The 144,179-nt window shown below is 39.2% G+C and overlaps 4 protein-coding genes and 1 pseudogene across 4 annotated transcripts; 1 reads left to right on the top strand and 4 right to left on the bottom strand.

The window, feature by feature from the left end:
* Positions 1–12,709: 12,709 nt before the first annotated feature.
* Positions 12,710–13,654, bottom strand: LOC122200293 (olfactory receptor 1002-like). Its single transcript, XM_042905826.1, has one exon. The coding sequence runs from the start codon at positions 13,652–13,654 to the stop codon at positions 12,710–12,712; it is 945 nt and encodes a 314-aa protein (XP_042761760.1).
* An 11,248-nt stretch (positions 13,655–24,902) lies between these two features.
* On the bottom strand, positions 24,903–30,243 carry LOC122201333 (annotated as a pseudogene).
* Positions 30,244–40,444: 10,201 nt separating this feature from the next.
* Positions 40,445–41,395, bottom strand: LOC122200508 (olfactory receptor 5G3-like). The gene has a single exon (XM_042906170.1). It carries the CDS (start codon positions 41,393–41,395, stop codon positions 40,445–40,447), a length of 951 nt encoding a protein of 316 aa, XP_042762104.1.
* A 15,121-nt stretch (positions 41,396–56,516) lies between these two features.
* LOC122200251 (olfactory receptor 5G3-like) lies at positions 56,517–90,070 on the bottom strand. Its single transcript, XM_042905727.1, has 4 exons — positions 89,388–90,070; positions 78,994–79,080; positions 59,307–59,460; positions 56,517–57,481 (listed from the first exon to the last, which is right to left on the bottom strand). Exon 4 carries the CDS (start codon positions 57,465–57,467, stop codon positions 56,517–56,519), a length of 951 nt encoding a protein of 316 aa, XP_042761661.1. The 5' UTR covers positions 57,468–57,481; positions 59,307–59,460; positions 78,994–79,080; positions 89,388–90,070.
* Positions 90,071–94,435: 4,365 nt separating this feature from the next.
* LOC122200739 (fatty acid desaturase 2-like protein FADS2B) lies at positions 94,436–123,742 on the top strand. Its single transcript, XM_042906462.1, has 12 exons — positions 94,436–94,762; positions 103,356–103,466; positions 105,096–105,293; positions 106,787–106,888; positions 111,299–111,424; positions 114,238–114,298; positions 116,991–117,067; positions 117,262–117,359; positions 118,339–118,435; positions 120,728–120,807; positions 122,135–122,260; positions 123,691–123,742. The coding sequence occupies exons 1-12, from the start codon at positions 94,436–94,438 to the stop codon at positions 123,740–123,742; spliced, it is 1,455 nt and encodes a 484-aa protein (XP_042762396.1).
* Positions 123,743–144,179: the final 20,437 nt, after the last annotated feature.

Below are 144,179 nucleotides of genomic sequence, written 5' to 3'. Positions count from 1 at the left end.
TTAGGTCCTCATTAGAGCTGGAGAAACTGGGGCGTCAGAAAGCTTTAGCACATGTTTTAGGTAAGAGATCTTCTGAATAGAACAGGTGGTTTTTAACTATACTTGTGTCCTCCAAAGTCTGAGTCGTTTCATGTAGACAGAGTAATGTCATTCAGTAGGATAGGAGTTTTGCATTTTTCCCTCAAAATTTTTCATACATTTATTGTTCCAGACAAAATGAAGACAAAATGATTTAGAAAGTATTCTTGAATAATATTCTGATAATATTTTGTAAAACTATGCAATAAAAGGAATAGAATCTTGCCAGTTGGAACAATATGGATGAAGTTACAGAGTATAATGTTAAATGAAGTCAGTCAGAGAAAGACAAATGTGGGGAATAAGCTTTGGAATTCCCTGAGCCTGCACTGATGGGTTAACAAGGCATAGAGAATTAGAAAGCCATAGGATGCTCACACCCAAGTTTGGGTAAACAAGAATAGGTGAATAGGTATAGAGAGGGCAGGGCAAAGGCCCCAGTGTAGAGACAGCAGGCAAGGCCCCAATATAGTACAAAGGTATATGAGGTAAACAAGATTAGGTATTCAAGGCAGATATCCCACCTCCCCCCCTCCCCACCCCCCAGCTTAGTACAATAACAGAAAGCTGCTTTCACAAGAAGGAAGGACCAATGTAGGTAAACAGGTAAATAGGCTATAGACCACTGATGGGGAAGGTGCCCAGAATGGAGCTAATTAACAACAGAAAGCTGCCTTGTTGACCCTGAGGTGGCAAGCTCTGTCTTTCTTGTCCCTTAGGCCAGTTTAGGTAAACAGAGGTAAACAACCTGCTATAAACAACCTTCTACCCAGTGCCAGGGTTTTGTTTTATATTAACCCAAACCCCTAGCGCTGCATATTTTCAAAACCTCCATTCCATCACCCCCCTGAGTTAATGTTCACAGTTTTATTGTCTCTTTGTGCACATCCATCACCTTGTTTGTAAGCCTTCTGATCCTAATAAAAATGGAGCAAGTACCTTTAATCAGGACTCTTGTCTTCTCCCAGACATTAGCTATCTCTCACATTTTAATCCTGTGTCCTGCTTTCTTGCTGGACAAGAAAGAACTCTAGACCCAGAGTCTACGACAGACAAATAGCATATGATTTCACTTATATGTGGAGTTTAAGAGACAGAAGAAAGGGGCACATGAAAAAAGAGAGAGAGAGAGAGACAAACCAAGAAACAGACTTTTAACTATAGAGAACACAGTGATGGTTATTGGAGGGTAAGTTGGTTGGGGGATGGGTGAAATAGGTGATGGAGATTAAGGAGTGCACTGTGATGAGCACCGGAAATTGTATGGAAGTGTAGAATCGCTATATTGCACATTTAAAACTAATATTACACTGCATGCTAACTGCAATTTATTTATTTATTTATTTATTTATTTATTTATTTATTTATATTTCTTTTTTTGTTGATTCTTTTTGTTTTTTTAATTTTATTTTCAATTTTATTTTTAATTTACATCCAAATTAGCATATAGTGCAACACTGATTTCAGGAGTAGATTCCTTAGTGCCTCTTACCCATTTAGCCATCCCCCCTCCCACAACCCCTCCAGTAACCCTCTGTTTGTTCTCCATATTTATGAGTCTCTCATGATTTGTCGCCCTCCCTGTTTTTATATTCTTTTGGCTTCCCTTCCCTTGTGTTCATCTGTTTTGTCTCTTAAAGTCCTCATATGAGTGAAGTCCTATGATTTTTGTCTTTCTCTGACTAACTAACTTCACTTAGCATAATACCCTCCAGTTCCATCCACGTAGTTGCAAATGGCAAGATTTCATTCTTTTTGATTGCTGAGTAATACTCCATTATAGATATATATACCACATCTTCTTTATCCACTCATTTATCGATGGACATTTGGGCTTTCCATACTTTGGCTATTGTTGACAGTGCTGCTATAAACATGGGGGTGCATGTGTCCCTTCAAAACAGCACACCTGTATCCTTTGGATAAATTCCTAGTAGTGCAATTGCTGGGTTGTAGGGTAGTTCTATTTTTAGTTTTTTGAGGAACCTCCATACTGTTTTCCAGAGTAGCTGCACCAGCTTGCATTCCCACCAACAATGAAAAAGAGATCCTCTTTCTCCGAATCCTCACCAACATCTGTTGTTGCCTGAGTTGTTAATGTTAGCCATTCTGACAGGTATAAGGTGGGATCTCATTGTGGTTTTGATTTGTATTTCCCTGATGAGGAGTGATGTGGATCATTTTTTCATGTGTCAGTTGGCCATCTGGATGTCTTCCTCGGAGAAGTGTCTATTCATGTTTTTTGCCCATTTCTTCACTATATTCTTTGTTTTTTGGGTGTTGAGTTTGATAAGTTCTTTATAGATTTTGGATACTAACCCTTTATCTAATATGTCGTTTGCAAATATCTTCTCCCATTCTGTCGGTTGCCCTTTAGTTTTGCTGATTGTTTCCTTCGCTGTGCAGAAGCTTTTTATTTTGATGGGGTCCCAATAGTTCATTTTTGCTTTGGTTCCCTTGCCTCCAGAGACGTGTTGAGTAAGAAGTTGCTGCGGGCAAGATCAAAGAGGTTTTTGCCTGCTTTCTCCTCGAGGATTTTAATGGCTTCCTGTCTTACATTGAGGTCTTTCATCCATTTTGAGTTTATTTTTGTGGATGGTGTAAGAAAGTGGTCCAGGTTCATTCTTCTGCATGTCGCTGTCCAGTATTCCCAGCACCACTTGCTGAAGAGACTGTCTTTATTCCATTGGATATTCTTTCCTGCTTTGTCAAAGATTAGTTGCCCATACATTTGTGGGTCCATTTCTGGGTTCTCTATTCTGTTCCATTGACATGAGTGTTCTTGTGCCAGTACCATACTGTCATGATGATTACAGCTTTGTAACATAGCTTGAAGTCTGGGATTGTGATCCCTCCTGCTTTGGTTTTCTTTTTCAAGATCGCTTGGCTATTCGGGGTCTTATCTGGTTCCTTACAAATTTCAGGATTATTTGTTCTAGCTCTGTGAAGAATGCTGGTGTTATTTTGATAGGGATTGCATTGACTATGAAGATTGCTTTGGGTAGTATCGACATTTTAACAATATTTATTCTTCCTATCCAGTAGCATGGAATCTTTTTCCATTTTTTTGTATCTTCTTCAACTTCTTTCCTAAGCTTTCTATAGTTTTCAGTGTATAGATTTGTCACCTCTTTGGTTAGATTTATTCCTAGGTATTTTATGGTTTTTGGTGCAATTGTAAATGGGATTGATTCCTTGATTTCTCTGTTTCTACATTGTTGGTGTATAGGAATGCAACCAATTTCTGTGCATTGATTTTATATCCTGAGACTCTGCTGAATTCATGAATCAGTTCTAGCAGTTTTTTGGTGGAATCTTTGGGGTTTTCCATATAGAATATCACGCCATCTGCAAAGAGTGAAAGTGTGACCTCCTCCTGGCTGATTTGGATGCCTTTTATTTCTTTGTGTTGTCTGACTGCAGAGGCTAAGACTTCAAATACAATGTTGAATGACAGTGATGAGAGTGGACATCCCTGTCTCATTCCTGACGTTAGGAAAAGCACTCAGTTTTTCCCCAGTGAGGATGATATTAGTGTTGGGTCGTTCATAGCTGGCTTTTATGATCTCGAGGTATGTTCCTTATATCCCTACTTTCTTGAGGGTTATTATCAAGAAAGGATGCTGTATTTTGTCAAATGCTTTCTCTGCATCTATTGAGAGGATCATATGATTCGTGTCCTTTCTTTTATTGATGTGATGAATCACGCTAATTGTTTTGCAGATATTGAACCAGCCCTGCATCACAGGTATAAATCCCACTTCGTCGTGGTGAATAATTTTTTTAATGTATTGTTGGAGCCGATTGGCTAATATCTTGTTGAGGATTTTTGCATCCATGTTCATCAGGGAAATTGGTCTATAGTTCTCTTTTTTCGTGGGGTCTCTGGTTTTGGAATCAAGGTAATGCTGGCTTCATAGAAAGAGTTTGGAAGTTTTCCTTCCATTTCTATTTTTTGGAACAGTTTCAAGAGAATAGGTGTTAACTCTTCCTTAAATGTTTGGTAGAATTCCCCTAGAAAGCCATCTGGCCCTGGACTCTTGTTTTTTGGCAGATTTTTGATTACTAATTCGATTTCCTTACTGGTTATGGGTCTGTTCAAATTTTCTATTTCTTCCTGTTTCAGTTTTGGTAATGTATATGTTTCTAGGAATTTGTCCACTTTTTCCAGATTGCCCATTTTATTGGCATATAATTTCTCATAATATTCTCTTATTGTTTTTATTTCTACTGTGCTGGTTGTGATCTCTCCTCTTTCATTCTTGGTTTTATTTATTTGAGTCCTTTCCTTTTTCTTTTTCATCAAACTGGCTAGTGGTTTATCAATTTTGTTAATTCTTTTGAAGAACCAGCTTCTGGTTTTATTGATCAGTTCTACTGCTTTTTTGGTTTTGATAGCATTAATTTTTGCTCTCATCTTTGTTATTTCCAGTCTTCTGCTGGTTTTGGGTTTTATTTGCTGTTCTTTTTCCCAGCTCCTTAAGGCGTAAGGTTAGGTTGTGTATCTGAGATCTTTCTTCCTGGATTGCTTTATATTTTCCTCTTATGACCACCTTTGCTGTGTCCCAGAGGTTTTGGGTTGTGGTGTTATCATTTTCATTGACCTCCATATACTTTTTAATTTCCTCTTTAATTTCTTGATTAGCCCATTCATTCTTTGGTATGACATTCTTCAGTCTCCAAGTATTTGTTACCTTTCCAATTTTTTTCTTGTGGTTGATTTGAGTTTTATAGCGTTGTGGTCTGAAAATATGCACGGTATGATCTTGATCTTTTTGTACTTACTTAGGGCTGGTTTGTGTCCCAGTATATGGTCTATTCTGGAGAACGTTCCATGTGCACTGGAGAAGAATGTATATTCTGCTGCTTTAGGATGAAATGTTCTGAATATATCTGTTAAGGTCATCAGGTCCAGTGTGTCATTCAAAGCCATTGTTTCCTTGTGGATTTTTTGATTAGATGATCTGTCCATTGCTGTGAGTGGGATGTTGAAGTCTCCTACTATTAAGGTATTACTATCGATGAGTTTCTTAATGTTTGTGATTAATTGATTTATATATTTGGGTGCTCTCACATTTGGCGCATAAATGTTTACAATTGTTAGGTCTTCTTGGTGGATAGACCCCTTGATTATGATATAATGCCCTTCTGCATCCCTTGATACAGTCCTTATTTTAAAGTCTAGATTGTCTGATATAAGTGTGGCTACTTTGGCTTTCTTTTGTTGACCATTAGCATGATAGATGGTTCTCCATCCCCTTATTTTCAATCTGAAGGTGTCTTTAGGTCTAAAGTGGTTCTCTTGTAAACAGCATATCGAAGGATATTGTTTTCTTATCCATTCTGTTACCCTATGTCTTTTGACTGGAGCATTGAGTCCATTGACATTTACAGTGAGTACTGAAACATATGAATTTATTGCCATTATGATACTTGTAGAGTTGGAGTTTCTGGTGGTGTTCTCTGGTCTTTTCTAATCTTTGTTACTTTATATATATATATATATATATATATATATATATATATATATATATATAAATTCATCTTTTCTCCCCTCAGAGAGTCCCCCTTGAAATTTCTTGCAGGGCTGGTTTAGTGGTTACAAACTCCTTTAATTTTCATTTGTCTGGGAAAATTTTGATCTCTCCTTCTATTTTGAATGACAGCCTTCTGGATAAAGAATTCTTCGCTGCATATTTTTCTGATTCAGCTCATTGAATATATCCTGCCACTGCTTTCTGGCCTGCCAAGTTTCTGTGGATAGGTCTGCTGCAAACCTGATCTGTCTTCCCTAGTAGGTTAAGGACTTTTTTCCCTTGCTGCTTTCATGATTCTCTCCTTGCCTGAGTATTTTGTGAATTTGACCATAATATGCCTTGTTTATGGCCGGTTTTTGTTGAATCTAATGGGGGACCTTTGTGCTTCCTGGGTTTTGATGTCTGTGTCTTTCCCCAGGTTAGGAAACTTTTCTGTTATGATTTGCTCACATAACCCTTCTACCCCTATTTCCTCTTTTCCTCTTCTGGGACTCTTATGATTCTGATGTTGTTCCTTTTTAATGAGTCACTGATTTCTCTAATTCTTAAATTGTGCTCTTTTGCCTTAATCTCTCTTTTTTTCTGCTTCATTATTCTCTATAAGTTTGTCCTCTATATCGCTGATTCTCTGTTCTGTCTCATCCATCCTTGCCACCACTGCATCCGTCCATGACTGCAGCTCAGTTATAGCATTTGAATTTCATTCTGGCTATTTTTTTACTTCTCTTATCTCTGCAGAAAGGGAGTCTAATCCAGTTTTGACTCCAGCTAGTATTCTTATTATCGTGATTCTAAATTTTGTTTCAGACATCTTGCTTGTATCTGTGTTGGTTAAATCCCTGGCTGTCATTTCTTCATGCTCTTTTTTGGGGAGTGAATGCCTTCGTTTTGTCATTTTGAAGGGAGAAAAGGAATTCATGAGGTAGAAAAATTAAAATGACAAAATATTAAAATTAAAGAAATATTAAAATTAAAAAATTAAAAACACACACATACACACAAAAATCAAATAAATGACGCTAAATTCTATGTGTGTTTTGTCTCAGTGTTGAAAGTGATTTGACAGATTAGAGAAAAAGAAAAAATAAAGAAAAAAAAGGGGGGGAAGAGAAAAATTAAAAAATTAAAAAAAGGAAATGGTTTGAGAATTTGAAGAACGAATACACTGAAGTAGATGAAAATGAGATGATGGGAGTAAAATAGAATTTGAAAAAATATATGAAAAAGTAAATAATAAGGTAGAAAAATTAAAGAAAATTAAAAAAATTAAAAATAAATATGAATATTTTCTTTTTCTATATTCAAGAAAAGAAACAAAAGAGAGAAAATAGATTTAAAAAAAGAAAAAAAAGGAAATCGTTTGAAAATTTGAAAAAGTGATTACACTGTAGTAGACTAAAATAAAGTGATGGAAGTAAATAGAATTTGAAAAAATTTACATAAAACAAAAAATATCAAAAAAATTAAAGAAAAATATTTTTAATAGAAATTGAAATTAAAAATGAAGTTTTTCTCTTTCTGCATTCAAGAAAAGGAAAAGAAACAAAAAAGAAAAAAGAAGAGAAAAAAAGAAAAAAAAAGGAAATTGTGTGAAAATTTGAAAAGGTGAATACACTGAAGTAGATTAAAATAAAATGATGGAAGTAAAGTAGAATTTGAAAAATTTACACAAAAGTAAAAATATGGTAATAAAAATTAAAGAAAAATATTTTTAATAAAAATTGAAAATAAAAATGAGGTTTTTCTCTTTCTGTATTCAAGAAAAAGAAAAGAAGTGTAAAAGAGAAAAAAAGAGAAGAAAGAAAATTGAATAGATGGACCTGCTAACAGATTGAAGTAGGACTGAAATTATTTCATTTTCCCCTAGAAGTCAGTCTATGTAGCACTTTATAGTCCACAAACTAAGCCGGCGGTGAGACTTGTGTTCTTGAAAGTGAAGTTGGCCCAGGTGGACGGAGCTCAGTGTAACGGCTCCGCTCTCCACTAGATGTCGCTGCTAGCCTACTGGGGCAGATTGTTGCCACGCTTGTAGATGCGTATGCACATGCGCAGGAGTGGTGAAAATGGCACCACCCAGCTACCCATTCTGTTTTCCCGGATCAGCAATCACGTACCCGTCCTCTGTCTTCAGCTTTCACCCACTCCCCGCTTTTTCACTCTCCATGACCAGGCCCCAGGCAGTACCTTCTCCCAAGTTTTGTCTCAGATGTGGCTGTTTTCTCTGGCCCCTTATTTCCGAAGGACTGCGGCTTTGACCCGTTCTGCCCCTGTGCTAGAGGGTCTCACCGAACAACGGCCAAATGAGCCATGGCCAAATTTTGGCTGCACCCAGGAACACTTGCTGGACCCTGCTGCTGCCGGTGCCCCAAAACTGCGGCCAGATGCCAGCCTGCCCCAGAAAAAGTTCATGAGATAATGTAGCAGCAGTGTTTGAGGGATTATGGAAAATCACAACACACATCTGGCACCAGGCTTCACCCTTAATGACCTTGTTCCAGCACTAGCGAATGTGGCCATTTTCTGGGGTCCGCTGGGGCCAGGTGGCTTCAACAGTCTCAACGGAATGTCCTTCCAGCAGTGGAACCGCTTTTCCCCCTGTGGCCTGAGAACCTCCCAGACCCTATTCTGCTCCTGGGGATTTGCCCTTCCTACCAGAGCACCGCCAGGTATTGAGCTGTGGAGTTGCAGACTGCTGTCCCCTTGTTTACAGTCTTAATGGAATTTAAACCCTCTCCTTTCTCCTTTCTCCCTTTTTATTTTAGTCACTGCAGCTGTTTCCAATTTTCCACTTTCTCTCCAGCTGCTTTTGGGGAGAGGTGATTTTTCTGTATTCTCTCCCCCCCCCCAACCCCGTCTCCGTCCTCTCTCCATTCACTAAAGCACCTCCCTTCCTGTACCTTCTCACTCCCCAAGTTCACTTCTTCGTGCTGCATACCTGCTGAATTCTGTAGTTCAGGCTGTGCAGATTGTTGTGTTAATCCTCCAGTCAGTTTTCTAGGTGTGTAGGATGACTTAGTTTTGGTCTGGCTATATTGCATGGATGTGAGGCACACAAAAAACTTCCATGCTATTCCGCCATCTTGGCTCTTCCCTCTATCATTTCTTGAAAGTGCACTCTAACTGAAATTTAAATAAAAACTTAAAGATAACACAAAATATGGGAGGAGATACAAAAAGAAAAAAGAAAAAAAAAGCCATAGTGAAATGTCATCTTGGGCTTGCTAGAAGGCTTGAAAAAGTCAATATTTAAGAAATATTTGTGAGGATGTAAAGCAAAGGAAACTCTTTTATATTATTGATGGGAATGTGCATTTGTGCAGTCATCTTGGGAAACAATATACAGGTTCCTCAAAAAATGACAAATAGAACTACCGTATATTCTGGCAATCCCACTTCTGAGTGTTTATTCAAAAGAATTGTAATAAGATTTCAAAACAATACCTATACTCTCGTGTTTATTGCAGTGTGATTCAAAATAACCAAGATAAGGGAACAAAATAAATGTCCATTGAAAGATAAAAATAAAAGAATTCTGTTTAAAGAACCAAAGGTTATCAGTTTTTCCAAGTTTTGCAGTACACTTTGGGAAGACAGTTTTTGCAGACTGGTTCTAATAAATATGTTTTGTGAATTTTAATGTATTTTTCTTTGGAAATGCAGGTACACTTTGAGTGGCTTGGTTGCCTGACAGCAGGTTTCTCCCTACATAAGTAGCATCCTCATATACATGATGACTCAGAACATACAAGTATACACCTATAACTGACTTTGATAATGCCTGTTAAATCCTAAAATATGATAGTTTCCCTACCAACGTGTGGTAAGCAAAGGAAATAATGGAAAAACAGAATGATATAGTATGGTGTCATTTCTAAGTACTACGTGGAAAACAAGTGGAATATTACCGCATTTCACAACACACACTAATGAACTCCTGCGGGCTGGAGATCAGATGTGAAAGGCAAGGAAGTAAAACAAACAGAAGATAATTACATGTATTTATGTGCATATGTATATTATTCAATTCAGATGCATTTTTAAATCTGCATATAAGCCATAAACTATGCAAAGAAACATGGCCAGAGTTGATAATTGAGCCTATGTCTGTCAAGCTATAGCATTCATGGAATAAAACAATATAGTTTTGACTATATATTTATTGTTCATTCAATCACCAAACATACATTGAACACCTATTACATGCCAGGCTGGGGCATCAAGCATTAAGTGATGACCATGAACATCCTTTTTCATTAATCTCATCTACAGGGAGAGCCTGACACAGAGCCTGAACTCGCAAACCACAAGATCATGACCTTGAGCCGAAGTCAGATGCTTAACCAGCTGAGCCACCCAGGCACCCCAGTAGGGTTTGTTACTATTTTGCTGGGCCCTTTCTTCATTTATGATCCAAATAGTGACCTCTGGACTCCTTGGAAAGCCGTACTGTAAAAATAATTTCTTTCATCTTTCTCAATCCCTACTTTCTTTAAAGAGGCTTTTATTTTTTTATTACCCTGGCTAAAATATTCTGTTACATTCTCTCTTGGTTCCTTGATTATCTTTATCACCGAAATAACCATGGGTATATAACCATTTTTAATCTCTTTGTTTGTCTTTCAACTGCACTAGCCTGACCTCCAGGAGGACTTTGCCTCTCAATGTGAACAGTACCCAGTAAAGTGTCAGGCACGTGAGAGGCATATGTAAAAATTTGTTGAATTAATTATTGATTGTAACATTCTTTGAGTCCCATTTCCTATTTATTAAATAGCATCTTGACCCATGTCATAACCCAACACAGGCACAAAAACTGGCAGAAATCGTGATGAAAACAATAAAGACAAGCCAAAATATTCTAAGGTCTTAGAGGCAATTGACCTCCTTCAAAGTCAGTGGACTAAAATTAAATGCTTTTTTAAAGGTTTTATTTATTTAAATTCAAGTTAGTTAACATACAGTGTAGTATTGGTTTTAGTAGTAGAACCCAGTGGGTTTCTATAAACCCAGTTTATAGAAAACACTCAGTGCTCATCCCAACAAATGCCCTCCTTAATGCCCATCATTAAGCTCATCCCTCTACCCACCTCATTTAGCTCATTTAGCTCATCCCTCATTTAGCTCATCCCTCTACCCACCTCTCCTCCAGAAACCATCAGTTTGTTCTTTGTATTTAAGAGTCTCTTATTGTTTGCCTCTGTCTCTCTTTTTATTTTTTCATCCCTTTCCCTTATGTTCATCTGTTTTGTTTCTTAAATTGCACATATGAGTAAAATCATATGATATTTGTCTTTCTCTGACTGACTTACTTTGCTTAGCATAATACACTCTAGTTCCATTCATGTTGTTGCAATATCTTCTTTACCACATCTTCTTTACACATTTATCAGTCGATGGATATTTGGGCTCCTTCCATACTTTGGCTATTGTCAATAATGCTGCTATAAACATTGGGGTACATGTGTCCCTTCAAAAGAGCACACCTGTACCCTTTGGATAAATACCTAGTAGTACAATTGCTGGGTCATATGGTAGTTCTACTCTTAATTTTTTGAGGAACCCCCATACTCTTTACCAGAGTGGCTGCACCCCTTTGCATTCCTACCAACAGTGCAGAAGTGTTCCCCTTTCTCTGCATCATTGCCAATATGTGTTGTTTTGAGTTGTTAATTTGAGCCATATTAAATGCTTTTTTTAAAAAGGCCTTCAAGAGAGGACAGAGTGTGGCTTTCAATGAGTCATAGGTTACACAAAACATGGTTTATCTGCTAATTTCTTGGATTTGTTGCTACATTCCAGAAAACAAAACACAGAAGTATGGTTGAAAGAGTATTGTACCTGGAAAAAATAAGAGTGTGACCCAAGTTATGAGGTCATGGGCATTGATTCTTCATGTGTGCCAGGCTGAACATCTGTAAAAATAGAATTCACCTCCTTCTTAGGACACAAAAATCAATAAATCACTAGAGCATAGACAACACTTTATTAAAGACTTGCAATGCATTCTGAATTTTACATGCATAAGTGTAAATACAGTGACAAAATCTCAGCAAGGTATTATATAAGTAGAGAGGATCAGGAATGTAAAAGGCCCTTTGCAAATTATCTACTCCAAACGGGAAGGTGCTATTAGAGAGTGCTATGGCTACATACTTCCTGAATAATTAACTTTTTCTCATTTTGTTGATACATAGTTGACATATCACATTGTATTAGTCCCAGGTGTACAACATAATTGTTTGATATACATATATTTCGCAAAATGATAACCACAATAAGTTTAGTTAACATAAATAACTTTATGTAGTTATTAATTTTTTTCTTGTGAAGAGAACTTTTAAGATCTGCTCTTTTAACAACAAACAAATGTACACTATTGTTAACTATAGTCACCATGTTTATATTACATTCCCAAGACATATTTACCTTGCAAGTAGAAGTTTCTATCTTTAACCATAATATACTTGTTATTGGCTTTTGTTTAAAGAGTCAAGGCTAAGCTTCCAGAAAATTGAGGGATCTCAGCACCTTGTGAGCTAAACAGAAGTAGCGTCAAGTCACTGATTATGATTCTAACATAATAATAATTTAACAGGACTTAGCAAAGAGCCTCTCATACCCTAGTCACAAACACTGAGAATATTTTTTATTTTATTTTATTTATTATGACAGAGGAAAGAGAAAGAAGGCATGGGAAGGACAGAAAGAGAGGGAGAGAGAAAGAATCCCAAACAGGCTCAGCACTACCAGTGCAGAGCCTGATGTAGGGCTTGAACACAAACCATGGGATCATGACCTGAGCCAAAACCAAGAGTTGGAGGCTGAACTGACCGAGCCACCCAGGCGCCCCAACACGGAACGTATTCTTAAAGCATTGGGGTTCAATAATCCATGTACTTCAGTTTAACATTTTAAAACTCATTTCTGTTCAATAACAAGTAAGAAAATTGTAATCTCAAGATATATCACTTCTCAATGACACACAGTAATAAAAATTGAATCTTAACACAAAAGTAGGACTCCCATCACCCAGCCCATGCCCTACATCTTGTGTCTATATCACCTCTCAATCTGTAGTACAAATGACATCTAGTTTACCTACTCAGAAGAAGATTCTTCTTCTCACACGTCCTCCTGAATGAATCTTTGACCTCTTTGTTTCTCAGGCTGTAGATAAGGGGGTTCAACATGGGGATCACGGCTGTGTAGAACACAGAAACCACTTTATTGATGTCCAGGGAGAAACTAGAACTGGGGCGTACGTAGATAAAGAAGAGTGTCCCATACAGGATGGAGACAGCAGTCAGGTGTGAAGAGCAGGTGGAGAAGGCTTTGCGCCTCCCCTCAGCAGAGCGGATCCTCAAGATAGTGACCACGATGTAAATGTAGGAAACCAGGATGATCACACCACTGAGCACTCCTAGAGCTCCAGCCAAGATGAAAAGTAAAACCTGATTGACCTGGGTGTCTGCACATGCCAGGGAGAGAACAGGAAGAAGGTCACAGAAGAAGTGATTGATGGTATTTGGACCACAGTAAGGCAGGCGAAAGGCAAACGTCGTATGCGTTATGGCGCTTATAAGACCCATGGTATAAGGCCCTACCACCAGCTGCACACAGATTCGCCGGGACATAATGAGTGTATACAATAAGGGCTTACAGATGGCCATATACCTGTCATAAGCCATGGAGGCCAACAGGAAACACTCTGTCACTACAAACTGACCAAAAAACCATAACTGGGCAGCACAACCCAAGAAAGAGATTACTTTTTTTTTCACAAAGATGTCTGTCAACATCCTGGGACCAATGATAGAAGAGGAGCAGACATCCACAAAGGACAAGTGGCTGAGAAAAAAGTACATGGGAGTGTGGAGCCGAGAATCCATCCAAATGAGGGTGATCATCCCCACATTTCCCAGAAGAGTGACCAGATAAACCAAGAGAAACACCACAAACAGAACAGCCTGGTGCTGGAAGCAATTTGTTAAGCCCACAAATAAAAACTCAGTCACCAAAGTTTGATTTCTAAATTCCATTTCTCTGATTTAATCTGTAATGAGAGAAAGATTTTTCATTACAATTAATTTATAATTAAATTGTTTTTAAAAATGAATTTAACTTCTTTGGGGCACCTGGGTAGTTGGGAGTTGGCTAAGTCGTTGGCTAAGCGTCTGACTCTTAATTTTGGCTCAGGTCATGATTTCATGGTGCTTGGATTTGAGCACCTAGTCAGGCTCCAAGCTGACAGCATGGACCCTCCTGGGACTCCCTCCCTCGCCTCTCTCTTGGCCCCTCCCTCACTCTCGGGCGTGCACCCTCTCTCTCAAAATAAACAAATCAATGTAAAAAACTGAATTTAACTTCCAACATTTTTCAAGTTCATAGGGTAGACTGAGAGATCACACTCTTGACTTCTACCTCCAAATGGCCATCCTCAGTATTTGCTATCTGTGTGATACTAAACACTGAACCTCTCTCAGCACTTGACTTTATTCCCGATCACAAGATTTTTGAAGAAAATCACAGAAGTTTAGACCGCGATGTGACCTTTGGTGACCTTCTAAAGCAAGTCCTCTAACTGTGCCAGATCCCATTTTTTAAAATTCCTACATTGCACACAGTATCCTTTAAGAAACATCTTCTAGACAAAAAGCATTATGTGAATTTTTATGAACTCAGGCAAATACCTTATCTACCCTAACTGTAGGTTCAGGGTATTAGAAATGTAACTTCTTTGCCGGTTCCTTTAGACTCTAGATAAACAGTCAGTTGTGGTGTGTAAAAGACAGACTTGTGATTCCAAAAAGGAGGGCAAGCTCATACCTGGGAGGATGGCTTCGACCAGGGATTAAAATCTTCCACAGGATCTCCTTGGTGACACCTTACAAACAGCTACATTCCTCCAGCCATTGGTGTATGTACCCATTAATCTCATCAAAGTCCATCAAATTTGTTAGTTCATCAAAGAATAAACTAGTTCTTAAATATTGAGTAAGTGTTGTAACCAATTAAGTAGTAATAGGAGCTGGGAAAGAAAATCAATAATTTAGGGATGAAAAGGACACACATGAGCATTTATCCCAAAGAAAAGAAAATTTATGCCCACACAAAAGCCTGTAAATTTTGTTGACACAAGCTCTATTCATAATGGCCAGAAATCTGGAACAACGCAAATTCCTACCACACATAAATGGTTACACAATCTGGAATGTCCATACCAGGGAATACTATTCCGTCAGAAAGAGGAAAAAATATGATACAGATACAAGCTTGAATGGGCCTCAAGGTCATTACACTGAGTTGAAAAAAGCCCATCTCAAAGTTCAGAACTCTATTTTTACATTATCTTCTCAAAATGGTAAAATTATAGAAAGTTAGAACAGGTTAGTAGTTGTCTGAGATTGGGAAAGGCAGGGAGGGTGAAGGTGCGACTGTAAAGGTGTAGCACAGGGACATCCATGTAGAGATGGAAGAATTCCGTACCTTGATGGTTGAGTTGGTTAAACAAATCTCTCTCCACATGAAGAAAAATGGTGTAGAGCAATCCACACATCACACCAATCTCCATTTCCTGTATTTGATGCTGCGCTGTAGTTGGTAAGATGTAGCCATTGGGGAAACCTGGGTGAAGGGGATGGGAGCCTCTCTGTACTACCTTTGAAGCTGCTTATGAAAATTTATCTCAGAATAACACTCTTTTATAAAAGAAAAGGGGGGTGAATGAACGGGAAGTGAGAGAAACATGAAGTAAGGGTAATACCCAAATAAAACGGGAAACTGAGGAAGACAAACGCACATTCTGGATGTTGAAATAATCATCATGATTACAACAGCACAATCACACAAAAATACCAATGGGCTGTGCGGCAGGAGAAGTATCGACAGAATTCTAACATTTTTCCCTGGTAAGAAAGCTTGAAAGGGGTTTTGCTTAACAGGAAGTTGAATAACAGGAAGTAATGAAATGAAAACCCACTCCTGTTGTCCCAGAAGCAATGGAGCTTGGAAAGGAAAGGTCTGGTGGGGCAGAATTTAAGAATAGTCAGAAAAGCTATACTGTAGTTAGTGACATGTTTCCAGAGTTTAGTATTTTCTAAACATGCAAAGCCATTGCAGGTCATTTATGTGTGTATTTGCTATTTACTCAAAGAAGATATAAACAAAGTGTTTTCAGTGCCACAGTAGATTTGGGTTATGAAAACATTTTATGAGGATGAAACTAGAATTTCCCCATCTATGATCTCAACCAACTCAAACTATCGTGTGAAAACCATAGTTTCTGACTGTCAAAATGCATATTGCTTTCTTTCTTCCAACCTTGCTTAACGCAAAAATTCTAGCTTAGAGCCATCGTGATCCTAGATATGCGTGTGACTTCGGGTAAGAGCAGCATGGAATTCAGGTCAGCAGATTCAGTGGTTTGTTTTCTACTTCTCAAACTCCATGTAGGGCAAGTGAAGAAATTAAAAGCCAAAGAGGCCAAGGCCTCTTCTTCGTTCCCGTGAGCGTCCCATTCGCCATAAATCTTGCAGCACATTTCACTACCTCTATGCCAAACACAAAATTCAACCGACATGTTCATTCAAGTTAGGTCATTTAAAGCAAGAGACACGGATGGAATGTTTCCCTTGCACCAAATTATTCTTCGTGGTAAGCTTAGAGACGATGCTTTTCCAGACATCTAAAATCATTTTTTGATACTTTTTGATACCTACGCTCCTGAAAGCCATTTAGGAATTCACTCAATGTACCCATCTGAAGAAACATCCCTACAGCCATTGCCTGCTTATGTCATAGTAAGTTATGAAAGTAGCATTCCCTGACATGAAAATGAATTACCCTACAAACGTAGTAGACTGGTCATTCTTCTCAGCTTCTTCAGGTGTCTAGGGAGATAAACAACACAATGATACCATCTTGAAGCCTGGGCATTCCAATAGCGCTTTAAAACGGGGTTCATTGACTCCATTCTGCACAACACATCAGAGAGATTTTTCTAAAGGGCTGTGTGTAAATTGGAGCCAAGTCCCTCAGGGCATCAAAAGCTCAGGAGATTGGGCCTATAGAGAAGATATTCAAGTTCTCTCAAGAGAACAGTACTGTGACTTGAATCCATTGTCATTGTACAAAATAAACCTACCTCTCCCTTTGAGACTACCCCCTCACACACTTCCAAATCCCGTTTTGAGCCTTCCCTGTTGCATAATGAGCACCGGCCCTTGGTGCTGTGCAGGTTGGAGAATCTAAAATTAAGCCTGGTCTCAGAAAGTTTGTAATCAGAAGGTGAGTCTGGGCACACAGCAGCACTAGGGACCCCGTGATCAGTCCATGACTTACGAGGATGGTAGGATCGTTGTGACCAGAGATGTTGAAAAGAGTCTCTTAGTTGTGACTAATCTCAAGGGAAGGAAGCTATAGGCACATAAAAATAAGGTGGATTGGGGTGTTATGCAGCAGAGGAGAGCTATCACTTTGGACAGAATTTTTGAGAGACAAAAGCAGTCGACATTGGAGGTACAAAAATTTCAAATACAAAGGTAGAAGACTGGGTTTGGGATCAAACTTCATAAACACTTCATGAAGCAAAGCAGTTTGAATTTATATCTGTAAGCAGTAAGGAATCCTTCAAGGAATTTCAGAAAACAGGTGACATCTATTTATTCACACACACACAAGAAAAGTTGCCACAGAACGTCAGTCTTGTCACAGGAGAAGTTTACTCTATGCAAGGCATTCTTCAAAGTGCTTTGAGAGTATTAACCCATTTAGTCCTCCTAAGAGCTCAATGGAGGGGATGAATAGAAAGATCTAGATTCTCTTACCTGCCATCACCTCATGCAGTCCACTTGCTATTTTTGGAACAGGCAGAACAGGATTCTACCTCAGAATCTTCCTCTCTTGTCCTTTGGCTCCTGTTGTATTTTCCTCCAGGTATCTGTGCAATTTTCTTCAGACTTCTGCTCATCGTGGAGGCCACCTTTAATCATCCTTTGTAAAAGAGTACAGTTCACCACACCCCAACCCTCCTACACTTCCCCTCTTTATCTAGTTTATTTTTCTTCAATCAATTACCGTTACATACCATTGAATTTGTATTGCATCATAACACTCTATCACAACAAGTATAAATTTTGTTTCATTTTTCCACAATACACCTCCAGCTTCTGGAATAGTGCTTTAAGGAGTAAGTGTTCAATTAATATTTTTACACCAATGAGGACATTAAAAAGTGGACACATAATTTTAAGAATGTGGCTGCAGGAACAGAAATCAGGAGATTAACTTCTTCTAGGTGTTGGGTAATGTGAACTTCCTGTGAGAATGGAAAGGAATTAAATTATGCTTTCAGAGACCATCCTAGGGAGATCAAACCTGAATGGATATGTTTGCAGCTGGATGAGAGAGAGATGAGCCAAGGTTCAATTCTAAGAGCCAGATTTGGGACAATGCTTATCTATCTTCCTTGGCCTCAACTGCCTAGCTGAACTTTGACTTCTTCCCTTATACACCTTCTGGAATTATTTTCCACCAAGATCACGACTGGCCCAAAAGACCAAAACTTGGTCTCACCGCACAGATCACTGGGCTTTAGAGATACAAGTCCATTTCTACTGTCTTTGGAAAAGACATGGGACACTAGTCTCACTGATATGATTAGTGGTATCTCTTCTCTCTATACCAGACCGGCAGTAGGAGACAATGTTACAGAAATACAGAGATAACTAATGTCCGTGGTGATAATAGGATCCCCAGACGGTAAAGACCAGTATGTAGCACTAAACTACCAGAAAGCAGGCAGAGACGATCTAACTAAAAGAACATAAATCTTTTATTCTCCCATCTTCTCTAGTATTTACTTGAATGCTTTACTATTTTCCTGCCATCCCAGTTATACTACAATAAGGAATTTACTGCCACATTTCTAATTGCTAATGTGTTATCTTATATTTTCTATCTAATAGGGTGATTCTCCATAGTTATCTTTCCGATTGTCACGCCTGGTGTGAATTTCCTACACAAGAAAACTGAAAAATGGAATGTGAAGTGCTAAACATATCATGCATAAATTCCCAAACTACTCATCTATCTGTTTTTAGATATCCTTTTCTATTATATTGGGGTTTTGTTTTTTTTTTTCAGTTCTACTATCATGACAGCTAGTGTCATGGTAAGGAATTCATTTTTATGGGAGAGACTATCTTCTCTCACTCTCTACACTTTGATATTTCTTGCTTCGGCTATGTAAAGTTAACAGAATTTAATATATCTGAATTATGAGGTGTAGAATTCATGAAGCCATAGACAGCACAGTATGACAGCTGAGAACTCTGAGAATACCAGAGATTTCTGAGGTTAAATGACCATTTAAATGTATACATCACAACATATTGATGATAGACCAGATAATCTTGGAGGTTGACCCAGAACTTCCCCTCTTATTTCCCCTGTTGTCACAGCAATGAAGGGGACAGAGGTGGAAGCAGATTGAATAAGGGGTTAAGAGGAAAATGCTGGATTATATTTTGGCTTCATAGGAAACCCTTGTATGTATTCATTCAATTCATCAACATTTACTGATTACCCATGATGTAGCAAGCATGTTCCAGGTGCTTTGGATACATCAGTGAGCAAATCAGTTAAAAGGAAAAAAAAAAAAACACAAAACCGTTGATGTGATTAAATCCTCAACATCACAGCCATGAAAATATTTGGGGCTCCATGTATGTTGAATGTGTCAGTCCTCGTGTCAGCATTCACAAAACCTCTTCTGAAAATATGATCAACCTCCTAAGAAACAGGACAACTAACTTCATCAACAATCACATGAGCTTGTTTGTGGCCTAGTCAAATTGCTGCATTAGATAAACATTGCATCACAGGTCCTCCTGTTACGACATCTAAAATAGGCCCACTCCTCTTCCCTGAAAACCCATTATTTTTCTTTACAGACTTAAGAGTCTATAAATAAATTTGACATTGTACATTTATTATCATTCCATGAACCATCAGAAGAAACAACCCATAAGTGTGACCCTGATGTGGAAGAAAGCAAGAGACTGAGCTTAAAACTTGATAAAAGTATTTTCCGGTCCTTCCTAGATTTAGCCAGCCTACAAATCCACAGGCACTAATGCAAATAGCCATAGTGTGCAAGTGATTTTTCTGAGAAGAGTGCCAGCCTCAAAGAAGAAGGGTCTCATGAAACACATGAGAGAGTTAAGTCTAATCATGGATCATTTAGTGAGAAAACTTGCTATTTTCAGGACATCAAAGGACAAAAAACAACAACAAAAAACGGGCGGGTGGGGGGGGAATAAGATGGCGGAGTACTAGCAGGACCCTAGGCTTGCCTTATCCTTCAAACACAGGGAGATAAATATCAAATCATTCCGAATACCCAAGAAATTGATCTGAGGTCTCAGAGAAAACTTCAAAAAAGCAAAAACAAAAGAGTTTCCTCATAGGAAGATGCAAGATGCTGTAACATTAAAAAGAAAAATAGAGCCAATGATTTGGGCTATTTGTGGAGGACTCAGTTTAGAAGTGAGATAGTTCCTCAAAAGTCAAGGGCAAAAAAAAAAAAAAAACAAAGAAAATCAAGGGCAATCTACATCATCTCTCATACACCAATCTCATGAGAAAGATCAGAAAGGGAAAGGATGGGAACAGAGGGAAAAGAGGCAGAGAAAAGGGAACAAAAGAAAGGAGAAAAGAACAAATGTTGCTTGAGGAGACGAATGGCCATGGCTGGCCTTTGAAGAGTGGAAGAAAGGACAGACAACTTTAGTTCCAAAATCCCATGTAAGAGCAGAGTAGGCTGCTAGTACCACAGCAGCTAGAGCAGTGGAAATAAAAGTCGTCAGGAATACACTCGACTGTAACCTAGAAGCACTTGCACGCAGAGTAATCCTGGCGGGTGATCCTTCCCAGAGGAGTGATGAGGGTCCTCCGACAGCTTGGGTGCAAAAGACTTCAAAGGCACACACTTTCCCTTGTAACATGAATAAGGCCTGAGGATCTAATGGAAAACATGGTGACTGTGGTTGACAACACTGTATTGTATGAAGTGAAATGTGCCAAGAGAGTAGAACTGAAAGGTTCTCGCCACCCCCGAAAGGCAACTATGTGAGGTGAGGGATGTGCGATTTAACTCGATGGGGAGAATCCCGTCACAGGGTACACGTATATCAAACCTTCCTTATTACATTATTTGCAATTTAAATATCTTACAATTATATTTGTCAATATGCTTCAATAAAGCTGGAAAAAATTTAAAAGAGGTAAGACATCAATGAGCAGAAAAAGAATGAGATGAAGTTGATGTGGAAAGACGTATGACCTTAAACCACACCTGGGTCCAGGTTGTTAAGAAAGATGACAATTAGGACTTAAAGTAACTATGTGCCTTATATGTGTTTTGTTCACTCGCTCACTTAACATGTATTCTTGAGAACTTCCTATGTGTTAGGTGCTCTTATATGTATCATCGATTAATCTGTGTACAAACCACACATGACATTGGCCTCCTTGCAATTTCCCACCTAAGGCCTCAATGTATTGTTGTTAAAGGGTTATAGTTTCATTACACTTTTTTGCGCTCAGTTATTTTTAACAAAGATGTGTGAGACTATAAGATACTGAGTTGTAAATTCTCGCATTTGATATATTGAATCAAGGAATGGAAATGGAGAACAAGTCCCTAGAAAGGAAAACTGGGAAAATGGGTGGTATCATTGCCAGGAAATTCTTTTTTTCTTTTCTTCCCAGTGTATAAAAAGATGGCATTCATAGGAGTTGGACATATTGTGTACAATCGCAGAACTTTAGATAAAAAAGTAATATAAATGACATTGAGTCTATTACCCTCAGTTTACAAAGTAAGACGTTGAGAACCAGAAATGGTATAGAATTTATCCTCTTTTAATCCTTTTTTCTTTTCGAAATGCCAGAGAAATTTATTTTAAATGGCACAGTTTTAGTCTAAAAATTATTTCGATCTGAAAGAGAACTCCAGCATGTCATGATTCTGTACACTCTGAAATAAGAATGATTAAAGTGTAACTACCAATTAATATCCAGGCACACGCAAATTGAAGACTGTCGCATTACTAGGTTGTACACGGGAAACGAACCCAACACTGCACGTTGACTTTTAATCCTCTTTCTAATGGGAAGAGTCAATGTTCAAACTGACAACTCCTTAAGTCTAGTCCACCTCTTTCTTAGTACACGTTTTGCAATTCCACCTGAACATTGGTAAAAGCACCGTCCGAATTCCCTCCCCAGAAGAAAATTCTTCCTAACAAATGTCCCTCTAAATGCCCCTTTTACTTCCGTCTTCCTCAGGCAGTAAAGGAGCAGACTCCACATGGGCATCCATGTGGAATAGAATGCAAAATCGAATTTATTAGCGTACAGAGATGAACTTGAACGAGGAAGTATGCAAAGGAAGAAAAGTGTCCCATGCGTGATGGCCAGAGCAGCCAAGCACGAGGAGCAGACAGGGAAAACTTGCTGCCTGCACTTAGCAGATTGGATATTCAGAAGGTTTGAAGAATAAAAATGCAGGAGGCCAGGATGTTGAGGGCACACAGGATTCCTATGAATCCAGCCATAATGGAAAGAACCAACTTACTCTTCTGGGTAGCAGCACATGCCAGGGAGGGAAAAGGGGGAATGTCACAGAAAAGGTGGTTGACCACATTTGGACCACAGAAGCCTAGGCAAAAGTGAAGGTCTCATGGACAATGGCACTTTGAGGACCCATGGCACAGGGCCCCGCCACCAGCTGCACACGGGCCCTTTGGCACATGATGACTGTACGCGGCAAGGGTTTGCAGATGGCTGTGTACCGGTCACATGCTTGGCGGCCATGAGGAAACAGGCTAGTCACTACAAGCTGACCAAAAACCACATCAGTACAGCACAGCTCACAAAGGAGATGACTTTTCTCTCCCGAAAGGGATCACACCACATCGACGGAGCAGCGGAAGAAGAGGAGCATACACCCACAAAGGACAACGTTTCAAGGAAAAACTACATGGGTTTCTGGAGTCAGGAATCCATCCACATCAGGGTGACCATCCCCGAGTTCCCACCCTGCATGACAACATAAAGAACACTAAGCAGAACAACTGCCAGCAAAGACCACCCCTAGGCATACAGTTTTTAAAGTACAGAAAATCAGAAATAAAGAAAACAGTCTTCAAAGAAGGCAGAATCAGAAAGACACATCACCTACAGAGGAACAAAGGATCACAGTTGATCTCTCAGAAACCGCACCTCCTAAAAGTCAGTGGCCTTCTACTCGACGCCAAATTTACAAATCGGGAGACTTCAGTGAGTGGAGGCCTTAACTGACAGGCAATTTCCCTCTGATACTGGGACTAACTGGCGCTTCTTTACAAAATAGGCAGAACCACTTAACGACTTCCGGGGTGAACAAACAAATGAACGGCAAAATGCACCTGCACTTGAATTTCTGTCCCTGCCCTCTAGGAAGAATCAGTCGGGAACATTTCCTACTAATAAAAACAAAACAAAAATCTATTTTAAGATGCACTGTGTTACAGCTATAAAGTCTAAGGGAAAAGAAGATGGTGCTGTAAGAGGACAATACACGGGCTCTAACTGACACTGTCTCTAATCATCCCTTAGGGTGAGTCCCCAGTGGAGGTAACACTGAAACAGTATATGAAAAGCAAGTAGTTAATCCATGTGAATATGGCAGGAAGAGAATTGTAGGCAGAATACATGAGCAGATCAGAACAGCAATAACCAGAGCTAGAGGAAGACAGTTGGTTTGAATATATTTGCATACACTTAGACAAGGACCTTACAGCAATTCAGGAAATTTATAATTATCACTTGCCTCCTGCTGTTCTCCTCCCAATCCCCGTTCAATAGCACCTGCATCACGAATGTTTACCAAGCAATTAGGACCAAAGAAAACACTTCAGCTCTCCTACTAGGCAATGCATATCTCAATAGGTGACAGATCTGACGCCTGTCATATAATGAAGACGCAGGACAGAGTCATTTTAAGGCAAAGTGTGACCGGGAAGAAAGTGTTGATCTTTCTAGATGAAAATACATTTCCCTTTGTCTCACCTAAGCCCAAGTTTTATCAAGTCTTAGTAAAATGGTGCTGGGAAATGTCACAAAACTGGCAACTAACAAATTATAATTTTTTTAATGATGTTTATTTATTTTTGAGAGGGACAGAGACAGAATGTGAGTGGGTTGGGGCAGAGAGAGGGAGGCACAGAATCTGAAGCAGGCTCCAGGCTCCGAGCTGTCAGCACAGAGCCTGACGCGGGGCTCCATCTCACGAGCTGTGAGATCATGACCTGAGCCGAAGTCGGACGCTCAACCGACCCAGCCACCCCGGCGCCCCCAACAACTGACAAAGTTACTCATTCATAATCTGGGACCTAGCTCTCTTACATTTGGAAATCTGTGCTACAGAAATATAAATCTCAGATACACATGTGGCAACATCGTTTGTAGGGAGAATAAAAGGAAACCAGCTGAAGGGGTATCACTAGCAGAAGCATACATTCTTTGTATGAAATGCTGTGCTACAAAAACTATAAAATTTACCTGAATATTAATAATTAATTCACTTAGTAGTTTACTTTTCAAATTGCATCATTTGCATTGTGTCATTTTGAATTCAGCATTTTTTTTATCATTTCAAAGTGTTTAATAAGGAGAAAACATACCACCTTGTATAAAAATGACAGGTTCTGGGGTGAAGGGGGAGGGATGAGGGGAGACACAGGTCCTCAGAGGGAAAAAGTGAGATGGGAGCAGAGAGTTGCTAAGAATCTCTCGCTTTTACTTAGTTTTTGACAAAGATTTCAGTCACCAGTAGGTAAAAGTGTTTGATTAAACCAGAGAGTGTTAGGATGGAGAAATAGCTTCACCAGAAGTCATTGAGTCCATCTGCCTAAATCTATTTACTTATGGCTATTTTCATTCATTCACTTATTCATTCATTCAGTTTTGACACAGATGGCAGCTTTTCAAGAGTAAATTTTAGTTATGAAATTAAGCATATTTGTTGCAAAACAAGTCCGACCACTCAGACAAGCATGAAGCACCCCCACTCTCTGTGGCTCCTTTCAATGTCATGTTACTAAAGTAACCAATGTTAACAGCGTGGCCAGTGACTTTGCACAATTCTATGATCATGTCCATAGGCACACACCAATGTCTTTTACACATGAGGTAGGTTTTACCCCCACCTTGTTCACCTTTGTTTACATGTTGGGGGGTTGGTCAACGAGAAGATCTGACCTCTGGTTGATCTGTGATCTGGACCCTGGCAACTGGAGGCTCCTCTCCCAGACCCTGTCCTTGGAACGTGCATTCTGCCTGCCTTCTCGGCTCCCAAAAGCTGCCCCAAGGACACAGCCTTGAGACAGTGATGTGTTCTTGGACACTCTGGACGGCATGTGTGACTGCCTCTATCTAATCTTTCAAGATTGGGCAGGAGGCAGAAGGGCTATGGTCTTACTGGTGCGCCCAGGACAACCTCGCAAGTAAGTTCTCTTGTCTGGTCAACCTGCTCCCTAGCATTCCGGAGTGGCCTGCTTCTCTCTCTGGTCTCTCCCTGCCTTTGGTGATGGGAGCCAGTTGCGGATTTCAGCGGAAGCTCCCCAGGAAGTTGCAAACCCACGCAAACTGTGATCGGTTCTACAGATTAAGGTTTGACTTGATTTTTTTTATCTATCAATGATTGTATCAGGACGTTTCCTCCGAACCAAAACATTAATATGTAATTTACTTTTTTTAATAATTAGCACCCAACACTTCAAGAAGAGAATGTATGTTTCTCCTGATGATACAAATTGAGGTTGTTTCCTTCCCCCCCCCCCCCCCCACAAATGATGTTGCAGCATTTATGTCTGGTGTTGATATTGCGACAGCACAGATTTCCAAATGTAAGAGAGCCAGGTCAACGAGTATGTGAATTTTAACAGAAATCATCAAATTACTTTCTGAAAATGTAGCTGTTCTATACTTAGCCAATGTCGCTAAGTGTAATGTCGTGGTCAACATTCGTGGGCAACCTTACCAGCATTGCACAAATCGTTGTGATGTCTGCTAACGTGACAAATGAAAAAGAAACACTGTCTTGTCATTGTGATTTCATTTTTCCCAGCCATTGTGAAGTTCAGCAATTTTTAGTATATTTATATTTTTGGCCATTCCCATTTCCTGCTGTACCCATTGCTCATCCAGCCATTTATTGGTCCATGTCTCTACTGTGTGTCATACACACGTACGTTTGGGTTCAGGACTTTCTCATCGGGACATTACCTTATTGTAAGTCACCTACTTTGCAAAAGCCCTCTCACTTTCCATTGTTCAACAGAACAAAGTGTATGAAACTTTATTAATGAACACTGTTGACCTTTCTCTTACAAAATTTGCTCTTCTAATCTGGAATAAATGTCCTCCCACATATGAGACTATATAAATGTTCCTCTGTACTTTCTGTTGGCATATAGTACATTTGTACCTTTACTATATCTGTAAATTATTTTGTATTCCCCTTCACTTTATGGAAGGGGAATGGAGAAGACTGATGAAAAAAATATAAGTAGTCTATAAGCAACCTGGTAAGTACTCAGGAATAAAGGGAACTTCTAGTTCTCAGCCCAGTGTTCTTTTACATGTTATAAACCAACGTCTAAGGTACAACACAACAGAGTTCTAATTACCAAAACTGCTGGAGAAGTTTTCCTTTCAAACTTCGTCCCAAATGTATATCTTACCTCCTTATTCCCCAAGCTGTAGACGAGGGGGTTCAACATGGGCATCACCACAGTATACAACAGAGAAATCACTTTATTGATATCCAGGGAGGGACTTGAGCCAGGTCGAACAGAGATAAAGAAAAGAGTCCCATACAGGATGGAGACAACTACCAGGTGAGAGGAGCAGGTGGAGAAAGCGTTCTGCCTCCCATGAGCAGTCTTCTTCCAGATGGCCACCAGGATGCAAACATGGGAAACCATCATGATCAGGGCACTGAGGATTCCTGTAGATCCAGCCAAAAAGAAAAATGTAAGTTGAGTCAAGGAAGTGTTTGCACATGTAAGAGAAAGCAGAAGGGAAATATCACAGAAAAAATGATTGATGATATTTGGACCACACAAGGGTAAGCAAAAAGTCAATGTCATATAGGTCATGCTGCTTAGAAGAGCCATGCCATAAGGCCCTACAACCAGCTGCACAGAGACCCTCTGGGACATAATGAGGGCATGCAACAAGGGCTTACCGATGGCCAAATACCAGTCATGTGCCATGGACGTCAGGAAGAAACATTCAGATACCACAAAGAAACCAGAGAACCACATCTGTGTGGTACAACCCTGAGAGAGCTGACTTTTTTCTATGCAAAGATATCACACAGCATCTTGGGGGCAATGGAAGAAGAGGAACAATACCTAAAAGGTCGAGGGGCTAAGAAAAATACATAGACTTTCACTGGTCAGTTGTAACCTGTGTAAGAAATTTAAAAGTACATTTTATTTTTGCAATGTTAATTAGCATACACAAAATTGCTTCTTTTAAAAAAATTTAATGTTTATTTATTTTGAGACAGAGAGACAGAACACAAAAAGGGGAGGAGCAGAAAGAGATGGGGAACAGAGAACCTGAAGCAGGCTCCTGCTTCCGCACAGAGCCTGACACGGGGCTTGAAACCACAAACCATAAGATCCTGACCTGAGCTGAAGTCAGTCGCTCAGCTGACTGAGCCGCCCAGGTGCCCCATATTCATCATAGCTTCTTCAATGTATTACAAGTGTTTTTTAATCTAAAGGAGGCAGTTAGGAAAACAGCACTGGACTGGCAACGGTATTCCTGAGGAATAGTTCCTGTCCCTTGGGACACCGTGCAAACTTGGGCGATTTATACTTGATCTTTTTGGATTCGGCACCCTCTGCCATCCAAAGAGCAGTCTAAGTATCAAATCTAAATTTCCCTTGGGTTCTAAAATTGTATTTGAAACGAGAATAAGTATCTGTATTTCATCTTTATCACATGATAGAATAACAATGCCTACCTAGGAATACCGTAACCAGTGAGATTGTAAGAAATGATGAAAAATTCAGACCCTGATAATAGACATTTGGGACCGGCTAAACAGAACAGAAATAAAGCCCTTTCCATTCCTGTTTTGATGGAGAGGATAGTGCCATTCAGATGAAATGAGGACAACATTCATATCTGTGTATATTAATCTCTTCCCCTTATAAAAGGCTTACAAAGAGAAATGTCAACAAATGTCGGTAGCATTCTTTACAAGGGGTAGTTCTATGGAAACTCATAATAGTCATTTTTATATTTATAAAGGACAGGCCTGCAAATGAGAGATTGGATACATTTACTCTTTAACCATCATGAATACAGAAATGGCAGAAAGAAATAGGAACAGAGGATTCATATTTGGGGTTAAATGAATCAAAGAAATTTCCAGATCGTGTAATTCATATAATCATATCATATAATTCAAAAAAGAAATATAATGGTTTGGGAGGCACTGAGATGCCCTTCCTTTGAGATTAATTAATCTATTAAATATTGTATAGGAACTTCCCATGGAAATCAAGAGAAAAATAAGTATCCACTCTAGTCTCAACTGACGTGATCATTAGCGGCAATGTTACCATACATTTCCATGAATATATGAATATATTTTGTTCATTGAAATAAAATTATTTCCCCTAATTCCCTGTAATGTTTATAAACCTATTTAAGGCATAAATTCTGACAGGTGATCTCTATGTTATTAACACAATGTGTGAAATGCTTACCATTTTTATTGTTACAAAATTTTTAAGTATTTTTCTGACTCATCAACTGAGTAAAAACACATCAAGCTGTTTAAAATGACAGTAAGAAACACAAGGTGTGGGATTATCCGTAAGAAAGAGTCCAGATTCATATGTTTGTTACCAGGTCAAACAATTTCCTATATTAAAAAAAGTATTCACACTTTGAAGATAGAGTGATTAAGATGTGAACCCTGAAATGCTACAGTGACAAAACAATAGTTAATATAATGTTTGTGCCCCCTGAGTTTATCATTACTTGAGAATTATCTGTGGAATGCATTTTCCACAGGGCAATTGCTTATTAATGGCAGCACTAAAATCAATCGCGGGAAATAGTGCCTGGGCATAAAAAGAAAGCCCACTTTTCAAAGCAGTGTTTGATAAATCCAAGACGACATATGCCGCAGCATTTCAGAGAAAGCTCCCTTCTTCACTGAGAGCTGAAGTGGTTGGAAAAACACTGCTTTCGTTTCATGCCTAACACAGTTCAAAATCTACGTGCAATGGCAGGCAGTGGTTGTGGACATTTGTGGACCCACCAGGGGAGGGCGTTTCGTGAAGGGAACGTGCTTCCATCCTTCCATTGCTCAGCACGCAAACAGGAATAAGACTCCGCCTCCCCTGTAAGGGGGACGATTTCTATGACCTTTGCATTTCTACATTCGGTGACCCGAGAATTTACCTGGACGTTGAAGTATCAGAAAGAGAGAAGAAGATCCGGCTTAAAATCGGGATCAAAACCTCAGTTATTTAGTGACCTGAAGAGCTGGACTAAACCAAAGACCACTCTCTCTGGGGTACTGGGACAATGAGTTTATGTTCCCACAGATCAGGTTCATTCTGAAGTCTTGCTAGTGTATTTCAAAACTTGCTGTTAATCAATATGCGGGATACTCATTTCTTTAAGTTCATAGTACCCCTGGCTGAGTTCAAGGTAAATCAAAGCACAGACTTTTCAAAGAAGGAGATGTCATTGTGCACGAAAATGGTTGGGAAATATTTCATGGGCAGATTGGTTTGGAAAGGTGGACAAGTTTGAGATGACCTGAAATTGAGAGGAAAGACATTTCAGGTAGAACTAAGGAGATGAACAGAGGCAGGGAGGCAGGAACATTCAACTTGATTGGAATAAAGCTTCATGAAGGAGAAGAGAAAATATCACATTGAGGGAATAGTGGCATAGGCAGAATAATGGTCTCCAGTGATGTCCACCTCTTAACCCCAGGGACCGGTGATCATGTCACCTTACATGGTAAAAAGTGACTTTACCCATGTTATTAACTTAAGGACCTTGGAATGAGATTATCTGTGAGCCCTTCTCAGGAGATGTAAGTAAGGAACATGGGCAGATATGCAACTCTGAGGGTTTTGAAGATGAAGGAAGGGGCCATCAGCTAAGAAATGTGGGCAGGGTTTAATAGCTGGAGAAAGCGGGAAACATTTTCCTCTAGAGATTCCAGGAAGCAATGCAATCCTGCCAACACCTGATTGTAGTCTGGTGAGACCCATGTAGGACTCCTTAGCCTGCAGAGCATTAAATCAATACATTGTGTATACAACATTATGTTGTTTTAGCCACTGAACTTGTGGTAATTTGTCAGGACAGCATTGAGAAACTAAAACACATAGGTTGGATGACCTCAGTCACCACTTTCTCTCAAAACCTTCTATGATCCCCTAAAAGGGTTATGATCTCCCACCTCTGAAACTGCCATAACATTTCCCCAGTAGCTCGTCTCCAGTGTCATCTGACTTTTAAGAGTCAAGGACATGGTCTTACAATGGTCTATATCCTATGAAGTCCTGATGTCAGAGAGTTGCTGAGAAGACATATTCTGTAAGCATTTTTGAGCGATGTGTAAATTAAAGCAAAAATATTTCACAATCCATAATAATTTGAATGTAGCATTTAAATTATATCATACACTTTGCTTAAAGGAGGTAGAATAGGGGCACGTGCGTGGTTCAGTCAGTTAAGCATCTGATTCTTGATTCCAGCTCAGGTCATGACCTCAGGGTTTGTGGGTTCACGCCCTGCATCAGGCTCCGTGCTAACTGTGGAGCCTGTTTGAGATTCTCCCTCTTTCGCTGCCCCTCCTCAGCTCTCTCTCTTTCCCTCTATCTCTCTCTCTCAAAATAAATAAATGAACTTAATTTTTTTAATCAAGTAGTATAAAGCCATTTTGCCCCATTCTTCTACTTGAAACCAACCAAAACTGGTAAGGAAACGGACAATAACAACAAGAAAAGATAAAGAAAATGACACTTTATGAAACTTCAAGAGAAGGAAATGATATGATATGAAAAAGATGATAAAGCAAATTCTATTATAGGAAAATGCTTCACTTTGACATTGAGAAAAATTTTCCCTCTGAAGAATGTAAACACTAAAAAAAAAGATATAATTGCTTAATATAATGGCTAGCTAACTGGCTGACTAGAGGTGGTCGTCAAGAGGATGTAGCTACCCATTGACTGTCTAGCTGGACCTGGGCAATCAGAGGCTCTGAGGCCCCCACCCAGGGTCCTTGGAATGTACACTCTGCCCACCTGTCCAGAGCGGGAGCTGTTTTCAAGGAGGCAGCCTCAAGGGAGTAATGTGTTGTTGAGACGATCTGGATGGCGTATGTGACTGAACACACTGAAGGCCCCTATATAAACGTTTAAGGGGGCGCCTGGGAGGCTCTGTCGGTTAAGTGTCCAACTCTTGATTTTAGCTCAGGTCATGATCTCATGGTTCCTGGGTTTGAGCCCCACATCCGGCCCTGCACTTACCGCACGGAGCCCACTTGAGATCTTCTGCCTTCCTCTCTCTTTCTCTAACCTTCCACTGCTCATGCTCTATCTTTATCTCTCTCAAAAAATTAATAAACTTTAAAAGATTCCAGCAGGCAGGTGTGGAGAGATGCTCATCATGCTGCTGTCCCAAAGAAGCATTATCTGGAAGTTTTCTTCTTTGTTAAACTTGCCACCTGCCATACGATGTGGGCTGCCTCTTTCCTCAGTCTCTCCTGCCCTCTGACTACAGTGGCCAGTTTTAGATGTTTCCTAGGTAATTCCCAAGTTTAGGAACCAACAATTGGTGAGCCAGCTAGGAGACCTAAGAATGGAGTCTCGGGAAAGAGGCATCGGGAGGGAAATCTCAAGTTGGCCCGTGACCTCTGTATGGGGAGGGGTGGCCTGTGTGTAGATGCTGGTGGACCGCCGCTTGAGTGCAGAGATGCCCCCAGATGCCAGCTGCTTCGATGCCCCTGTTTGTGGGACTGCTGCAAAGTACGAAAGAAGTGGCTGCATGGTGGGCTGGCCTCTGCTGTGGGAAGCCTGCCTAGTCACCTACACACAGCTAGAGACTGACGCTTGCGTTAGAAAGTTAGAAGAGCTGAGGTTTGAGAAGAAAGGGCAGGTGTCCACCCTCTGCTGTCTTCGGGGCTGGCAGACGAGGTGTGCTTACGTAGAACTAAAACTTAATTTTCCTTCATCTGCTAAGCCATGAAGGTTTCTTGGACTATTGCTCTATCTTGATAAGATTGTGAGAGTTTTTATTTCTCTTCTAAGTAATCTGTGCTTTATCAGAATTATTTCCTGTGCTTTCTGTTGTCTCTATCAAGTGTTTGATTACTTAAGAATCCATCTTTACTAGACTTACAGGAAAAAACTAAAAGACTATCAGAAAAATACTGTCCTCAATGTTTTATTAGTGAAAATAAGAGATATAAACATAAATATGTTTCAATGTTTGTATACATCTTAGGTGAAAAGAACGGTCCTCAGGTTCAAGTATACAAATTGGTACAAGAACTGTCTACTGGTTAATTTTGTTTCTTATCACATCTCAAAAGTAAGCAGTTAGTGGCAGTCGTGTGTGGATGTTTTATTAGTCCATCAAAGGCTTTGGAGAATGGTCAGTGTCCTCCATGTTTATTATATGTGGTTACTTCCAGGGTAATCACTGACTAACTCTTGGTTAATTATGTGTTATCCCTCATCAGAGGATTCTATACTGTCTTTGCTTTATTGCTGGTTCACAAAACAATAGAGGAAAATTGACTAAAATCTTAGATCAGCATTGATAGGGCAATTTCACTTAAAATTATTGAGAATATTACTATAACATGTTCCATTAGCCAAACCTATAGCCCTGATAAAAGTGTAAAGGTAGAGCACAGGCAAGACCCAATGCAGAAAGATCATGTGAACATCGCAAACGCATTTTGTTTTATTTTTATTTTTTAAAGTTTACTTATTTGAGAGAGAGAGAGAGCGAGCAGGGAAGGGACAGAGAGAGAGGGAGACACAGAATCTGAGGCAGGCTCCACGCTCCAAGCTGTCAGCACAGGGCCCGACTCGGGGCTTGAACTCACAGGCTGGGAGATCATGACCTGAGCCGAAGTCGGATGCTTAACTGATTGAGCCACCCGGGCACCCTGCAAATGCATTTTAAACAATTGCCTTCAATCCTTCGGATGTGCTTTCTTGGTTGAGACTAGGAATGATAAGTGGGGGGACTAAAGAGACGTGTCACAGTCTACCAATGATACTATTTCGTGGGTTCCTTACCACTGTAATCCCATATTTTATAGTGCCTAGAGTGTAAATGCCTCTGTGTATCTTCTAACTACTAACTCAAGAGATAAGTGCAATCATCCCAGACAATCACAATACTAAACCTTAGCTATCCTGCAAAATTCGTAGCTTCCAAATGTTCCCGCAACCTCTTATCCCTAAATGCACTTAAGCAGCCAATAACTGTTACCCTGAGATTCCATCTTCCTGTTCGTACCTTCTGTCCCATGACTAAGATGACTCATTTCCTCCTACTTTCCAAGAATTTGCGCAGGGAATAATTCTTAGAAGAAAATTAAGTTTCGAATGACCATCCCCAATCAGCCTTAAAATCGTTCAGCTACTTCCTCCCCGCAGAACACTCATGTTAAGCTACTCCCCACATTTTAGCACTCTTAATACATGCTTGATTAAAGACTTTGGGTTGATATTTTCTTTCTTTCAGTGTAGGATTTACCTTAAAGGGTTGTAAATATAAAATGTTAGCAAACATTTTAGCAGAGAACAGGCTTCATAGCAGTTCCTCCATAAACGGTAGTAATACTGATGCTTCCAATAATTAAAAACATTTGTAGCTGATTTCATCGGAGGATGACGATGACGATGATGACGATGACGATGATGACGATGACGATGATGATGAAGCCTAGGAAAGGAAACCGCCAATAATTGGGAGCGACTTGGAACAATCACAGTGGAACAGTAAACTTTTTGAGGCTAGAGCAAACCCAACAGTAGGGCACATTGCCAGCAGTAAACTGAAATGCAAACAGCAAATTACTCTGATGCTTAAATTATTGTTTTCCTTGGTGATACCACACAGTGTTGCAGATTTTTTTCAGGCCGTTGTTTCTTTACTGATACACATCTCCGTGTTGCTTGCCGGCATTTTCGAAAGGGAATTTTATAGACTTCTTGCTAGAGATTTCTGTCTCAAGCCTCTAGAAACAAGCCAGGTCCTTTCCTGCCACGTAAGCCTCTGCCATTAGGATACAAGTAATAACGGAGCATTTTTTACCGTCACAGTTAGAAGAAGGCCGAAAAATTTGTAGTCTTACCCTTTGACACTGAAATGGGAGATGAAATGAGGTCACATATGTCTAGGGGTTTTTAAATGGAGCCAGGAGGCCAGAAAGGAGATGGGCCTTTTGTGCGTCCTCATCAGTGAAACCATCAACTTTTGGACGGGGCTAAACCACAAATATTCCAAGGATTCAGCCCAAACACCTGCAACTTGCTACACTAGGAAACTTTGCTTAGTGATAGCCTTAGCAACAAATTATATTCAGTTTCGTTTTCTGCCTCCAACACCAATCAAAATTCTTTGTAAACAACAAATACAAGCCATCTCTTATGTCTTCATAACCTCTTGACTTTTGTTCTCTGAGAGGACACAGTTTGGGCTGCTACCCAAATCTGTGTCCCCCAAATTGCAGTTCTGAGACCCCCAAATATAATGCTTGGTTTTATTTTAGCTTTGCCTCTTTCCTTGGTCAACGCCAAGTTTTTAGAGTTAAATAAAAGACTTCTACATCTTTGAAAAATGCCTGTATTCAATGAGTGGATTTACTTTTTAAAGTGCCCAGGGAAACAGTGCGTGAAACTTCAAACCACGGAAAGGCCAACCTTGCTTTGACTTGGTCTGTGGGACTGCAGCAAAGTATTTGGGCAGAGTCCTCTTCTCTGCCCAGGGAAGCAGGCTTGGCAGAGAAGAGATCGGTGGCAATGAATTCCTTGCATTTGTAAAGGAAGTTGCTTGTGAAGTTTATTCTTAAGCTATGCCACTTGAGATCCAGATCTCTTTTTTGTTGTTTAATGTTTTTAATTTTTATATTTTATTATTTTCATTTTTCATTATTGAAGTATATTTGATATACAATGTTATATTAGTTTTGAGTGTACAATATATTATGTCAACAATATACATTACTCAGTGCCCACTATGATAAATGTAGTCACCATCTGTCACCATACACTATTTACTAAAATTTTTATGCTGCGCTTCCTTTTTTTTTTCAAATGAAAATACCTTTATCTTACGAATTTTAGAAAACAAAAAAGGAAGAGGAGAAAAATGTTACCCAGAATCTTACCATCCAAGGGCAAGCAATTATAACATTTGAGCCAATTTTCTTTCAGTTTTTTATTCTGCTTAGCTACTTTTTCATAATTATGACTTTTTAATCCACATTTAAAAAATTAATGTTTACTTATTTTTGAGAGAGGGAACCTGAAGCAGGCTCCAGGCTCTGAGCTGTCAGCACAGAGTCCGATGTGGGACTTGAACCCATGAATCATGAAACGTGAGCTGAAGTCCAGTGCTTAACCGACTGAGCCACCCAGACACCCCTTTAACCTACATTTTAATTCACATTATGTATTATTACTTTTTTTTATCAATTCAAGTATAATTAACATACAGTGCTTTCTTAGTGCCAGGTGGACATTATAATGATTCAACAATTTTATACATTACTCAGTTCTCATCATGATAAGTGTACTCTTAATTTCCTTCACCTATTTCATTCATCCCCCCACCCCCACCTCCACTCTAGAAACCACCAGTTTGTTGTCTATATATAAAACTCTGTTTTTTTTTTTGTTTGCCTATTTATTTATTTATTTATTTACTTACTTACTTATTTATGTTTCTTAAATTCTACATATGAGTGAAATCATATAATAGTTGTCATTCTCTGACTGACTTATTTCATTAGCATTAAACCCTCTAGACACATAAATTTGATTACTAATGGCAACATTTTATTTTGTGGCTCAGTTAATGGCCGAGAACTTCTATTGTGCATATAAACTACAAATGCTATAATTTATTTTATTTATTTTTTTAGCTTTAGCTTGAAGTACTTGTTATTTTTTTAAAATTTTTATTCATTTAGTTTACTTTTTATTTTATTTTATTTATTTATTTTTTTAAGTTTACATCCAAATTAGTTAGCATTTAGTGCAACAATGATTTCAGGAGTAGATTCCTTAATGCCTCTTACCCATTTAGCCCATCCCCCCCCACACCCCCTCCAGCAACCCTCTGTTTGTCTCCATATTTAATAGTCTCTTATGTTTTGTCCCCCTCCCTGTTTTACAATATTTTTGTTTCCTTTCCCTTGTGTTCATCTCTTCTGTGTCTTTAAGTCCTCATATGAGTGAAGTCATATATTTGTCTTTCTCTGACTGACTAGTTTCCAAATGCTGTAATTGATTAAGTGAATTGTCCTTTATTCTTGTAGCCAGACTCTTTAGAGAACTCTGTGCTAGGTTCAAGTTTTAGAGATGCTGAGTCTGTTCTTAATGGAGTCTCCTCTTGTCGTCCAAGAGGTAAATGAGAGTTAAAATGCCTAAGGGCAAGCAGTTTCTAAAGGATATTTTTTTTTGTAATATAGTTATCCAAAATTTTATTAGGAATTGTTTTCCATATCTCTTTGTATTATAAATTCATTGAACTATCCAGGTAAGTGGATTGAGTTATTTCAGATGCCTGTACCATGTTAAACTATGAGGGTTTTTTGTTTATTTATAATATGGGTGCTAAATTTTGTTCAGCTTTGTAATTCCAACAGCTTTTATTGGGTTACCTCATACATGACCATAGCTTATTACCTCCTTTCTTATAAATGTGTGCTATTCCTCCATTGAAAGACTGAGGTTTTTTCCCTTGCCTTTGAATGTAGGCTGCCCTTAGTAACTTGCTTGATCAATGAATTCAGCAGATTCTTGGGCGGAATTCTGGAATCAGATCACTCACTGGACACCTGGCAGCAAGAGTCCCTTAATGGTGGAATGGGGCAGTCATAACCACTAGCATGCCCAAGCATTGCAATCACTAAGACCAGTGGATTGGGTTGGGGTACAGGTGAAACCTACACATTGAATTATTTAATTATCTCTAGGCTGTGAAAGCGCAGAAGATATGGTAACTATTGGACTATGAAGTTTGTTGTTAAATGAATACCTCTCACATGCTAAAGGATGAAAATAACAGGCCAATTTCCAATGCATGATATGATGTCAAAATCAGATAGGCAACATTTAAAAAGGTCTTCATCTCCTACAGTTAGAGACCAGACTGCATAGAAGCTCAATCCAACAACCTGATACTGGAAAACAGAATAAGAAAGGAGCTGAATTCATACCTCTGCAAATTTCCAGTATAAAAGTCAGGATTCTGATAGGGAAGGAGTTGGACACTGAGAATAGGGAATAAGACATCTGATGTGTTTGAGATATTCCATTTTTCCCAAATCTTCTGACCCTGTAAAGTAGCCCTCTCCCCCTTGCTGGAAGAGACCAACCTTCCGCTGCCAGAGACAATAAAGAGCCCTCACCTGAGGGAGGTGTGACACAAGATAATAAATATTTTTCTCAATATCTTGTCCCACCTCCCCTTTTAGCTTTTCGACCTAAACCAAGAGCAAGGCTTAGAATGGTTTGGTCTGAAGACTAAAGAGAATTGGCCACAAAAAGAGTTACAGGGCTTGGCTAATAAGTACCAGCCAGAAATGGAAAACAGCTTGAAGGTAATGTGCTTAGGGAGGGAGGAATATAAAGCTGGATGAGGAAGAATTTACTGATGCAGAACTCCAGTGACTCAAAAGTTACCTTCTAAGCAAGACACCAGGAGTGTATTCTTATGTACTATCAGGGTATCTCCTTGAGCTTTGAAACGAATGACAGCCTACAGTAAGTGCAGTAGAAATAACATTATTACCGTGGGAGAGTATTGAAGAAGGGGCCCAAAGGCTCAGAGATGTTAGGACGTTTGAAAGGAATTATGATATAAGTAAATATATATGATGATGATGATGCTATCAGGAATCCATTAAAAATATCCCAAGGGACTATGTTCCCTGAGAGGACACTTCTTCCACTGAAACAATAAAGAAAGGCACTAATAAGAGGGGCTCCAGCTGGTGGGAAGCCAGTGGTATGAGATATTGTTATGCATCCAGGCTTCCTAGAGCCAGGGAGAATGATAGGATTCCAGAACACGTGAATAAAGAAATTAATGCCACCACCAAAGACATAGAGGATACAGCAGAAGTAATCATATTATCTCTCTATTTAAGTCAGCAGTCTGGCCATCCAGAAATCAGATGGCTCTTAGAGAATGGCTGTAGACTGCTTAAAGTTCAACCAAATAGTGGCCCAATAGCAGCTCCATACCTTACATGGGATCGTTTACAAGGTCTCCCATGCATGGTATGCAGTTAATGACTTGGGAAATGTATCCTTTTCTATTCTGCCTAGAATGGAGGATGAGAAACAATTTATATTCATATGAGATGAACAACAATATTGATTTACAATTTTTCCTCAAGGCTGTATTAACTCGCCTCCCCTCCTTAATATAGTCCCCAGGTATGTGGCCCCCTAAGGTATTTGGCCTCCTACCTACTACACTTAGTGGATACTAATTGTAATGTCTACTATATTGGTAATATCATGCTGATAGAGCAGGTTACACAAGCAGATGCTGGAACATTGGAGACCTTGATAAGACACCTGCGCTCCAGACGGTGGGAGACAGAACACAAACACACAAACACCTGTTAGGATTCAGGAACTTGAAATGTCGGGTGAGTTTTACAGGTCCAGTGGTTAGGGGTATGCTAGAATACTCCATTCAAAGTAAAATTTATGAAGAAAGAACCAGAGGGTCCCAGTAGGCCTCTTTGGGTCTTGGAGGCAGCCTATTCCACAGCTAGGAATGGATCTCCAACAAGGATACCAAATGGCACAGAAGGCTGTAGGCATTAAGTGGGATGCAGAACAGGGGAGGCTCTGCAGCAGGTCCAGGTATAGTGCAAGCAGCCCTGCCCCTTGGGCCACGTGATACAACAGGATCTATAAGGAAAGTGATGGTCATGGGAAAAAAGCAACATGGAGCTTATTACAAACCTCGGTGGGAATGCTGCTGGTCCTGAGCTTCAGGAGCCATTCTATACCATTGGCAAAAAGAATGCTATGGCTTTTGAGAAAGAGCTCCTGGTATGTTTGTGGGCCGTAATAAAGAGCGAAGTCTTGCCCAGAAGCCACCATGTGTGTATGTATCCAGGACTGCTCTAATGCCCTGGGTCCTGTCAGATCCTCCAATAAATAAAGTACAATTGGCAAAGCAGAAATCATAAGATGTAAATGGAACTCCATATAAATGGAGCCCAAGTAAAGGCAGAGGGCGTGATTAAGCAGCAATTCAAATGTACATGAATAAAACTTCTCCTTTCCCACCTCAAATGCAGCTCCCATTGAAGTGATCAATGTCAACAGCTTGCTGTGCATCCTTTATAGTTCTCCCTGTACTCATTTACACCTGCATGCACATGCACATTTTATTATACAGCTTTCGTCCTTGTTCTTAGTGATCGTAACTACACTTTGATCTTCAGCTTGAGTTTTTTTCCACCTGACAGTGACTGCATACAATTGTCCTCTCCAGGTCAGTCCATAATTACCTTATCTAATCTTTTCATTTGTTGTGCATTTTGCACACACACACACACACACACACACACACACACACAAACACAAGTTGACTTTTCTTATAATGATGTAAAACAGACTATTTTCTTTATTTTACTTTTCCATGCATAATAGTTATATATATGTAATCTTATTCATTGGCCTTTACATTTCTGTTGTTCAGATTTATAAAGGAGAAATTCTAGGTCAAATGCTGTGTAAATTGATCATTTTATATGGAAACTACCAGATTTTTTGGGTAATGGGGAATTCATACTATAAACAGAAAATACAGAATGTACATGGCCAAACAGGAACTTCATCGTCATTGAAAACTAATAATATTTCATCTCTATTAAAAGGCACTGCACTGACATTTTAACTTCATTTCACTTACTTGACCAATGATGATAGTGAACCTTTTTTCCATACATTTCTGTGTAGGGATCACCATTTCTGTGAATTGCTTGTTCATTTTTTCCCCATTTATCTAGTTTTGTTTCCATTGAATTTTAGACTGTTCTTTCATTATTAGGGATATTATCTCATTATTTGGCACATGTCACAAACATTTTCTCATTTTATTGTTTACTTTTTAATATTGTTTGTGGTACTCTGAACTTTTTATTATAACTTTTGGTTTTCTTGTCTGGATAAAATAGTATTCAAATATCCATGATAGTAAAATATTCATCTAAGTTTTCTTTCAGTATATTTTCACATTAATATTCTCAATATTTCACTATTTTGTTTTGAAACTCTTGTCATGTCACAGACAACAAGATGGGGCAGAAAAAATATTTAAGTACTAGTCCATTTTCCAAATCACTTATGACCTGGCAGTGGACAAATTCACATGCAGCTTCTGATTTCCACTTCAGTGATCTTTCTCCTACACAGCCTGCACCAACATCTATGGTACAACACGGCAGGGTTCTATTTTGCCAAAACCATTAGAGAATTTTTCCTTTCAAACTTCCTCCTGAGTGCATTTTTTACCTCCTTGTTCCTCAGGCTGTAGATGAGGGGGTTCAACATGGGGATCACCACGGTATAAAACAGAGAAATCACTTTATCGATATCCAGGGAGGGACTTGAGCCAGGCTGAACATAGATAAAGAAAAGAGTCCCATACAGGATGGAGACAACTGCCAGGTGAGAAGAGCAGGTGGAGAAAGCTTTCCTTCTCCCATCAGCAGTCTGCATCTTCAAGATGGCCGCCAGGATGCAAACATAGGAGACCATGATGATCAAGCCACTGAGCATTACTACAGTTCCAGCCAAGATGAACAGCACTAATTTATTGATCAAGGTGTCTGCACATGCTAAGGAAAGCAATGGTGAAATGTCACAGAAGAAGTGATTGATGATATTTGTACCACAGAAGGGTAAGCGAAAAGTGAGAATTGTATGGGTCATTGTGCTTAGAAGAGCCATGGCATAAGGCCCTACTACCAGCTGCACACAGACCCTCTGGGACATGATGAGTGTATACAACAAGGGCTTACAGATGGCCATGTACCGGTCATATGCCATGGAAGCCAGGAGGAAACATTCAGTTGCCACAAAGAAACCAGAGAACCACATCTGTGTAGCACAACCCATGAAAGAGATACCTTTTTTCTCTGCAAAGATATCACACAGCATCTTGGGGGCAATGGAAGAAGAGGAACAAATATCTACAAAGGACAAGTGGCTGAGAAAAAAGTACATAGGAGTGTGGAATCTGAGATCAGTCCATATGAGAATGATCATCCCTATGTTACCCCCCAGGGTGACAAGATAGACAATGAAGAGCATGACAAAGAGGCCAATCTGCTCTTGGAGAATGTCTGTGAGACCCAAGAAAAGAAATTCAGTCACTTCAGTCTGATTCTTATCTTCCATTGGTCAGTTTTAACCTGTTACAAGAAGCAAAAACATTTAAAAAATCAATCATCAATAGTTACAAATAATATTTTAACCTAATGACAGATTACCCTAAACAGGTCTCTAACAGGAAGTTATGGAAATATTATTGACCTGGAAGACAGTATTTCCATGTACTAGTTCTGGGAGTTGTGCAAAGATACTGTGTAAACTTGGACAATTCATCCCTGATCTCTTTGGATTTGGTACTCTCTCCCATAAAAAGAAGAGTTCAAGTGTATGGTTTAAATCTCCCTCAAGTCATAAAATCATATTTGAAATGGGAATTAGTCTCCATATTTCATTTTACTGGATTATGGGATAACAAAACTGTCTTAGAATATCTTTACTGGGAATGCTGCCAAATCTCACCAGTGTGATATTCAGATCCTGACATTAGACATCTGGGAAAGACTAAGCAGGAGAGTTCCTGTTCTTATTGAAAGATCAGTACCATTCTATTATTGTTAGGACATAGTTCATAGATGGGCTTATCAGTCTACTCTGTACTTTCACTGGTAATGGCAGGTGGAAAGGATAATACACAATTGACAAAGAGGTGATTCATATAAAGGCATATGGTGTCATGGAAGAAATAGAGAGGCCTTGCCTTTGAGATCAAGTGATCTGGCAAATGTGAGACGGCAACTTTTCATGGAAATTGTGTAGAAAATTAAGACTTTGGTGTATCTAAATAATGTAGAGTTGTTTTTTTGTGATTTCCCATATATTCCGTAAACTGATTTTGAGACATTTTTCTGGAAATTTGTCAGGCAATTACAATTTATTCATTATAACTATAACTGTAATTATGTATGTAAAATATCAAATGAGTAATACTTTATTCAGCAAATACCCTCAAAAAAATGTTAGGTTTTGACTCAATAGTAAAGGAAGAAAAAAATCAAGCTGTTCAAAATGCCTAGGAAAGATCACTATGTAGGATAATTTATATGAAAAACAATTGGTTCTAAGTAACATGTATTATCACTTCATTTAATGTCCTCTTAAAATAAAAGCAATATACTACAGTGGAATTATACTATAATTATATTTGGAGCTTCATACGTGATATAAGTAGTGACTGTATGTATTTAATTTATGATTGTTTTATCATTATCATGATTATTTGCTTCATGCCATATGGCATATATTTTCAGCAGTCAAAAAGGCAATTATAGGCTTTAGGAGCATTACACAGGGCATAAATGTTTTCGTTTGTGGCAATCCAAATGTGGATAATATAGGTGTGTGGTGTTTGGGATGGTATGATCACACTACTTCTTTTTTTTAAAATTTTTTAAAGGTTTATTTATTTTTGAGAGAGAGAAAGAGAGAGAGAGAGAGAGAGAGAGAGAGAGAGAGAGAGAGAGAGAGAGAATGAATGAGTAGGGGAGGAGCAGAGAGAGAGGGAGACACAGGACCTGAAGCAGGCTCCAGGCTCTGAGCTGTCAGCACAGAGGCTGACGTGGGGCTCAAACTCACAAACGGTGAGATTATGACCTGAGCTGAAGTTGGACACTTAATCAATTGAACCACTCAGGCATCGCACAATCACACTACTTTTAACTTTGATCCTTCCTTCCTTCCTTCCTTCCTTCCTTCCTTCCTTCCTTCCTCCCTCCCTCCCTCCCTCCCTTCCTAAGTTCTTTTCTTTCTTTCTTCTTTCTTTCTTTCTTTCTTTCTTTCTTTCTTTCTTTCTTTCTTCTTCCTCTTTATTTCTTTCTTTCTTTCTCTTTTTCTTTCTCTTTCTTTCTTTCTTTTTCTTTTCTTTTCTCTGTCTTTCCTTCTTTCTTACTTCTTTCTTTGAATAAGTTATTTTGAGTGTTTACAAAACAAGAATGATCTCTATGCCCCTTCAATAACTACATTCTGTGATCTTAGAAATCCTCATGAACATTGCCATGTCTTTATATTACAAAGAAATAAGCAGGAAATTGAGTTTAAAAAAAGTCACACAAAACAGTTGTTTAGTCTCAGGAGGATATGAACAAAATGCCAAAGTCTGCTCTCTTTAGAGAGCCTGTGCTAGGAAGGTTATTTTCCTGACATTCAAACTCATCCTGATGTTCCTCCACCAGATTTCAAAGCTTCACATTATCCAAAATGCAATGTACTCAGTTATTATTATTTTTGTTTTGAGAGGGAGAGAGAGAGAGAGAGAGAGAGCGTGCACTCACTAATGAGTAGGGGAGGGGCAGAGGGAGAGGGAGGGAGAGAATCTTAAGCAAGCCCCATGGTCAGCATGGAGCCCAACACTGGGCTCCATCTCACAATCCTGAGATCATGACCTGAGCCAAAACCAAGAGTCAGACACTTAACCAACTCTTAACCAACTGAGCCATCTAGGTGTCCCTGTACTCACTTCTTTAAGGATATCCTGCATGTAGCTCCTTTAACTGCTTCAAAGGAAGTGATCATTTTCTAGAAGAATGGAACACTAACTTCCTTTGTGGTGGTAACTTCTTCCAAGTAACATGACTTTCTAAATACTTGGTGAAGAAGACAAATATCCATCTTGAAGAGTCTGGGAGTAAAGAGATACTGTACCTGCACATTAATACACGTACTGTACAGAATAAGGGAAATTTTCTCAGGAGTTTACAATAGCTTGGGTCCCCAAAGAACTAAAACCTCAAGAGTTTACACCTAAAGGGACAAAATTAAGAAAAATATCAGTGGCGTATAGACCAAGTATTATTTCCTAACTACATCTTTTCTCAAAGAAGATTCCTAAGAAAACAGTGTGAATTTTTCTCCCACTTTGGGATCTTTCTTGACAAAAAGAGTCTCTTTTCTATCAGTGGGGAGTTATTCACTGAGCTTCCAGAACCAGCTTGGAGGAAGTAGTTTATTGCCTAGATTCTGGAGACACGTCACCTGGTGTTAATCTCAATTCCACGGCTCTACGGCTTATGTCACTTTGAGCAAGTTTTTAAGTCTCTCTGTGCCTCATTCTGTTAATCAATCTTTACAACAGTATCTAGTTTACAGATATCTTGGAAAGATCTAATGAAGTAATACTTTTAAAGTCTTTAAGGAGTATCCAGCACACCATCAGTGCTCATGAAAGTTATGTATCATTATTAGGGATTTATAGCATAGCTGGGACACAATATCTAGACATTAAAAAAAACCACAGCAGTACAAGGTAGATTTTTCTTCTTTCTAGGCAAAATAAAACACAGTCACTGGACTCCAAAGAAAGGATGGATCACTATAAAACTGGAATACAGGAGACTACTCAAGGAAGGAATTGCTCTGGAAAGATAAATAAAATTTAGATAAACCGAAGTTAAAAAAAAAAAAAGTATTCCAGGCAGTGCTAATGAAATCCACAGAAGCAGGAACAGAAGCAAGGAAGTTGTTTGGGATGAAAGGGTCATGCAAGAGAGAAGCAAGTGTAGAGTCTGATGATACAGATTAAACTATTCCAATCACCACCTTATCTGAGAGTTTATTGTTTATCCCATGGGAAAGAGTTGATATCTCTCTAACCCCTGTAACGTTTCATTGGAAGCTCATTTTTTAACCCCAGAAGGTTGTCAATAATTAGTTTGCACAAATATTTGTTCAATTAGTAGAAAATAAACCTCCAAAATCAATAATTCATAATGGTTTATGTTTAGCAATTAAAATTATGTTATATACTTTTGTTTTAAGAATGTAAGTAAAGGTATGTTTATCTGTTATTCTCAAAACAAATTAAAAGCAATAAAAACAACCAACAAAAACAGATTTTAAATAAAAAGAAAAGAACACTTCATCAGCCCTAAAAAGGAAAAAGTAATATGGAAAATAATAATAAAGAGCATTTTATTAACAGAGAAAATCATAACAAAACTCTTTTATTATGGTTTTTTAAAATAAAAACATCCACTGATGGAACAGCAAGGTTGAAAAAAGAAATAACAAACTTATATTAGATAATGGGAAGTAAACTGGCTGAGACCAGTAAACAAAATTATATGAGAACTATCAGTTGGGGTGCCTGGGTGGGTCAGTCAGTTGAGTGTCCAACTCTTGGTTGTGGCTCAGGTCATGATTTCACAGTTCTTTGGATTGAGCCCTGAATAGGATTCTGCTCTGACAACGTGGATCCTGCTTGGGATTCTCTCTCCTTCTTTTTATACCCCTCCTCTTGCTCACATGCTCTCTCTCTCTCTCTCTCAAAATAAATAAATAAACTAAAAAAAAAAAAAGAATTGTCAGCACATGAAACAAAACAAAAAGCAATAAAGACAGTACTAACATAATCCTGGGAGATGTTTGAGAAAATTTAAAAAGTAAAGTTTAAAAATAAGTTGCCACTTCAAAATGTTTAGGGAGAAAATACTAAGGCAGAAAGGAAGACCTAACATACAAACAATTGGTATCTATGAAGAAGATAGATGTCATATGTAAAAAACTTTTTAAAATGTAAGAAAATCTATATCTGTGGAATAAAAGCATACAATATGTCTTAATGAAAAGACAATAAAATTACCATAAAGTGACTGGACTTATTAATTATTTTATTAATTAAAGAGGAAATAATTCAAACTGTTCTCAAAATGCTCCACAATTTCATTCCACCCTACAGTCAGTACAGTGAATAGTATTAGAGAAGGAACCAAGATTGGGCAACAGTGAGGATTATAGGAAACGGTGATATGACAATTGTAATATAATCAACAATGATATCGATATGGCTAATACGATAGTAATATTATCAAAACACACTGGAAATGAAAGAAGATGGAGTTTTATGGGTTTTGTTGCCTGCAAATCTCCTACCCTCAGTGTAGAGAGTTATTAAATACAAATTAAATGTGATAAATACAGTATTTTAGATGTAGGAATATCCTAAGACATAGAAAATTTGCCACTGGGAGTGTTAAGAATAATAATATATCCAAATCAACCTATGGAAGGAAAATAAGAAATACAATGTAGGACAAATCTAATACTAACTAATATTAGCATCTTATATAATTCAAGACATAGAAGTTTAATATATATAATCTGAAGACTAACATCAGAAGTGATATAAATGAATTATATCATTTTCAAATTATTAGAAGAAATGCACATACTTTACATATGTCTCAAAACATGAAAAAAGTCATGCTATAAAAATATTTTTAAAATAATTATTCAAAACAGAAAGCTTTAAAAATAGGATGGCAAGGTTAAGAAAAAGCCTATTTATTGTTGCAGTATTAGTTAAAATAGCAAGAAATTGGAAATAATTTTTTACCAATAAGGGAGAGCTTAAATAGTTTTTAAATGAGTAAGAGCTATGTGTTTTGATATGACATAATATTCTAGAAAATATTTGACTTAAAGTAGCAAAGGATAAAATAACATGATCCTCTCAATAGACGCAGAAAAAGCATTTGACAACATCTTCTCATGATGAAAACTCTTAATAGATTGGGAGTACAAAGAACATATCTTAATGTAACAAAGGCCAAATGTGACAAACCCATAGGTAAAATTGCATTCAATGTAGAAATATGGAAAGGTTTTCCTCTGAGATCAGGAACAAGACAAGGATGCCCACTCTCACCATCCTTATTTAGTATTGCACTGGAAGTTTTAGCTAGAGCAATTAGACAAGACAGAGAAATAAAAGGCATCCAAAATGGAAAGGAAATACTAAAATTCTCACACTTTGTTGAATAAGTGACTTTATTTACAGAAAACCCCAAAGAGTCAATCAATAAACTGTTGGAACTAATTAACAATTTCAGTAATTGGCAGATTATAAAATCAACATATAGAAATAATTTGCCTTTCATCCTTATGAATAATGAAACATCTGAAAAATAAAGAAAACTTTCCTATTCACAGTAGCATCAAGAGCAATAAATACTTAGGAATAAATTAAACTGAGGAATTGAAAGATCTGTACAATGAAAAATAAAAAAAAAACTTTGCTGAAAGAAATTAAAGAAAACAAAAAGGGAAACACATTGCCTGTTCATGGATCAGAAGAATTAATAGTGTTAAAATTTCCATACTGTCCGAAACCCTCTATAGATTCAAAGTAATCCCCATCAAAATATAAAAGTCATTCTTCACAGAAATGGAAGACCCAAGCAAAAATGTGTGTGGATGCCAAAGTTATTATGTTTCCTGGTTAAAACTATACTTCAAAGATATAATAATAAAAATAATATGGTACTGACACAAAAATAGACACATAGACTGATGAAATAGAATAGAGGGGCCAGAGTTAAATCCCAGCATATACAGTCATCTAATATCCATCAAGGAGACAAAAATACTCAATTGGGGAAAGACATTCTCTTCAACAAATAGTGCTGGGAAAACTGGAGAAACCCATGCAAAATGATCTCATTAGACCCTTATCTCACATCAAAAACTCAAAAGAAATCAAAGACTTAAACATAAGTTATGATATCATAGAACTTCTAAAAGGAAACATAAGAAAGAAACTCCTTGATTTTGGTGTTGGTAATGATTTTTAGACATGATGCCAAAAACACAAACAACAAAATCAAAACTCAACAAACGAGACTACATCAAACTCGAAAGCTTCTGCACAGCAAATGAAACAGTTAATGAGGTGCCTGGGTGGCTCCGTTGGTTAAGCGTCCAACTTCAGCCCAGGTCATGATCTTGTGGTTCATGGGTTTGAGCCCCAGGTTGGGCTCTGTGCTGACAGCTCAAAGCCTTGAGCCTGCTTCGGTTTCTGTGTCTTTGTCTCTCTCTGCCCCTCCCCCCCTTTCTCTCTCTCTCTCTCTCTCTCTCTCTCTCTCTATCAAAAATAAGCATAAAAAAACAGTTAAAAAGGAAAAGACAATTGGAGTAAATTTTTGCAAACCATATATTGGAGAACAGGTTAATATCTAAAATATATAAGGACTCATACTACTAAACAAAAATCCAACAATCTGATAAAGAATGGACAAAACAACTGAATAGACATTTCTCCAATGTCCTGGCCAGCAGGCATATGGAAAGACATTCAACATCACTAACATCAGGAAAATAAACATTAAAGTCACAAGGAGAATCCACCTTATACCTGTTAGAATGGCTATCACCAAGAAGATAAGAGACCACAGGTGCTGGTGAGCATGTAGAGAACAACAAACAAACAAACAAACAAACAAACAAACAAACAAGCAAACGAACAAACAAACAGGAATCATACACTACTGGTGGGAATTCCAACTATTATGGAAAACAAAACTCCTCCCACCCAAATTAAAAATAAATCTACCATAACAATCCAGCAATTCCACTTCTCGGTATATAGCCAAAGAAAATTAAAACGTGTTTTTGAAGAGCTATCTTCACTTTCATGTTTATTGAAGCATTAATCACAATAGCCAAGATATATGTGGGGCATATATGCAATGGAATATTATTTAGCAACAAGAAAGGAGGATATCCTGGAATTCGAGACAACATGGATGTACCTTGAGAAATTATGCTGAGATTAGCCAGACAGAGAAAGGTAAGTACTGTATGATAGCACCAATATGTGAAATCCAAAAAAGTCAAACTGTGAAACACAGAGAGTAAAATGGTGGCCACCATGGGATGGGGGAGTGGAAGAATAAGACTGATGTTGTAAAGTACAAACTTGCAGCCAATAGTAATAAGCCATAGAGATCTAATGCAGAGTACAATAACTACAGACAAAATACTGTACTGTAATTCTGTAATGTGAAAAATATTGCTACAATGGCAGTAACATTATTACACATAAATATATAAAAGTAACACATTATATGCCTTAACCCTACACAATGCTATATATCAAATTTATTCAATAATAAATAAATCAACAAACAAGCAGGAAGTAGAGATGTGTAAAAGCTAAGCTTTCATTTATGTTATTTGTATAAGGACACACATGTACAAATATGCATGCTTTTATATGCGAAGAAAATTTCTTTTTTTTTAAATAATTTTTTTAAGTTTGTTTATTTTGAGAGAGAGAGCAGAGGAGGGGCAGAGGGAGAGGGAGAGAGAGAGAATCCCAAGCAGCCCCACACTGTCAGTATGGAGCCCGATGTAAGGCTCAAACTCACAAACTGAGATCATGACCTGAGCTGAAACCAAGAGTCAGACATTTAACTGACTATGCCACCCAGGTGCCCCTATGCAGAGAAAACTTCCTGATAAAGAAACTTCTTCATCAGGATCCATTTGAATCCTGTGGATGGGAAGCTTACATTTACTTCTATTTTCTGTTATGCAATTTAAATATTGTACTATGTATAGTCATACTTTGTAAGTGAAAGCATCAAACAGTGGAAATTACGTTGGGTAAAGAATTTAATCAGATGAAATGATACTCATATTTTTATTAATTGAAAATACAATATGAAATAGTTTGTACAGTATGCATGACCTCACAAATGAATTATAGTGGACCCTTGAGTGATGTGAGGGTTAGGGGTGCTGACTCTCTCACAATTAAAAATCTGCACGTAACTTTTCAATTTCCCAAAATTTAACTACTGATAACCTCCAGGTTGCCCAGAAGGCTTCCTGATTACATAAATAATCAATTAACCCATATTCTGTATGCTATATGTGTTATATCCTGTATTCTTACAATAAAGTAAGCTAGAGAAAAGAAAATGGTATTAAGAAAGTCATAAGGGGCACCTGGGTGGTTCAGTTGGTTGAGTGTCTGACTTTGGCTCAGGTCATGATCTTGCGGTTTAAGTTCAAGCTTCGCATTGGGCTTGCTGCTGTCAGCGTAGAGCCTGCTTCAGGCCCTGTGTCCCTCCCTCTCTCTGCTCTTCCCCCGCTCATTCTCTCTCTCTCAAAAATAAATAAACATTTAAAAAGAAAATCATAAGCAAGAAAAAATACAACTATAGTACTGTACTATTTTTATCCAAAAAATATGCATATAGGTGGGCCATGCAGTTCAAATCCATGTTATTCAAAGTTCAAATGTACATGCAAATCTACTATTTTAACCATGTCTTAACTTCTGTACCTTATAACTTCACTTCTCTAGAAAATGTACGTGTAGTTCAGCAGGAATAATACAGGTGTTGGTAGGGGTGGTCTAGCTTGAAGTGGCTTCTGATTGTTGACGTCCCATCTTATCCCACCAACTTCAATTCACTGCCGCTTAATCCTTTTTGCATCCACCATTTAATCCCTGAGATTCAGCCAAGAGGTAGAGTGATATAGCTGGTACTGCTACTTTGATAAATAAAAGATAATACCTTATCCTAATATTCCCAGCTATTTACTTTGAGTCATATTTGTAGTTCCAACTGATCCAGAAACAGCATTTTAAAATACTTAGCCACTTATTCACTGAGCACTCTTACTACATCAGGAGATGGCCTCTTCAATTCCTAGCTGGCAAGAAAGAGGTTTTAAAATCATATCTTTATGGATGAATGTCACTTAATGACATTTCTTACACAAATCTAAGCTTCCAAAGAAAGCATGATTCATTGCAAATAATATTTTTATTTGCTCATGAATGGATTCATGTAATTGCAGGAAAATAGTAAAGTGGAATTTAAAAATAATTTATTTTTTAAAAGTATATGTCAAAAAACCATTGGTAGTGGAATACCAGTCATGTCACATCAGTAGATTTTCATTAAAATGGGGGAAACGGAATGCACATTTTGGTAACTCAAAAAGACCTGCTATTCAGGTTTAAGAATCATGTAAATTTTATGTTTAGCAAGAAGCATGCACAAAAATATTTGAAAGAAGCTTCGTATTGGAGAATTTAAAAAAAACATTTTGGCCATAAAATCATAATTAATATCATTCCATGGATTTGGCCTATACAAATTCAGGAAACTTACCTCTTTGGTAACATCCTTTATTTGACCCTCATAACTGCTTCCAATTTCTACCAAAATGTTTAAACTTCTGACCTTAGGCAAGAAAAATCAAGTGTCTCCAATGTAGAATTAGCGAAGTATCATTGTTTATATTTGTCCTGATTAACCAGGGTCTTTTAACAGATAAAATAATTCCTTGTCATTTTCTGACTCTCATTTAGCACAATATGAAGTGCATATTTGAATACATTGACACCTGATCTATGAAGAACCCTTAACCTCATGACTCTACAACAATAGAGAAGAAATTACATGACATGGATGTTAGAGTTTGAGCCACTATCACCTCACAGTGGATTTTTCCCTCAAGGAAGGCTTCTGAAAACAAAAATATTCTGTCATCTTGGGATCATCTTTGAAAAGCAAAACAGAGTTCTACTGAGTAAGAAGCACCGGCTTCTAAGAGACAGAAGCTCACAATTCAGAAACTATCCCTGAAAGTTGGTATAGGTTGTTTTGGGTGACTGGAGCTAAATGTGAAAAAATCAAATATGTAACAAAAAACTAACTACACACAACTTGGAAATATCCTGTTTTAGGTTTATTCAGAATGACGGGGGAAGGTTCTCAGTTGTGGGTAGAGTCCCAGACACCACTTTCAGGTACACTTTTATACAAGCCACATACTTTCAGGGGTCAAAACCCCATTAAAACATTTCTGATCATTAATGAAATCTGCCATATTTTATTCGTTGAAAATATTGATGTTAGGTGATGTCCCAGAGCAGAGCTTTACAGACTAAATTTCATACAAGTTCTAATCCATATGTAGTTAGAAATCAGAGCACCTGGAAAATTCTTTAAAAAACCCACAATATTAAATTTCATATACCTATAAAGAAAAACACACTTCAGAACGTCATATTCAAAGTACAAAAACTAAAGAAAAAGAAAATCTGAAATTCACTCAGTACGAAAAAGGAAAAATTATTTTGAAGGAGCAATGAGACCGATATCTGAGTTATTAACACAAATAAAAAAAATGGAAGAAGATAGAATAACTTTAAAGTGCTGAAAAAAGTAGCACCTGAGAACTCTACAGTAGGTGAAACTATGGAGGTGAAATAAAGGTGTATTCAAACAAGGAAAATCTAAGAAAAGTTTTCACGTGTAGACTGAACTAGAGATAATACTAATCATTTCATTAGTCAGAAGGAATATTACATTACTTATGGAATCTCAGGGATGAAGAGAGGTATGTATTTCAATGGAAAAATTCAGATGTGAGTAACTATAGAGATATTAACTAATAGAAACTAAACATAATGTCCTTCATAGAAAACTGATTAAATGAAAACAATAAACATTCAAATCAACAGTGGGTTGAATGAAATTAAATTGTTCTAAGACTTTCCCATCATCTGAAGATAGGTACAAATACTCACCTGTATTAGACTCTGAAACATCTAGAGACTATTGGCACCTGATAGCCAACAAAAGAATAGCATAAGATTGTATAATGACTCTGGTACCTGGGTGGCTCAGTCCTTTAAGCGTCCAACTTCGGCTCAGGTCATGATCTCATACTTCGTGAGTCTGATCCTCTCATCCTTCCCTGACAGTGCAGAGCCTACTTCAGATCCTCTGTCTCCCTCTCTCTCTCTCCCCTTCCCATGCTCTCTCTCTGTCTCAAAATAAGTAAACATAAAAAAAAAAGAATGTGTAATGACCAAACAATGGTGAGATTACCCACCTATCACATGAGTCAGACTTTTTTCTCATAAAACCACACCATCTGACCATTGAATAAATATCAAACATACAATAGGTCCGAATAGTGGTTGAGATGTACCAGTTTAATAAATTAACAAGTGCACATGAAGCTTACATTTTAATGAGAGAAGATAATAAACAATAAATTAAAAAAATAAATTTACATGTGTTACAGGTTGGAAGGTGATAAATTTTATGGATAACAGAGAAGGTTAGACCGGAGTAAAGAGAATCTAAATTTCTTGGTCGGGTAGAGATGGTAACAAATTCAGTGTTAAATAAGTTAAACACCATTGAGAAAATGATCTTTGGTCAAGGCAGAAAGGTGTGGAGTGCTTCAGGCATATTTTGGAAGATGAGTATCTCAGGCAGAGAGAACATTATTGCAAAAACCATGAAGGGACTGTGGGTTTCTAGTTCTGCATGCAAGGATCTTAGAAGTCACCACTCTGTCCTAGTAAGTAAAAAGTTAAAAATACAGATGAATGAAGAACTCTTCTTGGGTCTGTAAGAGAGGGGAGGACACAGGGCAAGCCACTGTCCCAAGATTGGAGAGACACACAGGTGAAAGCAGACAGTCACAGTTTACCCACAAGAGGAAACTGCCATGAGAACCAGTTCCTTGAAAACCTGAACTGAGCAATGGAGTGAGATTTACCTTCAGAGTCTTGACCACATGCCCATAGTAAATGTAAGAGAAAAATCTCCTTTTGTTTCCATCAGGGGAGAGGAGGAACCATTCTCAAATCCATCAGAGAGCTCTGTACTTCTTAACAAAGGCTGCCCTCAGGAGAAACTAGTCAACCAGACAGTACCCTGCTGGGGTGCCATCAGATCCTGATCAGGGTGAAGAGAAATGGCCAACTTCAGTCTCCTGTAGCCTTCCACGTAGAGGAAGGAAATAACCCACTCTGGTCCACTCTAGTCATCCTGTCCCAATTTACGGGGGAGAAAAAAACACTGAGAAACACTGTTGAAGTTCACAGTCCAGAGGTACAACTACACCAAAAGCCTGACCTAATCGGATGACTACAGAATGCTCCCCTCCCTCCACACCTTACCACTACATTGCTAAAGGCTTATGTACACTAGCTGGCTAGCAAGAAAAAAATAACAAGAAAGATACAAAAAGGCAAAAACATGATATGAAGAGACAGAGCCAGATCCAGAATCAGACATGGTAGAGATGTAGGAATTATCAGACCAGGAATTTAAATCAGCTGTGATTAAATTGCTGGCGATTAAAAACACTGCAACCAAAATGAAGAATGCCTTTGTTGGGCTCATTGGACTGGATGCAGCTGAGAAAAGAATCAAAGAGTCTGAGGATATAGAAATGAAAACCTCAAAAACTAAAAAAGGAAAGAGAATAAAGACAAAAAAAAAAAGGAGAGAGAGAGAGAGGACAGAGTCAAATAGCTAAGTAAGGTCTAACATATATATCATGGGACTATCAGAAGAAGAAAGAGAGAAAGGAAGGGAAGAAATATTTGAAACAATGACTATTTTCCCCAAATTAAAGTTAGACACCAAACCACTGATCCAGGGAGTTCAGAGGACACCAACCAGAGTAAATACTAGCAAACACTATGTCTAGCATACAATTTTCAAGGTACAGAAAATCGAAAATAGAGAAAAAATCTTGAAAGCAGGCAGAGTCAAAAAGACACATCACCTACAGAGAAACAAAAACAAGAATTATATCTGACTTAGAAAAGTGGGATGCAGAGGCACCTGGATGGCTCAGTGGGTTAAGTATCCGACTTCTGCTCAGATCAGGATCTCGCAGCTCATAGTTCGAGCCCTGCTTTGAGCTCTGCGCTGCTAGCTCAGAGCCTGGAGCCTGATTTAGATTCTATGTCTCCCTCTTTCTCCGCCCCTCTCCAGCTCTCACTCTGTCTGTCTGTCTGTCTGTCTCTCAGAAAACAAATAAACACTTAACAGAAGAAACGTGGGATGCAGATCAGGAAAAGGCTTTGCAGCAGGTCCGGGTACAGTACAACAGACTTTATGATCAAAGTTAAATTCATGGGGTAAGAAGCAAGGTGGAGCTTATCACAAGCCTCAGTGGGAGAATCATGCAGTTCTTGAAGCCAGCCAATGTCATTGGCAACAAGAATGTTATGGCTTTTGAGAAAGAGCTCGTGGTCTGTTTGTGGGCCTTAATAAAAAAGAAATTTTAGCACAAGAGACACAAAATAATTATGTATCCAGGACTGCCCTGATGTCCTGGGTCCCATCAGATCACCCAATAAATAAAGTGAGATGGGCAAGACAGCAATATGTCAGAAGATGAAAATGGTCCATCCAAATGGATCCCAAGTAAGACTCAAGGGAGATTAGGCTGCAATTAAAATGTGTTTGAATAGAACCTCTCCTTTCCTATCTCCAGTGCAACTCTCGTCGAAGTAATCAATGTCAACAGCTTGCTGTGCATCCTTTAAATGTTCCATGCTTTTACAACTGCATGCACATGCACATTTTATTCATTACATACATTTTGCCTTTTTTCTTAATTTTCATAACTGCATGTTGATCTTCAACTTGTTGTTTTTTTTTTTCCCCACCTAATAATGACTGCATACAATAGTTCTCTCCAGGTCAGTCCATGATTATGGAATCCAGTCTATCAATTTCCTGTACATTTCACAGAAAAAAAGAAAAAGTGTGTTTCTTCTAGAGTTGGATATTCAAGTTATTTCTTTTATTCTTATTTTCCATATATAATGTGGAAATATATGTAATATTTACCTTGTTATTTATATTTGTCATCTACATTTCTAATGGAGGGATTTATGGTTCAAATACCAGATTATTATTTTATATGGATACTACCAGTTTCTTTGTGGAATTGTAGTATTCATACTATCAGCAGGAAATGAGAGTGTTACATGGCCAAATAGAAATTTCATCATCATTGAAAACTATCAATATTTCTCCTACATTGAAAGGCACTGCACTGTCATTTTAATTTCATTTCATTTACTTGACCAGTAATGATGTTCAGCATGTTTCCCATACCTTTTTGGCAATTTGCATTCACATTTTGTGAATTGCTTGTTCACTTGTTCACTCAATTAGCTATTGTATTTCTTTTTTATTGTGAATTATAGAATGCTCTTTGAATATTGGGGGTATTATCCCAATGTCTGGCACGTGTACACAAATATTTTCTCTTATTTTATTATTTCCCTTTTAATATTGTTTTTCATGCTCTGAAATTTCTATTATAACTTTGGTTTCCTTGCCTGTCTGGATTAACAGTATTTAAACATCCATGATCGTACAAATATTTACCTAAGTTTTCTACCAGTATATTTTCACATTAATGTTCTTGATCCATCTCTATATTTTTTGGAAAATCTCATCATGTTACAGAACAAGATGGGGCAGAAAAATATTTAAGTACTAGTCCATTTTTCAAATCATCTATGACCTGGTAGTGCATGAACTCACATGCAGCTTCTGATTTCCACTTCAGTGATCTTTCTCCTACACAGCCTGCACCAACATCTATGGTACAACACGGCAGGGTTCTATTTTGCCAAAACCATTAGAGAATTTTTCCTTTCAAACTTCCTCCTGAGTGCATTTTTTACCTCCTTGTTCCTCAGGCTGTAGATGAGGGGGTTCAACATGGGGATCACCACGGTATAAAACAGAGAAATCACTTTATCGATATCCAGGGAGGGACTTGAGCCAGGCTGAACATAGATAAAGAAAAGAGTCCCATACAGGATGGAGACAACTGCCAGGTGAGAAGAGCAGGTGGAGAAAGCTTTCCTTCTCCCATCAGCAGTCTGCATCTTCAAGATGGCCGCCAGGATGCAAACATAGGAGACCATGATGATCAGGCCACTGACCACACCAATTGCTCCAGCCAAGATGAACAGCACTAATTTATTGATCAAGGTGTCTGCACATGCTAAGGAAAGCAGTGGTGAAATGTCACAGAAGAAGTGATTGATGATATTTGTACCACAGAAGGGTAAGCGAAAAGTGAGAATTGTATGGGTCATTGTGCTTAGAAGAGCCATGGCATAAGGCCCTACTACCAGCTGCACACAGACCCTCTGGGACATAATGAATGTATACAACAAGGGCTTACAGATGGCCATATACCGGTCATATGCCATGGAAGCCAGGAGGAAACATTCAGTTGCCACAAAAAGACCAAAGAACCACATCTGTGTAGCACAACCCATGAAAGAGATACCTTTTTTCTCTGCAAAGATATCACACAGCATCTTGGGGGCAATGGAAGAAGAGGAACAAATATCTACAAAGGACAAGTGGCTGAGAAAAAAGTACATAGGAGTGTGGAATCTGAGATCAGTCCATATGAGAATGATCATCCCTATGTTACCCCCCAGGGTGACAAGATAGACAATGAAGAGCATGACAAAGAGGCCAATCTGCTCTTGGAGAATGTCTGTGAGACCCAAGAAAAGAAATTCAGTCATTTTTGTCTGATTCTTATCTTCCATTGGTCAGTTTTAACCTGTTATAAAGAAAGAAAAATAATTTTTATCAAAAAATAACCAACAGTTACAAATATATTTTAAGTCAATAACATTATGCTAAACAGATCTATATTAGACAATTACTGAAATATTGTTTATCTGAAAGACAATATTTTCATGTACTAGGTATGAGAGTTGTGCAAAGATTCTCTGTAAACTTGGACAATTCACCCTCAATCTCTTTGGATTCAGTACTCTCTCATAAAAAGAAGAGTCCAACTATATTGTCAAAACCTTCCTCAAGTTCTAAAATTGTGTTTGAAATGAGAATTACCCTCCACATTTCATCTTACTGTGTTATGGGATAATAAAACTTACTTAGGAATACCCTTACTGGGAGGACTATAAAATCTCACCAATGTGATATGCAGACATTAGACATCTGGGAAAGACTAAGCAAGGGAGTTCCTGTTCTCATTGAAGGATCAGTGTCATTCTAATATTGTTAAGACACAATTCATAGATGGGCTGATCAGTCTCTTCTCTACTTGCACTGATAATGGCCTATGGAAGGATAATGTACACAATTAGCAAAGCAGTTACTCATGTAAAGTAGTATGATGTCAGGGGAGAAATGGAGAGATCTTGCCTTTGAAAACAGATGACCTAGCAAATGTTGGACAGCAAAGTGGAAATGTCATCATTATAAGTGTATAGAAAATTAAGCGTGTGTTGCACCAAAGTAAGAAATTATTATTTTATGTGATTCCCTATACATTATGTAAACTACTTTTTAACGTACTTATTCTGAAATTTGTTAGGAAATATCAATTACAGTAATAAGATATGAAAATATCAAATGCAGAATAACTTATGCATGGAGCACAGTGAAGAAAACACGACTTTTTGTCTTATTAGTTCAGGAAGATAATATCAAATGGCTTCTGAGGAGACAATCACTACGTAGGATAATTTATATGAAAAAGATCTGACTTTAAGTAACATTTATTATTACTTATTCTTATTCTCACTTCAATTAATCTTTAAATAAATAAAAGCAATATGCTACTCATATTATACAATAATTATGTGTGAAGCCTGGTATACAATATAGTGACTGTATTAAATTTGCTTCTTTTATCATTATCATATTTCCTCAGTGTGATATAAAGTAAGCTTTCAGTAGTCACAAAGACAATTCTAGGCTTAACTTAGGAGCATCAGGTATGGCATAAACGTTTTCAGTTATGGTAGCCCAAATATACTAATATAGGTATGTGGATGTAGGGGTAGTTTAGAGAGGCTGTTTCTAGTTTTGGTCCAACCACCCTTTGCTTTTTTCTTTCTTCCCTTCTTCTCTCTTTCTCTTTTTTCTTTCTTTCTTTCTTTCTTTCTTTCTTTCTTTCTTTCTTTCTTTCTTTTTTCTTTCTCCTTCTTTCTTTCTTTCTTTCTTTCTTTCTTTCTTTCTTTCTTTCTTTCTTTCTTCTTCCTTTCCTTCATTCTTTATTCCTTTCTTTCTTTCCTTCCTTCTTTTCATTTATTTGAATATAAGTCATTTCGAGTCTTCTATAATACAAGGAGGATGATCTCTATGCCCTTTAATACCTACATTCTGTGATTTTGGAAATCCTTGTGGACATTTCAGAATCTCTGTATTATACAAAACTAAACAAGAAATTCAGTTTAAAACAAAAAAACACAAACCAGTTGTTTAGTTTCCTGAGAATGTGAATAAAATCTCAAAGTCTGCTCTCTTTAGAGAGTCTGTGCTGGGAAAGTTATTTTCCTGACATTCAAACTCAACCTGATGTTTCTCCACCAAAATTTGGAAATGTCACATTTTCCAAAACGCGGTGTACTCACTTCTTTAAGGATATCCCTCATGTCGTTCCTTTAATTGCTTCAATCATCATTTTCTAGAAGAATGGGACACTAATTCCCTTCAAGGCGGTAACTTATCCCAAAAGGTATGAGTTTCTAAATACTCGGTGAAGACAAATCTCCCATCTTGAAGAGCCTGGGAATAAAGAGATACTCTTTGACCTTCACATTAATACACATACTGCACAGAATAAAGGACATTTTCCTGGGAGTTTTCATTATCTTAGAGCCAGGTCCCCAAAGAACTAAAACCTCAAGAGTTTACACCTAAAGGGACAAAATTAAAAGAATCTCAGTGGCATTTAGACCAAATATTATTTCCTAACTATGTCTTTTCTTAAAAAGAGGGTTCCTAAGAATATATTGTGGTTTCCCCCAACCCCTTTGAGATCTTCCTCTGCCCAAAGAACTTTTTTTCTATCAGTGGAGAGTGATATGTTGAGCACCAGGACCAGTTTGGAGGAAATAGTTTGCACTTGGATTCTGGAAACACATCACCTGCTATTCATCTTAATTCCACAGTCTTTCTGCTTATGTCACTTTGAGCAAGTTTTTAAGTCTCTCTGTGCCTCATTCTCTTAATCTGTAAAATAAAGAAGCCACGAGTGTCTAGTTCACAGAGATGTTGCAAGGATTTCATGAAGTAATACATTTAAAGTCCTTAATGAGTGTCTGGCACAGAATCAGTACTCATTAACGTTATGTATCATTATTAGGGTTTTATAGCATAGTTGGGGACAGAAACCTAGACATTAAAAAAATACACAGCAGTTCAAGGAAGCTTTTGCTTCACTCTAGAAAAAATAAAACACAGTCACTGGACTCCAAAGTAATGAAAGTTCACTATAAAACTGGAATAGAGAAGAAAATAAGGAAGGAATTATGTTGGAATGATAAATAAAATTTAGATAAACTGAAGTTAGAAAGTAAAGGTATTCTAGAGAATGCTACAGAAGGAAGAGATCCACAGAGGCAGGAGCAGAAGCAAGGAAGTTGTTTGGGATAGAAGGGTCACACAAGAGAGAAGCAAGTAGAGTCTGATGACACATATTAAACCATCACCACCATCACCACTGTCACCACCTTCTCTGGGACCTTATTGTTGAAAGAAGAGTTGACATTTCCTTCTGTTCAATGCCTAAAACATTTTATCGGTAGTTCATTTTTAACTATCTATCTCAGAAGGCTGTCAATAATTGGTATTGTGTAAGTATTTGTTGAATGCTGGAAAATAAGTTCCTCTCTCCACAATTTATAACTTACCGTGGTGTACATTTAGCCTTTACAATTATGTTATATTTGTTTGATTAACAATGTCAGGGAACGTCTTCTTAGAACCAATTAAAAATAATAAGAAAAAAACAAAAACAGATTTTAATGACATTTGATTAATCTAAAATGGGAAAGGAAAATAAAAGGAAAAAATCATTTTATTAAAAGAAAAACATTATACAAAATCCTTCAATAGATTTTTAAGATTAAAAATACCAGTGTTGAAAAAGTAATAAAATTATATCAAGTAATGGAAATATGCTGGCTAAGCCCAGGAAAGAAATTACATGAAAACCATAAGCACATGAAACAAAACAAATAAGTAATCCAGATGTTCCATAAAACAATCATGGAAGATGTTTGAGAAGGTTAAAAAGATAACATTTTAAAATAAGCTACAACTTCGAAGTGGTTATAGAAAAGATGATTACCAAGGAATAAAAGAAGATCTAACATACAAATAATTGGTATCTTTGAAGAAAATAGGTGTCCTATTTCTTTTGGGTTTTCTACATAGTGTATCACGTCAACTGCAAACAGTGAAAGTTTGACTTCTTCCTTGTTGATTTGGAAGCCTTTTATTTCTTTGGATTGTCTGATTGCTGAGGCTAATATTTCCAGTATTATGTTAAATTGTAATGGTGAGAGTGGACATCCTTGCCTTGTTCCTGACTGTAGGGGAAGGGGTCTCAGTTTTTCCCCATTGAGGGTGATATTAGCAATGGGTTTTTGATATATGGCCTATATGATGTTGAGATAGGTTCCACTTTGTTGAGGGATTTTATCAAGAATGGATGCTGTGTTTTGTCTAATGCTTTTTCTGCATCTATTGACAGGATCATATGGTTCTTGTCTTTTCTTTTATTAGTGTGATGTATCACATTGATTGATTTGTAAATAATGAGCCAGCCCTGCAGCCCTGGAATAAATCCCAGTTGATCACGGTGAATAATTGCTTTAATTTACTCTTGAATTTGATCTGCTAGTTTCTTGTTGAGAATATTTACATTCAGTTTCACCAGGGATATTGGCCTGTGATTCTCCTTGTTAGTGGGGTGTTTGTCTGGCTTTGGAATCAAGGTAATGCTTGATGAGGCAGAATGAGTTTGGAAGCTTTCCTTCCATTTGTATTTTTTGAAAAAGTTTGAGAAGGATAAGTATTAACTCTTCGTTAAATGTCTGGTAGAATTCCCCTGGGAAGCCATGGACTTTTGTTTGTTGGGAGATTTTTGATTACTGATTCAATTTCTTCACTGGTTATGGGTCTGTTCAAATTTTCTATTTCTTCCTATTTCAGCTTTTGCAGTTTGTGGGTGTCTAGGGATTTGTCCCTTTCTTCCATATTTTCCAGTTTGTTAGCATATAATTTTTTATAGTATTGTCTTATAATTGTTTGTATTTTGTGGTATTGGCTGTGATCTCTCCTCTTTCATTTGTGATTTTATCTATTTGGGTCTTTTGATAAGTCTGGTTAAGGGTTTATCAATTTTGTTTATTCTTTCAAAGGACCAGCTCTTGGTTTCGTTGATATGTTCTACTGATTTTTTTTTTTGGTTTCTATATCATTTATTTCTGTTCTAATCTTTATTATTTCCTTTATTCTGCTTGATTAAGGCTTTATTTGCTGTTTCTTTTATAGTTCCTTTAAGTGTAAGTTTAGGTTGTGTATTTGGGACCTTTCTTGCCTCTTGAGATAGGCTGAATTGCAATATACTTTCCTCTTTGGACTGCCTTTACTACATCCCAAAGACTTTGGACCATTGTGTTTTCATTTTCACTTCCTCATATGTATTTTTTATTTCTTCTTTAATTTCGTGATTAACCCATTTACTCCTTAGTAAGATGTTCTATAACCTCCATGGATTTGAAGGATTTAGAATAAAGCTAACAAAAGGGGTAAAAGATGTATTCTTTGAAAACTATACAAGAGTTAAAAAACAAATTGAAGATGACACAAAGAAACGGAAAACCATTTCATGCTCATGGATTGGAAGAACAAACATTGTTAAAATGACACTACTACTCAGAGCAATCTACACATTTAATGCAATCACTATCAAAATACCACCAGTTTTTGCAAAGCTAGAACAAACAATCCTAAAATTTCTATGGAACCACAAAAGACCCCAAATAGCCAAAGAAATCCTATAGAAGAAAGAGAAACAAAACTGGAGGCATCACAGTTCTGGATTTAAAGCTATAGTCATCAAGACAGTATGGTACTGCTAGAAAAATAGACATATAGATCAATGGAACAAAATAGAAAACCCAGAAGTGGACTCATAAGTCAACTCATCTTAGACAAACAGGACAGAATATCCAATGGAAAAAAGACAATGCTCTCAGCAAATGATATTGGGAAAACTGGATGGCAACATGCAGAAGAGTCAAACTGGACCACTTTCTTACATCATACACAAAACTAAATTCAAAATGGGTGAAAGACCTAACTGTGAGACAGGAAACCATCAAAATCCTAGAGAAGAACACAGGCAGCAACCATTTTGGCCTTCCTTTGGAAAGGAAGAACTAAAATTGTCACTGCTGATAAAATGCTTTTATATATAGAAAATCCCAAAAAAATCCTCTGAAAAATTGTAATAACTAATCAACAATTCAGTAAAGTAAAGGTTACAAAAGTAACATACAGGATCAGTTGCATTCTTTTACACTAATGATGAAACATCTGAAAAAGAAATAAAATATCCTATCCACAATAGCATCAAAGACAATCAAATACTTAGGAATAAAATTAACTAAGGAAATCAAAGATCTGGCAATGAAAAATACAAGACTGCTGAAAGAAATCAAAGAAAACACAAATAGAAAGAATTTCATGTTCATGGATCAGAAGAATTAATATTGTTAATCAACCTATGGATGTAGCCCGAGTGTTCATTGATAGATGAATGGATAAAGATGTATTATATATATACAATGGAATATTATTTGGCAATTAAAAAAATGAAATCTTGCCATTTACAATAGTATGGATGCATCTTGAGAGTATAATACTAAGCAAAATAAGCCAGCCAAAGAAATGACAAATACCACATGATGTGTAATTTAGAAACAAAACAAATGAACACAGAAAAAGATAGAGAGACAAAACAAAACAAAACAAAAAAACAGACTCTTAATTATAGAGAACAAATGGATGATTACTGGCAGGGAGGTGGATGGGATAATGGTTGAAATAGGTCAAAGGAATTAGGAGTACACTTATCTTGATGAGCACTGAGGGATACAGGGAATTGAGTCGCTATATTGTTCGCCTAAAACTAATATAACACTGTATGTTAACTACACTAGAATTAAAATAAAAACTTAATATAAATAAATAAATAAATAGAAATTTAAATGGGCAGAACAACTAAAGAGACATTTTTTCAAGGAGTCAACAAAATGGCCAATAGGCAAATGGAAAGATGCTCAGCATCACTAATTGTCAGTAAAAAAGTTAAAACTACTTTTATCTATCTAAAAGTAGATACCACCTCACACCTGTTAGAATGTTATCATCAAGAAGACAAGAGGCAACAGGTACTGGTGAGGATGTGGAAAAAAGGGAACCCTTATACATTGTTGGTGGGAATGTGAATTGGTCCAACTGCTATGGAAAAAAGTATGGAGGCTCTCACCCAAATTAAAAATAGATCCACCCTACAATCTAGCAATTGCATTTCTGGGTATACACCTAAAGGAAATGAAAACAGGATTTTGAGGAGATATCTGTACTTCTATGTTTATTGCAGCATTATTTATAATAGTTAAGATATAAATGGAAACACCTAAATGTCTATCAATAGATAAATGGATAAAACAAGATGTAGTATGGAGAGGGAGCCAAGATGGCAGAACAGCATGGAAGTTTTTTGTACGTCTTGTGTCCATGAAATACAGCCAGACCAACACTAAACCATCCTGCACACCTAGAAAACTGATCTGAGGATTAACACAACAATCTGCCCAACCTGAAACACAGAATTCAGCAGGTACACCGCACAGAGAGGTGAACTTGGGGAGAGAGAAGCCTTGGAGGGAAGGGAGGTGCTTTTGCATGTGGAGAGAGGATGGAGATGGTGGGGAGAATATGGGAAAAGCACCCCTCCCCAAAAGCAGCTGGAGAGAAAATGGAAAATTGGAAACAGCCGCAGGGACTGAACTAAAAAGGGAGAAAGAAGAAAGGATAAAGGATAAAGGAGAGGGTTTAAATTCCATTGAGACTATAAACAGGGGGAGCGCAGAGTCTGCAACTCCACAGCTCTATACCTGGTGGTGCTCTGGTCGGAAGAATGAATCCCCAGGAGCAGAGTGGGGTCTGGGAGATTCTTGGGCCACATGGGGAGAAGCGGTTCCAATGCTGGAAGGACATTTGGTAGAGGCTGTGAGGCTACCTGGTCCCAGCAGACCCCAAAGAACAGTCACATTCGCTGGTGCTGGAACAAGGTCATTAAGGGTGAAGCCTGGTGCCAGATGCTTGTTGTGATTTTCCATAATCTCTGAGACGCTGCTGCTACACCATCTCATGAACATTTTCTGGGGCGGGCTGTCACCTGTCCGCAGTCTCCGGGCATCGGCAGTAGCATGGTCCTGTGAACTTTCCTGGGTGCGGCTGGTATTCAGCCATTGCTCCATGAGACACTCCTCAGAGGGGTGGAACAGGTCAAAGCCACAGTCCCTCAGAAGTAAGGGGCTAGTGAAAACAGCCCCATCTGAGACTAAACTCATGAGAGAGTTACTACCTGGGGCGTGGTCACGGATAGTGTAAAAGCGAGGAGTGGACAAAACCTGAAGACAAAGGATGGGTGTGCAATTGCTGATCAGGGAGAACACAGTTCGGATACTAGAGACTGAGTAGCTGGAGGTGCCATTTTCACCACTTCCAGGCATGCGCACATGCACCTACAAGCATCACAACAATCCACCCCAGTGAGCTAAGCAGCGCCATCTAGTGGAGAACGGGGCTGTTACACTAGGCCCCTCCCAACTGGGCCAACCTCACTCTTCAAGAACAGAAGTCTCACTGCCTGCTTAGTTTATGGACTATAAAGTCTGACTTCTAGGGGAGAATGAACTAATTTCAGTCATATTTCAGTCTGTTAACAGGTCCATCTATTCAATTTTCTTTCTTTCCTTTTTTTTTTCTTTTTTTCTCTTTTTCATTCTTTTCTTTTTCAATTGTTATTAAAAATATTTTTCTCTAATTGTTTTGCTATATTTTTTACTTTTGTGTAATTTTTTTCAAATTCTACTTTACTTCCATTATTTCAATTTAGTCTATTTCAATGTATTCATTTTTATAAATTTTCAAACAATTTCCTTTTTTTTCTTCTTTCCCCTTTTTTCTCTAATCTATTAAGCCACTTTCAACACCCAGACCAAAACACATCTAGGATCTAGCATCATCTATTCAACTTTTCGTGTGTATTTTTAATTTTCTAATTTTAATATTTTTTAATTTTAATTTTTCTACCTCATTAATTAATTTTCTCCCTTCAAAATGATGAAATAAAGGAATTCACCCCAAAAGAAAGAGTAGGAAGAAATGACATTCAGGGACTTAACCAACACAGATACAAGCAAGATGTCTGAACCAGAATTTAGAAGTAAAAACTAGTCAGGATGAAATAAAAAATGCTATAACTGAGCTGCAATCACGAATGGATGCCATAGCATCAAGGATGGGTGAGGCAGAACAGAGAATCAACGATATAGAGGACAAACTTATGGAGAATAATGAAGCAGAAAAAAAGAGGGAGATTAAGGCAAAAGAGTGTGATTTAAGAATTAGAGAAATCAGTGACTCATTAAAAAGGAACAACATCAGAATCATAGGGGTCCCAGAAGAGGAAAAAAGAGAGATAAGGATAGAAGGGTTATGTGAGCAAATCATAGTGGAAAACTTTACTAACCTGGGGAAAGACACAGACATCACAACCCAGGAAGCATGGAGGACTACCATAGATTCAGCAAAAACCTACCATCAACAAGGCATATCATAGTCAAATTCACAAAATACTCAGGCAAGGAGAGAATCATGAAAGCAGCAAGGGAAAAAAGTCCTTAACCTACTAGGGAAGACAGATCAGGTTTGCAGCAGACTATCCACAGAAACTTGGCAGGCCAGAAAGCAGTGGCAGGATATATTCAGTGTGCTTAATCAGAAAAATATGCAGCCAAGAATTCTTTATCCAGAAAGGCTGTAATTCAAAATAGAAGGAGAGATAAAAAGTTTCCCAGACAAACAAAAATTAAAGGAGTTTGTGACCACTAAACCAGCCCTGCAAGAAATTCTAAGGGGGACTCTCTGAGTGGAAAAAAGATGAATATATATATATATATATATCAAAAGTAACGAGATTAGAAAAGGCCAGAGAACACCACCAGAAACTCCAACCCTACAACTATCATAATGGCAATAAATTCATATGTTTCAGTACTCACTGTAAATGTCAATGGGCTCAGTGCTCCAGTCAAAAGACATAGGATAACAGAATGGATAAGAAAACAATATCCTTCGATATACTGTTTACAAGAGAACCACTTTAGACCTTAAGACACCTTCAGATTGAAAATAAGGGGATGGAGAACCATCTATCATGCTAATGGTCAACAAAAGAAAGCCAAAGTAGCCACACTTATATCAGACAATCTAGACTTTAAAATAAGGACTGTATCAAGGGATGCAGGAGGGCATTATATCATAATCAAGGGGTCTATCCACCAAGAAGACCTAACAATTGTAAACATTTTTGTGCCAAATGTGAGAGCACCCAAATATATAAATCAATTAATCACAAACATTAAGAAACTCATCGATAGTAATACCTTAATAGTAGGAGACTTCAACATCCCACTCACAGCAATGGACAGATCATCTAATCAAAAAATCCACAAGGAAACAATGGCTTTGAATGACACACTGGACCTGATGACCTTAACAGATATATTCAGAACATTTCATCCTAAAGCAGCAGAATATACATTCTTCTCCAGTGCACATGGAACGTTCTCCAGAATAGACCATATACTGGGACACAAACCAGCCCTAAGTAAGTACAAAAAGATCAAGATCATACTGTGCATATTTTCAGACCACAACGCTATAAAACTCGAATCAACCACAATAAAAAAATTGGAAAGGTAACAAATACTTGGAGACTGAAGAATATTGTACCAAAAATGAATGGGCTAACAAAGCAGTTAAAGAGGAAATTAAGAAGTATATGGAATTCAATGAAAATGATAAGACCACAACCCAAAACCTCTGGGACATAGCAAAGGTGGTCATAAGAGGAAAGTATATAGCAATCCAGGCCTTCCTAAAGAAGGAAGAAAGATCTCAGATACACAACCTAACCTCACACCTTAAGGAGTTGGGAAAAAGAACAGCAAATAAAGCCAGCAGAAGACAGGAAATAACAAAGATGAGAGCAAAAATTAATGCTATCAAAACCAAAAAAACAGTAGAACCGATCAGTGAAACCAGAAGCTTGTTCTTTGAAAGAATTAACAAAATTGATAAACCACTAGCCAGTTTGATAAAAAAGAAAAAGGAAAGGACTCAAATAAATAAAATCAAGAATGAAAGAGGAGAGATCACAACCAACACAACAGAAATAAAAACAATAATAAGAGAATATTATGAGAAATAATTAGCCAATAAAATGGGCAATCTGGAAGAAATGGACAAATTCCTAGAAACATATACACTACCAAAACTGAAACAGAAAGAAATAGAAAATTTGAACAGACACATAACCAGCAAGGAAATCGAATTAGTAATCAAAAATCTGCCAAAAAACAAGAGTCCAGGGCCAGATGGCTTTCTAGGGGAATTCTACCAAACATTTAAGGAAGAGTTAACACCTATTCTCTTGAAACTGTTCCAAAAAATAGAAATGGAAGGAAAACTTCCAAACTCTTTCTATGAAGCCAGCATTACCTTGATTCCAAAACCAGACAGAGACCCCACGATAAAAGAGAACTATAGACCAATTTCCCTGATGAACATGGATGCAAAAATCCTCAACAAGATATTAGCCAATCGGCTCCAACAATACATTAAAAAAATTATTCACCACGACCAAGTGGGGTTTATACCTGGGATGCAGGGCTGGTCCAATGTCCGCAAAACAATTAACGTGATTCATCACATCAATAAAAGAAAGGACACGAATCATGTGATCCTCTCAATAGATGCAGAGAAAGCATTTGACAAAATACAGCATCCTGTCTTGATAATAACACTCAAGAAAGTAGGGATATAAGGAACATACCTCGAGATCATAAAAGCCGTATGTGAACGACCCAATGCTAATATCATCCTCAATGGGGAAAAACTGAGAGCTTTTCCCCTGAGGTCAGGAAAGAGACAGGGATGTCCACTCTTGCCACTGTTATTCAACATAGTATTGTTGAATAGCCTCTGCAATCAGACAACAAAAAGAAATAAAAGGCATCCAAATTGGCCAGGAGGAGGTCAAACTTTCACTCTTCACAGATGACATGATACTCTATCTAAAACCCAAAAGATTCCACCAAAAAACTGCTAAAATTGATTCATGAATTCAGCAAGGTTTCAGGATATAAAATCAACACACAGAAATTGGTTGCATTCCTATACACCAACAATGAAGTGACAGAAGGAGAAATCAAGGAATTGATCCCATTTACAGTTGCACCAAAAACCATAAAATACCTAGGTATAAATAACAAACAAACAAACAAACAAACAAACAAACCAAAGAGATGAAAAATCTATACACTGAAAACTTTAGAAAGCTTATGAAAGAAATTGAAGAAGACACAAAAAAATGGAAAAAGTTTCCATGCTCCTGGATAGGAAGAACAAATATCGTTAAAATGTTGATACTACCCAAAGCAATCTACATGTTCAATGCAACCCCTATCAACGTAACACCAGCATTATTCACAGAGCTAGAACAAATAATCCTAAAATGTCAATGGAACCAGAAAAGACCCCGAATAGCCAAAGCGATTTTGAAAAAGTAAACCAAAGCAGGAGGCATCATAATCCCAGACTTCAAGCTATACCACAAAGCTATAATCATCAAGACAGTATGGTACTGGCACAAGAACAGACACTCACATCAATGGAACAGAATGGAGAACCCAGAAATGGACCCACAAATGTGTGGGCAACTAATCTTTGACAAAGCAGGAAAGAATATCCAATGGAATAAAGACAGTCTCTTCAGCAAGTGGTGCTGGGAATACTGGACAGCGACATGCAGAAGAATGAACCTGGACCACTTTCTTACACCATCCACAAAAATAAACTCAAAATGGATGAAAGACCTCAATGTAAGACAGGAAGCCATCAAAATCCTCCAGGAGAAAGCAGGCAAAAACCTCTTTGATCTTGCCCGCAGCAACTTCTTACTCAACACGTCTCTGGAGGCAAGGGAAACAAAAGCAAAAATGAACTATTGGGACCTCATCAAAATAAAAAGCTTCTGCACAGCAAAGGAAACAATCAGCAAAACTAAAGGGCAACCGACAGAATGGGAGAAGATATTTGCAAACGACATATCAGATAAAGGGTTAGTATCCAAAAATCTATAAAGAACTTATCAATCTCAACACCCAAAAAACAAAGAATCTAGTGAAGAAATGGGCAAAAGACGTGAATAGACACTTCTCCGAGGAAGACATCCAGATGGCCAACTGACACATGAAAAAATGATCCACATCACTCATCATCAGGGAAATACAAATCAAAACCACAATGAGATCCCACCTTATACCTGTCAGAATGGCTAACATTAACAACTCAGTCAACAACAGATGTTGGCGAGGATGCAGAGAAAGAGGATTTCTTTTGCATTGTTGGTGGCAATACAAGAGAATAAGCCACTCTGGAAAACAGTATGGAGGTTCCTCAAAAAACTAAAAATAGAACTACTCTATGACCCAGCAATTGCACTACTAGGCATTTATCCACGGGATATAGGTGTGCTGTTTCAAAGGGACACATGCACCCCATGTTTATAGCAGCACTATCCACAATAGCCAAAGTATGGAAAGAGCCCAAATGTCCATCGGTGGATGAATGGATGAAGAAAATATGGTATATGTGTGTGTGTGTGTGTGTGTGTGTGTGTGTGTAGGAGTATTACTCAGCAATCAAAAAGAATGAAATCTTGCCATTTGCAACTACGTGGATGGAACTGGAAGGTATTATACTAAGTGAAATTAGTCAGAGAAAGACAAAAATCATAGGACTTCACTCATATGAGGACTTTAAGAGACAAAATAGATGAACATAGGGAAGGGAAACAAAAATAATATAAAAACAGGAAGGGGGACAAAACAGAAGAGATTCATAAATATGCAGAACAAACTGAGGGTTCCTAGAGGGGTTGTGGGAGGGGGGATGTGCTAAATGGGTAAGGGGCACTAAGGAATCTACTCCTGAAATCATTGTTTCACTATATACTAACTAATTTGGACGTAAATTTAAAAAAATAGAAAAGAAAATTTAAAAAATGTAAAAATAAAAATAAATGTCTTTTACATCTTTATTCTCTAAAAAAATAACCTAGGAGTAAACATTTTAAAAATAAATATAGAAATTATGTTTAGCGTAATGAAAACATGAAATATCAAAGTAATAGGATAAGATAAAGCTGCACTTACAGGAAATTTCTAGCACTCACCACCAACAGAGAACAAGATAAAATGTCTTCAATCAATGATTTGAGCTTTTACCTGAGTAAGTAGCTCAAGAAGCACAATGTGATAATTAGAATAATGCCTCCTCCTCAAAGCTTTCAGGTCCTGATCCCTGGAACCTGTAAATGTTTCTTGATTTGGTTAAGGAGGTTTCATGATATAATTAAAGTGAAGATCTGAGATAAAGTAGGACCTAAATGCAAGAAAGTGCTTTTATAAGAGAGAGATGTCGAAGAGGTCAGAGAGAAAGAGAAATAGAAGGAAGGCAATGACAAGACAGAGGCAGAGATTAGAGAGGTGTGTTCCCTGGGCCAAGAAATTCTGGCAAAGCTGAAAGAAGCAAAAAATGAATTCTCACCTAGAGCCTCTGGGGAAAGTATGGCCCTGCTGCCATCTTGATTTGTGCCCACTGGTGGTAATGTGTTAGTGTAACCACAGTAAACTAGTACACAAAAGAAAAGAAACAGTAAAAATCAGAGTGGAAATCAATTAAGCAAAAGCAAAAAAACACTTTTGTAAAAGCAATGGAATCAAAACCAGGTTCTTTGAGAGACAAAATTTATAACCTTGTCAAATTGATCAGAAAAAAAAAGAAACAAGTTGGGGCACCGGGTGGCTCAGTGGGTTAAGCGTCTGACTGTGGATTTAGATTCAGGTCATGATCTCACAGTCATGAGTTCAAGCCCTGAGTCTGGCTCTGCACTGGCAGTGCATTTAGGCTCAGGTTGTGATCTCACAGTTGTAAGTTCCAGCCCTGAGTCAGGGCTGTGAGCACAGAGCCTGCTTGAGATTATTTCTTTCTCTCTCTCTGCCTCTTTCCCACTCACCTGTGCATGTACACACACTCTCTCCCCTGCTCTCAAAATAAATAAATAAACATTGAAAAAAGAAAAGAAGCAAATTACCAGCAACAATAATTACAGAGGTGACAGCACCATAGTTTCTACCACAGGTGAAAGTGGCCTGCATTAAAAGTACACTCAGACTCCTGAGATGTTGCAAATGGCCTGGCTGTTGTTAAGGAACCCAGAAGATGCAAGACTGGAAGAACAGAGACAAAGAGCTCTGGGGGCGAAGCACACGGATAGAGCTATAAGTGTGTGTCCAGTGGATGCAGATCTTTGTGTCTTATATCAATGCCACAATATCACCTGTTGGAGATATCACTGACCAGGTAGACAGGATGTCAGCCAGTCTGTGTCCTCAGTCACCTCACTGCCAGCAATGGACCCATGAACAGAGCAGCCATGGTGGAGTGAAGGAGGCTATGCACAAACCCAGCAGCATGAGCCCTCCTTCAGCATGGCTGATGGAATAGCCTTGCTGGTACTGAGGCAGCTACTGCTGAATGTTCATCGTCACTGAAAGACTGATTCTGGGCCATTGATATGGTCCCATCCCTTGAGGAAACTAACCAGCCACCTGGAACTAAATTGATTATATCAGACCCCTTCTACATTGTAATAAGCAATAAATGTTTTGATCTTATTGGGATTAACACAAATTTGAAATAAAAATTTGCTCTCCAAGGATGCTTTCGCTATTATTAGCTGACAGGTCACAGAATGTCTACCTTATTGTCATGGGATGCTGGTAATGGCATCCCAGTGTAAGGGACACATTTATGATGATTGGGGAGAAAAGGCAAATGACCATGAAGCCAACGTGACCTCCCTTATGTCACATCATCCAGAAGTTACTGACTGACAGAACATTGGGATGTCCTCAGGAGTAATGCTCAGAAAACAGCTTAGAAATGATAACCTAGCATGGTTAGGACACTTTTTCCCAATGGTCTGTATACTCCAAACCAACAGTCATTACATGGTGTGCAGTGTCCCTGAGAGCTAGAATACCAACATTGATAGTGGAATCCAAAAGACGAAAGAAGTAGCCCCTATCTTAAACACAAAGACCCACTTGGGGAGTTTATGTTTCCTACTACTTCGAATTTAAGACTGATGGACCTTGCATTTCTTTGCTTGAGGCCATTCACTGCTACCTGCCTGGCAGGTCCAAAGCAATGGGGGAATTAACAACCCCAAGAGCTGCCTCCAGCCTGTGGCTGATAGGAGTTGGTATAGAAGTACCCCAGCCCCTGGTCACTCCGAGGGACCACCTCTGAGGTTTGTGTTCTGAACAGGCTTCCAGTGTGTCTTCAACTACTGCAAGCTCCAGATGCCCACCGTAGTAGCCTCTTTTTGGACAACCTCCTTTTTCTGTCTCAGTTCCTCACTCCTATACTGGTGCTTCCTTCACCTCCCAGATAAATTACTCAAACTCAAATCCCTGTTTCAGGTTCTGCTTCTAAGAAGCACACACTGGGAAACCAACTTGGCCTGAGACACAAGAAGATAAAAATAATAAAATATAGATGGTTACGAAGAAACAAAACATCTGTATTTTTTTCTTTGCTAGGGTATTTCTTACGTCTCTTTTCACAACCAAGAGGCAGGCGAACATCTTTTCCTTGACATTTAGGCTACAACTAAGCTTTGGTCTGTACATGTGCTTGCGTGTGTACGTGTCTGTGTGATTTTAAGCTTTTTATAGCTGCCTTTTAAGTTGACATTATACTTTGGGTCGTTTTGCTTGTTTTAAATGAACACTTGGCATACAATATCCTATTAGTTTCAGGCGTATGTTATTGTGATTCTGTATTTGTATACATTACACAATAATTCTCACAATGAATCTAGCTGCAATGTGTCACCGTACGATATTACAATATTGGTATTACAATAGTATTGGCTATATTCCCTACATTGTACATTAATACCCATGGTTTATTTATTTTATTTCTGGAAGTTTGTACCTCTTAATCCTCTTGACCTATTTTACCCACCCTTCTTCTCTCTCTGGCGATCAACAATTTGTTTTCCGTGCCCATGAGTCTGTTTTTACTTTGCTTCGTTCGTTTTAGATTCCACATATAAGTGAAACCAAATGGTATTTGGCTTCCCGTGTCTTTCTTATTCCATTTAGCATAATTCCCTCAAGGTCCATTCACGTTATTGTAAATGGCCAGACTTTATTGGTTTTTTTTTATGGCTGAGTAATTCCATGGTGTATATATGCCACATTTTATGTATCCATTCGTCTATTCTTAGACACTTTAGTTTGCCTCCATAGCACTGCTATTATAAATAGTGCTGCAATAGACACAGGAGTATAGATATCTTTTCAAGTTGGTATTTTCATTCTTTTTGGATGAATACCCAGAAATGCAATTGCTCTCTCTGCCCCTCTCTCTCTGCCCCTCCTCCACTTGCACTCTGTCTCTCTCTCTCTCTCAAAAATAAATAAATATTTAAAAACTCATTTTTAAAGTGACTAGATACTTGTGGGGAATTGATGTGCCTCTGGTGGCTTACAAAAGTTTCGATGGGACTTATGTCCAAGCTGCACAAAGCTGGGCTCGTAGTTATTCAGAGTGCCAATCCTTAGAAGGTCAGTTTACTGTCATCTCTGCCACGGAGTTTCCCCTGTGTCCAGATTGCTGTCATCTCCTGGGTACTTGATTCTTTGATATTCTAGCTTGACCCTTCTTACTGCAGACATCACAATGATACGTAATAAACCATATGACAAGTTACCATTCTGTACTAGATAGAAGTCCCCTTCAGGGCTGGGTCTATATTGGAATAGGCTCTGTATTCCTCTTCCTTATGCTGCCTAGTATAATTTTTTGTACAAAAAAAACCCTCATTCATATATATATTCTCAGGTGCTACCTTAAATGCCTTATGGCATATTCGTGTCTGCAGAACCAGGAAGAAAAACGAAGGGTGGGCCATTGTAAACACTTCAGGAAGTCGGAAATCAAGTAATGTAAACATTAGTGTCCTAGCCTATGAAATGGTAATAATAACAGTATCTTCTCTATAGGATTACAACAATGGTATAATGAGAGAACTCATAAAAACTCACCACATTTCTGTCAAGTAGCAAGTTGTCAATAAACGTTAGCTATCATTATAACTAATTCATTAAGAAAAGAAGATGTAGAAAAACCAGAACTGGAAGCAATCTTTTAAAAAATATTTAGCATCATGTTCAAGGATATGTGTTCTTAAATCAGAACTTCCTAAGATCAACTCCCATCTCCATCACTTATCAAAAAGTTTGGTTGTTGGCTCTTTGTCAGTTTCTTCATTTGTAAGTGTATATAATTATTTGGCCTCAGTAACATAATACATATAAAGTATTTAATAAATATCATTTTATAAGCTCACTACACATTTGGGTTATTATGATCAATTGTTTGGTTGTTTTGCAAATGAGAAAACCACCATCCAAAGCAGTTGGGACTTGTTAAGGTCACAGAGAAAGTTAGTGTCATTGTTGGCACTAGAATCCAATTTTCCTGAATCCCACCCCAGTGGGAAACACACACACACACACACACACACACACACACACACACACACACTAAAAAGTCTGTTAAGATCTCAAAATAGGAAGTCATAAGTAGAATGAGTGTATATCCTCCGACCATATTAAGAATTCATGGGAGCAGCCTTCTAATCCTGACCAATGACAAGAAAAGACCAAAAGGTGGCAGTATATTCATGTACAAAGAGGTTGGTTGTATTGATTATCAATCTCTTCCAATGCTTTTCCTCTCAATGCTCAAAATCACAGGAGAAAATCTAGACTTGACTATTAATGTCCTGTGCCCACCCACAATGTTTCCTTTGCTTGTGTAAGCTTCAGATATCTCTAATTATGAACTCTGCTTACCGATTCAGAACAGAATTTCCCACAGCAGTTTGCTCCTGAAATCCTTATTGTTAATCAATTGATTTGTTGAGTCAATAACAGGCTTTTTAAGAACTTAAGGAGCATCACTGCATCTAAGGTTTACTCATTAAATCATTCTAGTGTTTGCCAAGTAGAAAACATCACCTTACGTTTTACAGGCATTTCAAGGAGGTAACATAAAGATGCCTCACTCCTACCTCCACAGCCCCTCCCCTCTAAAAAATACAATATTTGAAATATTAGGTTTGCCCATTCTGAGAGTAAAACTATAAGTGAGTGGAAAATAATTGAGAATAAAAATGTACAAAGTTACTTTTGAAAGATCTGTCCTGAGACTGGGCAGAAATAAGATTCAATTACTTCCTTATCTAAAGATGGAGTGCATTCATTAGGAGAGAAGTTTGCCAGTAATGCAACCACAAGAAAAATAGAAAGCATAAAAGAAAGCATGAAGACAAGAAAGCATGAAAGGAAGGAAGGAAGGAAGGAAGGAAGGAAGGAAGGAAGGCGGGCAGGCAAGCTCTAAAAACATAAGCTAAATGGGGAAGTTCCTATTCAAATGTATTACATGGAGTGTAAGGAACTCTAGAGTATCATTCTTATGGTAGCTTAGCCAGATGCCACTGAATATTTCAATTTTAGTCACAAATTCTTTACGCATTTCCATATCCATCAAGTTAGTTTCAAACTAGTATGTGGCACCCCACACACCCATATGTAGATATTCTCTGGGGAGCCTGAATAAATGAGGACCATGTGAGTTTCACTGTTTATGGAAACCAAATAGTTAATGGTGAAATCATAAACTTATATTCTACTTTTATCTGTCATTCTCTTGTGAGCTTTGGGGGCTTTTAGGTATCACTCGCCTGTGATGTTCTTTGGCGCAAGTCAGAACTCAACCCAATACCCTTGAGACCAAGATTCTGTACTTGAAAACCTAACTAATCCTGGACTCGAAGACGTGTTTGAAGTCTATGGGCAACCTCTTAACTTCCTGTCATGACATTTCAAGTCCATGGATTTAACTTTCAAACATCAACAAATCGTCTTCAGTGAATATTCAGCTTACTTACATATATAGTCCTGTTTTTGTTCTCTGGGGAGATGGAAATAAGTGGTCACCTCGCTCCTTTATAGACTTAGTGATGGCTCTTGCTGTGCCATGTAGCCTATGCCCCAGCCGTGTGGGCAGCTGGACAGTTGGATGATATCAGAAAACATGCTAAAGTCCACTGGTGAAGTATATTTCAAAAAGGAGCGAATTTGCTGTAATGTTGTTTTAAGCAAAATAAATTGACAAATGGAAATCTGTAGCAATCGCACATCTGTTTTCTAATTCAAAGGTGACTTCTGAATCCTCCAGGCCATAGCTCATCTCTTCCATTTGCCACAGCGGTGAAAGGTGATTGATCTCCCTAATTTCACACAAAGTTCTGCCCTTCCTGGTCAAGGAATCTTGGGTGATTTATTTATTCATGCTTATTTAGCTGACAGGCACTCTAGAGATCATAGACTCCAACTTCTTATTTTACAAAGAAGGAAATGAAGGTCTTGCACATGCAACATGACTCATGGTCACACAACTATTCGGTGAGAGTTCCAGGCTCACTATAGAGGACACTGGTGCCATGCTAGAAATTCTCTCAATAAAAATAATATTGAGGTTTAATCCAGGGTAAGATTGATCCCAACTCAAACAAGTGAGTGTTCACTGAACTTTTCAGGTTCCAGAGTGCACTAATGGTCGCAGTAATCTACATGATACCATTTTAAGTTTCCATGAAGTCTTTGGGGCCCTATTTAAGAACATTTGCAAATACCTGATCGCTTGACCCCTACAGTCTGGCAATGTCTGACATGCCATGATTAGAATTGCATTACTGTAGCTTAAGCTTTTATCCAGCTATTACATTTGCATTTGCACCTATTGCATTGGCAATGCAAATGTACCTGGGAGAAACATCACCACTCACTCAGCCCTCAGTAACTCTTCAAAGTGAAATAACTCCTTTATCTCTATATTTGTTAATTCATTGGTGTCTTTGATCATGCATTTAATGAGTATCTACTGCTATAAGACACTGTGGTAGGAGCTCGTGGATTTCATGGAAATGAATAGACAGGATTGTTGTCTTCACAGATTTTTCAGTCCATCAGGGAAAAAGGGATCTAATAGGATGTGACATGTCACAGCAGTTTTGTGAAAACATACTCCTGCTACCGCAGAGGACAGAGAAATAATTTTATTTAAAGGGGATCAGGTAGGGGAGAATTAGGAAGGTTTCTTAGAGCAATCCACAGAAAGTCTTGATGGGGAATGTTAGAGAAAAATATGAGTGCATTCAGGGTCAAAAGGGGATGGGGAAAAACAGTGTGAAGGGAAGAGGAGAGGAGAAAATCAAGTCTGTGGGTTACTCAAAAGCTGACTTTATCAATTGCCCATGTGCCTTTGTCCAGCTTAACCTAGCATTTGCTCTAGACATGAGCTGAAAATATATATATAGACTTTTTACTGATTCACATTCCCGAGTGAATACAAAACTAACACAAAGCATTAATTATGCAGGGTTGAATGGTTGGAATGACTCATGAGGCTCCAATATAGCAGGAAAAAGAAAACACAGGCAAATATCAGAGAGGTCCAGACTTCCAGACACGGATCACAGGGTGCTTCCTCAATCAATCACATAGGATGCACTTTTATATCTGAATCATGAACTACTAAGATATGTGCAGGATACCTTGGGCTCAGGAGAGCCATGGTCTTCTCCAATGAGTGGGTTTCAACTCCTCTGGTTATGTAGCCAAAGTTGGGCGTCATGACCAAGAACAATAGAAGAAACCAAAGAATATAATAGATTCTAATTGCTAACCACCTACTTGATTTTTTTTAACGAGCAAAGCCGACAAACCAGTACAGATTGCTTACTGTGTCTCTCTTAGATGTTAGCACTCGAATATTTAATTGCTTTCATTCTGATTTGGCCAAGAATCTGCACCTCAGCTCCAGTCATCCCTGGAAGTAAGCGTAAGATTCAATAGGTCAGCTGTTGTATGTATTTACACATATAATCTACACTTCCTCAAACCAGAAGAGGACAATTAAGGGTAAAGTGTTAATACAATGATAGGAAAAACATCTTTTGGCTGCATTTCTACCCCTCATCCCTCCATTCTCCCTATCCAAATATTTCCCTTCAGCACTTGTTGGGGCCCAGATGATGCCTGAAGTCTTCTTGGCCACTGGCTGCAATTGAGACTGGCACCTGCTCTCCCTCCTGGGGCCAGAATTAGTTTCCACTAAGTACATCCAATTAGTACATCCAACTTATGGCTGACCACTCCTGGATCTGTTGCTGAGGTGGTGGGTCCTCTCTCCAACCTCAGAAAATATGCTGCTCTCAAGTACAAGAGAGAGGATCACTGCTTTCTCCCTGCCATACATAAACCATTTGATATTCTGCGATGAAAGTTAATCAAGTTAAGGCTGGATATTCTGGGCCCTGGCTGCTGATATACGGTTGGCCACATACAAACTCTAGAGCCACTGGTATAAATTGCCTTCCACTCAGATCGCAGGCATTCACATGGTGAACATGCCAGTGGTTGAAATGGAAAGGACTTTGAGTCAAGGTTAGAACTTCAGCAGATAGTGAAAACATTCATGATTCCATAGATGTCTCTGTCTGTGAAGTTTTGTTTGTGAGGCACTCTCCAAAGGGCTGTTGATGGACTCAAATCCACTAAAATTGATGCTTCTCCGAAAGACTGAGTCACTGTCCTAGAAACGGTGTTTATTAAGGTGGACAGCAACTAAGATTCAGATGATAAATTAGCAATTCAAGTCCTAACTAAAAAACCACTATAACATGCCATTGTCCAACCACAAATAGAATAAATGCTTGGAAACTCATAAGTAAGCTGAGTTTCTGACCGAGCAGTATGTCAGGACTTATTAAACAATGCTGGGAATTGTCCCTATGCCAAAAGCCAACTCATTTTTTTTCTGTTTTATTGAGAAATAGTTGACAGACATTGGTATACAAGTTTAAGGTGTGCAGTATAATGGTTTCATTTATGTATATTGTAAAATGATTAGCACAATAAGTTCAGCTAACATCCACCTTCTCACTTAGATAAATATAGAGAAAAGAAGGAAGATAGAAAGAAGAAAAGACCTTTTCTCCTTGTGATGAGACGCTTAGAATTTACTCTCTTAATGACTGTTCTATACATTGTATAGCAATGTTAGCTACAGGCACCATGCTGTTCAGAACCAACTGTTAATTGAATCTCAACTTAACTGGGGAACACAGGGAAGGAAATCTCATGCACAATAGGATGTAGAACTGAGGAATGAAATTCAAGGAGGTCCCTGGAAGGTGGAGATGAATAAATGTCATTTGCACCCCACAGAAGCCTGAGTGCAGGCTAGAGACTTATGTCCCTGGTTCCCTTCCAGTGCAACATAGGCAGCCATAAAAGGGATGGTCAGATCACCTAGTGATTTACACCCACCCTCTGACTAACTGGGAACCCCAGAGGTCATGGACCAAATCCCAATACTGCTGGGTTAGAGATGGATATCTACTGGTTGCTTTGTTCAACCTTGTTACCTTTCCTATTCATGGCAAAGAGCCTGGTCGTGGACAGGAAGACTAAATTCTAATTCTAATGAATTTGCTCCTGAACAAGACTATTCCCCAGCCTGAAGATTTATGCGGGAGGGACTGAGATGCCTTTGGAGAGGTTCCACTCAACAGTAATTCCAGAATCAAGGATACATTTATATTTCAGGAAACATCTAGAAGAGCAAGCTAGATATTTGATACCACTCCACAGGGATGCACAGAGATTGATCATAGTGAGAACATCCTCTTATTTAGATTTAGAACCTTCTTTCCTCAGCTTCTCAACCCACCCACAGCATTTAGCCACAGCCTACTTAGTGCTGTGCCCTTTATTCTAACTCACTAAGAGGAAAGAAAGGTCAGAAGTGGTTTGAACAGACACTTGCAAGAAGAGGAGGCAGAGCGGAGAACCAACTCCCCTTTCCAAGGAGCTGGGACCAGGGAATCTAGATGTTAAGTGAACAGTTCATCACACAGAAGGCAATACTTGGACAGGAGACTACAGAAGGAGAGGAGAGATCAGACTTGGGATGGCAGAAATGAGAAGGAAAATTCTAAAGTAAAAACGAAATGGCTCCTGAAAGCTGTAAGTGCTGGAAAATGACAGGGCAGGACAGGGGAAGAATAGTCACTTTAAATTTGAACTTGATAGGCTTTCAGTAAATGTTAAAAGCACCGTTCTTACCTTTGAAGAGCTGAAAAATAAAAATAGAAAAAAAGGAAAGAAGAAGAAAAGTGAGATCGTTCAGAAAAGCTGAATGAATGCCTATTAACACACAAAAAGGGTGTTAAAACAAAATTTTGTTAAAACAAATAGAAATGTTCTAACAGGGAGGCTGGCTCCTGGTGCCAGTACAGACCCTAAAGGACTGACATGAAACTCATCTTTACATCAGTATGAGAATAATGGACACTTCTAGAAATAAAAAAAACCCATTGTCATTTGGGGGGTCTGAGACTATAAAGACCTATCATAAGTTTTATGGCCTGTGGAACACATATTCTCCAATAGGGATTGAGATCATCAGGCAGTCTAGCCCACCTTAGGATACACAACCCCTTTAATTTTCTTATATCATTAATTTTTATCAGTCTCTTTCTGCCTAAGCAGAATCACTTAGCTAGTGAGGAAGACTAGACATCTGCTCGTATTTATGAAGCTTTGTTTTATCTTCATTGGGAACATGGTAACTCACTTACGGGGATGAACCTCTTTTAGGATGGAGATGGGTGTGACTTTTTAAAATGGTTCTATCACGAAAGCCTGCTTTGGGGCGCCTGGGTGGCTCAGTCGGTTGAGCATCTGACTTCAGCTCAGGTCTTGATCTCATGGCTTGTGAGTTCGAGCCCTGCGTCGGGCTCTGTACTGACAGCTCAGAGCCTGGAGCCTGTTTCAGATTCTGTGTCTCCCCCCCTCTCTCTCCCACTCCCCTGCTCACCCTCTGTCTCTGTCTCTCAAAAATAAAACAAAACATTAAAAAAAAAAGAAAGCCTGCCTGCTTCTACTTTTGGAGATGGGAATGGAGAGGCTGAGAAAGTAATGGTTCTCAAGTAATAGGTCTGCTTGAGTGTAAAAGTGGAATATCAAATTTAGTGATAGCTTACATCTTCATATACCTTCTATACAACAGCAGAACTTAACTGTCTCAGTGAAAAAAAATTACTCACCAAGTGAGAGACAAATTTGTGAAAGCTGAAAATGTGGTTTACTTGTCACACAAGGATAAACACAGGAAATAAATGCCTCTGGGTAGAAAAGTACTTCAGGTAAAAAAGTCAGGAACTCTCAAGTACATGTCCTTAAATTGTAAATGGTGAGGCTACTGTGAACATTCCCAATGTTTATCACTAAGCAATGGCTCCTGGGAATATTTTAAGAACCGGTTTTGCTTGTTTAATGTAAATTGAATAGAAGAAAGAGTATCAACTGACTTCCTTACCTATCAATTGTTTTTAAGTTTATTTTTTTTTGTCCTAGATTAAAAAGCCAAAGAGTCTCATTATGGAGGTTATGGATCAGGATAAATGTTCAACACAGACCAAATATCTATATGAGATGAAAATGCTTTGACACACAAAGATACCCAAGGAAAAATGAGCTTCTGGGTTTAAAGTGGGTTTAAAGACCAACTAACTCATCTTCTCTGGGACAATTATGGAGGTTTGGTTGTTCAGCTGGAATTGTTGTGCTCTGCTATGTTATTAAGTTTTTGTTTCTGGCTCACTCACTCCTTTGATGGACTCATTGATATATACCTATAACTCCCAAATTTATATGTCCAGTTGAGACCTCTCCCCAAACACAGACTCCAAACATCTACTCAACAAATACTCTTGGATTTTTTTGGCATTTCAAAATTGATACATTCAAAAATAAACTTCAGATTTTCCTCCCTTAACCTGATACACCCACAGCCTTCCACATCTTTTAAAAAAATTTTAGACTGTATTTAAAAATACATTATTTTTGAGACAGAGAGAGACAGAGTGCGAGTGGGGAAGGGGCAGAGAGAGAGGGAGACGCAGAATCTGAAGAAAGCTCCAGGCTCTGAGTTGTCAGCACAGAGCCCGATGCAGAACTGCCTTCCACATCCTAATGGTATTTCCATTTTTCTAGTTACTCAAGCCAAAAAATGTGGAAGTTATCTTGATTTTCCTCCTCCTCTTCTGCCCCACATCCAATCCATTCATCAATGCTATTTGCTGTACTACAAAATATATCCATATCCATTTTTTCATACTCTCTTCCTTGCTAACACTCTGGTCTAAATTATTAATAACTCTTTCACTGGAATGATTGGTACAGTATCCTAACTGTTTTTTCTGCTTTCACCTTTCCCCCTCAGTAATGGAGTCAAATCTCAGCACAGCAACCAAATGATTCTTTAAGGAAAGAAGTCAGACCAGGTCACTCCTCTGCTCAAGACCTCAGAGGCTCCCATATCATCTAGAATAAAACCAAAAGCCCTTTCACTGATTATGGTCCTTTATTTTTCTTACCTGTTTACAATTCCTTTTCTCCTGACTCATGACTTTCCCGCCCACTGACCTCTTTCCTGTTCCTTCAACATATACCAGATACAGCATTACCTTCCACCTGGGACTCTACTTCCAGATAGTCACATGGCTCACTTCACCTCCTTCAATTTTTCGTTCAAATTTCATTCATTCATGAGATGTTTCTTGACCAGATCAACTTCAACTCCACTCCCCACACTCCCTCTCTCCTCCTTCATTGCTTTGTCTGCAGCAATCATCACCAGTTAAGGCACCATATATTTTACTTAGTTATTTTACTTATTGTCTGACACTCATTCTTGAATATAAGCTACGTGAAGGTGTGCATTTTTTCTGTCTTTTTTCTTCTCCTAACCTCCAACTCCCACTCCCTTGCTTTTTCTCTAGTACCTAGAATAGTGTCTGGCATACTGTAGATACTCAATAAATACTCATTCGTATTTTAATTGTTCTAAGTTCTCATACTACATTCACCCCATCTCTGAATTTGCAATAAGTTTCCCTGGGGTAGGTCAAGAGACTCTGAGGTTCATAAGTCTGGGTCAGAACTAGGTGTTCCTTACTAGCCAATATCCAGGCATTATCCATCCAGGATCCAAAGGCCCTCATGGCTGGCTAACTCAACAATATACAGAGACCACCTCACGCATATAGGCACATGCTGGGAAGTTGGGTGATGGGCACTAAGGTTTCAAGAGAGATGTGAAATGGTAGGACGGTGGGTAGTGGGTGCTCTCATAGGCAGGAGTAGTTGGAGATCTAGTTTGCTTTGACACTGAGGGATATTGGCCCCATAAATGGACTCAATCAATAGGTATACCAGAACCTTCCCAGACTCTCTGCACCTCTTCTTATAACTGACGCCATCATCGCCAACAAGACGAGAGTGAGACCATGAAGACAAGTCCACAGTACCCTTCCCATGCAAGAGATAAGACAACTGGTGATCACCAGCTAATGAAGAAGCCAGCAGCCACTAGATGATGAGAAACAAGTAGGTTGGCAGGAAAGGTACTGTCGCCACCAGGATGCCAAGAGGACAAGTTCCCATAGGTGACTCCAAGAAACCCCTCCTATTTCAATCACCTTACAGTCTGCTGAGACCCCTTCCCTATACCTCTAGAGGTCAACTTGGAAAGAAGCAGGGAGATGAGGCGTCTGGAAGACAGGACCTTAAAAGATCAGTTCAGTTGTGTTTAACGGATTGATCTCAAGGGTAGTGGTCACTGCCACTCAGCGGCATGTTGAGTGCTACTTAAGATGGAGTCGGCTACAGAAAAAAATGTCAAAATACAGATTATTTGTACAACTGAGTACACTATAAATTGTTTCTTCCTTGCTACATTTGCCATTTACTTCCAACACCACAGTCTAGATTTCTCAAAGGGATCCTGATGGGTCTTCTGTCTGGGTCCTCTCTCCCAGGCTAGTCTCTCCAATCCTGAGGCGGGCCTACCTAGGCCATCATGCACGCATGCATTCATTCATTCGTTTGTTCATTTTCTTTAAATCACTCCAATAAATGAAGGCATCTGAGACATAAGAAGAGTCAATTTAGAGAGAAAAGAGCTGGTGCCAGGCCTCAGAGCCATTAAGCGTTACCTGCTCTGTGACTTGGGCAGTACCTTAACTTCTCTGAGTCTGTTTCCTCATCTGTAAAATAAAGATAATATACCCAGCTTTTAACTACTGGCATTTGAATTAAATTCCAAAGTAAATATGAAAGAGATTGGCGCATTTCAAATATGAAAGAGATTGGCCCATTTCAAATATGAAAGAGATTGGCACATTTCAAATATGAAAGAGATTGGCGCATTTCAAATATGAAAGAGATTGGCGCATTTCAAATGCAGGACATTATTAGGAATACTAAAAGTACCATCACTTGGTTGCCCACTTATACTACCGCATGGTGCAAAGTTGAACAAGACACATGCCTTAGGTTCATCTGGCTTACCTTCTGTGTCTTGCTCTGGCTTGTTAGAAATCCATTGATTCATGCTGAGAAAGGCAGTTTAGACTGCAGCTTGGTTCCAATTTCTTACCCTGGAATGAGTTACTTGACTGCATACAATTCCCTGATCCCTGGGATATGACACAGATACGCACACACAAGCACAGAGGGACCAAAATGGCTCTGTCTCTCCAAATTCTCACCTTGGACGTCTCTACAATTGTCTCAAGTGCAAAGGGAAATCTTTAGAGAGTCCCTTGCATAATGTTGGTAATATTGCATACACATCTTCCAGAGGTTTTTTTTTTTTACTTAATTAATTCAGTCTGTATCCATGTAGTGAGAAATTGAAGTAACCGACCAAATAATGCACACCTGAAAATTTGCTATTGTGGGGCTCGGAATTATCCAGAGAAGCTGGTGACAGTGGGCAAAGTGGCTGGAAAATAACTTTTTCCATCTTACTTTGCTAAAACCACACACACATACACACACACACACACACACACACACACACACACACACACATGCTTATATAATGGTGTATTAACATATGCTGAGCAAGAAGAGGCTGTAAAACAACCAAAAGTGTTTATTTGGAGTTTGGGGCTTGCAATCTGGGAGATGCAGAGAGGCCAGAAATTGAAAGTGTGCTCTGAATTGCAAGCGGTGAGGGCAGGCTTAGAAAGGCAGAAACCACGAGGTTACATAAGTTGGTTTGAAGGAACTAAGATTGGTGCTGACAGGGTTAAAATGACTCTCTAAGACACGATTGGCCATTTAGTGAACAGATGTTGTATTATCTCTGTTTCAGTCCAAATTGGAAGGATGTGTTCCAGGAGGTGGTCGAGGTGCAGCTGACAAGCAGCAAATGACAAAATTCACAAACCCGTGGTTTTTCAAAAATGGAAGCAGGGGAAGTGAATCCGTCCTGCTTCCTCAATATCCTCCCCATCCTATTCTGAATGATGCTCCTAGTGATGCTTACTTCACTTTTGAAGCTTTTGTCACACATGATGTAATTATTGTATTTTAATTTCATATTAATTTTGTATTAATTTATTTTAATGATATTTAATTAATATTAATTTTTAATTATTATATTCACTGTAAATGAAGCATGAGGATAAGCCTCCCATAAGCCCCACCATGCTTGGGTGTGGGGTAGGTGAGTCCAAAGGAAAAAATATGTGAATTAGAATTCAACTTATACCACTGCACACATTTAATGTTTAAAGGTATAACTCCCTGTCACTCTAAATACCTATCTACAAAACCAGAAAACCATTTTTTTAATATTTGCGTGCACACACACACACACACACAACTCAGATTTTATATATATATATATATATATATATATATATATATATATATATATATGGGATTTTTCCCTCTCCTGCTTCCATCCCAAGATTATATCAAGTTCAAAGATAGTACTTTTCTTAAGGAGGAAAAAATAAGAAAAACATACACTGAATTTTCTCTCTAGAGATATTGCAGAGGGAGATAATTAAGCTCCTTCTCTCTGAAAGTTACAACTCTAGGAGAAGAAGTTTCAGCCATTTGTGCTTTGATATTCTTAGTACAATCATCTCCATTTGCCCACAGGGGTACATTCCAAGACCCCCAGAGGATGCCTGAAACCAAGATAGTGCCAAATGCTGTATATACTCTGTTTTTTCCTATACTTAAGTACCAGTAATAAAGCTTAATCCATAAATTAGGTACAGTAAGAGGTTAGCAATAACTAAAAATAAGAACAATGATAGCAATAGACTGTAACAGAAGTTATGTGCTGTGGTGTCTCGCTTTCTGTCTCTCTCTTAACATATCTTATTGTACTCTACTTACCTTCTTCTTGTGATGATGTGAGATTATAAAATGTATACCTGATAAGATGAAGGGAGGTGAATGATGTAGGCATTGTGATGTGATGTTAAGCTACTACTGACCCTCTGAAAACATCAGAAAGGGGATCATCTGATTCCTGACTATATTGACTGTGGGTAACTGGAAGTACAGAACATGAAGTTTCAGATAAGGGGGCGGGGGGACTTTAGTATTAGTAAGTTACTTACAGTCTACGGTGGCCTGGCCTGAACTTGAGCCCAGCAGGATGTCTACTGTTGTGTTGATTTCTCGGGATGGTGACAACAATAAAATAATGAGTATTTATTGCATACCAGTCGCTAACTGTTCTAAGCACTCCTCATGTAAGAGCATGCGTAATCTTTACAACCACACTGGGAGTTAGACACTGTTATTATTCTCATTTTGTGGAGAAGGAAATTGAGGCATGAAGTTTCAAAAGATATCCACAAGGAAAAGTGTGACAGTGGGAAAAATGAGAGAAGGAGGACACAGTCATTATAATCAAGTAACTTTTGCAAACATATCATTGTGTGAGCACATTCCTGGGGTCCCTTGCAGGTCCCTTGCAGGAAGAGCTTCCTGGCAAATTGGCCTCTAATGGAAGGACTCCTTGGGAACCTATTTAGGTAGAGGTTTAAATGATGAGAAAGAAGCAAATCATGTGAAAATATGGAGAAACTTGGGAAAAGATTGCCCTGGCTCAACTAAAGCAAAATCTCAAAGCACGAAGAAATTTGAGGTGTCTAAGGCATTGAGAGAAAGCCACCATGTATAGAATGTAACTTTATCTTTCTGGAAAACTCAGGATCATGAAAGCAAAAAGTAACTCAGTGTGGAACTTCTGCCTGGAAACTCACGAGTCACTATGATGAGCTTAAAGAAATATGTGAGACGATCTAATAATCTGCAATGTCACTAGAATTCTGATATGCCTCGTAGAGCCCCAGAGATTGGAGGCAGGGAAGCTTATACAGAGGCCAAGCAAGATTCAAGCTTCTCACCCCAGTCTTACTACTGCATGTTTCATATATCTGTTTAAAAAAAACTTTAATGTTTATTTATTTTTGAGAGAGGGTGTGGGGAATAGAGAGAGGGAGACACAGAATTCGAAGCAGGCTCCAGGGTCTGAGTTGTCAGCACAGAGCCCAACGTAGGGCATGAACCCATGAACTGTGAGATCATGACCTGAGCCAAAGTCAGATGCTTAACTGACTGAGCCACTGGGGCACCCCTCATATATCTGTTTTATGTCTTGGATTCCTCACAAGGACTTACTTGAACCAAGGGCTCTATCACTGGGAAGAGTTGAAAGCCTACAGAGCCCCAACCTCACCCTTTGATCGGAAGGACACTGAAGCTCAGAAAGAGTATATGGCTGTCCCCAAGCCACAGGTAGATAGGGACAGACCATTGCAAGAATTCCAACCTCCTGGTTCCCATTCTGGGGCTCATTCCAGTAGTCCATAAGTCACCCATCTCTAATCTTCAGTAAGTTTATTTTTTTTCTTCAGATATTTGATGTTCTTTTTAAATGCGGTGTCGCTGGGTTTTCACCAACTAATATTTTGTACCCAGCTAATGAGACAAAGCAGAAATCTGGACTACCTGCTCAGGGTAATAAATGCTGCATTTGACACAGTGTTAAGTTAAGAAAGGAAAAAGTGAATCTTTGCAGCTGTCAATTCTACCAACTGGAGCTGCTACAAGCAATATTATTTCTTGATATCTCTACAAGAGTCAAGGCATGGTGCATGTGGTTGTGATGAAAATGCTAGGAGATGCCAACCTCCTTCCCCCTCTACTCTCACCACTCTTAGTCGTTTTCAAATCCTTATTACATTTCACCTTAATCCATGGTGCAAACCATCAGTGTTTTCTCGGCCTCTGGTCTTTCCCCATTCCAGTCTGCTTTCTTCAGTCTTTCCCAATTCGTCATCTTTCAAATAAAGCTCTTACAAAAACATGCCTCTTCACACACAATCTGAGGTTCTCCTACAAATAAAATTGTAGAAATCCCAGGATCTCCAAGAATGTGTGGATTCAATTACTCAAGCTCGGTATTCAAAGCCTTTTGTGATCCAAACCTTTGCAATAATTCCTATTTTTTCTCCAAACCTGCTTTTTTTTTCATGCTGTGACCCAGAAAGTTTGAGTGTTCTTCATTCCCACACTCTGCTCTTTATTTTTGCAAACGTAGATATTTGTTTATCACCTGTGCCCATGTGTTCTCCCTGAGAACTGCCATTGGAGAGCTTCTCAGTCTTTCATGGTCTAATTCTATGATATCTCCATTATGAAGGTTTCCTTTTTCATGGCAAACAAATAAGAATTCTTCCAACTTTGACTCCCCACAGTGGGTTTTATACCACTTTCATGGCAGTTGTAAGATGCTGTGTTATGGTTATTTGCAAAATTATTTTGTTCCCCTTATATATTGTAAGGGAAGAACTAATCTATTGATCTTGGCATCTCCTGTAGGGCCTCACACAATGCCAGGGGCACAGTGAGTGTTTGGCACCTGATTTGGTGAAAGGACAGGACTGGGAGATCCTCAGTATTCCATTCCTCCAGTTTGGGATTGACGCACAGACACTAGGTCAGAAATTGAAGAGAAATTCCTTTATGACATATTCAAAGGCTCTGCCCAAACAGAGGGTGAAACACAGAGGGTTACCAGGATGCAGCCTGACAACAAACAGACATCCAATAAAGTTAGTTATAGACAGATGACACTGTGAGAAAATAGAAAGAGCTTCAGCTGGAGCCATTTGGAGCCATGTCCAAATCCTGGTCAAGTCACTTTCTAGCTCTGTGACTTTGAGCAGGTTCCTAACTATTCTGAATCTTTCCTGCAAAACCAGGCTAAGGGTCAGCTGTGCAGACTGCCTGAGAAATGGTAATTAACACTTTGGAACCTAATACTTCTGCCATAAAAAGTAACAAAACTACAAGAATCAGAAAATCAACTGCAGAGCTGAGTTTTTATTACTGAAATCATTCCCCGCAGGCATGAAATAGCCATTTGCAGCAGCAAACACCTGTTAGAAACCCAAAGTTTGGGTCTTTGTCTTGTCATCTGAAGGGTTTTTTAAGCCTTCAGAAATCACCTTTCCTCCTTTTTTGCAGGCTTCCCATTTATCATCAGATCTAAAGATGATGCAGATGACACAAGACTGTGAACAGCACATCCAAAAAAAAAAAAAAAACACAACAGAAACAAAAACAAACAAAACAAAACAAAACAAAATGAACACACCTGGAATGAAAGACCTAAGGACACTTCTAATGAGAGTGGGAGAGAACAAGCAGGGACAGCACTGAAATGAGTCCCAAGGCCTGGCACTGCTAAGATGGGAAGGGAGCCAGGCGTTAACTGAGACTTGCCCCGTCCATCACAGAGAATATATGACAGAGGAGAATGTGAACATTTCTGAGTCTTTGTTATCCATCGAGCCACTCATTCACTCTGTCCTCAAGTACTGAGGACTAGGCTGTGCCAGGTTTGAAAAATGCAGGAATGAAAGTGGCTTGTCCCTCAAATAACTCACAAACTCATGGCGGAAATAGACAACAGTTCAGTCAAGACGCAACAAGAGCTACAATCACACTGTGCTGGAGGGACGGGGAGAGCACAGAGGGGATCCAGCTCTAGCAAGGTGGATCAGGAAAAACTAAAAGTGCTGCTTAACCCGAGTTTTGAAGCATTAACAGGAGTCCCCGGGTAGGCAGGGTGGCACGCGCCAGCATGCACAGTGTCCCCTTTGTGAGTCCACATATAGTCTAATGTAGGAGCACAGAAAATACAAAAGGGTAGCAGATGGTAAACCAGCGGTGGGCAGAGGTCACACGTTCACCCTTTCTTGTGGATCCTCCAAAAATGCCTAGTTAAATGTTTGCCACATATGTTCTCAGGAGAGGAGTGTCTATTATGAAATCTCATGTTATCTGTAGGCTTAATCTCCACATATGATAGAGCAGAATCGGAAGTGTGCTTCAACTATCGTCACAGAAGAGCATTGAAGAAATTATCACACCAGGGAAATCAGATATGGTTTCTTTTTAAAAAAAAATATTTTATAGTTTTATTAAAAACTAATTGACATACATCACTATATAGGTTTAAGGCAAATAGCATGATGATGTGATTTACATATATTGTGAAATGGTTACCACAATAGTTTCAACATCCGTCGGTAAGGCTTTTAAATACAGAGGACAAACTGAGGGTTGCTGGAGGGGAGATTCATCAGGGGATGGGCTAGATCAGTGATGGGTATTAAGGAGGGCACTTATTGGGGTGAGCACTGGATGTTATGTATAAAGGATGAATCACTACGTTCTACTACCGAAAAAGAAAAAAGAAGTTTTTCAGACATGGTTTCTTTTTATCTGAGAGCTGGAAGGAACCTCAGATACTATCCAATATAGTATTTCTTGGCATCCTCAAGTACTCTGTGAAGGATTCTGGTTTCATTTGAGTTATAAAAAATAATATGTGTATTAGGATGACCAACTTCTAGCAAATTCTGCTATGCAATTTTGGTGTTCAAGTGTTTTGTGTTTGTGGTCCTGAATATTTTGATACCAAATGATCAGCCAAAGTGATAGTTTTTGGCTTCTTATTCTTTGGGATCTCCAAGTTCTCAAGTTTGAGAACAACTTTATCTGATAATGATCGGCCAAAGTGATAGTTTTTGGCTTCTTATTCTTTGGGATCTCCAAGTTCTCAAGTCTGAGAACAACTTTATCTGATGCAATCTCTCAATGTGAGGTGAGGATTTGGAGACCCAGAAAGGGAAAATGGCTTTGAAATGCATCCAGTTAATCAGTAATGGGGACTAGAAGCCCAGATGACTGGTTCAGCATTTGTTTTAACACAGGTCGGCCACCACCCCTCTGAACAGGCAGCCACAAGTCCCATGACCTTCAGGATCTCTAAATACACATCCAACTTCATAATTCACAGCAATGCAATTTACCTTTATGGCCAGAGAATCATCTTCTAGTTTATCTCAGACGAGGTCTGTGCCCCACCTCTCTGAGAAGCAAGCAGAAAAAGTCAACATAAATTACTCAAGCTTGGGATAATTAAAATTGTTTTTTTTTTTAAATCCTCACTCTCTGAGTCTCTCATATGATGGAATTCATGACTTCACATATATACATGGGAGACTTCTTATGTTCTGATGAGATGATACCATGAAACTGCTGATCCTAAAGTAGGTATTGCTATTTTGTTTGTTGAAGCAGGTAGTAACTGCTTTCCTATTAGGACACTTTTAAAGCAGAGGAAACAATCAATTTTAGCTGTGCTTTACACATATTTGAACTTCATAAGTGTTCACTGAATGAATGGCAAATCGATGTTACCTCAAACACCCATTTAATAAAATATATAATCTAATTAGAACTGGGAGGTGAGTGAACTACTGGGTAGGGGGATTCGTGGAAACACAGGGCAAGGTTCATAAGTACCTGCTGTTCAGCAAAATTCTTTGGGGAACTTTGATGAAATCAGCTATGGTAGTCAAATAATCCTCCATGAGATATAAGACCTTCCAGGATCGAGGTAATTGGGACCAGATGTCCAGTTCCTTCATCCAGCTATTTCCTCTGCTTGGTGCCCTACTTGTTCAACCATTGAACAAATAATTATTAAATGCATACTGTGCTAGACCTACGGATACAATAGTAAACATGGTACAAATCTCCATTTTCTCATGGAGCATGTGGTATCAGTCTTTGTAGTATTATGAGAATTCTATCCAGGAAAACTTCCGAAATTTATAACCTTGAAATTTTTTTCCTGGTATCTCCTTACTTTTTGCACTTGGTACGGACAAACGTTTTGGCTTCCCAGTCCAAATGATAGAAAGTAACCCTTGTTAATATCCTAAATTTACATCTCCTTGATTCAAGATATTAGACAATTCCAGAAGGAGATCTTGGTTCAGTTTAGGTTGGGTAGCTCTCCTGGATCAGCCTCTGTGGCCTGGAGGAGAGGGATGTGGTTGTTCCAATGGAAATACAGTGTATCCTTGAACAACACAGGTTTGAACTATGTGGGTCCACTTATATCCATGTTTTTCTAACAAATGCAGTACAGTACTGTAAATACACTTTATCTTCCTTATGATTTTCTTAATTATTTGTTTTATTTAGCTTACTTTATTGTAAGAGTAAAGTATATGATACATGTAACATACACAATCTGTGTTAATGGACCTTTTATACTATCAATCAGGCTTCTTCAGTAGTAGGCTATTACTGGTTACGTTTTGGGAGAGTCCAAGTTTTATATGTGGATTTTTTGACTGTGTGTTGTTCAAGGGTCAACTATATCATTCAGACAGAGGTTGGGGCAATTCGATTACACAGAGATGATGGAAAGACAATTCAATACATTTCAACCACATGTGGAATTAACAAACCTAAATGTCTCTATCCACAGGCACGCCAGAGAGCTGGGGAACCCAACTCCATGGAGTGGCAGTGTAGGACAGCCCTGTGACCTGAGCCTTGCCCCACAGCCCTGGGGCAGGCCACAACTTTCAGACCAACTGTGATTAGTCCAAGCTCTTTACCAGGGGACATTTAATGATGAAAGAGGATGCTGCTAAGACATCAGCCAGCAGAGAGAAGGAAGGTGACCAAGCCTCTATCTGGGCAGAGAAAATCAGGACAGACAGAGAAGTGTGAGGCTGGGGATGAGCTCATTCTCAGGATGTGAAGAGATAACTAGGTTAAAAAGTTTTCTGTGCAGGCATCAGTAGTATTCTACTGCAGTATTGTACTGCAGTAGAATAAGAAGGAAGGAAAAGTGTCATTTTATGGTCTAATCAGACGCAAATATTAGAAATTTCAGGAGCCAACCTAGAAATCAGAGGGGTACAATGACGATGAAGCTTGAAGACAAGCATGCAGGTAATGGGGACCTTGTAGGAGAGGGTCAGCCATACCTGGGTGAGAAGTATCAAGCGAATGGGAAACCAGTAGCAAATGGGAGAGGAGAGATCTCTGTAAAGCAGGAGGCAAATGGAAAGTGTGGCGTGCCCAGAAAAAGTCTCAACATGTACAGCTGGCAGGAGATCCAGAAACACAATCAGAAGGCTGATCAGTGGCTGGTGATCAATCGCAAGGTCTACGATGTTACTGCCTGGGCCAACAAGCATCCGGGGGGGAGCCGAGTCCTCAACCACTATGCTGGGGAAGATGCCACGGTAAGGAACTCAAAGCTCTGCCTTCTCCCTTCTGACTGGTGGGTGGCTGGGACTTGGCTCTCTTTCCCAAAGCATTTTGAGTACGTGCTCAAACTCCACAATTGCTCATCTCCCAAACCAATTTTTCAGGATTCCTATCCAGCAAGAACCTGAAACCAAATAAGCTTCAAGGACTAGCTCCTATTTTGGGATGGGCTCAGATGCTGACAGTGGATACTGTTTGTGTATTTTGGATTTTGTTTTCTCTTGGTGTTGTGTTTTCAATTGGAGTCACTGTTTGCTTCCTGGTTTAGTATAGTTGACACACAACATTTCATTAGTTCAAGTGTACAATATAGTGATTCAACAACTCTATACACTAAGCTATGCTCACCACAAGTGTGGCTACCATCTGTCACTGTCTTTTAAGAAGAAAGTTACAAATGCATGAGTAAAATTTGGGAAAAATCACGTCTGTGCCCATCTAGAAATTTCTCAGACTCTTATAAATGGGGTGTGTAAAAGGAAGACAGCAATTCACATGATAGGCATCAAAATGTTAATAACAATAACACAAACCTACAATTATGGATAGTGCTTTTCTAACCCAAGTCACAGGATCAGCTCAGATGATGTGTTGGCAAAGATGCAGGCCTTCAACCACCTTGGAAATAACTGATAAACTCACTCAGCTTGAGACACCTGAGCTGATGAATCTTTAATTTTCTGATGATGTTTATCTCTAAGAAGTTAGGGAAAAAAAACCATGATTCCACATCCAACAAGGTGGAATTAATTAATAAAATAAAACCATCAGGACTTTAGGATAAAATACCCATGCCACCTTGGGATTCATATCTTAAGAATGAAAATCCTGAGCGTGGCCAGCCATGTACCCTAGACTTTATGTAAGTAAATCCAAAAATGTTTGGAGAAAAGATTCTTGCAAAGGAAGATGGTTCAGGAAGAATGGGAGGCTCCAGAGGAGTTCTGACAAATGTAATACCCCATAGCTACTCAGAATTCAGGGAGCCTGAGCTTGGCAACTGGATACATGAACGTGGGAAAGTTGTTGAAATGCTCGCAGCCTCTGCTTCATCATTTGGAAAATGGAAATGACCTTACCAATCTAACTGGTCTATGGTAAATGGGACTAATGCTTGTAAAGTGTTTAGCACAATGCCAAACACTTAATAAAGTTTCATTAAATTCTAACTATTATGATTTATCTCACTGGCATCCATAGCCTCAGAGGTGTGATTATTATTTCCTGTTTACCACCAGCTTAGAAATCTTGATTATATTTGGTGTCATCTGATTGGGAACAGAGGAGCCCATGGTGGAGAAGCATCATTCTCTCTAGTGAACGAGGCCAGGACATAAAGGACCTACAATCAGAGACTTACTCTACAACCTAAGAGGTGTTTGCAGGTTGTGCCCTGAAAGGCAACTGTGGACCAAAGAAAGCATAGTCTCTGTTAGCTGGTCCTCAACCCATGACCGCACCTGCCCAGTGAAGAGTACCATTCCTTTATTTACATGGAAACTCTCCTTGAAGCTTCTACTTTCCTCATAAACGCTGAATAGTGATAGATCATTAATTTGCTCATTCATGTAGTCAGCTATTCTAAAACCCTTGTTAGGGGTCCAGCGTAATGATTAAGAGTACAGGTTTGGGAATGGAAAAGGGTTGGCTTGTATCTGAGCTCAACTACTTACTAAGAATGTCTTGAGGAGGTTGATGCAACTCTTGAAGCCTTGGCTTCCTCATCTAGAAATTAGGGATAATAATACCTTCATCTCGCTTGGCAGAGATTAAAAACTGAAAAAAAAAATAGCAGTGCTTTTGTTTTATTATTACTTAGTTCTGAGATGGGTTGTAATTTTCTCCAAAGAAAAGGCAAGACAAATAAATCCACAAAACAAAATGGGTACATAAGTTCCTGTTATTTCCCATATGAGTTGTCTGTTTTCAAACTATATGATTTAAAACTAATGGCATGGTGGTAATAATTAGAGTCTAGGCCCAGTATTTTTACCTGAGAAGAGTTCACTGGGGAAAGTCAGAAACAACCTGTAAGTCCAAGAATAATTGATTATATAGTTATCAATATATCCATATGATGGGCTATTTTGCAATTATTAAAATAGGATTACAAAGCATTTGAGGATGAGACATGCTTATGAAACAATAGTTGGGCACAGTCTTCATGTAAGACAACAGTACGTTCTGGGTTCCATGAAAGGCATAAATGCAACCTTGTGATACATGTACATGAACAAAATATCTAGAACAAAGAAAACAAGTTCGTATCCTAGTGCTGTTCAACCCACTTATTATCTCTGAAGTCCCCACTCTAAGAAAGACCCTGAGAAGCTCATGTTCTTTCTCATGATGGCCAAAGGCCAGTATGACAGGGAAAGGATAACCAAAACTTAGAGGAAATATAGAAAAGTTCATCCAGCTATTTGGAGGACTACCATGTGGAAGACAGGGGAGCTGTATGCAGTTCAAAAGAGTGGCATGCAGTCAGTGGAGGTGAGGTTAGGGCTGGAGGAAGAGAGGATTTTTCGCAGAGGTGGAGTGAAAACAGGATTCACATCAGGAGGAAACACCCAGCCAGAATGGGCATCCCAGCTTAACCACTTCTTTTGCTTAGCACAATATTGGCCCATGGTATGTGCTCAATTAGCGTCATTGACTATCATGGCATAAGGAGGACAGAATGTGAGAAAGGAGAGGTAGAGAAAGAGAAAAGAGAAAGGAGAGGGAGAGGAAGCTTCTTGAGAGCTGAGCCATGCCTTCCTCTTCTTTCTCCTCTTCCACTACACATAATAACACTTCCCTAGCACAGCATCCATCCCCATCGGCAACCACCAGGACAAAACCAACCCAGATTTCTAAGCATTAGTGAAAGTGAAAGTAGTAATCAGTACGAGTAGTTGCATCTTCTCTGGGTTGTCAACATTTCTTAAATTATCTGGTTCTCACCAGAACAATGATTCAAGTAGAAAATAGGTGGAGAAGTAGAGAGAGGGGGGTGCTGAGGCACTAAAGGTGAAGATGGGCCATGAGGACATGCTTTCTTTCAGAAAGGCCAGTCTGGCAGCTAAGTGATGGCTGTACTGAAGAACAGTCAGCCAAAATGAAGGAGGGAGCCCAGGGAACATGTTGAAAGTCCTAACAAGGCACTGACCACAGGAATGGAAAAGACGGGGTAGCTGCAAAGGATGTTTAAGAGACATAATTTATAAAATGTGATGAGTGACTGGTTGAGTAATCGTGGAGAAACAGTCTGTCTGACTTGTGCATATGTGACATAGTGAACTGGGTGACTATGTCCATGACAGAATAGGGAAGCCAGGAGGATGAGCAGGTTTGGGAGGGAGAGCAGAGAGAGAGAGAACTGGGGCTGGAGCTCAGCAGAAAGTATCACAGAAAAAAATCTCGGTATAGGGAAGAGCCTTCAAATAATGAAAGTTCTCAAACAATGAAATGAGTTGCAGTGGAAAAATAACCCTCTGCTTATTCCTGTGGGTGAAGGGGAATCTGGGTGACTTTAAGTGAACATTCTCCATTCCGAAAACGCTTTCTCCCAGATAAAGGGCAAAGACGGCATTCTCCTTACAAACTGACCTATTCATAATTCATGTACTACCCAAAATATGAGGGGATTTGTTCTAGCCTTTGCCTTGGAGCACATGAGACCAGAGAAGAGTAAGCATAAGAGAAATTACTCAAAGATGTGGTAATGCATATGTGGTTGGGTGTTGACTAGTCTGGTGAGCTTTTGTGAGATGAATAAATCAAAATCCTTGTTCTAGTTACCTTGTTTTGTGACTGTGTGTATATATATTTCTCACTGGTGTTTTATTTCCAGAATTTCTTCCCCCAGACAAACTAAATATAATACAAAAAGTGCAATCACTTATTAATTTACTTATTTGGTCTGGCTTTCAAAACCAAATCTCTTAGCTACTAGGCTAAGATAAGATCCTCAATTAGGTTTTATAGAATGACTGAATAAATGAATGGAAGCATTAGTAAACCCGTTAGGCCGAGTGGGTGACATTATTATCCTCATTTAGAAAAAAACCTGAGGCTTGAGAAATTAAGTAATTTCCCCAATATAAGGCAGCTTAGTCCTTTGCTACCCTGCACTGTGCCTTAGTGTAGATTAGGAAGGCACACTCCTTGGGTGGTTGCAGCACAAGATTTGGCAAACAGAACGTTTGCTGGATTTCAGCCCATACCTACCCTCTTGGATGGGTGCCTTTGTGCAGGGGACAACCTCTTGATAGTACTTAAGTTTGTAAATGCAGGGGTTTGTCTCAGGCCTGTGTCGAAACAACCCGTTTTGAAATGAATGTTGGTACAAATTTATGAATAGATTAAGGAGTAGAGATTATGGTTAAGAAGGGAGCCAAAAAGCTAACAGATGAAAATGGGAGATGCTGGGTAGGGAAGAGACATTGGTTCTTAAGACCTGTATCCTCTGAGCTCAACACTTTTGAATGCTCCCAACTTTTTCTTTGTTAGAGAAAGCTTATATTCATCTCTTCATTCCTCCTTTCCCTTACTCATCAGGCATCCACTGAGCCACATGCCATATTCCAGGCAAAACGAGACAGTAGGAATAATTTAATCAATAGTACATGGCTTTTGTCTTCAATAACTCTAACATACGTTGGAACAAATTTATCCAAGAAGGTGAAAGACCTGCACCCTAGAAACTAAGACATTAATGAAAGAAATTGAGGAAGATACAAACAAATGGAAAGGCATTCTGTGCTCATGGGTTGGAAGATTTAATCTGTTAAAATGTCCATTCTACCTAAAACAATCCACAGGTTCAATGCATTCTCTATCAGAATTCCAATGGCATTTTTCATGAAAATAGATTAAATAATCCTAAAATTTGTATTGGAACCATAAATGACCCCAAATAGTCAAAGCAATCTTGAGAAATAACCCACCTGGATTACCTGATATCAATACATACTACAAAGCTACAGATGAATGTATAAAGAAAATGTGATGCCCATGCATGCGTGCACGCGCGCGCGCGCGCGCGCGCACACACACACACACACACACACACACACACACACCCGATAGAATACTATTCAGCCATAAAAAAGAACAAAATCCTGCCATTTGCAACAACCTGGATGTTCCCAGAAGGCATTATGCTAATTGAAATATGTCAGACAGAGGAAGAAAAATAGCATATGATTTCACTTATATGTGGAATCTAAGAAAGAAAACAAAATATCAAGCTCATAGATACAGAAAACCAATTGGTGGTTACCAGAGGCAGGAGGTACGGGGTGGGATAAAAGGGTGAAGGAGTTCAAAACTGCAAACTTCCAGCTACAATAAATAAATCATGGGGGTTGTAATGTTTTGCATGGTGACTATAGTTAATAATACTGTATTGCGTATTTGAAAAGTGTTGAGAGATTAAATCTTACAAGTTATCATCACCAGAAAAAGAATTTGGTAACTATGTATGGGGGCAGATGTTAACCAGACTTATTGTGGTGATTATTTTGCAATGCATGCAAATATCAAATCGTTCTTTTGTACACCTGAAGCCAATATAAGGCTATATGAATATTATGCTAATTTTTAAAAAAGAAAAACACAAAGACCACTAGAGAAGGGGGCAGGTACACAGTTTCATTATAATATAATTTGAAAAGCTCTAGGGGCTACAGGAGCCACAGGAGATGGTAAATAACTTTCCTAAGTTAGGTGGAGGCATTATTTAATCTGAATCTTGAGGGGTGAGGAAGAGTATTTATAGAGAGAAAATGGAGGAAGGTAGTTAAGACAAAGGAAACAGTATGTGCCAAGTTTCAGAACAATAGATAGGCATGGAATGTTCATTGAATGGGAAGATGTCTGGTGGACAAATGGCTCATGAAGGGTGATGGTGAAAGGTAAGCCTGGAGAGGCAGGTTGAAGCCAGAGGCAAAGCAATTCAGGGGATTAAAACCTAATATGGAGAGGTATCATTACTATATGCCCAGCAGATACATACAGATTTTTGCATCACCCCAAACTATCTGGCATCACTTCTCTCTTGAGAGGCCTTTCAGAAAAAGAATTATACATGTTAAGGATAGAATAAATTGTTACAGCTTCATGGCTTTAAAGTCACATAGACTTTAGTTCAAATCCTGGCTCTACTATTTACCTATTTGCTGTGGCATTTTGGACAAGACTTTCTCTCCTCAAAGACTTGGTATCTTTATCTTTATAGCACAAATGATGGAACCTCACAGATCTAAGGTGATGATTATGAGTTGGCCCATAGATTGTCTGGTACACAAGATACGCTCAACAGAAGTTAGCACTATCCCATCTCCCCTTCATTTTACCCCCTCTCCTTCCTTCAGCACGAATATACTCGCCCAAGTGTGTTGATATGATAACATAGCCTGTTTTTACAGGTGTTTCAAAAAGAGGATTTCACAACTTCCACAATATCCAGACTCTATTAGGAAATTCTTTTACATTGAATATTCTAAGACTATGTAAACTCCTTTGTTGTACTGCTCATCAGTACAATGAAAAGAGGTCCACATGGCAGGGCAAGGCTTACTATTCTGGAAAAACTCTGTTGGTCTTTAGGATCTGTTATTGCAGTGTTGCCTATGGATTTTGCTGTGAATCAAAAAACAAACAAACAAATAACCCCCCACCAAAACCAACCAACAAAACAAACAAACAAACAAACAAACAAACAAACAAACGATGAACCCAGAAGAATGTTTTTGTCAGCACACTGCTCCAGGTTCTGAATGACTGCTCACAGTAAAATGAAATTTCAATGGCTTACCTTTCTTCTACCTTCTTATCTTGATCCACCGGAATGTTTTCCATCCTATCTGCTCTTAAAGAACAGGTAGAATATTTTGCCAATGTGGATCATTCTGAAATACTTAATAGCCTTCTTAATCACTGGATGGCTGTCTTCCTGGCTCAGGAAACTAAGTTTTAAAGTTGTAGAATGTGAAATTATATAGTATAGCATTTCCAAAGGGGGTCAGAGTAAGTATGCAGAAGCAGAATGGAAAGTAGGGACTGGACTGGTTCTAGCAAATACAAAGCCCTTTTTATATCATTGAACCTAGAGACCATAAGGAGAAGTAAGTCTAAAAAGCTGATATTGCACCCTTCTAATTAATGTTATTCATTACATAAACACCTTCTTAGAAAGTAGGCTTCTACGTATTTCTTAGATGTATCTAAAGGTGCTTTGCACTTTGAACATGGAAGTTTCATTATATTCACTAAAATAATTCAGAGTTCATTACACATTAAGCATTGGAGTATAGGAAGAAAATCTCTGAGGTGCTGTATTGAAGAGAATGTAGATAGTAAGTTCTTAGCACTAGAAGTATACATATAAGAAAGATGGCTAATATGCTGACTCGCTTAATCCCTAAAGTAACTTTATGAATTGGTTGGCTATTGTCATCACCCTTGTGTTAGAGAAAACAGAAGCACAGACAAGGTCAAGAGACTTGTCCACAGCTTCATAGCTCCACAGCTAGTAAGTAGAAACTAGAATTTAAATGAAGAAAGGCCACTCCAGGGTCCATTTTCCTAGTCAGTACTATGGGATACCAGCACTTTAGAGTCGTGGGTGTGGCTTCCATGTTTTCAACTTATGATGTTGATTGTATTCCCTCACTTTTAATAACTCCTGTACCCAAAGTCATATTAGCAGAAAGCCTAGAAAGTCCACCTCTTGGAGAATTTTCCTTCCCCAAAAATGGTTTAAATCCCTGGAAGGAAAGAGAATATCTTTTAGTTCCAAATATAAGGAGGATATAGGAACCACCACACTTCACATAGCCTCTACCCACAAGGTGCTGCTTAACATGGACCTGAGATGGGGAAAAGCAGTTGGTCATCTCTATGTGCCTGGCTGTCACAACCCTTGCAGAGACTGCCCTAGCACTGTTTAGAAAGAGTGATGAGACCCCTCCAGTGAAAAACTTTGTGAAAAGCGTGTACTTTAGACAGCTCAGACCTCAAGGGCTGTACTCCCTTTCTCTCCTGTGCATTAATCCTACACTATCAATGTCAACTTTAACCAGTTTTTTAAAAAAATAACTTAACTCAAATGTTTCATTCCTCTTGGCTTTGGCCAGGAACCAAGAGGGAGATTTGATGGGAGATGTGCTTTTCACAGCTAGTCATGGTTGCTGCATGTTTCTGTGTGGGCAACTTCCACCAAGCCTGATGTTGGACTTTAAGGATTCATCATCGCTTATTAACTCCAGCAAATTAATTCTTCTGGTGCTCAATAAAGTAAACAGCGATCCCTTCCAATGATCAGGAATATCCTGGCTGTGTTGGGCTTGCCTAATGAAGCAGTGCATCAAGCTGGGGGATCTCCAGCATGAAGCTTTCACAAAGTATCTCCAAGGGTAATTTTGATTGTTCAACTGGAGACATCAACCTGGGGTTAGAAGAAATCCTCTGTAATAGAGTCTGCTGATTCCCAAGATGGGCACAGGATAAGGTAAGGAAGGGGACTATTCTGTAGATAAGCATGTGTCTCCTAAGCCTCTATCAATTCTCTGTGATTTACAGGATGTCTTCAGAGCCATGCATCTGGACCTTGACATTGTAAAATTGTACCTTAAGCCGCTGCTCATCGGAGAGCTTGCCCCAGAAGAGCCTAGCCAGGAGAGACACAAAAGTGTGAGTGGGGTCTCAGGACTCAGAAACATGCGGAGGGATGAGGACAAAGGCCAGTTGAGCGATTCCTGACATATCCAAGAACTGATCATTTTCTGTGAGATGCCTGACATCATGGCTGGGTGAACCTGCTATACCATAAATGAGTAGCTTCTACGTGTTACAAAATAATGTCATCCTCCTTAGACACTCAGAATTCTTAAACCTCTGTGTAAAAAGGAAAGAAATGTTTGGTCCTGTACCAAACAGAATTTCCATGTTTCCAAGTACCTCTTTTTTTGCCCAGATATATCTAGATACAATTTTTGTCCAGTGACTGATTATAAAAATGTTTGATGTCTGTGTCTTTTAAAGTGAGTTCCATGAGAGCAGGGAATATCTATCTATCTATCTATCTATCTATCTATCTATCTATCTATGTATCTATCTATCTATGTATCCAAGTATCTATCTATCTATATTGCTTATCTCTGTGTACTCAAGAACCCCCCCTGCACAGGATCAGACATATAGTACAGACTCCATAAATAGCTATTGGATGAAAGATGTGAATATATCATAACAGAAGCCTTTTCTACATTTGGTGAAACTATAGTCCAAGGAAAATAAATTGCTTTCTGAAAGTCCCATAGTTGGTGTATCAGAAAACTGGGATTCCAAGTCACTTATTTCTGGCCCCAGTCCAAATTAAAATTTTGCTTCTAGAATTATGTTCATAGCTTTTTCTTTTTATGCTACAAATTTCTCTCCTTTTGTGTATCTCCTTGAACAGTCTTGTTTTCTTTCTTATGCCCTGGTCGCTGTGTCAACTGTCCTGGTTTCAAACCCATTAGTCGTTAAGCTAAGAGATATTTCTTCCCATCTCTTGCACTGACTCTCCAGTTTGATTGGCAAGCTTGTAAACCAATATTAGCCTTGACCATGCACACACATGCACATATGCATGTCACACACACATAGGACCGGGAAACTTACCCTCCCACACATACACACAGACACACATACACATCAGCACACACACACTAATGCCACAAGAGATCCTGCCTTGTTCCTAGTGGCCCATCAAGCAGCTCACAGGAAAGTCTTCCTTTGAACCAATTTACATGAACTGCATTTTTCTATTTTTATCATCTTTAATGAAAGGGCCCTTTGCAAAACTGATCTGATGATGAGGTAGAAAATTCTGTGTAAAGTATGTATGGTAACACAAGTCCATACAGACCACACAGTTCCCTGAAGCATAATCGGTGATCAATCAATACCTGAAACAATACTGATGGTTTAAAAGACAACTGTTAGACACTACTCCCCTAACAACTGTTAGACAATAACTCCTAGACCTCCCCGCCAAACCCTACTGTTTCTGAGTTCCAAAACAGTTTGAGGACAGTTTACAAATCACTACCCATTTTTTCTCTTCTCCTGAAAAAAAAAATATTATCATAACCTTTGTAAAAGGTTTTGTTTGCTCATAGTTTTATGTTTTTAATTTTCCTCAATTAAATTTGTTAATATCCTTAAATTTCTATTCATAAAAGTAAGGTATTAATAAAGTAATAAAAGAGATTATTAATTGTGTTCATTTGTGTTCCCTGAGGGAACTAATTCCTTCCTTGAACATTTATTTCTCAGTCCCAGCTGGTGGAAGATGTCCGAGAATTGCGGAGAACATTAGAGGCCATGAACATGTTCAAGGTCAACCCAGTGTTCTTCTTCCTTCACTTTGCCCAGATCTTGATTTTAGAAACTCTGGCTTGGCTAATAGTGTGGCATTTTGGCAGTGGCTGGCCTGTGACAATATTCATCTCCTTCCTTCTCACAATTTCCCAGGTAAGCACGTACCCTAAAATCAAGCAGTGGCTTTAGGGGACAATTCAGAATTGTCTCCTTCTCCCTTTAGACCTGCACCAGGTGCTTCCTGACACTTCCTGGCAAGCTACTAATCCACATCTGACACCAGCAAGTTACCACATCTTGCCAGGACCCAGTCTTTTGTCTGTAAAACGGGATAACAATCTTTATGTAAATATTCTCTACTAAACAAGTTAACGTATAAAACACTTAGCACAATGACTAGCACATAGGAAATATTTAATTTATGACAGATGCTCGTCTTTGCCCAATTGTATCCATACCAGTTCAGTAACTGAAGTCGTTTCTCAGCCATGTAACACTCACCTTTATCTTTTATTCATCTTCCAACCAATAAAAAGAGAGAAAGGCAAATCAAGAAACAGAATCTTAACTACGGAGAATGAACTGATGGTAACCAAAGGAGAGGGGGTGGGGGGATGTATGAAATAGGTGATGGGGATTAAGGAGTGAACTTGTCACGATGAGCACTGGGGGTTGTATGGAGGTGTCGAATCACTGTATTGTATATCTGAAACCAGCATTACACTGTATGTTAACTAACTGGAATTTACATAAAAACTTAAAAACCTGAACTTATGGATTCCACCATAAATTGTAATCAAACTGGCACCAGCAGAGCATTGGATAAATCTTTGTTGAATGAAGCGTGAATCTCTGAACACGGGTTTCTGTGAGCACAACACTGTGGGGGGGACACGAAAGGAAATGCACCTGGTTCCTTCCCTGGGGAAAAGAGTCTTCCACTGGGGAGACCGATGTTCAAACTGGTAAACATTCTATGTGACAAAATGACATCGGTGCCAAAGAGAGGAACCAGCATATGCTGTTAAAGCAGAAAGAGGCATTTAATTCTCATGGGGATAACTGGGGAAGGTTTTATGGAAAATTAATGTCAAAGTTAATTCCAGAATTTATGATATGTTATTTATTTATTTTTTGTAAAGTCAACTTGCTTTATTCCTTGAAAAGCAATTCTTTTGGAAACTGGAAAGGAAACAAATATTTGGTGCTTAACATAAGCCAAGCACTTTGGAGGTATTTAAGTTTGCCAACAGTCCATGAGTAAGGTATTATTATCCCTACCTATCAGATGAAGAGCTGAGGTTCAGAGCTACTGAGTAACCTGCCAAGATCTGTGCAACACATACATGGTAAAGAACAGTTGAGAACCCAAATCTGCCTGACTCCAAAGGCCATACTCTTTGTCCTCCTCACTGGAAGATTTGACAGTGGTAAGGAAAATGTTCTAGGCTGAAAGAACTCAGTTCACAAAGGCACACAAGTGGGAAAGAATGCAATGTGTGGGAAATAGAAAGTGAACTTGGCTTGGGGCCAGATGAGATCCCCCACCATTCTTCTCCAATGGGCTCCTGAATCTATGGGCGGGCTCATTGATTAATTTCTTCTTAACTCCTCAACCTCTCTAACAACAACTTAATCTCTTCTAGGTTCAGTGTTTTTTTCTGCAACATGACTTGGGACACACTTCTATATTTCCAAAGTCCAAATGGAGCCGCTTGATGCAAAAAGTTGTGATGGGTCATCTCAAGGTACAGGATGTTCATGGAGCATGATGGAATTCTCAAAACTCATTTCCTCAGACTATGGTTACCAAATTTGTGTGCTGATAGGAGTAAAAAAAGTGTTTGTGCATAGATTTGCAAATAAATATAAATATAATAAAAATGTAGGTACTATATATATATATGACATTATAATATATATGTTAAAATTAGAATTTGGAATTTTTATGAGGGAAGGTTTATTTTTATTTAGTAAATTCCAACAGTTTTTTTTTTCTTACACTAATAAAGTCTTTGGCCCAGTCCCTGGTACCCAATTAAGAAACCACCTTGGAGGAGAACAATTGTACCTTTATAAATGAAGAGGTGCTCTGTAAAATCATGAATGGGAATGTTTCTAGAAGGAATCTGAATATTTACTGCTGGGAAGCTACAGGAATCTAGCAAAGCCCGATTTGTCTTAGAAAGACAGGGCTATGAAGAAATAGGAAAGGATGCAGAAGAGATAATAGTGAAGAGAAAGAGAAAAAGTGGACAAGACAGGTCAGATGGCACTGTTCAAGAGTCAAGGGCTGCAAATCCCAGAAGGCTGGAAACAGCAGTGATGATGATGGCAGTTGGCCTTGTATCCCTGCCCAAACTCCAGGAGAGCATATACTTTGTCCTATGTGCCACTATGCTGCAGCACCTAGCAGAGTGCTTGGCACATAGTAAGCCTTCAATAGCATTTGTTGAGTGGATGGATGGATGGATGGATGGATGAACCAAGGTAACAGTACAGGACTGCTAAGAGTGGGTGCTAGATCTGACTCTGAAAAGGCCCCTTGTGTGATCTTGTCTGATATCTGACTCTCCATGTCCTTATCTCTAATATTAGGAGTTAAACTGGATGTCTGCTTTTCTAGGACATTCTAGGATTTAGTGACTATGTACACTGGCCCAGACAGGGGAGAAATGCCTCTGAGCCTTCCACGAAGCCAAATATTGCATTCAAGCCAGCTCATTTTAGAAAAAACTCATAGGCACTTTTGTTTTGTCTTAACACTGTTGTTTTATACTTAACTGGAAGATACTTAAAATCACCGTCTTATCTATCCTCTTTCCAGTCGAGCAAACAAAGTTTAAGTAGATTCAGTAACACTGAGTGGGATCTGGGTTCCTATTAGAATTATGTCTGTTACTCAAAATTGTTAGAATGAATAACATATTGTCATTTTATTTGATGTTTTATTTAACTGGGAAATTCCTGTAGGTGCACTGTTCTGCCCTCCATCCACTAGTGCTAAATTGACACTGTTTCTGTGTTCAATCAGAAATCTTTACCACAGAATAAAAGAAGGAAATCCCGCACAAAGAATTAGGTAATGGACCCTCCCAGTCTCCTTCCCCTGTTTTGAGGAAGTCAGAGGGAAAAGGAGACTCATGTGACCTGGAGATAATTGACAGTTGATCTGGTGTCAGTATATGTAATGTTTCAAGCTCTACCCTTGCTGGTGCTTTAAAAAAAAATCATTGCTTTTCCATTGGTCCAAATTTGTACACTGCTCTTTCTCTATGAGTTGTGTTGCCAGAAACAAGTTTTGCACTAGTTGAAATGAACACAACCTTGATAACTCATGAACAGAGGAAGTAAATGGGAAATGCTCTAAAAGCTAATTGAGTGCACTGGGCCTTTTGCAGGCAAAACCAGCAATTTGTGAGCAAAATGAATACAGGTTTCAATCATCTGCAGCACAGTAAACTACCTAGGGGAAGGAAAGTTGGGAAGGAGGGAGGTAACAAGGAAAATTGTAATAGAAGCAGCAACAACTTCATCTTCTACATACATTACAATTTTAAATTTCAAAACTTGATTTCATGCCAATTTACCCTCCCCCATGGAAAAGCATAAATATATATTGAGATTTTGTTGGAATATGCTTTCACTACCTGTGCTAGTAATGGTGTATGTCTGGTCTTTGCTTTTTTGTGTGTGTGTGCAGCAAAAGAGCCCTTCTGAAAGTACACTCTGAAATGTCTGCACACATTTTGGACTTCTGTGCAATGTTCAAATCAAAATGGACTCCCTGTAGCATATTTTTCGACATCCCCTCCCCAACACCCAGCATGCCCAGTTTGAAAACTATAAGAATCAAGTGTCATTATAGGGACAAAGAGATAGAATATTTGATATTAAGATCTGCCTTGAAAATCTGGCCTATCCTGTTTCCATGACTACATCCTAAAATAATTTTTTTGGGGGGGAGTGTCAAGTATGTTATTTCCTGTAACGTTTTTCTCATTCATTTCACAGATGAGGAAATTACCCAACGCCACATACACCCAGTAGCAGGGATTTGAATTCAGCCCCCAAATGGCTTCAGAACAATGTTTGGAATTCTTATAATGCACCAAGAAAGGACCTAACATGGAAATGAGGAATGACTTAGGGTGGTTCTTATATGGAATTTGGTACAGGGGCAACCTATTTGCACGTAGCTGATTATCTTCACTTTCAGCTGGATCACTATCCCTCACCTCCAGTAATTGTGGCTTCCAGACCGAGGGGTGAGGGTAGAGCCAGCTGCCTTATCACACCCATAATTACTCTGACATTACCAGTTTCCACAGATAGTCATTGACTGCAAGGATACAGTCAAAATGTTAGCTCACAAAGGATTAAACTAACAAAGTGAATCATTGTTTATCACAGTGCCCTTGTTTCTGTATTGCTCCTGTTGGGTTGTATGTTGCATAAGTGTGGGAGCTCCATTTTATCATGTCTAACTTTATACAGCAAATACTTGGCTCAGTGTCTGATGCATGGGAGGTATTTCAAAATAAATAATGAACGGATAAACAGAGAGAAAGTGCACAACTGTAAGGGTGAGTGGGTGGTATGCAGCTTGGTAGGAGACGAGCAGAGTGCAATGGAGACCCCACAGGGGGAATAAAAATTGATGAGTACACCTTGAGTTTGACATATCATGAACCACCCACAAGGAAATGTTTGGAAAGTGATTTCCCTTTCACGCATGAGATTCAGGGAAGAGATGTGGGATGCAGGAAGAGAGATTCCACCATAAGGATGGTAGGGAGTGTTAGTGGTAAAAAGAGACTATCACTCCGGAGGGATGATAACACGAGGGTTTGCTAAGAGAGGACTCTGCAACAAGACTAGAAGGCAATGCTCACATGATTTTCAAACATTCCCTTCCCCCTCTACCATGGATGTATAGTGCCTAGATGAGTATAGCCCAACAGAAATATAATTCTAAGCCACATTAAAATGATATAAATCATTTTAAATTTTCTCATCACCACATCTTAAAAGATAACTTTATTACCACATATATATTCAAAATATTATAATTTCTACATGTAATCAATATGAAAGTTGTTAATATGATATTTTACACTCCTTTTTTCATACCATGCCTCAAAATCCAATATTATACACATACAGCCATCTTAATTCGACTGGTCACACTTCAAGTGCTCAATAGCCAGCCTGTGGCTCATGGCTACCATATTGGACAGTGACGATGTAAAACATGTATAGGCCAGTTATTGAGATATATCAAATATGCAATAAAAAACAAATACTGCTTATTCTTATGTAATAATCTATGTAATAGGGGAAAGGAGAGGAAATTGAATATCTCAATATGCCAACATTTTACATACATCATCTCATGTCTCCCCAAACAACCCATGGAGGTAAATGTCATTACTGCAGATGGAATAGAGCCTCAAAGAGGGTGAAATTTACCCAGACCACACAGCAGTATTTCTATATCCAGGGTAGGAAACCACATTGATGTGCTACCAAATCCTTGCTCTATTAAAACCTTTATACTGTCATTGAGAGAAAGAAAATCATAAGCAACCTAATCAGAGATGATTTGAACTCGGCATCAGTTAAAATATTTTTATTCTCATTTATATTTATATGAGATCATTGAAGCCTGAACATGCAAGAATCTGAGCCAAGCCCCCTACAAAATCATTTCAGATCCATGATTCTTTGAAATACTGATTAAAGCAGGATTCCTAGGACCGTTTTTTTCCCGAGAGCTAATTAAAGTTTTAGAGTTGAATTTTCTTTATTTGTAAAATAAGAATACTAACTGCCCTTCCTACCTTCAGGATTTTTTTAATGAGGACCCCCACCCAAAGTAAAGGATGGAAAAACATTTCATTTTACCAGTTTTTGTGAATTTTCATGATCAGGAGTTGCATTAGCCTGAATTTGTGTTCCTGGATCCCATGATTATTTGATTGTAGGCTTTGAAAGTCTCTGTCCAATGAGCCATTCTGTGACCCAGCAGTCAGGGAACAAGTTCCAGAAGCTCAGATATCTTACTTTGACTTTGGAGATGCATGCAGAAAACTCTGAGAGCGAAGGACATCCCAGGAGAGAAATCTTGCAGCTAATGAACCCTCTCTTCTCCTCAGGGCCTGTCAACATGCTGGTGGAATCACCGACACTTCCAACATCATGTAAAAACAAACATCTACCCCAAAGACCCAGATATTAATACAGGCCCACTTTTCGTGAATGGATATTTGAAGCCTGCCCAGGTATGTTTAGAGCTGCTGCAAACATGAGAAATGTTCCCGGAAGTGGTTCCTGGAAATGTCTATGGTCTTGTCCTGGAAAGATCGAGCTGAGGGTTCCCACTTCAAGCATGTTCTCAGAACACGTCTCCTTCTTTTATGTCCGGTATAGAGATGTGAAGTAACTGATTCTGGGGTTGTATGAATAGAAGAAGATGTGAAGCATGGGACTCTGTGACTTGAAAGGACATGTCGCCAACCTCCAACAGCAGGAAATATGATAACCCGTATCACTCTGCTTGAGCAATCCTGGTGATAGACAGATCCCTGCCCAGTGGCCCTCACTACTTGTAAGGCAACAAACTTGTAAGGCAACTACTTGTAAGGTAGTGAAACCACATGACTGAGGTTGGCAATGACTTTCCAAAGTTGGACGAGGATGAGACATTCGCTCAGAAAAAAACATATCAGTACATCCAATAAGCACTAAATCACAAATACCTGAATAACTAGCTATCTCAACTAAGTCTAGCTCAGTGAGGAAAGGCTGTGCTGGTATTTTTAGTTCATGTTCATTTTGTTCATTTAAACATGAACCACAGCCCAAATGTTTTCTAAGACACTTAGAGATCTCACCTCTCATTTGGACTTGTTAAACAATAGAAAAGGGAGGGTAAAGTCAACTCCAGAATTTTTCAGTTATTGATTTTATTTAGCCTCAACTTAAAATCATCATGTAAAGGACTATTACCAATTTTTTTAAGGAGAAAGTCTTACTTCAACAAAGGAGGTATGAGGATAATCACAGAAAGATCTCCCCCCTCTAGGGAAATGGTAGATCCCGAGATTCCGGTGCTTAGGAAGAGGCTGCTATTTCCTAAAACAACTTAGGAGTTTTATTAAAAGTAAGAATAGCTCTGTCAGTTGCTGCCTGTGCTTTGTGCTACATAAACCAAAAGTTGTGCAACTTTTTGAAAATAAGCTTTCCCAGCTTTGGAAGACCCAATTTTCTTCTCCACTGAATTAGGAAACAATCCCTTGACAAGATTTTTAAAAGTCTCTGAGGGTGCCTGGGTGGCTCAGTCGGTCAAGCGTCTGACTTCCTCTCAGGTCATGATTTCATGGTTCCTGAGTTTGAACCCCCACATCAGGCTCACTGCTGTCAGCAGGGACCCTGCTTTGGATCCTCTTTCCTATTCTCTCTCTGCCCCTCCACTGCTTGTTCTGTCTCTCTCAAAATAAATAATCTTAAAAAAATCTCTGGCTGCCATCACAAATCAGTTGCTTTTGACAATGGCTCCACAAACAAATTGGACTTGCCTGATGTTTGTGGACTCCTACGCTCATCAACAAAAGTGTGATACTTTGATTTCTCTAATCATCCCCACAGAGTAAGAAGGGTTTGTCTTACTGAATTTTATGAAGCAGGCTGCCCCTCCCCAGAAGTACCTCCTTAAGGCTATGTTCAGTATGCATGCTGCCTCTTCACAAATGGTGGAGGTCACCTCTCCAAGTTTTACAGTTGCTCGTCAACATCTCCCTAGACCCTAGGGCTCCATTTAATACAGTTGCAGAGCTACTACTGTCCGAGACATTGCTTGAAATTATTTAAACTCTAAAATTCAGTTGTTTTACATAAAAAATGGTTCTGATGAGCCCTGAACTTTTTCTTCATTCTCATTTTACTGTCATATTTCTACCATTTTCTTCAAACATTCTACTTTCCAGGTTCTGTGCTCATGTTCTGAAAGACTTAGAGTCCTCCTTTGGAGTGATACTCAAAATCAGTCCTCTGTTTAGGTGTGCCAGCTCCCAGGAATTTCCACCTGCTCTTTTCCCCATGTTTCCCACTACTTAAATGTCTGCAGGTTTGAGAGTAACTGGAAATGGTTCTTATTAGATCATCATTATGCTATTTATTTTTATCTATCATAGTAAGAGAAGAAAAGGTCAACCCTGCCATCCAAATACAAAAAGATATCTATATGTAGGAGGGAAGGTATCAGCAGAATGGGGGACAGCAGAAATCAAACACTTCCCATAGTATTGTGACCAAGTGAACATACCATAAAACTATAGAGCAGATGTAAATTTTGATTCATTCATTCTTTCTTTCAACTGAACATTATTGTATGTTTACTAGGTACTAGAAGTTTAACCATTACCTCTATGCCTCCCCTCAGGGTGTTTGCTGTCCTTGTGCACTAAGCATACAATAAATTAACTAAGGAGACTCCTCTAGAAAGTGAATCGAATTACCAGCATTAAGATTTAGTAATATCATTGCACCTTATAAATAGTCCATCACAGTGTGAGATCCACAGTGAGAACACAAAGGAGAGAAGATGGGACAGATAAGAGGGGCCATGCCTCTATCTTCTACACATGACTATTTGACAAATATCTGTTGAATGAATGAATGGAGATGGAGACTGAGCTTCAAGCAGACTTCTAAACACCATAGTGAAGAGAAGCTAGGAAAACTCATCAGAAATATTCCCTTTTGATCACCACTCCACTCCATAGAAGGACAAAAAAATTTCAAAATGGTACCATAGGAATTTTTAAAAAATCACAATCCCCGTAGTCAAATGCAAGAATTACCCACATTTAATTAAAGAAAAAAGATGCTGCAATATTTTCTCTTATTCCAGTTCTTGTTCTTCTAGTGCCTCAAGTGTGACAGCCAACAAATTCTGACCATATGGCTCTTTCCATAGAGATTTTAAACATACACACACACACACACACACACACACACACACAGAGCAATGTTCTTGAGTATTAACGACCACAAGCATTGTCTCTTATTTTAGTTTTATGCTCTCTCCTTTCAGAATGGCAAGAAGAAAATCAGTTACAACAACTATGAAAAGCAGCACCTGTGTTTCTACATGGGTGAGTCCTTGGAGCCACTTTCCTTATCATACCGTGTCCTTGAAGCAAGCTGTTGTCAAGCCAGACGGCACAACAGCAATGCTTTCACAGAGAGACCAGGCCATGTTTTATTGTGACTTGGAAAAGTAGCATGTCTTATTTCAGACTTCCTGGGGGCAAAAGTCTGAAAAGGAAAGCAAAAAAAGCAAATAGGTATTTAAAAATTTTTTTTTAATATTTATTTATTTTTGATAGAGAAAGAGTAAGACAGAGTGTGAGTAGAGTGGGGTAGAGAGAGAGATGGAGACACAGAATCTGAAGCAGGCTTGAGACTGAGCTGTCAGCACAGAGCCTGATGCAGGGCCTGAACTCACAAACCATGAGATTATGACTTGAGCCCAAGTCGGAAGCTTCACTGACTGCACGACCCAGGCATCCTGCAAATAGGTACTTCTAATGTGCATCTAATGAGATAGTTCAAGAGGGATGAAGTCAGGATGCCAAACTAAGCCTTGCATCTGAGACTATCATAGGAAAACTAAACACCTGTCAAGAAGAAAAGAATAATGGTATTTTGATAGGGAGGAAAAATAGGAAAAGAATGCCAAAGCACTGACATTATGAAGCCAGAGAATATAGAAGCTCAGGAATAGAAGGCACCTGAGAGCTACTGTGTGAGAGGAAGCGGGTTGCTCCCATGGTCTACATACAGCTGCAGAATGTGTGTGTGTGTGTGTGTGTGTGTGTGTGTGTGTGTGTGTGTGTAAGGTAGTAATTAAAACTACCCAAACAACAAAATGTATTGATATCCTAATACAAACAGTCTAAATTATCATGATAAGTTTTTTTACAGAAAGCCAGTATTTGAACAATCAACTGTAAAGATATTTTAAAACACAAAGGAAACCTTCCATCATTCAAAGTATATTTTGTAACATAAAGGGTTTTTAATTTCTAAACTGGTATCATGTGTATCAAAAAGCTTTCAGGGTTCCTGGCTGGCTCAGTTGGCAGACCATGTGTCTCTTGATCTCGGGGTGGTGAGTTCGAGCCCCATGTTGGGTACAGAGATTATAAATAAATAAACCTAAAATTAAAAAGCTTTCAAGAGGAGCAATAATAACTGTTAAGACATGTGTTCAGTTTCTCAGTGGAAAGTACAGGGCATTTCTAACCAATCTTTGAGGTTCAGTAATCCTGCAAATGTTTAAATGCCCACTTCATAAACACAAGTCACATGGAGCACCTGGTTGGCTCAGTTGATTAAGTACCCAACTCTTGATTTGGGCTTAGGTCGTAATCCCAGGGTCATGAGACTGAGCCCCAAGTTGAGCTCTGTACTGAGTGTGCGACTGCTTAAGAGTCTCTCTCCTTCTTTCTCTGCCCCTCCTCTACTCAGGTGCTCTCTAAAAATCAACAACAACAAAACCACAAGTCACTGGAAATCTTTTATGATATTTTCACCCAGTTTAAGTGAAAATCATATGTATGTACAAATATATATATAATATAGATGCGTGTTCAGGCTTGAAAGAAATATATATAAACCTGAATATGTGTTCTGGCTTGAAAGAAAATAGGGAAGCTAAATAATTCTGACTATGATAAAATATCATAAGCAAAAATACTTTGCTCTTAACCAAAATCAAACCCATACCAACTCACAAAGAAAGTTTTTGTGGAACCTCAAGCTATGCTCGTCCTAAACATGCTTACGCATTTGAGAAATGAGACAAAATTAGGGCAGGCCCCAAACATTTCCTTTAGATCAGTGGTTCTCAACCAAAAAAATACTGTCCTACTGGGACATAGACAAAAATGTCAGGTTATTGCCCCCCGTACAGAGGCTGGGAGATAGGGTCCTATCCTGATTTTACTACATTCAAAGGAATGACTCTCAGGTCTTTGATAAAGGCATTTATGGGTTGTAGAAGATCAATCACAAAGAGTCAGAGAAAGTATTTTACAATTGTAAGTTTTCTAACAGAAATAGTCTAAGCCTGAGGCCTGCAGTCAGCTTTGGCTAGAACAAACAGTAAATTCAGTTGACAATGTTGAACTTTCTCAGGCAGAACTGTAAGGGGGCTGGGGTCATCCCAGAGGCATGGCCTTGAACTGTTAAAAACTATGCTCATGTTTGTTGAAGTATCTCAGTGTGGAGGTTGGACCAAATCATTCATGCTAAGAGTTTGTAGAGTTTGAGAGTCAGAAACCCAGTATTGAGACCTAGTGGAGAAAGAGGGCTCGACTAAAGTCAGGACTCCAACACACTGCTTTGTGCTCTAGACAGCCCCCCTGGTCCTGGAGAAGCAGGTAAATAACCATCCGGTCAGAAAGTGAGTACAGGTTCTGTGTTTCTGCCACCTTGACATATTGTGACAGGGCCCATTCCTAAAATTGTGATGATGATGGATTCCATGGACCTTGAGAAAGCTTGAAATTTTGCAGCAGAAGCTCTTCTGGGTTGCTCCATCAAGAATGATTCAAATCTTCAAAGCTTCCTCTTTCTTAGTCTCTTTGAGAGAGCTTGACCCAAAACCTGGTTCAGCCTCAGAGACTCGAAGAACTCCATGGAGTCCAGAAAGTGGTTGTGGATCTCCACTTTGCATCCCTTCTCAGGGGCAACATTCCAGGAGTAGCATGTTAAGGAGATAGATTTCTGCTTACTTACATCATCTTTTAGTCACCATCTTTTCTTTGTGTTCTTTTTCAGTTGGGCTCTTTCTCCTAATGCCTGTGTATGCCAACCTGATGTCCATGGAAATGATGTACCTCCAAAAGTATTGGGGGGTGAGTAACTTGACTCATCCTCTGAAGCTAGATCAGGTAGAAAAAGGGGTGGAAAATGCCTGGCTCCTTCTAGATGCAGCTTCCTTGAGCAATAAGGCATAAGATTTAGCCAGTATGAGAAGGGGCCCTAACCTGGGGAAGGGGAAATGAAATTGTGTCCAGGGCATTTAACTGTCAATTACTTTTCTCTGCAGGAGTTTGCCTGGGTCAGCAGCTTTTATATCCGCTATTTTATCATGTTTGGCCCTTTTTATGGAATCTTCGGAACAATATTGCTCATATTTTTGGTAAAGTAAGAAAGCAAGAATATTCTTTTATTCCCATAACCTATATGATTCTCCTACATTCCTTATCTGAGATATTTGTGATTAGCAGAAGATTGGAACACCATGCCCAAGCTCCGTAGCTGAGACATTTCCATAAAAACGTTTTTTTTTTAAGTTGAAATAGTTGAATAAGAAGAGTTGTTTGAAAAAAGAATTTGCCCAATCTTGTCCTTTTCTTCCTACATACTTAATTCTCAGTTGAAGAATTCCATCTGATCCCCAAGTCCTTTAGAATTGTAATCCAGTTGGACACCATAACCTCGCCAAGAATAATGGAAGGACAGTCTTTATGACTAGAGATTTCCCCAAAACTAAAATGGCTTCAGACTAAACAGCTCTCTTCAACTTCCCAATTTATTCGTCTCCCATTCTTTCACATTATTATCCTAACTCTTACATAATAATGCCATTGACAACTACTAGGCATCACAACTTTGATAAAGGATTTACCTGCATTATATTATTTGATGTAATCCTTGCACCTCCCTGTAATGTAGATAGCATCATCTTCATTTTTCTGCTAAGGGATCGAAACCTCAGAGAGTTAGGTCATTTGTCAAACTTACAGAGCAAGTAGGGGCCAGTGGCAGGGCCACACCAGAACTTGAGCCAAGTTCTACCTGATGGCAAAGCCAAGGCTGTCGATCACTTTGCATATGCCCTAGGTATCCTTTGATCCTTGCACCAATGCTACAGAAAACTTTGGGGTCACTGCACTCATACATCAGGCTGCAAGGCTGGTTTTGTGCCCAAAACCCAGGGTGTCATCTCTACACATAAAGGGCCTCCAAAGAGGAAAACAAGTGTCCTCCATTTTATTGGAACCTTTGATTCCCTTCCATTTCCTCCATTGCTCAGCCAGATCTTCCAGCAGTTGTGCCAGCCCAGTGTTGGGAACTGAAACACCCCAAGAAGTCATCACTTTCTCTTTTTATTCTCTGAAAGGTTTCTCGAAAGTCCCTGGGTAGCATATGTTACCCAGATGAGCCATGTACCTATGAGAATAAGCAAAGAGGAGAACCGGGACTGGCTCAGTACTCAGGTAATGGTGGAGTTCCTGGGAAAAGGTCCTTCCGATTATACTGATTTAGAGTCTAGTTACCTCAGGTGATAATAATTTATGCTTATGAAATGCTTGCTAAGAGGCAGGCACTGCCCACTGCTTTGCGAGTGCTATGATTACTACCACTTTACAGATGGTAAAAGTAAGGCATGAAGAAGTTGAGTACCTTGTATGATATTGCCCAGCTAATAAGTGGTAGAAAGCAGGTTTTAAACCTGGGCAGTCTGATTTCAGAGCCTTTGCTCTAAACTAAGGGTCAGTAAACTACGGTCCAAGGGCCAAATGGAGCTCGTTGCCTGCTTTTGTAAATCAAATTTTATTGGAACACAGCCATGCTTGTACATTTACATATTATATATGACTGCTTTCATGCTATAAAAGAAAAACAGAGTAACTATGACAGAGAAGTAAAATATTTACTGTCTTGCACTTTATAGAAAACATTTGCTGACCTGTCTCCCACCCAACCCAGTCTTTCAAGTGAATCTGAGCTCTTAGAATCACAAAATGAATTTTACACCTAGATGGTCCCTGGAAGTCACTTCACGTCATTTTATAGGTAGAAAGACCCAGAGAGGAGACATGGCATGCTCTTTGAGCATGCAGTTAATGATTAACAGAGTTATGATCAGTATAGAATCCCTTTGACTCCTAAGCCTTCCAGTGGTTGGGCCATGATTATACCACTTCCTTCTCCAAGCTCATTCCCAAATTCAGTGGACCTTGCATTAAAGCAGAGTATTGGTTCTAAAACTTTTTGGTCACGGACCACCTTACACTCTGCAAAGTTATACTCGTACAAGTTTTTGAGGACTCAATGAGCTTTTTTTTTTTTTTTTAATGTGGGTTATAGCCATTGATATTTACTATATTTGAAACTAAAACTGAGAATTTTTAAAAGTTTATTTATTAATTAACTTTAAAACAACAAGAATAAAGCCAGTACATTTTAAACATCAAACTGATGATGCCATTCTAGGTTTAGAGTCCTCTGGAAAAAAAAAAATCTACTGCACAAGCATCAGAAATTGGAAATGAAAAATGCAAATGCTGTATTAGAGGTATTCTGGGAGTAGTTTTGACTTTGCAGATCTCCTGAAAGGTTCTTAGAGAACCCTGGGGTGCTCTGAAGTACACTCTGAGAAACGCTGACAGAACAACCACAAAAATGACATTCAAAATAGTGACAACCCCAACCTTAGAAAGGCAGCGAATAAAATGGCAATCATAAAGATTCTTAATCTTGGAAGCCTAGAGAAGCCTATGAACTCCTTCTCAGGATAATGGTTTTAAATGTGTAAATAAAATACATTAGATTTCAAAGGAAACTACTTCTACTGAAATGCATTTCTATTCTCAGAACCCATGGTCGAACAATTAACTGCCTTACTTCTCACTTAGAAGTCCTTCAAATGTACTGTATGGAAATGGTATTCTAATCTCTACAGTCTCTACCCAAATCCTACAATCCCACTTCCCATTTGCCAGTCATCATTCGTGACACCTTAGCTTTCTGTATCCAAGGGCTGATGGTGACTTAGCCCCTCAAATCCCACATACTTCTTCATATCTATTGCATTGCATAAACTTCTTAGCAATATGTCTTATCATCTTTTTATTTATTTTTTGAAAAAAAATTTTTAACGCTTTATTTTTTGAGAGACAGAGAGAGACAGAGTATGAGCAGGGGAGGGGCAGAGAGGAGGCAAAGAATCTGAAGCAGGCTCCAGGCCCCGAGCTGTCATCAAGAGCCCAATGCAGGGCTTGAATTCACGAACACGAGATCATGACCTGAGCTGAAGTCAGAGGCTCAACCGACTGAACCACCCAGGGGCCCCTCTTATCACTTTTTTTAAATTATAAAGCTATAATTAAAAGCCTATATAAATCATAAGCTCCTTGAGACCTGACACTGTGCTTTTTTTTTTTTTTAACGTTTATTTATTTTTTGAGACAGAGAGAGAAACAGTGTGGGTTGGGGGGAGGGACAAAGAGTGAATACCAAGCAGGCTTCTCACTGTCAGTGCAGAGCTTGACCAGGGGTTTAAACTCATGAACCGCGAGATCATGACCTGAGCTGAAATCAAGAGTTGCACACTTAATGCGCTGAGCCACCAGGGGCCCCACTGTGTATCTTTCTTATCCTTCAAAGTTTCTTACAGAAAATAGATACTTGTTGACTAATTGACTTAAAGAGAATAAATAAAGGTTTAATTTGTTTAATCTGACACATGGGCTTATTTACATCTAATGTAAGCTTTTTCTTTGCAGGTCTTGGCCACCTGTAATGTTGAACAGTCCTTTTTCAATGACTGGTTCACTGGGCATCTGAACTTCCAGATTGAGCACCAGTGAGTGATAGAAACAGTCCATGATAAAAGGCAAAGGCTATCACTTATAACAGTCCCCCACCCTCCATACAGTCCAGAACAGAGCCCTAGACTAGGGATTTCAGAGGGAAAAAATGAATCAGAATTCTCTAAATTCTATTAACTTCAAAGGTAAGAAAGTGAAGAAAGAAAAGCAGAAGGCGTAATAATTGAGTAAATGGAGGGAAATCTTGGAAAAATAACAATGACTCAGTTCGTAGATTCCCAAGGACTTAGGAATTGGTGGTTGTTGTCTTTGCATGTGGTTTGTTGGCAAAACCCAAGAAAAATCATGATACTTGTGTAACAAAGTTATGTTGAAATTAATTTTTATTTTTAATATCAACCTGTATCTATATCTTTAGAGCCAAGGTTACAAAACAATCAGCTGAAATCCAGTTTCTGTTGCAATTTCCAAATGATATTTGAAATACTTTACCAATAGGTAGTTAGATGCACATGTACCAAAGGAGAAAACGATAGTACTTTGAAAGTCAATCTCGGCAGAATATTCAAGGAAGAGACTTTCCTATTCATCTTTCCTCTTCATCTAAGCTGTATCTGTGATAGAGAAGGAAAAAGTTCTTATACCTATTCATGGGATTTTCTCATCCTTTCTCTCATGGTATTCCTTTAAAATCTCGGCAAAGCAAGAAAGCTTATTATTCATATGTTATCAAAGTAAAGTTTAAAACCTAAAAAGTTCACCTGGCTGGTAATTAAAAGCCTTGAATAAAACCCATCTCTCCTCCCTTCTTATTCCTATCTTAGAACTTTCCCCCATATACCTTGACTAAAACTTACTGAATACTCACTTATTTATTGTACAGGAGTTAGAGGTATCCACAGAGAGAGACAGAGACAGAATTGGTGGGGGGGTATCTCCAGCTCACTAGGCAATTAATTGTTAAGTAATCTCTACACTCAATGTGGGGCTTGAACTTACAACCCTGAAATCAAGAGTTCCATGCTCCACTGATTGAGTCAGCTAGGCACCCCTCCAGCTCTCTAGATAATTCAGAATGGTAGAAAATCTTATACTTTCATATGACCTGGTCAAATTAATATATTTGATAGAGGTAATTCTCTTAGGTCTTCCCAAACATTAGCCACCCACAGGGCTTACAGAGGGTTGAGAGATAAGATTGGAGTGTTCTGGCAACAGTTTTTGAGCTTTCTGGAACAGAAGTATTGTACAACGTCAAGGTCTGCATTGCAAATAGAGTTTTATCCAATAATAGGGGAATAAAAACTCCTTTAAGTCGCTCCTTTTATCTAAGTTTTGTATCTCCTGTACCTGTTTCCCTAGTCTGTTTCCCACAATGCCACGCCATAATTATCACAAGGTGGCACCCTTGGTGAGGTCGCTGTGTGCCAAGCATGGATTGCAGTATGTGAACAAGCCCCTGTTGAAAGCATTTGGAGATATCACCAGGTAATTACAGAGTCTCTCAGCTCATAGCTCTCATTTCCCCCTCACTGCTTGTCTCCACACTATTCACTGGCTTGTGAATCACTTACCCATAAGCTATTTATTAAGGGACATCTGTATGCCCAGCATGGACATGAGACCCTTCAGGGAACATCAACAATGCAATGTTAAAAAATAATTCTTACCATTTACCTACTGCCTTGTGGGCACTTCTTAGTGAAAATGCCTTGCTACCCTACTACTAAGTATCAAGCTTCTTAAAACCAGGCCGCATGTTATTTGACTCTGTATCCCCTACAGAATCTTGACCTGCTTTAGAATTTATGTGCTGGGAGGGACTCTCAAATCATGGTCCAGAGTTGCAAACTACAGGCACTGCCTACAGGGTCCAGGGACATAACTGTATTGATCAGGGAGGGGTGACTGACCAAGAGCAGAGAAACCCACCAGAACTGAAAGTCAGTACTCATCTTGGTGCATTCAAAACTCCACAGAGAACATTAACAGCCTATGATGAGACTTTAGTAAGTTTCCCTGTCTTTTGGAATTAGGAAAAAAATTGCCAGTGTCTTGAATGAAGCCAACTAGGCCAGGCCTGGCCTGATCTGACCCTTAGATGGTGCTCCAGTTACATACTCTTCACCATGCCCATCTTACTTTTCTGCCCTCCAGAGATCTGGCCCTTCTTCAGTTGCTACAGAACTCCCTGTCCCTTGCCATCTCCTGTCCTTTGTCCCCTTATCTTCTGCCTAGAATGTTCTTCCAGTCCATGGCCTCCCCTCATAAAACCTTGTCGATTTCCATCCCTTCTCCAAGGCTCATAAATGCCTTTTCCTCATCTTGGTCTTTCCTCAACCCCAGGACTCAACCTGTCACCTGCTTTTGCAGGTGCTCTAGCACAAGCCTCTCTTCACTTGTGAGCTTTATCACAATCATGAACAAATAACATCGTGGGTAATAAATTATTTAATACGTGTCTCCCAAGCTAGACGAGGAACTCCACATAGGTGGGACTTATGTTGCTCCTCCTCACTGCTGTATTCCCAGAGCCTAGAAAAACACCTTTCACATTGTAAAATATGATGAGTGTGTAACAGGATGGGTTGGTATAGAGGTATATGCTTTATCTTACAGAGATTCAGAGAAGCTTTTTTTTAATGCTAGGGAAAAGGACTGTTGATAGTCTGGGGTACAAAAAAGAATAAAATGAAAGAAAAACTGAACCCCCTCCCTAAAGGAAATGTGAAATCATCTGCTAACATGCAATGCAGTGTATTTGTTTCCCTCCACTGGGCAACAGAAAAGACATCTTTCAGCCATAACTGAAAATGACAACATTTCCCTGAGCCAAGTAAAGGAGTGCATGGTCCATGGCGCATCTCCATTTACATTAAAGTCTCATCTACTGATGATTTTGTTTACCTCTCCCACAGGGACTTGAAGAAATCTGCAACCCTCTGGATGGATGCTTACTATGAAACATGAAGCAGAGCATCAACCTTGACACACATGTAGCTGTGTCTCTGAAGGGGGTTAATGAATGTGCAAGAGCTCTTTCCTGCTTACCTGCTGGTGCCATGGGCATACCTGCGGTGCCAGGAGTGTGAATCCCAAGGGCACATGATAACCCCCTCCCTGAAGGTTTTCTCTGCAATGGAAACACAAGATGGTTAGGGTACCAAAAGGGAAATGGGAGCCAATTTTCTTTATTTCTTCTATAGAATCTTGAACTTAGTCCTACTAATAGACCTAATCAGATCATCTCCATCACTGGGGCATATGCAAGGGAACCAGGCAAAAGGCTTACTGAGAAACTGGGTATAAGAAGAAGTGGGACAAAAGAGAGACCTCTGATGGACACTTGGGAAAACAGCACGGTTGCCCTTAGAAGAGAATGGTGTATTTAAGAAATTTCTGTTGACCATACAAATTTTTGCTTATTCCTTACTTAAATGTGTGAGCCTCTTTTTTCTCTAAAAATTAAACATAATTAACATTAAAGTCTCCTTAAATGCTTCAAGCGTCACTTTGGATTTTTCTTATTGTAATGGCATATGTGTAATTATGGTGTGTATGTATTTTTCTTCCAACTTATAAAATCTCTTAAGGAGCTCCCTACATCCAGGCCCAATGCCCACTGACACAGGAGTTAAGCTTCCATATTTTAGCATTACTGGCCTTCTGCTAAAGCGTAAACTGGTCCTGAGTATAAGACTGGTTTGCCTAATTCCTACCCACAAGAGCGGAAATACTGTGCCTTGCTATTCAGTAACTCTGACGAAGGAAAGAGATTTGTTTTCTGTAATGTAGGCCCCAGGCTGTGTCAAGGCATTTTCCAAGCTTAGCACCGAGTTACGCATTTCTTAAGATAAGAGAGTTTCAGTGCTAGAAGGATGAGTGGACACTCTCAAGACCATACTGATGTCTGGCTTTGGTGCTTTTGCTCATCTGTTCATGGGGTCATGTTGGAGCTCACCCTAGCTGTGAGGAGGGAAAGCAAACACTATAAACTTCCATCTGCAGCTCCAGGCAAGTCAGCATTAGGGATTTATCTGGTGTCTGAAATGCTACCAGGAAGCATTTCATTCCCTCACTCCAAACCCTGCAAAATACTCTTTTTCTTTGTTCTTAATTAAATCCCCAGGTTCAGGAGCACAGATCCTGTGGCAGAAGTGAGTGTTATGACTTGAAAGAAGCCACTGGTGCTGAAGCAGAGGGAGCAGGGGCCAGAGAGGTACAAGATGGGGCAATGAAGGACAGTATGTGAAGTGACTCACAGGTCCAGGGGACTTAACCATGTATGTCAAAGCCAGGAAAGCAAGAACTGGTTGGGGGGGGGGGGGGGAGGAGGAGCATTGAAATGGTAATAATATTGAACAGGGAAGTTAAGCAGAGGATAGAAAGGAAGAAAGGCTTTATTGGTTTTATGATTCTTTATAATATAAGCCCTAATGGATATGGCCATAACCCATATTCCACCTACTGGTGGATCTATAGTGATTTCTCCTGCCGGAAATCAGGGCTGCAAGTGGGTGTGGGGGACAGTGGTTGTTTTCTCTGCCTCATCTGGTTCAACCCCCAGAGGTGCTCAAGTCCTGTTTCTCCTCCTGGTCACTAGAAATAGCAAGTTGACTTCTCCCTGGACAGACTCAGTAACTCAAAGGCATCCCTCTCTGTGTTGAGACCAGACCACTCGGCAGTTGCCTGAATGGAGTTGGTTACTGTGGGACTGAACACATCTGGGAGATTTTGACACATTTTGTAGGGAAAACATGTGAAATTAGTTCAAGCAAGTTGCTAGGTAAGAATAAAAATTTATGGTGGGTAAACTTTAACCTGCTTAAGGCGTCCCAAGTCAGCATAGTAGTCATTTTCATGAGCTATCTCAACTGATTTCTCTCCCTCACCCTGTGCTGACAGGTATTTGCACTTGGTGAGGAATGTGACTACATTTTATTACCTGTTCAACAAGCCTCCTGGAGAAGGAGAACCAAGGCCTGTGATGTTCACAGCTTCCCACATCACTGAGCACTGAGGGAGAATCTAGATGGTCAGTCCTCAGGGTATTTCATTTCTGTCATCTCTGCTCTATGGCCGCTTGAATGAAGGTGGCTTGCTGGGCCAGACTTCTGCGTCTTTAAACTAAATGACTCCTGAGAATTGAGTTACAGCCTTACCTGAAACTGTTCAATGGGTTTTCATGGCTCTTGGAATAAAGAACCAACCCTCAGATGGCCAACAGACTTTGCCTACATCGGCCCCTCCCCATTGCCCTCCCCTACCTTGTACCAGACTGGCCCTTGTTTCCTCTGCTTTGGCCCCAGTGGCTTCTTCCAGTCATGACACTTGCTCTGCTACAGCGTCTTTGCCCCTAAGCCCAGTGTCTGAACCCCTCTGTCACCCTCCCTGCCCTCACTTCTTCTCTCCTGGTTACCTACCACTCACCTGCTGATCTCAGGGCAACCTCCACACTAAAGGCCTATTGTAAATCAAGACCTATTGTTATACACTCTGTAACAATTACTACAGGTAAAATTGTACATTCGTTTGTGTGATTCATTAATTTGTTTGTCTTCTACCCCAGCCTGCAATATCCATGAGAGTAGGGAGTGTCTGATCTGTTGGAGACTCATAACAAAGATGTGTGGAAGGAAGGGAGGGAGGGAGGAAGAGAGGGAGGGAAAGGAGGAAGACAAGTATGTGAATGTAATTCTTTCTAATTTGATAGAAAGGAAAAAAAATGTCATATATATGAAAAGCATTTCTATATTCTAACTCTGAATTATTAAAATTATCATCAAAACATAAGAACATCTACTAAGCAGTAAGTACTGAGCTACCCCCTTTGTGGACATTATTCCATTTAATCTTCATAATAGCCCCTTGGGGCAAGTCCTATAATTAATCTCACTTTATAGATGAAAAACTTGGGGCTTAGGCAGGCCAAACAACTTGCCTGATGTTATAGATGGGACGTGGCTGGAGTAGTTTCAGACCCAGCGATGTCTGACTCCATAGTCAACCTTCATTAATTTCCAAGTCAAGGAATTCAAAGCAAAGGGGAATTAAGTGACATTAGTAGATACCGACAGTGGGCATTTCTGGAATAATTTCAATCACTTGCCAGGAGGTGATGGAATAAGCATTAAGATAGTTATCTTTTCACCTCAGCAGGAACAGGTGCCCCGGGGAAGGGAAGGCCAGAGTTGCATATGACAGGCACAGCACCAACTCAGAAAGGATTCCTGGTAAGGTGCCTAGGTGGCTCAGTCGGTTAAGCATCCAACTTTGGCTCAGGTCATGATGTCACAGTTTGTGAGTCTGAGCCCCACATCGGGCTCTGTGCTGACAGCTCAGAGTCTGGAACCTGCTGTGTCTCCCTCTCTCTATGCCCCTCCCCTGCTTGCACTCTCTCTCGCTCTCTCTCTCTCTCTCAAAAATAAATAAACATTGAAGAAAGAAAGTAAAATATACAGAAAGAGAGAAAAAGAAACGAAGGAAGGAAGGAAGGAAGGTTCCTATTGACTCACTTCTACTCACCAGTCCTAAAAGAGTATCCTGCTCATAAAAAATTTCACTCGGGAGTGGGCAAGCTGAGATGTAAACTTTCAGAAATGATAGACACTGCATCAGCTGTAGAGGAACAGGATGAAGAAACGGATTTGAGATTTTGTGGTGATTTAACATGAATTCAGCCAAGGGAAAATTCATCTTCCCTGTGGCTGTCTTCATATGGTCTTCCCTGAAACCCTATTTCCTCAAAAGCACCATTCTTCTTGGTAAAATGAGGCAGTGAGAACTTGCACGCACTGTCAGTTGGGCATTAGGTAAGGGTGACTGGAATAGAAGTCAGAACCCAGACCCTAATTTCAGCTCCTTAACACCCTACAGTGAAATTGGCCAGGTCATTTATACCCTCCTACCTCAATCTGTGTAACAGGTGTGCCTAGTATTAGCTGGCTCGTCCATATCATAGCGTGACTGGGACAAAGGAGTAAGGCAAACGGAATAGTTTCATAAGCTGAGAACACCCATTCTGATGCTTATTATTGCTATTATGTTATAATGAGGTTCCTCCAATCGCAGACCCACCAGAAGCAAGAGGGCCATAGAGTCAGTCACACAGAAACACAAGATGGACAGACAATCATTTTTATAATGACAGTGGCACCTTTCACCAAGTGAGAAGCTTATGAGTCACAAGCGAGAAAATGATTTCTCCCGTTGCAACAAGTAACACCCTTGAGGCACTTTCCACATCTGGCTGTTAAATCCCCTGGGACCAGCCAAAATCTCCAGATCTCAGGCTGAAGGGATAGCAGAGAGCCCGAGGTTCTACTTATGCCAACCTCTGGTTAACTGGGTGACAGCACAATCCTCACTGTTGAAAATCCTACCAGGGGCGCCTCAGTGGCTCAGTCAGTTAAGCATCTGACTCTTCATTTTGGCTCAGGTCATGATCTTATGGTTGTGAGATCGACCCTTGTGTTGGGCTCTGTGCTGACAGTGTGGTGCCTCCTGGGATTCTCTCACTCACTCACTCACTCACCCACGTGTGCACCCGTACATGTGTGCTCTCTCTCACAATAAATAAATAAATAGATATATAAACTTTAAAAAAAGGAAAATCATACCAGATATAAGTATACCATTTGTTGTTTCATCAGGACATTATAAAGGACTCTCTTGACTATTTCCATGCTAATCATCAACTTTAAAGATGCAGAAAGTATAAAAGATCGAATATAAAACCTCATGATGGCAGGAATATATTCAGGTACTTTTTCTTTCCCAACAGTGTTTATGGAATTTTACAAATAGACAGCGATGTTGGAGAGAATCTTACAGTGAACATCTGAGTCTCTATCACCTAAATTCAACATTAACATTTTATAAAACTCACCTCATTTCATTCCTATCGTCTACCTATCTGTCTATTAGTCCATCTGATTTTTGCATGTGCTTCAAAGGAAATTTCCAGGAATTTACTTCGAAAAATAAGCTTCAGATTATGCAAACCACAAAGTACATTCCTCTTCTTCAGTAAAGAATTGGTGACCATCGTGGAACAGCTTCACCTTTGAAGGGATTTTAAGGGAATTTTCCTATAAGGGAATATAATGCATGTAACTTTCTGCAAAATTATTAACTCAAAACAATAAACACCATGCACACATTTATTTTTCTTTGTTTTTCACTTATTCATATACATTTATTTTCATCACTCACTTTCATTTGGCAATACTTATTGAGCTCCTACCATGCATCAGGCATTGGAGAGGTGATGTGATCAAGAGTGGGTAGACTGGTCTTTTGAATTTTACATTCTACTGGAGAAGACAGTCAATAAACAAGTAAAATGAAGAAAAAGCAAGATGATTACCCACAAAGTACATAAACAGGGTGTTGTAAGAGAGAACGATAAATAGGGGACTAGTTTAGATCAGGCGGTCAGGGGCAGGTGAATTTGAGAAGAACATGAAGGAGCCTGCCATGAGATTCTGATGAGCAGAATCATTAGAAGCAAGTGCAAAGTCCCTGAGGTAGGAGCGAGCTACTGTTTAAAGAACAGAGTAGAGGTGTGTGAGTCTGTGAACTGGTGCACCAGCTTTTCCCCTCACTTACACTTCAACTTCACTTTTAATGGGTCTAGTTTGTCTTGGCTTTTCTGCAGCATTCAAAAATAATTTCCTGTTATTTGTACAGGTATGGTTCTCTCTGGGACATTTTCCCAGACTTAATTGACCGGGTTAAGTCTCTCTTGATAAATTCTGATCCCCTGTGCACCTTACGGATACAACTTATTCCTGCCTGTACACACACTACACTCATCATTTTATTACTGGCCCACCCATTGTTTGGCATTGAGTGGGTGCTAGTAAATGTTTTCATGAATAATTAATTAGAGCTATGGTAGGTATGCCTGTGAAGTTAAACTGAGTTCACATTGAAACAAAATCTAAAATGCCAGGCTTGAAAATATATGCTCAGTTTAGTAGACTACGTGGGTCCACAGGGAAACTATGAGCTGGAAAGACCCTTCTGGAACCACACAAAGGGAAGATTGGAAGATGAGTGGCATGGAGGAAGGGAGACCAGTGAGGTGACTAATTCAAAAACCTGGGTGAGAGATAGAATGTGTATTCAGCTGGTGGGATAAATAATGACATGGAAAGGAATGAATGGGACACATTGTAGAGGCTGGATCGACGGGGCATGTCACGTAATTAAACATTAGGGAATCTAGACAACCAAAAGTTCACGTTGCAGGTGGTGACATTAGCCAAGGGCTGACAAGTGGAAGAGAAGCAAAAGTGAAGGACTTCTTTTAAACATCTCGAGTTTATGCTACTGAAGGAAAATATAAGTGTGAATGGCTAGCAGGTAATTGTAGAGAACACCCTTTGGACCTTAGAAGGGACATAAGGGCAAAAGATGCCAACTCGGACATGGTCTTCAGAGAAGTCTCTGAGAAAAAAGAGTAGAGGGAGAGACTTGATTTGACAGAGAGTCTCAAGGATATTTTCAGCTGAGCTGTGGGGACAAATACAGGCCAGAACCCCCCCCCCCGCAAAAAAAAAAAAAGACATACACTGGGTCCTCGTGAGAAATACAAGGGAATGTCAGAGGCAGAAGGTGGGAAAGAAGAAAGGTTAGGGGAGCAGCTAGGAAACAAGTCCAATACCAAGAGAAGACATTAGAGAGGAAATCCTGTTTCATTTCGTGGAACTTTGTTCAGTTTGCAAAGTTGAGTTTCGCTCATTTCAAGAAGAAACGATATATCCAAGCTGAAGAATGTGCCCTGAACATGTTTCCCTTATTCTAAAAGAAAGATTTTGCTAATGTTTCCAAGTTTGTCAACATTTATAAAAAGTAGACATAAGGATTTGCTATTTGCATACCACCCAAAGTTTTTTCTGCAATGGCACAGACACAAAATTAAAATCTTCATCTAAAACACCAGGGTAAATGGATAGGATGCTCACTGCCCAAGAGGGCCCACCCTGGACACTGTTCTCTGGGCCCCAGGCAGCTGAACTGAGAGATGGGGGGATCAATATATCGGCATATGAGGATGACCTCATATGGGCTGGAACACATGAGCTGGAAAGTCTTGGTCTACACCACCTCAAGGGACAAGTCTGGATTTCATTGCTATTCTTGCAGACAGAAATGGGAAACAGCCCCTTTAGCTGTATCATTTATTAAAAGATTGAGACACTGCCATGTCAGTTGGTAAATAGCCACTACTCTCTACCTAACTCCTACCAACTCCCTCTCCTTGATCCCCACCCCTTCTCCCAGGACACACACCCCTCATTTGGCCCAAAATGGAGGTGGGTGAGTGGGGTGGTGGGTAGTAATTTTCCATACCTTTTAAGGTCTCTCCAATGTACTAAGTAAGTAGTTTATTTGCAAAAGACAAATGTCCTATCCAAAATAAAATGTAAACTCCAGCCTTTGGATAATTTGAGCTTGAATATTTCAATGTTACCAACAAAATTTCCCAATTAAGCACAACGACCAAAGTCACAAAATGTTGCTACCTAATAATGAAAAACCGTAAATGATCTTACTGTTGCTCATGACAAGCATTATAAACATTCTTAATAATTGCTGCTCAGAATCCAACTGTCATGCTCGTGCTTTCTGTTCGGTATGAGGACCAAAAAATGCCTAACTAGCTGGAATTATTAAAGCCTGTAATTTGGAACTCTGCTCAAGGAGTTGGAAAAAGTTGCACATGAGCAATTTGGGTGCCTTTCTCATGGGGACAAATGCAAACATTGACTTACACTAAAGAATTAGTGTTCCGACACATGATTTAATGGGGGCGTGACCAGGCAGAGCTGAGGAAGGAAGGAGGGAGGCTGCCCTAAGCCACAGGGGGGGCTTCTAGCCAGAGGAGTGCAGTCACCAGAGTCCCAAATTAGGGTTCTTAAAAGTTACACAGCTACTAACCAACATGTGATCATGAGCTTGCCTCTTCCTAGAGAGAATCTCCTTTATTGATAAAGGATGAATGTATTTGAGGTTTTAAAAATACAATGTATGTTAAAATGATCAGAACCAGGCCTGGCACCGGTCAGCTCTCAGGAGTCACTGCATTAGCTTCCTGAATGTTCTCTTGCTTCCTCTCCTCTTCTATTAGCACCTTTGAACTTGATGTCCTACCTACCGGGAATCTCCCAGATGTTTGCACTAAAGGTACCTATTCATCATTCCAGTCACCACCTATCCACTCCAATTTAGGCACAGAATCCATGTGCCTTCCCCCCCGCCCCCGCCCCGCCCCACCACCATTGCCTAGATTCCCTAACCAGCAACCTGTTTTCTTTCCTTCATAGTCTTTACATCATCTGAAATTATCTTATTTACTGGTCATCTCATCTCACTGGAAAATAAGTTTTAATACAGAAGGCTGGAAGAGTGCTTCCCAAAGCAATGAGTGCATTTAAGTATGTCTTTGTCATTTACAAAGTGGAAGGAGAACGGGAAAATGACACCGGGTCCTTGAGAGCAGATTTTTGACAGACTTGTCCACTGTTCTATCTCGCACCCAGAGCTGGTGCTGGATAAATACTTTTCTTGAAGGACTGCTGTTTTCCTCTTGAAGCCACCCACCACATCACACAGTGGTCCTGCAGAGGGTGTGTGGTCGGGTTCTGGCTGGAATTACCGAGGTCAAAGCCTTCAGCGGTATCCAGTGGAGTAATATTTGGAGAAGGATGTCTGATGCCCACTTCAGAGATAACTGAATCCAATCCAACACATAACTGTGGAGAGCCAGTACTGTAGTTACCAGGTGCTGCGGTCACATGGAATATGGGCATGCCATTGTTCTGCCCCCAAGGAGTTGACAATTTCATAAAGAAGATGAGACTAATATAAAAGATAAAATTAAGATGGTCCAGGGCTGTCAAAAATGGTGGGAGCAAGGTGGGTGCCACTGGGCCCCTATGCAGGAGCTGCCCCAGTCAGGATGCAGGAGGGGGAGTCATATGGGATGATGGGGGGGGTTGGGGAGTTGGGAAAGGGAGGATGGGTAACAGCAGCATGAGGAAAGTGGCTGGGGAAGTCGCAGAGTGGGGGGTGAGGTGAGAGATTTGGGAGAAAAAGTGGGGCGTTGGTGGGAGAGGGGCAATGGGGAACCGACAAGGAGGGGTTCAGGGGTATGGGTCTCGCGCGAGAGGCGCCTCAATTGAGAAAAGGAGTTGGAAAAGCTGGAGGCAAATGATGCAGCGGCAGTGAATCCGCTTCCTTCTTACTGCGCATCTACGACTCACGATTCACGACCTTCCCATTTGAGGGCATGTCTTTCTACCCGGAGTGCAGACGTGTACTTGGGTGAGTTCCTGCTGGAGAATGGCTTCCCCACCAGCCCTACTACCTGGCCCAGAACCTGTTGTGTCTATGGATGAGCTGGAAGGAAAGGTGTCCCCTCCGACCTCCCCACATGCCCTTTGCCATAGATTATTGGGAAGTTCAGGCAATAATTATAATACTAACGTTTATTTAGCACTTACTGTGTGTCAGTCATTTACACATACCCTCACCAATAAATTGATACTATTATCTTCATTTTATAGGAGGGGAAACGAAATCACAGAGAAGTTAAGCAACTTGCCCAAGGTCACACGGTTGGGGGTAGTGGAGGCAGAACTTGAACCCAGGAGTCTATCTTTGTAGCCAAGTGCAGCTTAGGCCCTGGCCCAAAGAAGGCATCCCACTGCTCTGCCAGGACAAATGTCTTTGGGATTCCTCCTTCATCCTCATGTTCTTTTTCTGTTTTACCTCTGGGAGGTGGTGTTTGTTTGTTTTCATGGTCCTTGGCTAAGAACCCACCAGAGGAGGCGTGGCCCCTGTTTTAGGGGGTTCTGCACCAACCTTTCTGCAGGCTCGGCCTACAGGCAGATGGCTCCTGAGAAGAATCCCAGGAGATAGTATAGAACCAGGGGAACCAGCACCCAAGGAATTCTCCTGCTCTACTTTTTATTCATTTACTTTCTATTTATTTATTTATAAAATTTTCAAATGCATAAGGGACTACTATAATGAACCTTCATGTAACAATCGTTCGTCCTCCAAAATTATTTTTTAAGTTTGTTTATTTTGAGAGAGGGAGACAGAGGGAGTGAGGGAGACAGAGGGAGTGAGGGAGAGAGAGAGAGAGAGAGAGGAGAAGAGAGAGAGGGACACACAGAATCTGAAGCAGGCTCCAGACTCTGAGCTGTCAGTACACAGCCTGATGTAAGGCTTAAACTCATGAGCCGTGAGATCATGACCTGAGCCAAAGTTGGACGCTTAACTGACTGAGCCACCCAGGCACCCCATGCTCTCACCGATTGTTAATGGAAAACTGAAGTGTTACTTCAACCTAGAAAGAATCTGACAGTATCTTTTTAAAACAAAGAAAATATCTTTAGTTCAGAATTTCAGACTTGCAAATTGATCTATGGAAATAAAAGTTCCAGTCTAATACGCCATATAGTTAAAGATATTTATTGCAGCGTTGTTTAGGAAGACCGAGAAAGTGAATATTTCTCAATAGGGCTGTATTGTCGTAATTCCAAAATCTGTATCTATGGCTACATAACAAATTTCTACAAATTTAAGGGCTTAAGAACACAATTATTTTATTACACTTTTAGGGGTCAGAAACGTGGACACTGCTTAACTGTATCCTCTGAGATGCTACAATAAGGGTGTCAACCGGGACTGGGAACTCATCTGGAGACTCAGCTAGGGATGGATCACATCTAAGCTCCCCAGTGTTATTGGCAGATGTCATCTCCTTGCAGTAGTAAGACTGAGATTCCTGCCTTCCTCTTGGCCATCAGCCAGAGGTTGCTTCCAGCTTTTAAAGGCTATCCACAGTCTTTTCTGTGTGGCCTTCTCCACAATTCCTCTCATAACATGGCAGTGACTTCTTCAAAGCCAAGAAGCCATATACAGTTAATCAGTATATATAACATATTACATATACCATATGAAACAACATATATTTTTATGCCCAAATCACACTGCTACTTTAAGAGTCAGTCTCTCCCTGAAGTTTTACCAGTTTAGCACATGTTTACTGCCAACTTCTACCCCTGGAGGTAATTCCTTTTTCCACTGAATACCCACAGGGCTTTCTTTGTAGCAATAAATATTTTATACTATTTACCACTTCCTATCTAAATTATTTACTTACCTCTAAGATGCTCACTATCTTTTATAAGGTAGCTAAACTACATTGCATTTCTATGACCTTTCAACATCTGATATAGAGCCTCAGACACAGTAGGTATTCTATAAATATTAATGAATACATGGTGATAAAATATAATAATATGGACAGCTTTCTAACTGGAATACATGATCTCATTGACCTTTAACAAAATAATCCCCATTTTCAAATTATGAAAAACCAGTAATATCTATTTTCATGTTATGTGACTCAGAGAAGTTTTGAATAGGTTTATTCAAGCCACGTAACTAAGTGATGGAACCGGGGTTTTAATTTCAATTCCAGAGACTGCCCTCTTAGTTTAGATGTACACACATTTCATATTAAGCAGCCTGGACTATGAGAAGAGGAACAAAGTCCATGCAAATACCCTAAAACAGCTAGTGGGTGAAAACTTATGAACCTCATGGACTCTCAAGAGATCATTTGGGGTCATTAGCTGTTTTAAACAATCTTTTCACCAGTTCATAATGTTCTTCCATAAGCCCCAGCATGACCATCTTGGGTAAGTGGCTTCAGTTGCTGAAAAGCAGGGGGTCCATCCCTTAGGAGGAGTCCCCACTTTGACTCAACCCTGAAGGTTAAGAAATTCAAATTATAAATTTAAATTTTACAAGTTATATGAATTTCTTTTTTTGTTTAATTTTTTTAACATTTATTTATTATTAAGAGACAGAGCATGAACAGGGGAGGGGCAGAAAGAGAGGGAGACACAGAATCAGAAGCAGGCTCCAGGCTCTGAGCTGTCAGCACAGAGCCCAACATGGGGCTCGAACTCACAAACCGTGAGACCATGACCCGAGCCGAATTAGGATGCTTAACCGACTGAGCCACCCAGGCACTCCAATAAGTTACATGAATTTCAAAGTTACTTGAACATTCCATGTCTCAGTTTTTCTCTCTATTATAATGTTAATAAATAGTAAAATAATGTTAATAATAGTCCCTAGTAGTTCCTAAATCATAGGCTGTTGTGAGGATAGAATTAGTTCAATAGACATGAAATACCCGGTACAGTGTCTAACACGTAGTTCACACTCAGTAAACGTTAGCGATTAGATTGATCATTCATTCACTCAAAGCACATTTGTTGACAATATATGTTGTAAAAGCTATGCTAGCTGCTAGAATTGCACAAATGTATATGTCGGTCTCCTCTGTGGAGCATCTCAACACAAACAGATAAGAAGATTCTTTGAATTGCAAAATGCAATCCTAGTTACTGCAACAGAAGTTTTGAAATACTATGGGAGTCCAGAAGAGACAGACTAACATTGGAAGAAGGAAGTAAGTCTTCCCAGAGAAGGGAGCAATGCAACTGCACTTTACTTTGATAAGCCATGGAAACACAAAGGCCAAAGAGAATCAGGGAGGGATGCAAAGCAGTTGAAAAATTAAAAATAGTCATATCTTAGAAAGATCATGCCGAGTAACATTAAAAGTAAGAATGAGATTTATAACATTATACATTTTTTTGTAATACAAAGCATGCATGACAACTTCCATTTTGCAAAAATACAAAACAAACAAAACCAACCAACCAACCAAACAACCAAACAAACAAAAACACAAAATGGTCATGCAATATACTGAATGGGAGGGCACAATTTAAAAACATGTTAAAGGGAGTTAAGATGGTAGGGGAACAGGGGAACCTAAAGCTTGCCTCCTCCCTCAAACACAGCTAGATAAACATCAAATCATTCTCTACACCCAATAAATCCATCTGAGGACCGAGAGAACAAAACTGTATATCTACAAGAGGATAAACGACCGCCTTGTGGAAAGTAGTAGCTGCAGAGATTTGATTTGGAGGAGATAAGAAACGCAGGTGCTGTGGAGGGGAAGGGACATGCTTATGGAGACTACTGCAAATTATTATAAGCAGCAGAATGCAAAATCTGGTTTTAGAAGTCTGCACCATTGCTTGGTTCATGCCTTGCCAGTTTAGTAGTGCTCTGGTGGGGAAGAAGAGTAGAGACACAGGAGTGGGTCCTATGGTCTGATGATCCCCAGGAACCCATGGGGAGAAACATTTGCCCTGCTTGGAGCGCATTTGGGAGTTGTGGCATTGCCTCTCTGGGGACAGAATTGGCATCAACATGCTGCACTGTTCCGAAGCATAGGAATGGGGACAACAGCTGCATGGTTATGCACTTTCCTGGGGCAACTGAGCAAATGGCAAAAGGGCGGGGAACCTTGCCACAGAGGATCAGTGTAGGTCTGTGCTGTGCAAATCCCTAAATTTAGGTTTTGAAATCCAGCCTCATGCCTGAGATTACAAAAACAAAACCAAAACCAAAAACAAACAGGAATATTATGCTTCCTGGCAGGTGGACAGCTCAGATGTAGACAGGGTGAAGACACGAATGTGAAGAAAGCTGGGGACACAGGAGGGGTGATTGTTTTCTGTGAGGGCTTCCTGAAGAGTGGAGGGTGTGAACTCTGCTCCAGGGATGAGAGAGTTGGGCAATGCCATTCCCCTCTCCCCACAAGCATGAGCACTGACCAACCTCAGTGAGTTGAAGAGTGCCACCAAGTGGAGACAGGAGCTACTTACACCAAGCCCCAAACCCTCTACGCCCTGCAGGTGCATCTCCACTAGGGCAAGTTGGCCTGAGATTCAACACAACAGGGCAGCATAAACCCCCAGAAGACCAGCATAGAACCCTTGCATGCACCGCATATACTGATCATCGAGTGTCAAAAGCTTGAGCCCAACAGAAAATAGGATCTAGCTTCCATTTTCATTTTTTTTAATTCTTTTATTATTTATTTTTATTTTTTATCTAGCTTCTAGGGATGCAACAAAGCCATTCCCAAGAGGGAAGTGTACTTCAATATAGGCCTACATCAAGAATCAAGAAAAGTCTCAAATACACAACCACACCTTATACCTAAAAGAGCTAAAATAGGAACAGTGAAGGCAGCAGAAGGGAAATAATTAAGATTAGAGCATAAATAGAGGATATACAAACAAACAAACAAACAAAAACTGTAGAAGAGATCAATGAAAGCAAGATCCGGTTCTTTGAAAGAATTAATACAATTGATAGACCCCCCCATCCATACTTATCAAAAAGAAAAAAGAAAGGACCCAAATTAAAAAAAAAATCACAAATGAAAGAGGAGAGATCACAACCAACACTGCAGAAAAACAATTATAAGAGAATACTATGAAAAAATTGTATTTCAACAAACTGGGCAATCTTGAAGAAATGGAAAAGTTCCCAGAAACATACAAACAATCAAAACTGAAACAGGAAGAAATATAAAATTTGATCAGACCTCTAATCAGCAAAGAAATTGAATCAGTAATCAAGAATCTGTCAAAAACACAAGGCCAGGGCCAGACGCCTTCCCAGGATTTGCTACCAGACTTTTAAAGAAGAGTTAATAACTAATTTTCTCAAATTGTTCCAAAAAAAAAAAAAAAAGAAATTAAAGGAAAACTTCCAAATTCTTAAAAGAATTGTCACTACGATCAAGTGGGGGTTATTCCTCGGCTATAGGGCTGGTTCAATATTTACAAATCAATCAGTGTCATGTGCCACATTAATAAAAGAAAGAATAAGAGCCATACGATCCTGTCAATAGATACAGAAAAAGCATTTGACAAAATACAGCATCTGTTCTTGATAAAAACCCTCAACAAAGTAGGGACAGAAGAAACATACCTCACCATCATAAAGGCCATATATGAAAGGCCCACAGCGAATAGCATCCTCAATGGGAAAAAAATGAAAATCTTTTCCCCTATGGTCAGGAACAAGACAGGGATGTCTACTCCCACTATTACTATTTAACACAGCACTGGAAGTCTTAGCCTAATCAATCAGACAACAAAAAGAAATAAAACACATCCAAATTGACAAAGAAGAAGTCAAACTTTCATTATTTGCAGACAACATGACACTTTATGTAGAAAACCCAAAAGACCACCAAAAAATTTCTAGAACTAATACATGAATTAAGCAAAGTTGCAGGATATAAAATCAACATTTAGAAATTGGTTCCATTGCTATCCACCAATAATGAAGAAGCAGAAAAAGAAATCAATGAATTAACCCAATTTACAATTGCACCAAAACAGTAAGATACTTAAAAATAAACCTAACCAAAGAGGTAAAAGATATGTAGTCTGAAAACTATAGAACACTTATAAAAGAAACCGATGAGGATGTGAAGAAATGGGAAAAAAATTCCATGCTCACAAATTGGAAGAACAAACATTGCTAAAATATCTAGGGTACCCAAAGTAATCTACACATTTAATGCAATCCCTATCAAAATACCAGCAGCATTTTGTGCAGAGCTAGAAGAAACAATTCTAAAATTTTTATGGAACCACAAAAGACCCCGAATAGCCAAAGCAATCCTGAAAAAGAAAAGCAAAGCTGGAGTCATCACAATTCTGGACTTCAATCTGTATTACAAAGCTGTAGTCATGAGGACAGTATGGTACTGGCACAAAAACAGACACATACATCAATGGAACAGAATAGAAAATCCATAAATGGACCTATAACTATATAGTCAACCAATCTTTGACAAAGCAGGAAAGAAATGGAATGGAAAAAGCCAGCCTCTTCAACAAATGATGTTGGGAAAACTGGATAGTGACATGCAAAAGAATGGAACTGGACCACTTTCTTACACCATACACAAAACTAAATTCAAAATGGATGAAAGACCTAGATGTAAGATAGGACCATCAAAATCCTAGAGAACAGAGGTAGCAACCACTCTGACCTTGACCAGAGCAACTTCTACTAGACATATGACTGAAGGCAAGGGAAACAAAGGCAAAAATGAACTATTGGGACTTAAGCAAGATAAAAAGCTTCTGCACGGCGAAGGAAACAATCAACAAAACCAAAAGGCGGCCTATGGAATGGGAGAAGATATTTGCAAATGACATACTTAATAAAAGGTTAATATCCAAAATGTATAAAGAACTTAGCAAATTCAACACCCAAGAAACAAACAATCCAGTGAAGAAAGGGGCAGAAGGCGTGAATAGACACTTTTCCAAAGGAGACATCCAGATGGCTACAGGACACATGAAAATATGCTCAGTATCATCCATCGTCATGGAACTGCAAATCAAATCCATGATGAGATACAGCCTCACATCTGTCAGAATGGCTAATATGAACAACACAAGAAACAACCAGGGTTGGCAGAGACACGGAGAAAGGGGAACTCTCTTGCACTGTTGGTGGGAATGCAAAGTGGTATAGCCACTCTAGAAAACAGGGCGGAGGTTCCTCAAAACATTAAAAATAGAACTACCTTATGATCCAGCAATTGTACTACTAGGTATTTATCCAAAGGATACTAAAATACAGATTCAAAGGAGCACCTGCATCCTGATGTTTATAGCTTTATTATCAACTAAAGCCAAACTATGGAGAGAGCTCAAATATCCATTAACTAATGAGTGGATAAAGAAGAAGGGGTATATATATACAATGGAATATTACTCGGCCATCAACAGGGATGCAATCTTGCAGTTTGCAATAACATGGATGGAGCTAGAGAGTATAATACTCAGCAAAATAAGTCAGTCAGAGAAAGACAGCACATAATTTCATTCATGTGTGGAATTTAAGAAAAAAACACACAGATGAACATTAGAGAGGGAAAAAGAGACAGGGAAACAAACCTTAAAAGCCTCTTAATGATAGAGAACAAACTGAGGTTTGCTGGAAGGAGTTGGCTAGGGGATGGGCTAGATGGGTGATAGAAATTAAGGGGGGGGGCTTATAATAATGAGCCCTTTGTGTTGTATGTAAGTGATGAATCATTGAATTCTACTCCGGAAACCAATATTGCACTGTACGTTAACTAACTAGAATTTAAACAAAAATTTGAAAAGAAATGTTCCATAGTATAAGGCAATTTTGTATTTTAGTTAAGTGGTCCTAAAACAAACAAACAAAAATTAATGCTCTTTAAAAAAAAGCATGCATAAAATTTAAAGAGACAGAAAACACATCATGAACACCCAATGGTGATTTTGCATCATCAGCGAGGGGTGGGGTTGGGGGAGCAAAGACCAAACAAAATATGCAGAAATTTGCCAGCGAACATTGCATCTGAAATTCTGGAAGGGTCAGATCACTGTTGGTAAAAAAAAAAAAAAAAAAAAAAAAAAAAAAAAAAAAAAAAGGCATCACGTTATTTGATATGAATTCTCAAAGGTAAAGTTATGAGCAGTGTGCACACGTGCACAACACGCACGGACACACAAGTTTAAATGTCCGAATGGGACGTCAGGAAAACAGGAGCTTCAAGCCTGAACTAGCCTACCTGGCCCACTTACGCAATTATAAACTGGTGCCCCTTCCCCTGGACAAACTCAGTAGTAACAAAGCACACAGATCACAGCAAGCAGAGTGGAAGCTGGATGTCGGCACCACGAATGCCCTCAAGCAGGGCACTCTTGCTCAGGATGCAGCTACACAACCCTACTAGAAGGTCCTGCAGATCAAGCCTCCAGAAAAATCCTGAGCAGCCCTAACCCACACACACCACGGAGAAGCAAAGGCACAGAAGGTACAGATAGTCAGAGCGCCCCCTTCTGGCATATCCAGGAGCACTGAGCCTCAGAGGGGGAAAGTTGCCAATATCAGCCTCCCAAGTCAGAGCATTTCCTGCACTTGGGAAAGACTGTCTCTTGCAATGGGAGATAACATCCCATCATCTTCAAATGGAATGTCTACGGTGCTGCTCTAGGAATTCCCATGACTTTTTAACTTCAAATCATTTTCCCCCTGGCCAAGACAATGTAACCCATACTCTGCCTTTCTTCCTCTGGCCTAGGATCTTTATGGAGAAGCTACACCCACATTCTAAACTGGAAAGCATGGGTGGATGTTAACATGTGGCAAAGGGAGAAGAGGTAATGGGAAGAAATGGAAGATGAGATATGGAGGGATTAAAGGAATAAGCAGCCTGAAGTGGTAAAGAACAAATCCTAATCAAAGTGGTTTCTTAATACAAAAGATTAAAAATCTGAAAAGGACTTTTACATCCATTTACATCATAAGTTAATGGGATATTCACAACAGTCCTGAAGAATCAATATTAAAATCATGAGTAGTGCTGGAGGAGGAAGAAGGGACATCACGAAGGGCGGGATTGGAGGGATCAAATCTCAAGGTCGAGAGACCATGGCTGGCTCCTTACCAGAGGAGAAAGCATTTTTAACCGTAGAAGGACATAGCAGGCAATCAGACATTGCTAATAGGGTTGTAGACTTTGCAGACAAATGGATCTGGATTCCAGCCAGCTAGAGATTTGGAAAGTCCATAGTCATTCTGAGCTAATTTTCTTATTTGCAAAAGGGGATATAATAATACCCACATCATAGGGATACTTGGAGGGATAAATGTTTACAAAGTGCCTATAACCATTCAATAAATAGAAGCTACTATTCATTCATGTACTCAATTAATATTACTGAATGCTTTTTTGAGTCCATCACTGATCCAAGCCCAGGGTATAATGTTTGGCAAGAGACAGACACGGTAATTGTCCTCATGAAACATACAGTCTGTGGGGTACACAGGCAACAGTAGAATAATTGCCAAAATAGGTATTAATCATAAATTATTCTAAGTCACTCTATCCTACCACTTTTTCACTATGTCTCATGTCTCATGTCCTTCCTTCTTTAGCTTACCTTCCATGGTCAATCACCATTGCAATCCTCTGGAACACACTTTCAACACCTTTGACCCTCTCTTGCTTTGTCATATTCACTTGGTTAAAGCATAGCTCTAATCCGACCCGCTGGACCCTCTGCACTGTCACCCATTCAACTGACAGAAACACAGGCTACCATGTTGGCTGGTCCCACTCTATCCTCTCACCGTCCCAAAGCCCCTGCTGCTATCTGGCAACCACACTGCGTGTCCTCAGTCCATCCGCTCTCTTAGCCAACTGTTTCATCCCATCTCTTCTCTCCTCCAACCTCTAACATGACGGCCCCATCCTTCCTCATAGCTAGAGAATCTGGTTATGTCACAGAGAAAATCAAAAAGAACTTCTGCAATTTTTCTTGACCAAATCTTACCCGCCTGCCTGATTCTCTGTCCATCTACTCCTACCATCCCTCCCACGCTCACGCTCCTATTTAAAGCTAACCTCTCTATTTGCACACCAAATCCCATCTCTTCTTGCCTAGTCATGAACATCGTTGTTGGCATTTTCTCCTTCCTCTTTTACAGCTTCAGCTTCCCCCTTTCTCCTGGACCATTCCCATCAGCATCCAAATGTGCTGCTCTTTCTCCCAATATTAATATAACACACACACACCCAAAATCCTTACTGGTCCATCCCTTTTCTTCTCTTTACAGCAAAACTCACCGAAAGAGTTGTCTAAACTCACTGTGTCTAACTTTTTTTCTTCCCATTCCCACTTAAATCTACTCCAAACAAGTTTTTGTTACAACCGCTTTTCTCAAGATCACCAGTGACTTCATGTGACTAATTGCAATGCTCAGTCCTCAGTCCTGATCTTACCTCACCTTTCATTAGCACTTAACACAGTTGGTGATTCTCTTATACCCCAAACACTTTCTTCACTTGGCCTCCAGTTGCCTGGTTTTTCTCTGACCTCCCTAGCTGTTCAACCTGCTTCACTGGTTCCTCCATATGTCCTTGACCTCTAAGTGAAAGAGAGTCCTAGGGATCAGTCCTTGAATCTCTATTTTTATCCATAGGCATTCGTGGTGGCTTTAATACCATTTAATACCATCGATGCCCATGACTTCCAAACTTATATGTCTAACCCAGATCTCTCCCCCTTTTGAGTAATTATACTCAACAATTACTCTACACCTCTACTGGAGTATCTAATGGATGTTTCAAATTTAACATAAATATTGCAAATCCCCAGATAGTCCCCCTAAAACCTGTCCCTCCTGCACCATTTCTGATCTCATTTAACAGTGGATCCATGTTTCCAGTGTCTCAGATAAAACACACTGGGGTCATCCTTAATTCTTATCTTTCCCCACATTCAATGTGTCAGAACATCCTCTCAGATACAGTCTCTTCTTTTGCCTATATCTTCAAGATATATCCTGAATTCTATTGCTTCCCACCATTTCCTCTGCTATGACCCTGATTTCAGCCAAGCTACAATCACCTCTCCTTCTGTATCTTTGTAATAATCGC

Source organism: Panthera leo, chromosome D1 (assembly GCF_018350215.1).
Source record: "Panthera leo isolate Ple1 chromosome D1, P.leo_Ple1_pat1.1, whole genome shotgun sequence".
Classification (NCBI taxonomy): Eukaryota; Metazoa; Chordata; class Mammalia; order Carnivora; family Felidae; genus Panthera; species Panthera leo.
The sequence above is the reverse complement of the archived record's forward strand: the minus strand, read 5'-3'. Positions and strand labels throughout refer to the sequence as shown.

Coding starts and splice junctions, on each gene's coding strand:
- LOC122200739 (XM_042906462.1), top strand. CDS start 94,436: ATGACGATGAAGCTTGAAGACAAGCATGCAGGTAATGGGGACCTTGTA. Junction 117,068..117,261: donor ACCTCCAAAAGTATTGGGGG/GTGAGTAACTTG, acceptor TTTTCTCTGCAG/GAGTTTGCCTGGGTCAGCAG. Junction 118,436..120,727: donor GGGACTGGCTCAGTACTCAG/GTAATGGTGGAG, acceptor TTTTCTTTGCAG/GTCTTGGCCACCTGTAATGT.
- LOC122200293 (XM_042905826.1), bottom strand. CDS start 13,654: ATGGAATTTAGAAATCAAACTTTGGTGACTGAGTTTTTATTTGTGGGC.
- LOC122200251 (XM_042905727.1), bottom strand. CDS start 57,467: ATGGAAGATAAGAATCAGACAAAAATGACTGAATTTCTTTTCTTGGGT.
- LOC122200508 (XM_042906170.1), bottom strand. CDS start 41,395: ATGGAAGATAAGAATCAGACTGAAGTGACTGAATTTCTTTTCTTGGGT.